Consider the following 144,179-nt stretch of genomic DNA (forward strand, 5'->3'; position numbering starts at 1 on the left):
ACAGGGGGGCGGGGAGGCTGCACGAGATTTCTCTCCTCATGCTCCCCTGCCCCTCTCTATTGACATAATGTAGCGGCCGTTCAGTACTGAACGGCTGTTATTTACACTGAGTGATCAGCGATCTGCTCATTGTCCATCGTTTATGCAGCATAAACGATGAACGATGAGCAGGTCGCTGATCGCTCAGTGTAAATAGCAGCTGTTCAGTACTGAACAGCCGCTATGTTAAGTTAATAGAGAGGGGTGGGGGAGCGCGAGAAGAGAAATCTCCTACAGCCGCCCCACTGTGAGCCAGCGATACTATCTCCCATGCAGCAGCACGAGAGCGAGTATGTGCGGGGATGAGTGTCGTTTGCCCGACATTCGTCCTGTGTAAATGGGGCTTAAGATACCTTTATACCCAATATTGCCATATTAAAGATTTGAGATAAAGTAGAATATTTTAACTTGTCCTGGTTTATCAACATATAAGAGCAGACTAGTAAATGTACGTGAAGGATTAAAGAAAGTGTTATTATTTTAAGCAAATCAAATGTGAAAAAACAGCAATAATTACTGAAAAATAAAAATAAAAGTGTACTGTAAAAAAAAAATCACCAATGCATAGTCAACTGTTGCAAAGTATCATGGAAAGAATGTCTCTTGTTAAAATTAATTAAGTTCATAAAATACATTTTCACAGATGCAGCAAAGTTTTGCATGACTTTTAATGTATTATGATAACTTTATGTGCTGCTGTTTATGTACCCTTTCAATTACTTTACAATGGTTTTGTTGTGTTAAGATAACAATAGCTTTCAAATGACTTAGAATAAAATAACTTTCTATAACAGGTTATCACAGACAGACTAAACTCTGCTACATCAGTATTTTAGTCTACAAAGCAGGAGTGTAGTGGAGCCCAGGACAACACCCGGGTAATTTTTTGACTGGCCAGGTGATCTGAAAATAGGCCCTCTGTGGCCTTGATTGTGTGGATGAGCCTAAAGCCAACACAGAGGAAGAGAAAAGCACCACAGCACAACACCAGCATCCAACAGAGCAAATGAGGAAGTTCCTTACTTACAGCCAATGATAGTGGGAGGCAAATAAGTTACATTCTCATAGAATCGTGGAGTCGGAAGGAACCTCCAGGGTCATCGCGTCCAACACCCTGCTCAGTGCAGGATTGACTAAATCATCCCAGATAGATTTCTGTCCAGCCTCTGTTTGAAGACTTCCATTGAAGGTGTACTCACCACTTCTCGTGACAACCTGTTCCACTCATCAATCACGAGATGAACGAGTAGAGGGGGGTAATTACCTTGCGTGATCTAGACTCTATGCTTCTCTTAATACATCCCAGAATTGTTGGCCTTTTTTGCTGCTGTATCACACTGTTGACTGCTGTTCAGTCTGTGATCTATTAGTATACCCAAACCTTTGTCATGTGTGCTGCTGCTTAGCTCTTTTCCTCGCATTCTGTATGTGTTTTTTCATTGTTTATGCCCAGATGTAGGACTTTGCATTTTTCCTTGTTAAATACCATTCTGTTAGTCGCCGCCCACTGTTCAAGTTTGTCCAGATCTTTTTGAATCCTGTCTCTTTTCTCCAGTGTTAGAACAGCAAACAAGAAAAAAGAAAAAAAGCCCCCTGACGCTCCACTGGTATGGATATAGGTAGAGAGTGACTTACTTGGTAGGGGTGCCTGGTTTTTTTTATTGATTTTGGCCTCTTTTACAAGCCTCAATTCATTGTTAGCTTTTGCTTTTCTGACACTTGCTTCTATAAACTGCATTATATTCTTCTTTGGATATGCTCCCTTCTTTCCATTTGATAAACATATTTTTCTTTTTAGCAAATATTTAAATTTTCTGTTCATCCATCCTGGTCTCTTTGAATACTTCCAATTCTTCCTTCTTTTATGGATTGTTAACAATTGTGCTTTGACTATTTGCATTCTCTGATGCTTGAATCTCTGTGGAGATTATGTTTTTCTAACATACAATGCAATACCTCCTCCCCTTTTATTAAGTCTGTTTCTTATAAATAAGTTGTATCCTTCAAGCCTTGTATTCCAATCATGTGTATTATCCCACCAAGTTTCCATGATGCCTATGACATCATATTTCTCTTCCTGTGTTAGGAGCTCTAATTGTTTCCCATGCTCTGTGCATTTGTTTAGAAACATTTTAGTTTGTGATTGGTGTATCTTGCTCCTCTACATTCCTTCCGAAATTTTTCGTCTTGGTTCTTTCTTTCCATTTCTAATAGCAAGGTTCTCAAATCTATTAATTAGCTGTATATTTTTGCCTAGCCTTTTACTTCCCTTTTCCTATTGTTCTAGTTTAAAGCTCTCTTGATGAGTGTAGCAAGGCACCTGCCAAATTTATGCTTACCTGTCATTGTAAGATGCAACCCATCTCTAGCAAGGAGTCAATCATATAGGTAATTCACACCATGGTCTAGGAATCCAAATCTTAACTGATGGCACCATCGACATAACCAGTTGTTCACATCTAAAATCCTGTTTCATCTACTTGTTCCATGGCCATCCACTCGGAAGATGGATTAGAAGACCACCTGTGCTCCTAGTTCCTTCACCATCCTACCGAGCTCTTCCAAGTCTTTGCAGATAGTTGCAAGGTCCTTTTTTGCTATGTCATTTGTGCCTACATCTATTAGTAGGAATGGGTAGTGGTGTGTAGAACTGAAGAGTTTTGATAGCCTGTCAGGCACATCTTTGATTTGTGCACCTGGAAGACAGCACACCTCTTATGAGGTTATGTCAGGTCTGCAGACAGCAGCCTCTGTTGCTCTCAACAGGGAATCCCCCACAACCACAACTCTCCTCCTCTTCTTCACAACAAGACTTCTCTTTCTCCATTCAAGAGGATTCGGAGTGCTTACTATACTGCTCTTTATACTGTTCTTTGATGTATCTCTTCATTGTTCTCCTGCGAAAGAGACTGGTACAAGTTCCTGAGTAGTATGGGTATTGGTTGACTCCTGATCCTCCTACTTCTTCTCAATGGCAAGTTGCCTATTAAGCATTTTGGGCAGGCTGCTTGAATATACACATCAAAGTGAGAGAAATAGTTGTAGAGAAAGCTGTGGCAGCATTATGGTGTCAGGACCAGTGGCTCTCTGGGGCTCCTTGCCCGCACCACTGGCGCTGTTACCCGGGCTGCTGGGGTACGGCGCAGGTAGTTCTGGTCCTTGTGACCTCCTTTGGCCGCCGGGGTCCGGGCACACGTTCCCGTGTGCAAAGGGCAACGTCTGGGTGACCAGGTTGCTGGGGATGCGGCAGGTCCGTGTCCCCGTTGCCATGGCACCCCGACTAACAAGCTCTTCCTCTGCAGGCGCTGGGGGCTGTTCCTTCCAGCATCCTTGATTTGGTCCTGCTGCCGTCAGGCTCTTCGCCCCAGTCAGCTGCTGGGGCGGGAGTTCTGACAGCATTTTAATGGCTCAGTTTTTCCCTGTGATTGCCAGTGTATGTTAGGTCTTCCAGCTGCACGCGTGTTTTCTTGTATTGACACCCACTTTGACTCTTTGCTTTCTGGACCCGACTATGTCTTTCGCCTGACCCTTGGTACTACGTTCTTCCCTGTTGCCGACCTGGATTGTCTGACCTGCCTCTGTGTTTTTTGTCTCCGTGTTTGTTTGTGGTCTGACTCCCGGAGAGCCTAGGGACTGTCGCCCAGTTGTCGCCCTGGGGTTTAGCCCAGGGGGGCAAGTAGGTAGGGACAGGGGTTACGGGCAGTTCAGGGACTTCCTGTACCCAGACTCTAGTCCCTTGACATATGGAGCCTGACAATGTACATATCTGTAAATGCTGTAACTGAATGATACCATATTGTGTATTATTACACTTTCTTAGTCATACAACATGCCTAGTTGTGTAGCTGAAGGCTAATGAGGCCTGATACAAAAGTTCAGCTTTGACCAATTTACCACCAGTTACAACAAAATAAAAAATCTTCTAGGGGAGAATACTTCCATTCACAGTATGATAGAGTCTGTATGGCAGTATACAGAGCTCTACCATGTGTGAGAGCTCTTCTTGTGTATCTATGTAACGAAGGACCTGGTCTGGGTCTTAAATGCATTCTCTAGGGCAAGTTGAAATATGCAGTTCATTAATCTCAGATCTGTGGATGCTTTAGCACAGGAATAATTTTATTTCAAAATAACTGGATTGGTATAAATTCAACCTGTCTATAGACCAGACCCACTCGTCAACCAGAAGATGACTACAGAACACAATAGGCATCCAGGCAAGCAACCACTGTTTTTGAAACGATGGTGCACTATAAAGTAGCACTCTTGCTTAACTGTTTTCATCCTGCAGTTCGGTTGGAATCTGTTGCGCTAGGGTCCTTTTACATGAAACGATTATCATTCAAAAATCGTTGGATCATGAGAATTCGAACAATAATCATTCAATGTAAACGCAGCCAACAAATGAACGACAAACGATTATTCAATCACTTATCATTCAATCTTCATTTTAAGCAGGTATAAAAATCATTGTTGGATCATTTGCAACCCATTATGTGTAAACGACGATAATTGAGTCGTTCACATCAAAGTCCTATCTTTTCTCGCGCGTAGTATTAACTCGTGATAAACCTCTGCTGTGGCACAGGATTTCTTCATTCCCGCAGGGAGTAAAGAATAATAATAATAATCTTTATTTGTATACCGCCAACATATTCCGCAGCGCTTATCCCCTGCCATAAGCCCTTCCCTGAAAATCATCCCCAGAATTTGTTAAAAATGAAAAAATATATATACTCACCTCATCTCAGCTGCTGGGGCTCAGGCGCATCCAGCCTGTCTTCTCCCTGCACTGCTCTGAATCTGTTTCAGCAGGCAGGGATTTAAAATCTGCACCTGCTGAAAGGGCTATATCTAATTGGCTGAGCACTCAGCCAATCACAGGCAGCACTCAGCCATTCATTGACTGACAGCTGAGTGCTGCCTGTGATTGGTCACAGTACTCAGCCAATCACAGGCAGCACTTGGCCACAGGTTCATCCTGTTCGTGCCACACAAAAATTAAGTCTGTCCTGCAGTGATCGAGGAGTGAGTAATAGCCTAGGAGACAGCGAGGTAGAGTTTGGCCTTGTCATGGTGGCTCTACCGTCTTCCTCCCGGAGGGTAACTGGTGACACATCCAAGGGCCGAGGGCAGGTTAATAAAGGGGAACCCAAGTGATGGATTACCTTGAGTCTTGTTTTTGCCTCGTGACGTCACCGTTTCTACCACAATGGGGGATTCCTGGATAGTTGAGTAAATCCTCTCCTGAGTAGCTTCCGTGGGGGGATTTCTGGGTGACCGAGTAAATCCACACACACACGGGTACAGTTTAAGATGCAGCCTCTGGAAACGGACGGGTGACTGGTCGTTTTACTTAACTTGAAGAACAGTACAAAACAGCAGCTTCTTGGAAAATAATGTGGCCGCGGCCCCATTGAAAGCGATGCTGCACGGACCTGCATTCACTCGTGTTTGTGCACGTACATGGGTGCGCAGTTTTTCACGCACCCATGTATGCATATGCACACACTCATGTAAATGCACCCTAAGCCCTGAGACTGCTTTCAGGTGAGCTGATTTTTAGCCTGTATAGGGTCCGTATTTTGCGGACCATAATGCAGAAATAAAGTATAACTGTGAGTATGTATCTATTTACATGGGGCTATTTTTCACAGCTGTGTTTATAAAATGCAGTTTTGGGTGAAAAATACACACTGTAGTATTTGGAAAGTGATTAAAATATGGATACGTCTGTATGTCCTCAGAATTTCATCATTATTTGGTCAGCATTTGCATTGATTGGTATTAATTTCCAGGATCAGTATTTTCCAGTAGAAAATGAAACCAAGGATAGCAAATATGGAGGAAAATACAGATCAAATAATGCTGAAATACTGAGGACATACAGTTGCTATTTGATCTGTAACACGTCTGTATTACAAACATATTACAATACACTTCTGTGAAACTGGCCTTAATTTGCTTTTTCAGTGTCCGCAGTGTTTCTATGAGAACACTCTGACTTTAGTACAGTGATCAAACTACTAACGACCACTTGTCTGTATGTATGTGTGTGAGTAATTCTTATGCTCCACCCCTGGTAACGTTATCGCTCCACCCCCTGGTGACGCCATTAAAGGTCCTACAACATATATAAAACACAGAGTCTGGCCGACAGAAGAACAACACAGTTATGGCTCTTGGAAGGGGAGGACAAAAATAACACACTGAGAATACAACTAAGCAATTATTATCTCAGAAGACACAACTCAGCAGTCCTGACAGAACACATTGACCTACCTCCACCACAGAGATCCGGTGTGCTGAAGGACTTGTGGTGATGTCACTGCTGTGGGAGGAGCCAAGCTGTGTTTGTCTTGTGTGGTAATCAAGCTACTGTGAGTGTGATGTGCCACAAGAAACACTGGGACTATATAATGTCCTATTACTAGTATATAGTATAAAGAGGTGCAAAGTAAGGAAACTTCAAAACCTCATTGCACCGCGAAGAATATAAAATGTGGCACCCTTTATCTTATGACACACATTTATACCAGCTATACATATTTCCAATGTAATTCTTTCTCTGCTCACAAATTACAGGTGAAAGTGATAAAAAAGCAGTTAAAATTAGCAATTTATTTCAGCAGAAAAAAAAACTGTAATATTTAAGACTTTACAAGACGATGTGTGGATACATTGTATATAAAGCACTCAGACAGTCTGATCTTCCTTTATCATTTGGTAGGAATAAAAGCATAGTTGGTCTATGAAGGCTGCTTTCACACACCAGCATATTCTGCAATACGCTGTGGATTGTTTCACTGTCAAAGTTCACATCAAAATCAGCATTGTTTGAAAATCGATTTTCACATGGAAATGTCAGCAGATTTAGACATTTGCAAATTTGCGTCAAAATCTGCATGTTAGACATGTGGCTTTTGATGCAGATTTTTTCACATGAGGAAATATTCCACAGCATATTGTAGAGTATTGTGTTATGTGAAACCACCCTGAAAGGGTTGTACTAGATTGGAAAAAAACATCTGCTTTACTCATGTGTTGCTTATAAGGTTATTATAAGGTTTTCAAGGTTATTATAAGGTTATTTACTGATGTGCTGGTTGTCATTATTATTATTATTATTATTATTATACGGTAAGGCCCTAATTCTTTTCTTCAGCTACCAAAGTTATTTTTGCTGCGTTTTTTTTAGTCACATGAAGAGCTATTTTTATGGGTTTTTTTCACAGAATTTTTCTCAGTTTTTTTTAGTTTCATTACAGGTAAAAACTAAAAGACTTTACATTTATAGATGCTTATTTTTAACATTGGTATATTTACACTAAAATAAAGTAGAGGAATGGGTTGTAATTACGTACTATAATTTGAATAGTCTCGGATTACAGGGCAGATAAGGCGATGGTTTAGGTTGGCGTTGGGTCTTTTTCTTTTTTCTATATATTATTCTTATTTTTTAAAATCATTTCTTAAAATCATTTTTGTAACTATTTTTTGAACATCTATGTTCCCCATGATGTCATATAAGACCTCTGGGGGTCATTCACATTGTCATTTTTTTCCTCTATTTTACACTTTTCCACTGTAGCTGAGGCATCCATAGTTACAATATTTGCTAACAGAGCTGTTCTGGCTCTGCCAAAACCCCGCAGCTCTTACATGACAAGGGGGCACCCGGTGATCACGTGATCGCCGGTTTGAATAGCAGAAGTGATGCTTCCCTTTTCTCTATTTTCTACATAGCGCTCATTATGTGGCCCACAACAGAGAAGGCAGAATCAGGTAAAAATGCTTCTGCCCTCTCCCCCGGGTCCTGAATGGCACTCAGAACAGAAGGCGCCCTGACCTGGAAGGGAGGAACAGTAAGTACAGTATATTTAGGTATCATGTCCAAGGCCTGAATTAATTTTAGGCACAGGCCACTGAAGTAACTTTGGGGTCTGATCGAAGGGTCTAAATTTATGTTGGGAACTGATCTTGTTTCTAAATTAACTTTGTGGTCTAGACTGGGGTTTGAATTTATTTAGGGGACTGACATGGGCATCTGGAGTTTTTTGGGATCTGATCTGGATTGTGGATGAATGAAGCTATAAGGAATTATTCTAAAAATAACTGTTAAAAAAGGGACAAATTAAACCTACTAATGTATGTACAGCATGGTACTACACGGGGATTTTCCTCTAGAATACTTCTATAACATGGGGTGGGATCAAATCGTGACAATAATTTTACAGGCTGATTCATTAGAAATCTGGCAGAAATAAAAAGTCTGTATTCTTCCGTATGAAATGAGAGGCATATGAAGTTACAGTACGGTCCTTAGGAGCATTGTATTGCTTTGTGCAACTCAAGGCTTACAGAGTTGCCATATGTGTACATGGGTCCTTAATTATACACAATGAGGTGTTGTAGGTGGTGAGGGGAGCAGAAGAACCCAAGCTGAACTTTTGCACTAGGACCCATAAGCCTTTAGCTATTCTTCTGATGAATGGGGCTGAGCTGTAATACAATGCACAACCTGCAAACTATTGTGGCACTTTTTTCTAATCCTATACAACCTCTTTAACACAGACATAGAGTTTAGCTGGTCTGCCCCAACAATACAGGCCGTTAACCTACTGACTGTTCAATAGTTTAAAATATATTCATGTATATGTTGTTGTATAATTAGAATAAATGTTACATTGTGTACTTATTTTTGTTGCTATTTGCATATAAGATTATCATAAATAACAGTTCCAATTCACTATTTCTAAACATATATATATTCATACAACAAATAGCAATGAGATACTGACATTGAAATGAAGAAACCACAATGACAAAGATCATAGAATCGTACAATGGTAGAGTTGGAAGGGACCTCAAGGGTCATCGGATCCAACCCCCTGCTCAATGCAGAATTCACTAAATCATCCCAGACAGATATTTGTCCAGCCTTTGTTTGAACAGTTCCATTGAAGGAGAATTCACCACCTCCCGTGGCAACATGTTCCACTCATTAGTCACCCTCACTGTCTAATATCTAATCTGTCTCCCCCTTTTCAGTTTAATGGTTATTTTACACCAAGAAGAACCCCTTAGGTTGGCCTTTCATAACTTAGACATTGGTTCTAGTCTTTGCTTGTGCAAATGAGAATAGGGCTGATCCCTCTGCACTGTGACAAGCCTTCAGATATTTGTAGACAGCTATTAAGTCTCCTCCCGCCTTCTTTTTTGCAAGCTAAACATTTCCAGATCCTTTAACCATTCTTCATAGGACATGATTTGCAGATCGCTCACCATCTTGGTAACTCTTCTCTGAACTTGCTCTAATTTGTCTATGTCTTTTTTAAAGTAGGGTGCCCAGAACTGGACACAATATTCCAGATGAGGTCTGACCAAGGAAGAGTAGAGGGAGATAATTACGTCATGTGATCTAGACTATATTCTTCTCTTAATACATCCAAGAATTGTGTTTGCCTTTTTGGCTGCAGCATCACAAGATAGAAATGGTCTGTACATTCTGTAACATTCAAGGTAAACTGGCAACAGATTTAAGTTGGTTGATATGGTTATCATTATCATTCCAGAATACGTGTCACAGTGACAGACTTCATCATCGATAATAGACAAATTGCCATTTACAAGAGTGTCACTGAGTACAAAATGCATTGAAATGATGTCAAACAAAAATGTTTAGAAATTCCTTGTATCCAAACATCTAATCTGCTGGGAAAATGTAATAGTGGTTTACCTCTATGCTCTGCTTTCCAGCAGTGAGTTACATTCCAGTACCCAAAAGTGGTATTCAAACATATTCCATAGTGGAACAATTTACTTTAATGAGGCAAACAGAGTTCAAAGGCGCAAACTTCAGATTCCCTTGGACCTAGTTTTTGTTTGTTTATACAGTCTTTTTTGGAGGACTATATTGTAGTTGACTACAATTCTAATTGCAGAAAAGGCACCTGTTAAAACTTTTACCTTTATTTAATATACACTAGCTGATTACCTGGTGTTTCCCATGTATTTTATTTTTAGACAAGGGAAGAATTTAAATATGTGTGTGTGTACCGATTTAATATTTTAGTATATGAGGAGGAAGAGGTCATCTGTGTTAATATATTGGTATATGAGGAGGAGGTCGTCTGTGTAATATTAGTATTTGAGGAGGAGTAAGTTGTCAGTGTAAGATATTATTACACTGAGGGGAAGGAGGTCTGTGTAATACTGGCGTAATTAAAAATTAAAAACTCACTGACTTCCCCTGTAATGTTTGTTGCCAATAGCAACCAATCACAGCTCAGCTTTCACTTCTTATACTGCTGAGGTAAAATGAAAGCTGCGCTGTGATTGATTGCTATGGGCAACACAGATTTCCTTTTGGCCAGCTTTCATAAGAGGGGGTGCTGGGCTAATTTCTGTGTGGTACATAGTGGCTTAGTGCTGGTGGGAAGCTGTGCGGTAGTTAGAGCAGAGGAGGAGGTTGTCTGTGTAAGATATCATTATCTGAGGAGCAGGAGGTCTGTGTAATATATTAGTATTTGAAGAGAAGGAGGTCGTCTGTGTAATAAATTAGTGTAAGATGAGGAGGTCGTCTGTGTTAGATAAGACTATGAAATAAAAATCATCCAGCATTCACCCCCCCTCCCTCCCAGGGGTAGTGGGGCTGTCTTATCCCCCCAAATTTTTCCCATGGGATAAGTTATATATGCACCAAGTTTGGTTGAAATTGCTCCAGGCATTCATGAGTTATGGTGGCATATACATACATCCTAATATATCTATCTATCTATCTATCTATCAATATAGAAAGATAGATAGATAGATAGATAGATAGATAGATAGATAGATAGATAGATAGATAGATAGATAGATAGATAGATAGATAGATAGATAGATTAAACCCTAACATACACAGAAAAATGCAAAGAGTGTAGCAAATCATTAAGATTGCCCACTAAGGTCATAAGGATGAAAACATCTAGCGGAATTATGCCAAAATCAGGTAATAAAGTATAACCAGATGTTACTCACTGTTAGCAGATTCTCATTCCTTGTTATAATTTAGATGAGCCATATACTTCTACAATCAGATAATAAAGGGACACACCCATAGCTAAGAAGTAAAAATCTCAAACTTATCTTGTCCTATTAAACCTTAAACTCCTACCTACCCACAGAGTAATCGCCCTGAAAAGAGCAACCCTGCTCACCACTTGCTCTGTGCTACTTACTTTGTCAAGTGATCCCTATACCATAACAAGGGACAGGTTACCCTCATTTAGTGTTTAGTTCAGCCTTCAATTATGCAATATTATCTAATAAGACTAGACTATTAGTCATTAAGACTAAGGAAAAACAATCACAAGAGGCAGATGGAATAATACATATTATAGCTACCTATTGTGCTAAAATTGAGTTTATTGTGAATATATTGAGGAAACCTTGGGATATAAGAAAGACTGATTGTGATTTGAGGGACACTATCCCAGACTATCTTGTAACCTTTAGATGTTGATAATTGTAGACATTGCATGAGTTAGCTTTCTGGTCTATATTGGACCACATTTGGTCCATTAATAAAGAGGTTGTCCAAGTTATGGAGGGGCATCCTAAAGGGTTCCCCATAATATAAAATATCAAAGAAGCTGATACTCACTCGCCCCTACTCATTCCCTGCCAGCGGCTCTGGGTCTCCCTGCTGACGTCATCTTTAGGGATTGCTTTCAGCATGACCTGTGTCCAAACAGGCTGCTGCAGCCAATGATAGTGCTCAGCAATTATCACTGGGTGCGGTCATTGGCTGCAGAGGCAGGCTTAAAGGATGTCACAGGCTGACTGCAGCATGTAAACAGCAACCCTGCTGAGACCTGGAGCCGCCAGCAGAGAATGAATGGGGAGCAGTGAGTATAAGCTCTGTTGTTATTTTACACAATGAGAGATCCTTTAGGTTAGCCTTTCATAACTCAGACAACCTATGTAATTTAATCACATTAAGGGGGTGGGTTGGAGGTGAAAGCTCATGACTTATCATATGTTATCATGAGGGTCCTTTTGTATTTTTCTTACCTGATAATTAGGTCTATGCCCATATGTATCAAATTATCCTTACCAAGATTTTATTTATCTTTTTTACTTTTATGTGCCCAGCTTTAATAATTATGGCTATATGATAGTGTTATACACGGTGGGCCACAGAAAAGTAACCCACCTCTGATCCTGGCACAACACTCTTTGGAGGAGGCCGTAGCCTCTTGCGCCCTGTCTGGTGAAGTCATGTCGCCCCATGTGCAATGTTCTTTATTTTACCCTGTTATTTAGTCCTATGTACAGCTTTCATTTACCTCAGCAGTATAAGATCTTACCCCAGCGTTCTAACTGTAATGGTAAATACTTATTGCAGAAGGCTATGTGTGAAATGGACCAATTAAGGAAACACAAGATGCTTTCACCAAGAAGTACCCAAGTACAAAACTACCTGTGGGGAAATGTAAAACAGAAAATGTACACCAATAATCCCCATACCCTGGATGAAATCAAGGAAAACATCAAACACTATCAACAGCAGCACAGTTGAAGAGCTGCAAGCAGTATCAGCCAACATGTAGGAAAATCAATAAAGCTTGGTAAAAACAATCAACTTGCTTATTCTGTCTGTCACAGTATTGTTAAAGGTGGGCTACTTTTTCATCCTGTGTCCCCCATCCTTCTTACTGCAGTGTTACTGCCCTCCCTCCCTTCCCCTGCAGGAAGAAGCATCTGAATGGGGAACTGTTCACGCAAGCACGCTAACACTCTATTCATTTTCACTTGGACTATAGAGATAGCCGAGTGGCAACCATGAATGCTCAGCCAGCACTCTCTTCACAGTGATGTCACTGAGAGTGGAGAAGTTACCCCCGCAGTGACAGAACAACAGGACACAGGAGTTCTGTTCTTGAGATTAGTGGCGGTCCCAGTGGTGAGACCTCCACCTATCTGTAAGTTATCCCCTACCCTGTGGATAGGGATGATTTCAAATTCAGGGACAACCTCTTTAATTATGGCTATGTCCCTTTTATTATTTGAGTACAAAAGTATGGATTATCGACATTAATGAAATGAGGATCTACTAACAGCGAGTAACAACTGGTTATGCTGTATTCCCGGATTTTGGTGGTTCTACGTTTCTATATATTTTATTCCACTGTTTGTTCATCCATATGTCCCTAGCGGGAATCTATTTTAGAAGATGTTCCATGTGTTTTTCATATATGTACATGTAATCTGGTCACTATAAAGGCATTCCGGAATGTATTCTAAAGTAATTTCCATTCTTCCAAACCAACATCTCAGTCTCCCAACCAATCCTTAGTACTTTGATTACGCTGTTGTATAGGCTGATATATTAGCCATATATTATATACAGATATCTTTTGTAATTGTGGTTTGTTTAGAGTAAACAAGAGAAGAAATAACAATGGATCACCCAAAAAAAAGCAAAGTCAATACATATATGGAGGCTTCATGAAGTTTGACTTAGTGAAGACTCATCTGTGTACGTTTCTGCGCTGTTTTCTGGTATAGTCTCAGTGATGATGGTGGCGGTACAAGTTTGCTTCATTTTATCGGTTTGTCTTCTGAGATCTTTCTCCCAATCTTGGTTGTTGGTTTTATGACAAGGCAAGACTGAGTTGTGTTCTCCTACTGCTTGGCCTCCCGGCTGCTCGCTGTAAGTCACGACAATACTGGGTATTCTTGATGCTGCCATACGAGACATAGGATCTCCTTTCCGTTGGCCATAGCCGTTCAAATATTTAATGTTCTGGAGGTTAAAAAGAGCAAATAAAATCTTAAGGTTAGTTAACAACAATTCCAAAATGATAGAAGGATATTAGGTTGTATGTGACAGTTATATTTCTCAGTTTTGGGGGGATTTTTTTTTTTGCAGGACTGTTTGAAAGATTGTGAAATCTGCAGATATGGATTCTTAGTTTCTTGTATGCAGCTGATCTACTGAAATAACTTCCTCATTTCATTCCTTTGTATCTGTGTTAGATTATAGCCCCCACTTGTGGCTGTTTAAAATGTATACCATTCATGCATGAGTTTGCACCTTCATCCACATCTGGTCTTAGATCTTACCTTGGGTCTTATCCGCAATTACTATACCAGAAATATCTATATGCTTCCTAGAAAAGAACAACTTAACAAATTATTATTTAAAGAGGCTTTCCAAGGAAACACTACTGTAATTGCAGGAGCAGTTCTCATTAAAGTTAATGGGAGCTATGCCTGTAGTTACAAGCTCTTGCCACTACAGAGGTCAGAGCATCAGGTTCCACTCTATAGACCACGAGGAAGAAAAAACGACTGTCCGCGCTCCTAGGGATATCAGACTCTGATCCGGGATAATAAATTCCTTTTTTTATTTGGAAAAACATACAGGGATCTGCGAGCAACGCGTTTCAGTAGATATAACTACCTTTCTCAAGCTCTACACACTCTATACCTCTGTGTATAGACTCAGACAGCAGGAACCCAATCAGCTGATCAACTTGGGACCACAGCTGATCAAGTATTGATGAAATATCCTGAGGATAGGTTATCAATAGTATTTCCCTGGAAGACTTCTGTAACACCTTGAAGACCAAAGTGGTTCAGTCCTAAAGAACCAGATGCTTTTAGTGATTTTATGTATGCAGTGGTTTGTGGCCTGTTGTATTGTATTTCTAAGCAGAAAATTTCTTGTATGCCCGCCGGCCTCCCATGGCTACAGCAGACTCAGACTCGATAGTCTTGCTGCCCGTTTTTATTCACATCAGTGTCTTAGAAGTTTCTACCGTACACCAATTCTCGCAATCCAACAACAGGGATGCCCTTTGCCCCTATATATATGCTGCTGAGACCAGGGGATGAAATGAAAGTATTTCTACCTTATTTGTCCCTCATGGTATATAGAGGGAGTGTCCGGACAGGTTCCTATAGTGATTTGGTTCTGTAGAATTGTGAAGGTCCAGGTACTGCAATATTGGCTACTAAAAGGAACTGGTATTATGGCAATCTGACATTGGCCTGAGGGCGACCCACCCACTGGCGTTGCCGATATTCGTGCGTGAAAAACGCAGCGTTTTTGGCACGTTTTCTGCAGCGTTTTTGTGCATTTTTCCGGCTTTTTGGCGCGTTTTCCGTTAATTTCCATTGACATTCATGGGTGCATTAAGAGAAAAATAAGGACACATATGCAACTGACAGTTCCTATGTGAAAAACTGCAACGGACCGAAAAAAAAAACGCAAATGGACAAGAACACATTCTATACTAATTGCTCTTCAGAAAAAACGCAAAACGCAAAGGAAAAAAAATCGCCAGTGGGTAGGCGCCCTTATTTAGAAACTAGGGAGCATGTGACCTAATGCTTGGCAGCACTGATTTTTTTCACGCAAATTTCCATACAGATGGAACCTTTAAATATGTGGTTTAAGATACATGAACTCATGTTTAATATAAATTACTTACAGCAACTGGAGAACTGCGATCTGATGGGCCAATTTCTACTAATGAAATGTCATCAGCGTCCATTGAGTTCTACAAAAAAGAAAATGAAACAAGTTTTGATGATTATTAAATTCTTGTAATTCTCTACTAGTATCAAATGTACAGTATGATATAAAATTCTACTTGCTGACGGCTGACAAATTGCATTTAAATTACAGACTGTATCATGAAACCACATTTGCCTGACAATCATGTCATTGCAAATCACGTCAGTTCTAAAGTTGCTGAGATCTAATTCCATCCATATATTGATATTTAAAATATTTTTTTTTGTGCTGAGGCGTACATTGAAGTGAGAGGCACCTTAGAAAAAGATGCAATAGGGCCCCCTACTGCTGCAGGTTAGCACCACTGCTATCTACTGGGTGCAGGAGGACTAGGTGCTTGTTTGCCCTCTGTGATCTGTCCCTGATCCATGGGTTGAAATCCCATACCTTTGTTTGCTAACTCACATCCCATTAAACTAAGTGATGTGACCAATCGGACCCGGGTACCCTATCTCCCATGGCCCCATAGTAGTCGCATGATTTGCCTCATTAGTACATGCATCCTTTTTGTTGTGAAGATCTTAACACAAACTTAATGCTCCTCATTTAATAAGTAAGAAGAGCTCTAAAATATTTCAGCTCAGTCAAGACCACGTTCGGTAATACCACGTTTCCCTGAAAATAAGACAGTGTCTTATATGAACCTATTTTTGGAGGGGGAAGGGGCCTTATACTCACCTAGTGCCCGGCATCCCGATGCTTCCTGATGGTCTTCGGCGGCGCTGCGGTAAACTGCATTCTCCTTGTCTCACAGCTGAGCTTCTTCCTGGTGATGGGGCTTTGAATACCCAGCCTCCAGCAAAGCGAGTGCTGTGATTGGCTCATCGAGCACCAGCAGCCAATCACAGCCGGCGCTCGATGAGCCAATCACAGCCATTCAGTGATGTCATTCACTGAATGGCTGTGATTTGCTCAGCGAACGCCGGCTGTGATTGGCTGCTGGTGCTCGATTAGCCAATCACAGCGCTCACTTTGCTGGAGGCGGGATATTCAAAGCCCCATCAACAGCAGAAGCTGAGAAAGCAGATGGGGAGAACTGTTCAGTTTGCCACAGCACCGCCAGAGACCATCAGGACGCCACGAAGCGGGTGAATATAGATTTTTTTGGGGGGATAGGGGGAGTTAGCTAGGTCCTATTTTCGGGGGAAGCCTTATATTTCAAGCCTCCCCCGAAAACCCAGTAGGTCTTACTAGTGGGCTAGGACCTATTTTCCGGGAAACACAGTATTATCTGATTGTGAACGAAAGACAAATTGGAATAGACCATCCAGTTTTAAGTACTAGTATAAAATTGTGACAAAATAAAATACAATTTGAAATGGGCTACACAAGAATGATTAGAATGGCCATTTCTAGGAACAAAATATACCTGTCATGGGGCCAAAAGTGCCATGACTTTCTAGTTTCTGGTGCTGATCTGGGGTGGTGTTACTATGTCAGCCCTCGACCAAGTGATGTGTTGGGTGATGCATGCGTAGTGTCATTTATTGCTGGATACTAAGGGATTATTATCTTCCTTCAGGCCCAGTGCTGATAGGCTGGCTGGGTTGTCTTTCAGCTCAGTCAGCCTATCAGTTTCTTTGTGAGTGTATTTAAATAGGCTCTTTTGTGAAATTTTTGTCAATTATACTTCTTGTGTTCTGGACAGTGAGTTCCCTGTTGTAGTTCATTCTCGTCTATTCCGTTTGACCATAAATATGCCGTTATTCTGGCCTCTGGTTTGACCCTGTGCCTAACTCCGGATTTAATTGTCTCCGTTTGTACCAACAAGTCTAACCATATTTGACAGAATCGTTTAGAATTAGAGATGAGCGAACGTACTCGTCCGAGCTTAATACTCGTTCGACAATTAGCGTGTTCGAGATGCTCGTTACTAGAGGCGAGCACCACGCGATGTTCGAGTTACTTTCACTTTCATCTCTGAGACGTTAGCGCGCTTTTCTGGCCAATAGAAAGACAGGGAAGGCATTACAACTTCCCCCTGTGACGTTCAAGCCCTATACCACCCCCCTGCAGTGAGTGGCTGGCGAGATCAGGTGTCACCCGAGTATATAAATCGGCCCCTCCCGCGGCTCGCCACAGATGCATTCTGACATAGCTCAGGGAAAGTGCTGCTGATGGTGGAGCTGCTATAGGGAGAGTGTTAGGAGTGATTTTAGGCTTCAAGAACCCCAACGGTCCTTCTTAGGGCCACATCTGACTGTGTGCAGTACTGTTGAGGCTGCTTTTTGCAGTGTTGCACGTTTTTTTTTGTATATCGGCCGTGCAGAGCATTGCGTCCTCAGTCTGCAGTAATTTTACATAGTCCAGGGCCAGTAGTGGTGAGGCAGGGACAGTGAAAGAGATATACTGTGTATATAGGCAGTGGGCTTTTCCGAAAAAATTGGTGAAAAAACATTCTATTTGGGCTGCCTGTGACCGTCCTGAGTGTACTGCCTCTCTGCTGGGGGTAGTAGTCCTAATTAATATGCAGCCAGCTAAGTGTTAAAGCAGGCTTGCGCAAAATTCTTTCCTGGCTCTGCTGTGCGTTACACATCACCGCTGTCATCCTGTCCAGAGGGAAACAGTCTGCAGTAATTTTACATAGTCCAGGGCCAGTAGTGGTGAGCCAGGGACAGTGAAAGAGATATACTGTGTATATAGGCAGTGGGCTTTTCCAAAAAAAATTGTGAAAAAACATTCTATTTGGGCTGCCTGTGACCGTCCTGAGTGTACTGCGTCTCTGCTGGGGGTAGTAGTTCTAATTAATACGCAGCCAGCTAAGTGTTACAGCAGGCTTGCGCAAAATTCTTTCCTGGCTCTGCTGTGCGTTCCGTAAGCAAAGTCAGCCTCCAACCACAGGCCAATAAGCGGCACATTTAATTACAGCGTTCTGTTTCTGCACTACTGGTAATACACCATGCTGAGGGGTAGGGGTAGGCCTAGAGGACGTGGACGTGGACGCGGGCGAGGACGCGGAGGCCCAAGTCAGGGTGTGGGCACAGGCCGAGCTCCTGATCCAGGTGTATCGCAGCCGACTGCTGCGGGATTAGGAGAGAGGTACGTTTCTGGCGTCCCCACATTCATCTCACAGTTAATGGGTCCACGCGGTAGACCTTTATTAGAAAATGAGCAGTGTGAGCAGGTCCTGTCGTGGATGGCAGAAAGTGCATCCAGCAATCTATCGACCACCCAGAATTCTGCGCCGTCCACTGCTGCAACTCTGAATCCTCCTTCCTCCCAGCCTCCTCACTCCATTACAATGACACATTCTGAGGAGCAGGCAGACTCCCAGGAACTGTTCTCGGGCCCCTGCCCAGAATGGGCAGCAATGGTTCCGAATCCTCTCCCACTGGAGGAGTTTGTCGTGACCGATGCCCAACCTTTGGAAAGTTCCCGAGGTCCAGGGGATGAGGCTGGGGACTTCGAGCAACTGTCTCAAGAGCTTTCAGTGGGTGAGGAGGACGATGACGATGAGACACAGTTGTCTATCACTCAGGTAGTAGTAATTGGAGTAAGTCCGAGGGAGGAGCGCACAGAGGATTCGGAGGAAGAGCAGCAGGACGATGAGGTGACTGACCCCACCTGGTTTGCTACGCCTACTGAGGACAGGTCTTCAGAGGGGGAGGCAAGTGCAGCAGCAGGGCAGGTTGCAAGAGGCAGTGCAGTGTCCAGGGGTAGAGGCAGGGCCAGACCGAATAATCCACCAACTGTTTCCCAAAGCGCCCCCTCGCGCCATGCCACCCTGCAGAGGCCGAGGTGCTCAAAGGTCTGGCAGTTTTTCACTGAGAGCGCAGAAGACCGACGAACAGTGGTGTGAAAACTTTGTCACGCCAAGATCAGCCAGGGAGCCACCACCACCAGCCTCACCACCACCAGCATGCGCAGACATATGATGGCCAAGCACCCCACAAGGTGGGACGAAGGCCGTTCACCGCCTCCGGTTTGCACCGCTGCCTCTCCCCCTGTGCCCCAACCTGCCACTGAGATCCAACCCCCCTCTCAGGACACAGGCACTACCGTCTCCTGGCCTGCACCCACACCCTCACCTCCGCTGTCCTCGGCCCCATCCACCAATGTCTCTTAGCGCACCGTCCAGCCGTCGCTAGCGCAAGTGTTGGAGCGCAAGCGCAAGTACGCCGCCACGCACCCGCACGCTCAAGCGTTAAACGTGCACATAGCCAAATTTATCAGCCTGGAGATGCTGCCGTATAGGGTTGTGGAAACGGAGGCTTTCAAAGGTATGATGGCGGCGGCGGCCCCGCGCTACTCAGTTCCCAGTCGCCACTACTTAGCCCTGCACGACCACGTCTCCCGCAACATTGTACGCGCCCTCACCAACGCGGTTACTGCCAAGGTCCACTTAACAACGGACACGTGGACAAGCACAGGCGGGCAGGGCCACTATATTTCCCTGACGGCACATTGAGTGAATTTAGTGGAGGCTGGGACAGAGTCAGAGCCTGGGACCGCTCACGTCCTACCCACCCCCAGAATTGCGGGCTCCAGCTCGGTGGTGGTATCTGCGGCGGTGTATGCTTCCTCCACTAAACCACCCTCCTCCTCCTATGCAACCTCTGTCTCGCAATCAAGATGTGTCAGCAGCAGCACGTCGCCAGCAGTCGGTGTCGCACGGCGTGGCAGCACAGCGGTGGGCAAGCATCAGCAGGCCGTGCTGAAACTACTCAGCTTAGGAGAGAAGAGGCACATGGCCCACGAACTGCTGCAGGGTCTGACAGAGCAGACCGACCGCTGGCTTGCGCCGCTGAGCCTCCAACCGGGCATGGTCGTGTGTGACAACGGCCGTAACCTGGTGGCGGCTCTGCAGCTCGGCAGCCTCACGCACATGCCATGCCTGGCCCACGTCTTTAATTTGGTGGTTCAGCGCTTTCTGAAAAGCTACCCACGCTTGTCAGACCTGCTCGGAAAGGTGCGCCGACTCTGCGCACATTTCCGCAAGTCCCACACAGATGCTGCCACCCTGCGCACCCTGCAACATCGGTTTAATCTGCCAGTGCACCGACTGCTGTGCGACGTGCCCACACGGTGGAACTCTACGCTCCACATGTTGGCCAGGCTCTATGAGCAGCGTAGAGCTATAGTGGAATACCAACTCCAACATGGACGGCGCAGTGGGAGTCAGCCTCCTCAATTCTTTACAGAAGAGTGGGCCTGGTTGGCAGACATCTGCCAGGTCCTTGGAAACTTTGAGGAGTCTACCCAGATGGTGAGCGGGGATGCTGCAATCATTAGCTTCACCATTCCTCTGCTATGCCTCTTGAGAAGTTCCCTGCAAAGCATAAAGGCGGACGCTTTGCGCTCGGAAACGGAGGCGGGGGAAGACAGTATGTCGCTGGATAGTCAGAGCACCCTCCTGTCTATATCTCAGCGCATTGAGGAGGAGGAGGAGGAGGTGGAGGAGCATGAGGAGGAGGGGGAAGAGACAGCTTGGCCCACTGCTGACGGTACCCATGCTGCTTGCCTGTCATCCTTTCAGAGTGTATGGCCTGAGGAGGAGGAGGAGGAGGAGGATCCTGAAAGTGATCTTCCTAGTGAGGACAGCCATGTGTTGCATACAGGTACCCTGGCACACATGGCTGACTTCATGTTAGGATGCCTTTCTCGTGACCCTCGCGTTACATGCATTCTGGCCACTACGGATTACTGGGTGTACACACTGCTCGACCCACGGTATAAGGAGAACCTTTGCACTCTCATACCCGAAGAGGAAAGGGGTTCGAGAGTGATGCTATACCACAGGACCCTGGCGGACAAGCTGATGGTAAAATTCCCATCCGACAGTGCTAGTGGCAGAAGGCGCAGTTCCGAGGGCCAGGTAGCAGGGGAGGCGCGGAGATCAGGCAGCATGTACAGCACAGGCAGGGGAACACTCTCTAAGGCCTTTGACAGTTTTCTGGCTCCCCAGCAAGACTGTGTCACCGCTTCCCAGTCAAGGCTGAGTCGGCGGGAGCACTGTAAAAGGATGGTGAGGGAGTACGTAGCCAATCGCACGACCGTCCTCCGTGACGCCTCTGCCCCTAAAACTACTGGGTGTCGAAGCTGGACACGTGGCCTGAACTCGCACTGTATGCCCTGGAGGTGCTTGCTTGTCCTGCGGCTAGCGTCTTGTCAGAGAGGGTGTTTAGTGCGGCTGAGGGAATCATCACGGATAAGCGTACCCACCTGTCAACCAACAGTGCCGACAGGCTTACACTCATCAAGATGAACAAAGCCTGGATTTCCCCAGACTTCTCTTCTGCACCAGCGGACAGCAGCGATACCTAAGCAATACGTAAGCTGCACTCGCGGATGGAAGCATCGTTCTCTATCACCATCAAAAACGGGGACCTTTTAGCTTCATCAATCTGTGTATTCTATTCCTCCTCCTCCTCCTGCTCCTCCTCCTGAAACCTGACGTAATCACGCCGAACGGGCAATTTTTCTTAGGCCCACAAGGCTCAGTTATATAATTTTTCTAAACAATTTTTATACGTTTCAATGCTCATTAAAGCGTTGAAACTTGCACCTGAACCAATTTTTATTTTAACTGGGCTGCCTCCAGGCCTAGTTCCAAATTAAGCCACATTAACCAAAGCGATTAATGGGTTTCACCTGCCCTCTTGGTTGGGCATGGGCAATTTTTCTGAGGTACATTAGTACTGTTGGTACACCAATTTTTTTGGGCCCTCGCCTACAGTGTAATCCAGTTAATTTTTTGCCCACCTGCATTAAAGCTGACGTTACATGAGCTGTGATGGGCAATGCAATGGGATATATTTATGTACCGCCGGTGGCTTCCTGGGACCCACCCATGCTGTCGGTCCACACGGAGTTGTAACTGCATGTGTCCACTTCTAAAGAACCCCAGTCTGACTGGGGCATGCAGTGTGGGCCGAAGACCACCTGCATTAAACATGACATTACCTCAGCTGTGCTGGGCACTGCAATGAGATATATTTATGTACCGCCGGTAGCTTCCTGGCACCCACCCATGCTGTCGGTCCACACGGAGTTGTAACTGCATGTGTCAACTTCTAAAGAACCCCAGTCTGACTGGGGCATGCAGTGTGGGCCCAAGCCCACCTGCATTAAACATGACATTACCTCAGCTGTGATGGGCAATGCAATGGGATATATTTATGTACCGCCGGTGGCTTCCTGGGACCCACCCATGCTGTTCGTCCACACGGACTTCACAATAGGGAGTTGTACCTGCCTGTGTCTACTTATAAAAAAACCCAGTCTGACTGGGGCATGCAGTGTGGGCCGAAGCCCACCTGCATTTAATCTGACGTTAGCTCTGCTGTCCAGGGCACTGCAATGGGATACATTTATGTACAGCCGGTGGGTTCCAGGGAGCCACCCATGCTGTGGGTGCACACGGAATTCCCATTGCGGAGTTGTACCTGCCTGTGGCTATTTATAAAAAACCCCGGTCTGACTGGGGCATGCAGACACCTTGACAGAATGAATAGTGTGTGGCACATAGGTTCCCCATTGCTATGCCCACGTGTGCAGCTCCTGATGGCGGTGGCACAAGATTATATTTCTCATTGCTTCTGTACAGCATTGTGGGCTATTGTCCTGCCCCTTTTAAAGAGGGTCGCTGCCTAGCCGTGCCAACCCTCTGCAGTTTGTGCCTGCGGTTCCTCCTCATGGCGGACGCACTTATAAATAGACATGAGGGTGGCGTGGCATGAGGGCAGCTGAAGGCTGCGCAGGGACACTTTGGTGTGTGCTGTGGACACTGGGTCGTGCGGGGGGGGGGGTTTAGGCAGCATGTAACCCAGGAGAAGTGGCAGCGGAGTGCCATGCAGGCAGTGATTGTGCTTTGTTGGAGGTTGTGTGGTGCTTAGCTAAGTTATGCGTTGCTAATGAGGGCTTTTCAGAAGTAAAAATTGTTGGGAGGGGGGGGGGCCCACTCTTGCCGCTATTGTGGCTTAATAGTGGGACCTGGGAACTTGAGATGCAGCCCAACATGTAGCCCCTCGCCTGCCCTATCCGTTGCTGTGTCGTTCCCATCACTTTCTTGAATTGCCCAGATTTTCACAAATGGAAACCTTAGCGAGCATCGGCGATATACAAAAATGCTCGGGTCGCCCATTGACTTCACTGGGGTTCGTTATTCGAAACGAACCCTCGAGCATCGCAAAATTTTCGTCCCGAGTAACGAGCACCCGAGCATTTTGGTGCTCGCTCATCTCTATTTAGAATGTCTTACCTTTTCAAAAATTCCAGAATCATGGCTTTTCAGCTTAGTTTTAGATTGTATGTCATTGTTCTCTGTGGTGTCTTCGCTCACATCATAGGAAATCTGCCTACTTGCAGCTCGGGAGTTCGCACTTTTAATATCAGCTTCAGCGTCAGTCCAACCCTGTAATTAATACATCATAAACTTTAAGTCATGCTGATATTTGATTTAATATTGCATAATGGTAATTGAGAAAGAACTTCTACTCATCATTAGTGGACTAAGGTTGCATGCAATCTTCAAGGATATATGAGCTCACATATTCAACAACCTTTTTAGGGTTGATCATTGTCTTCATCGAGTCAATTGTTGATTAAAATACTTTGCTTCTATTTACTTTTTCAACAAACATGATATAAAGCAAGCAAATTTTCCCAATTGGAAATTTGTCAAAAATGTGACACACTAATGTTAATTTTTTTAAATTAAATGCCACTGTAAATAAGTTTTTCACATTCAATCAGTCATTATGTACCACAATATTCCATAAATGTGAAGAATATTATCGTCAGGACTAAGAGGAGACTCTTAAAAACAAGACATGGTTTGGTCCTGTTAATGTTACCTCAATTATGAGCTACTATACGTCAATTGTAAACTAAAAGAGTTTTCTTGGCATAAGTTTGTTCTATTGTAATATGTATACTTTTAAAGAGGTTTTTATGGATTTTATAAACCACAGTAACATAGCAATTCTGATTCTAAATAGTATGCCATAGTCTTCATTAGGTATGGTGGGTCCGTGGGCACCCCTGTTTCAAGGGTACCAGCACAGGTGGTCTGTGAATGCACTTGTCAGGAAAGGGAGAGGCTCTATGGTGACTGCTGGGGAAGGTTTTATTTTAATTACTAGAAATGTTGGAGAGACCCCTGATATGACTAGTAATTGAAGAGGGAACTTACAGTAGGGCTATGAGGGACAATGTAGTAATTACTGTTATGAGGAACTACACTAACTGCTCTTTTCATAACTCCTGTGACTGCTGGAAGTAAGAGGAAGCACGCTACTGTGACTGGTGGATTAGTGCTGTGATTGCTGTTTGGGGGGAAAGCTGAAGTAATTGTTAAGTCTACAGGTGTATAACTCTATCTCTAAACTGAATGCTTTATCTTTAAAGTGTACCTGAGTATTCAACAAGTTTACTACAATATAAAAATTTCTCCTTATCCTCATTTGCTGCTGTTTGCACCGCTTCATGTCTGTAAGTTCTGATTTTCAGGTGATCTTCATTTTTCTCTTTCTTTGCTGTTTACAATCCACTTTCAGGCAGGGAGCATGTAGAAAGTCTAGTATTTTGCCAGTAGTTCACTGTCCTTCACTTCCTTGCACTGACTTCAGCAAGGGGGCAGCATCTGAATGCCTGCCTCTCTGCTCTCCCAGGACAATTTAATATGCATACACACATCCAGGAGAGGCAGAGATTGTGGAGATTGTTATCATAGTGCCTGCAGTTCCGTCAGCCTGCAGCCTCTGAGTGCACCGGAGCACGCCTGTAAAAATATCCCCATCCCATTGCTAAGGAAATATCCTAGTTACTATGGAAGGTATATACCTAATGATAGACAGTGAATTGCAGAGAAGCTGGAAAAGAGACTCCTTGTGGCAGCCACTTCAAATGTGATATACAATAGTAAAGTAACATTTTTGATGCAAATATATTACAGAAATGATTGAGTATGACACAAGCTAGAAGATGAGCAGAAGTCGCCTGAAAAGTTAGTGCCCTTTTAAAAAAATGAGAGGCATTACCTAAGGTGACAAGCATTCTATACCCATAGCAGTGTTGGCCGACTCAGTCCTCATTACCTACCAACAGTGCAGGTTTTTCAGTTCTCTTCATAGATTTACAGCTGAGATCAGGGACATACTTAGAACTCATGGGGCCCCTTAGCAAAACTTAGAATTGCCCTCCTCCCACCCCATTGAAAAAGAAATTAAAGGCAGCATATCTATTACTTGGTGCATTTAGATACAGTGGTTCAGCTCAAGGGTACCCCTAAATAATACAGTCACTATACAACCATCAGATTCCAGTTCTACACAGTGATAGTGATTACAGTGCATTTGCCTCCAGAAATGCCAGGTGGCATCTTCTCTCATTGGTGAAGTCCATTTTTGTTCCTTTTCTGAGCCTAGATGACTATGAAGGTTTCCTCCAGCAATGAGTTCTCTCTGTGCACTCTTGCAATTCTGACACTGTGCCTAATCAATCTCTCAGTACCCCCATAGTAGTAGTAGTGTCCCCTATGTAGCCATAGATAGCACTGGTGCACCCCCTTCCCCCATGGCCCTTCCTAGCACTAGTGTTCCCCCTGGTGCACAAAGCACTGATGTAACCCCTGTGGCTCTGCAAAGCACTGGTGTCCCCCTGTGTCACTTTAAAGCACTGAAGTTCTCCCTATGGCCCTCCAAATTACTGGTTTACCCCCTGTGCCTCCTCCCTCCTCTCAGTAGCACTAAGCTGACATCAGGAAGGAGGGGAAGGAACAGCTTGCATGGACTGAGATAGCAGTGAATATAAGTGAAGCTTATGCTGCTGGATGTTCAGAGGAAGGGGGAGGTAAGTCAGTGGTGGGATAGGGGATGGGGCAACTCAGCCCTGTGCCCCTCTGTCCCACTGTCCCTATAGGAGTCATGTGGCCTGCCTAAATTGGTGGCAAACCACTGCCTGAGATAATTTGTGCCATTCATTTGTACAGGTTACTAATACTAATCTGAAGGTGTAGAAAACATCTACTAATGTGTGATCTTGAGCATCAAGTTTGGCTTTGTAAATGTAAGTCCTGACTATAGTATGCAAACAGATGACTGCTCATTGTATACTACAGAAATAGTATATTTAAATTTTCTTACTGATTCACTGTCAGAGACAGAGGGTAGGCGGCTCTTCAGTTTTTGATGCCCACCAAAATCAGAAGACTGACTGCAATGGCTGGTAACAGTGGAACGTCTAGATGATGGATAGCTGCTGTAGGACTTAGAGTCTTTGCGGGTTACTCTAAGTATTGAGCGTAGACAAGGAATGTACTTTGCAATTGCCATTCTAGGACACAAGATTGTTCATTATCAGTGAAAGAAAGCAATAGTGTTTTATGAACTTACATACTTTTACAAAGTGGTTGGGTAGAAAAATAGTCACATACATATCAGAGTCAATTTTTCATGCGTGCTAACTCCAAGTGATCCAGAGGAAGGCTAAAACCAGTATTAGTTTGGAATAGACCAGAGTGAAAAGAATTCTGACCCTCCACTGGTAATTGGATGGCTACTTATTAATATGTTACATTGTTAAAATACCAATAACTTTGTGTATCATGTCGTTCAAATAAAATCTTTCTTAAATTTATCAGCCCAAAGAGTCTGTTTGTCAAATCGAGAATAAGGAGCCAAATGCATATCACCAAAAATGAACATACCTCGAAAAATTACTGGTAATACTGTACTTAAAGTAAGGGATTTAACAAAGACCTAACTTCACTTCTCCACCATGCATATATGACTGAAGAAGGCTACCTAGACTTCCTTGAAAAAGTTAAACTATATTTTAGCTGTCCATAGTCTCAAAAATTCTAGTTCTGTGAAGAGTATGGAGTTGACATTACTGCATTCATCTGATTGCCCTTGACTTTTCAATTCTTAAAGGAATTCAAAATCCCAAAAGACATGATATGGTCTGTCCTGGAGCCTCAAGACAAATGCTATATGCAAAGATTATCTAAATGTATACTGCTCATTTCATCTTCTGCAGGCAGGTCTGTACAGTACTATTTTCTATTTATTCTCATGCTTAAGCAAAAGCCAGACAACTCTTTTCAGGGTACTGCAGATCTTGCCTCAATAACTTTAATTTAGCGTACAACTTGTGTTTATTTCCCATATTAAGATTCATATTTTTAGATCATAAGATACAATATTTTATCCTAAAAAGGTAACAAATGGAACCAAATTATAAGAGCATGAGCTTTGGTGTTTCATCTTTTATTCCATGAGCAGTGGCCTTTGTTCTGGGTGCAATGCCAAGAGAGATTTTCAGTAGACCGGGCAGACAATAAGGTGAATACCTGCTGTGTGAGTTAGTGTTAGAAACAAAGTATATTCTCCAAAATTGGAGAAGGAAGGACTCTCAGCTTGATATGTTATAAGCATGGAGTCTATACTATTGTATGGTCAATCAATGCAATATGTTACCGATATTTCATTGCCTTTGGTGGCATAAATGGATTCTTCTACAAACATTACTAATACATCTTTACAAGTGAACTCTTCAGTGTCCACCATGTTGTAACTGCACATATACTGTATATGCCCTAAAGCAAGTGGGCAGCACTTTTTATTTGGTTTCACAATTTTCAGACCCACTCATTGCTAACAGGAGCCTAAAATCAAGAATAAATGAATGTTAAATGAATGCTACTAAATAAAATGTTCCTAAAATTTGCAATGTGTTTCTGCTTTGGATTCTGTGTCTATAAACCATCAGCTTCTCCTGGCCCTTTAGAGGTGTTTATTGCCAGGTTGCCCCTGGATACATCCTGTAGGCATTGCAGTACTACAGGTCGGGCTTGGTCAGTAGGAATGACCAGAGATGACTTTTTTCTATTCAGCTCTCAGGACTGGATTGCTGACTAGTAGTAGGGCGTATTTTAGTGGGGCCAGACACAGGAAGGAAGTACAGAGCAGGGAATTATGGTAAATGTAGTTTTATGCTGCATGTCAACAGGGATGCGGTGGCCATCTTGGAAAATGGGGGGCGGGATAAGTAGGTAATGGATGCACGATTTATACCCATAATCAGCTGTTCATAAATATGGTGCACACATCCTTCATATCTGAAATTCGCTTTACAACCCTTTAAGCCAGCTAGTCTTCGATTCCATACTCATCTCAGCTAGTGTGTACACATTTTACAATGGAGAAAGTGGAATAAGCCACTTCCAAATGACTAGTTATTGCAATATATAAATGTATAGGAGAAACAACAGCTTAGCCATGGAGTAAGCCGCCATTCATACTCACAGTAGATGTAACAACCTGTGAAATCTGTCCATCCACAAGAAGCTTTCACAATGTACAGAGCTAACTGATTGGGCTTCCATACCAAAATAGCACAAGCATAAGATTGTCATATGACAATGGGTTTGGCCGATGTCAGACAAATACTTCCTCGTTAATTGCATTGTTATTTGAGATGAGCGAGCATACTCATTAAGGCGATTTACTCGAGAGAGCATCGCCTTTTTTGAGTATCTGCTGGCTCGTCCCTGAAGATTCGGGGGGGCTGTGGCGCGGGGCGGTGGAGGGGAGCGGGGTGGAGAGTGAGAGAGATCTCGCTCCCTCCCGATCCCCTCCGCAACCCCCCGCTCCCCTCTGCGCCCCCCCTCGAATCTTCAGGGACGAACCAGCAGGTACTCGAAAAAGGCGATGCTCTCTCGAGTAAATCACCTTAACGAGCATGCTCGCTCATCTCTAATTGTTATCATTCCGGAACTAACAATGTTCTGATATAGATAATTTCCTGTCTGGGTGAAGACATATTCACTGAAACGTAAGGCGGGGATGTCGCATGGTGTGAGGCTTCCCAGGCCACTGAATTCAGTATTTCTCCTTTATTATATTTTTTCACACGCTTTTATACTTTTTTCCATATGCTGCTTTATTAGTTTGAACTTTGATTGATGTTCTATGTCTGACCTCCTGTCGGTGTTATACTTTGTCTGGGATTCATTATCCGTGACTCAGTGGTTTTTCTATGCTGACTCATCTTTTTAGATATTATTTTTCAATATGTTTTCAAAAAATTATTGTTTTAATATTTGATTTTTGTGCACTTTCTTGTTGTTGGTTTATGATATTTGTGCGGCCATTGGTTTGATACTTTACCTTATTATTACCCTATTCTTGATGTGGTGGTTTTGTGTCCAGCTAGATTTTCTATAGGCATTATTTGTTATACCAGATGGTTTATGAATGAGACATACCTATATTTGGGATGAGTGATGGCATAGATGATAGGATTGTGAATGGCAGATGCCTTTGCGATCACAGCAGGTATTGAGTTCATGTACGGGGTTAACATATTTGAATATCTGTGGTAAAATATACAGAAAGATTATTAATAAATTATCACAAGTTTGCAAAGACATATAATAGTTGTAGAAGTACAGTACAAGCTGTCGGTTGTTAGTCACAGCTGAGAACCCGGAGGAGAAGGGAGAAACGTTTTTTAACCACTTCTGCCTTCTCCTTTCCTGGGTACATAGGACTCAACAGGGAGTGGGGAGAGGGGACTATTTCTTTATGGTTGCACCTTTTGCCATCATGGGAATCTGCTCCTTGTACCATCTTGTTTCAATTGTGAGCTTAAATCTAAAAGTTATGGTAAGCTGAGAATTGCTGTAGGGTTTATCCAGATGTAAAGCTGCCAAATGCATGTGAAAAGTTGAAAATACTCCAGATCCCTTCATTCTGGTTTCAGCAATATACTGCCAACTGTATTGGAAAATGTGTTGTAATTTGAACCTGAGCTCAATAATAAAACAAAGACCCTTGACAAGGGCTTATGAGCTTGTGTATTTTGGCCAAACTATTAACCAATACCTCGTATTTATCAGTATTTGTGCAGTAAACAGTATGGCTTTAAATGCTAGGGGAGACCAGGGTGTCAGTGCCAAAGTGGTTCGCCTCTGGGGTGCAGGGCAACCCGCCAGGCTGCAATTTGGCATCAGTAATAAGTTATAAGCCTGCATGGTACACTACACGCATCAATTCGCCTGACACCTTTTGTGTGCTTTATCTCCATGTAAGTACAATACTAAGCAGCCATCCCCCTCAGTTTAAGGAAGGTGTGTGAGTGTTGTTCATCAGTAACTTCACCTGTACAATTCTCCTTCATATAGTAGTATGGATGTTTGCATGCAGAGCGATGTGGTGCTTCTACCAGCCCTTCTATTTTGTATTAGTATATTGGTAAGTATATGGCCACTCTGTGATTTTTTTAGCTCAATATTCCACTATCCTTACCCCAAAACACTCTCACAGACATCTTTAAAGTATAAATATTGGGAGCAGAGATATTGTAAGCCCACATTACATTGAATTACTACGATCTAATCAGCAAGTAGGATGTAGCAAATGCATATTGCAATAAGGTCAAAAAAGTAGTGGTACAAGCTAGAATATAAAATCAGTGGTCAGGTAGGCAACATGTTCTACTCTAGCTCCTTAATGAAGCCCATTGACATTGCATTATGGTAAAAAGTTTGGTACCGAGCAGAGATAATATGCAGGCCTGCTGAACCCCTAACACCAATTTAGAGACCATAAAACTTTCATATCCCTTATCAGTGGACTAATTATTTACTTCTCTACTCATCCTGTTCTGGTATTGTTTTAAGTGCAAATTAATCACACCATGTCTGTGCCTTTTTATATGTATGTGTATATAAATATATACTTCTTCAGATCTATTCCATTTAAGCCCTGAGTAGATTAGAAAACTTGCTGTAACATCATCGTGTATTTTTGTTAGCCATTTAAAGGTATCATGTCTACAAGATTACTTGGTTTATCTTACTGAGAACAATCACATTATAGTAAAAACATGTTAAAAGTTTTAGAGTCTTAAGAAACACTGTTTTACCCAGCAAAGGCCACCAATGCCACAGTCGAATAAGGAGACCAGGAAATCACATACAGAAGGATGACAATGAGAGCAATCTTTGCCATCTTCCACTCATTTTTCATTTTTTGATACTGTTTATGAGATTCCTTGTTATCATCTGAACCGATTTTCTGAACAGCCCTATAAAAGACATGGTGACATGAAAAAAACAGATAAACATACATGAAGGAGAGTAACAATCACAAGCAAATAGTTTTATTTTTAGTTGTATCATTCCTTTCGCTATATCATTCATGATTTAGCTATGGCAGCATGGTTTTGCATTGGTGTTTTCACTCACTGAAATATATTTTCGTCTTCACAAAAAAAATAAAGTTAGCTCATAAAACAATTGTAGACTTAATTTACTTGACTTACAATAGAAAACATTGTTATGATATATTTTTCGATGAATGAAGTTGGCAATAATCATTGTGTTCTAATTAGAGATGAGCGAGCATGCTCGGATACAGTAGTTACTCGAGTGAGCATTGCTCTTCTCGAGTAACTGCTTACTGGTTCGAGTGTGCTCAGGGGGGGGGGGGGGCACCGCGGGGTAGCAGGGGGAAAGAGTGAGAGAGATCTCTCTCCCCCCCGCTCATCCCCTCTCTCTTTCACTCTCTCCCTCCCGCCGCCCGCTGCTCACCCCCCCCTGTCTCTCTCTCTCCCCCCCGCTACCCCCGCCATCCACCGCTCACCCTCTCTCTCTTTCTCTCTTTCCCCCCCACTACCCTCCGCCCCTCCCCCCCCCCCGAGCATGCTAGGAGCAGTAAGCAGTTACTCCAGAAGAGCGATGCTCGCTCGAGTCACTGCTGTAGTAACAGCTGTATCCGAGCGTGCTCACTCATCTCTAGTTCTAATACAAAACTCATATCCACAGTACGTATAGTTCTGTCATCAATCGAACATTGCCATAGATAGATGTAAATCAATTACCTGTTAGTATTTTTGATGGCCTTGAAAATAAATATGTAGCAATAAATAATGATAAAAAGGGGTATAAAGAAGACGAAGCAGAAGAGGAGCATTGTGTAGGCTCTAACAGATGGTGTGAAGGTCATGTAGTCCCATGTGCAGGAGGTGAAGAGCCCTTCAGGGACATAAGCACCTTTTAGAAAGGAAAGAAAATTGATGTTAATTGATTATATTAGAGCAGTGTCTTAATGTGTTCAGCACTGAAGAAGATGTTATATAAATAATGGATCATAATTCATAGCTCTGCTCATAGTTTTAACATACTCTGGCCTCATGGACATCTATCTATAAAAGTGAAAAAAATGTTTCTTAGTTCTTCATAGATTTCTCTTGATGTATCTCAACCAAGCTTGGTACACACACTCTTCATGATCCAACCTAAAACACTGGGAGCATGTGTGTGTGTGTGGGAGCGGAAAGGAGGGGGGGGAGTTTCTAAGGCCTCCTTCCCACGAGCGTGACGGGCTCCGCCGCGTAATATTCCGCAGTGAAGCCCGTCACGGCGCCCCCCAGAGACCCCATACTTACCAGCGGAAGATAGCGTGAAGACGCTTCCCCGCCCACCGCCGTCGCGTCACGTGACACGCCCACCGCGTCACATGACGCGGCCGGCCGTGTCACGTGACGCGCCGGCCGCGTCATATGACGTGCGGCGGTAGGCGGGGAAGCGTTTTTTCACGCTATCTTCCGCTGGTTGCAGCGGGAGATAGCGTGAACGGACGGCTTCCATTGACTGCAATGGAAGCCGTCAGCGCGTACACCCGCAGCAAATAGAACATGCTGCGGGTGAGAACGGGAGATTTCACGGTGCGTAATTCCGCGGTGGAATTACGCATCGTGTGCATTGTGCTATTAGGTTCAATAGAACCTAATAGCAGGGGGCAACACAGCGGATTTTTGCCGCGTATTTACGCGGCGTAAATCCGTTCGTGGGAAGGAGGCCTAACTGTTTGTTGCTCATACCAAACAATCACAGCACAGCTTTCATTTTACTAGAGTAGCTTAGGGAATAATGATTGGTTGGTATGTGCAACAAGCAAAGTTTATTAAACCTTTTTAATAAATGAGGGCCATTGTATAGTCTATGGTGAAATAAAATGCTTTGTGATTCAGCTTGGTAAATAATTTAAATGTGTGGTGGACCTGGAATGCCTTTAACTAAACAGAAACCTATTGGATAAGTCCAACTGAAAGCAAAGAAAGTGAAGTTATTGTGAGACAAGTGAACAATGACTGGAAAAAAACCAGGACGTCAAGGGCTTCAGAGAACTCAGAAAAGCATGAGGCCAAAATTCAAAAGAATAAAGACAAAGCAAGTGCATCCAGGGTGGCAAGACTACCCAGGCAGTGCCAGGTATACAAGGTAGTCTTTACTAGAATGGACGGTTTCCTCTCTCCCAAAAGAAAGGGCAAACTCAGTTTCCTTTGATTATTGCGTGTTCTCATAGCCATGTGATCTTGAGCACGAGTCTACGTCTGGACTCCCTATAGAGTGCATTCACACATAGAGGAAATACTGTGGATCTGAGGCAAAGTCCACAGCATATACGTATCAAAAACTGTGTCAAAATCTGCACCATTGGTGTGGATTTTGACTCGATATCAGCTGCATATTCGCAGCTGCTTTCAGCCTTTCAGAAGCTCCTTTTATCTCAGTGCCAGCATAATATTTTTCTGTTTCTCAAAAGTACAAGGAACATACAGTGTTATAGTAATGTGATTGGGCTGCACATAATCTCTGTATCTTCACTACCAGCACATCAAAAGTGCAGCTGGCAACTGCTACTGGGCGCTGCCATCACTGGTCAGGTGATGTGAAAGGCATTTTATGTGACCTACCAGCTGTGCAGCAACTTTAAAGGTATTCCACTCACCCAGCCTGCAACTGCAGTCCAGTGGTGCTGAACTTTACCCTTACCCCTGGTGTCTGTGTGTACCATGCAGCACAGATGCCAAGGGACAAGATCAGCATTCACAGACTCAGCAGCGGCTCCTGCTGCCATTAGGCAAGAGCTGTAGGCTGGATGCTGCACAGCCAGAGGCCAATAGGGGGGTCGCTATTACTACTGGGACTACTATGGGTTTCAGTTATTATTACTGGGACTGCTATGTGGGTCATGTATTACTACTGGGACCAATATAGGGGATAGTCTTACTACTGGAGCCGCTATAGGGGGTTACTATAACTAGAGGGACCACTATTAGGAGGTTATTATGACAAGTGGAGCCACTATGGGGCACTTTTAGAACTGGGGTCATCTACAGGGGTCACTATTACTACTTGGGCCACTATGAGGAGTCACTATTACTAATGGGGCCACTAAGTGGGCCTAATTGCGGGCAGCATATCTTAGTGATAAGTCTAACAAAAATAAACAGACATCTTCCAAAAGGTTGTCTTATCAGAAACAACCCTTTTCAAAATGCACCCCTGGGGTGATCAGCTGATTGACTTTGGTCCCACTCCTTTCAACCCCTAAAAAACAGCTGATTTTGCTTTCCAATCAAGGTCATAGAGCTGGGATGTCGAAACCTTGGCCTGCGGGCCGAATATCATTTATTTTCTTCCACCTGTACATGGTACAACTGCTCTTTGAGTCATGGACTGAGGTTATTGCTATGTTATAGACTCTATAATATGACCTCTGTTCATAAATCAAGGAGCAGTCACACCTTACACAGGTGGAAAAAAAGAAATGATATTTGTTTGAGTTTACCACATGTGTCATAGAGGGTATCCCAAGTGGGGAACACCTTATAAGATGTCTACAAGCTCTAATAGAACAGATGGACAAAAGCAATGCCATGTTGGAGAGAAAATGCAGCTTTACCACTAGGTTGCAGCCATTATTATGACGTGCCCTTTATTTAATCCACTTCTGTAATTTTTCGTGCCCAAGAATATCTCAAGAATAGAATACTAACACTGTAATGTAAGATTTTTCTAAGAAGCCTAATCTTGTATTAAATATTTGAAAATTAATTACACGCCAATAATCTCTGTCTCTAACATGTCATGCAAATCCTGTCTGATTTTGAAAGGCCAATGTGGTGCCCAGTTAAAATTATCTGTCAAACCAGTCATCCAAACTTACTCCAACCAAAGAAGGGAGGAAGGCTCCACGATAAAGAATACAGCCAGACAAATAAAAGGATTAGCACTGCTCTTTTCTTGGACATCACTCCGATCGAGGCAAGTGGCCGAGTGATTACGAAATACCTATCCACAGCAATCACCATCAAGGTAATCATGGATGTGATCCCAAAAAGGGCTCCACAGAATGCATATAATTCACAACCTAAAGTAACAAGAAACATGACATTACAAATTCATTGATAATGGTAATATTTCTAGTCTAGAATATGAACTTTATGATATGTATACAATTATTAGAATTACAGTAAGTAACAAAGTTACACATGAAAGTTGATGAAAGTCTATCTAGCTCATTCTGTGTTCCAGCAGTGTTGATCCAGAATGCAAAACTCCCGAAGTTTGGACCACCCATGTTTTACAGAACAAATCCATAGTCACTGAAAGTTTCTTCACCAAGAAAGGAAAAGTTTCTTAACTAAGCTCATCCATTGCATGCAGATAGTATGCAAGCTGCTTTATGGGCAGAGTGGATACTTCAAGGAATCTCAAAGTTATTTCCAGATTCCAAAAACCCATTTGGAAGATTGATCTATTATTGTTTTTTGTTCCAAAAACATTTACATCATAAAGCATTGCTATTTTTTAGTACATTTTGCTAATTTTACAGTTTTAGGCCAGTTTCATATGAGCATATTGTAACAGGTCTGTGATATGGATTTGAAATACAGAGGTGTTGCAGATGACATTGTAACCGCATATCATGAGTATTTCATTATTTTTTAATTTTAATGCGATCCTTATTTGCCTCCATATTTGCTGTCATTGTTATATTTTCTACAGGCAAATATTGATTCATATTTGCCTAATAGAAAAAATACCAATGAATACAAATATGGAGGCAAAAGCAGACAAAAGTAGCTCATGCTGCATTTTTACAACACAGCCATGAAAAATATGGCCATGTGAATAGATAAAAGTATTAACATTAGCTCCATATTAGGGTCCACAAAACACGAACTAACATGGAGTTATGCTTGTCCGAAAACAGCCTTAGGGCTTAGTCACACGGGCGTTTATTGCCGCGATTTGCGCATGCGCATGCGTCCGGCGACTTTTTAAAACCATTGCTTTGCAATGGTATCGGACACATGAGCGCTTTTTATGCGCTCGTCCGATAAATTAGAGAACAGAAATCGCAGATCGCACCTATCTGCGATCTGCAATTCCTGTTCTCTTCTCTATATGCGCTCAATGGGGCCGGCGGCAGCAGCGCCGACCCCATTGAGAACATATAGAAGACAAATCATTCTTCTCTGCCACAGCTGTAACAGCTGTGGCAGAGAAGAACAATGTTTGCCCATTAAATTCAATGGAGCGGCAATACAGCCGACTCCATTGAAAGCAATGGGCTGCCGGCGTGCGCGGGATGAATTGTCGGCAAGGGGTTAAATATATAACCCCTTACCTGCAATGCATCCTTAAATGTGAAAAAATAAAAAAAAAGGATGTACTCACCTGCTCCCGGCAGCTGGAGATCCCGGCGGTCGGCCTGCAGTGGGTGTGAAGGAGGTGTGACTCAGGCTTGCCCCTGATTGGCTCAGCCTGAGCCAATCAGAGGCTGATCTCAGTCACACCCATTCATGAATTCATGAATGGGTGTGACTGAGACTTGCTTCTGATTGGCTCAGCGCTGAGCCAATCAGGGGCAAGCCTGAGTCACACCTCCTTCACACCCACTGCAGGCCGACCGCCGGGATCTCCAGCTGCCGGGAGCTGGTGAGTACATCCTTTTTTTTTATTTTTTCACATTTAAGGATGCATTGCAGGTAAGGGGTTATATATTTAACCCCTTCCCGACAATTCATCCCACACTCGCCCGCAGCGCTTGCATTCAATGGAGCCGCTGTATTGCCGGCTCCATTGAATGCAATGCGCTGGACAGCTCCGGCCCGTTTCTAATGAAACGCGGCTAGGAGCAGATTTTCGGGCGATTTTTGGGCCGATTTTTCGGCGCCGGTCACGCGATTTGCGCATGCGCATCCGTCATGCGATGCGCAAATCGCGTGAAAAAACGCCCGTGTGACTAAGGCCTTAAGGAGTGTTTGTAAACCTCTGCGAGGTACCGTGTGAGGCAGCTGCCAATTGTCCTTATTTTAGGATAACTAGTGCCTTATAGAAATAAACAATCTCTTCCACAAAGACACTGAGAGTCCATAGAAGCTCATTTAATGAATCACGTAATGATTTGAATAGAGTTTAACATCATAAGTGCTTGGCTAAATAGATTGGCCAACAAAAGAATAAAGACCATAGATAGACTTTTAAGACATGGAAACAGTCTGTTTATGTATAGCATATATCCATGTAGCCTTAATCATAGCAATTTAACCACTTTCCACCCAAGCCAGTTTTGGGCCTTCTGGCCAAGCCTCATTTTTCAACCAGAATAGAAATTTGACATGTACCACTTTAGGCCTCGTTCAAATGAGCATTTTTTTTTGTGCACCAATAGGTGCACAAAAAAAATCGCCGCACGCATATGTCAAAATCGTGTGAATGGGCAATGTTTCATGCACAGAAAACTCGAGCGGTATTATTGTATCTTGACGCCACCAGGAAGCTAGGGGTTTGACAGGGCTTGCATGCAGGAATGCCCCTGTCACACCCCTAGCTCCTGATTGGCGGCATTCCTGAAGGAGCTTGAAGGTTCTTTACCAGCGTGTAGCATGTCCCCTGGGTGTGGGGCAGTGCCTCTGCTCGCTCACTGCTCTGTTAGCCCACAGTTCTATGTGGAGTAATGTGCCGAATTGGATGCCGGAGTGCGGATATTCACACCGCTGTCCCCGCAAGTGTCCAGTGGCGTTTTGGAGTTTTGCCTGTGGCCTCAGGATGGAGCCCGGAGCTGTCACTCTGCCGTCCCCGCATTTGTGCTATGTGCGGCTGTCAGGTGTAAAGACATCCCGCACTACCGTTAGCGGTGTACAAAGTTGTGCGGCAGTCGCCAGTCCTCGGAGCCTGCAACTGTAAGTGTGCAGTCACCGCGCTACAGCCATGTGCGACCGTTGGCTGTGCAGAGAGCTCTGCAGAGAGCCCTTGTCAGCAGCATCCCCGCGGCCCTGCCATTTCTCTGCGCACAACGTTTTCTTTGAAGTCCCTGGTCACGTGACACTGTCTGCACTGAACACCATAGCGCTGAACAGTGTGCTGGGGGAAGGGGAATTCTGTTACCCCCGGGTACATTACTATTTGCAACCTAGCCCTGGGGACTGCTTCCAGCCACTCCTCTGGCGCCTGTAGCAGGGGAGCTGCTGCTCCCGCAGTGTGGCCTCCCTGCTGCCTACCCCACTCTGTGCTGTGGCACAGAGGGGGGTGCCGCCGTCGGTAAAGGCCCTTGCACCTGTGGCTGTAGCGGGGGCTGCTCTCTCCAATAGAAATCCATGGAGCTGTAGGGTAATGTTGATGGGCTGCCAGGACCTGCAGCCCAGCCACCTCTCCAGCCTATCACGTACAGGGAGCGTCACCCCTTGTCAATCTTGACTCCACCAGCACTTGCTGGTGGCGTCAAGATACAATAATACTGATCCAAGCTTCATGTGCATGAAAATTGCCTATTCACTGAAGCAGCTGTGCTTTGAAAAGCACAGCTACTCCAGGAGGAGAGAGCGAAGAAGTCCCGCAGGACTTCTGAATTTCCATATAGCAGGAAGAGAGAGCAGAGCTATGGGGGATTAACCCGTAGCAGGGAGAGACAGAGCAGGGCTATGGATTAATCCCCCATAGCTCCACTCTCTCTCCCTGCTGTTGGAAAAAACCCCATAGCTCCACTCTCTCTCCCTGCTATGGGGAAATCCCCCATAGCTCCACTCTCTCTCCCTGCTATGGGGAAATCCCCCATAGCTCCATTCTCTCTCCCTGCTATGGGGAAATCTCCCATAGCTCCGTTCTCTCTCCCTGTTTTGGGGACCCCCGAGGGATATCCCTATTGTGTAGAGAGAGTGGGTGTGGCTAGAGAGAGTGGGCAGGGCTATAGGGCTTCTCACAGAGAATCCCCATAGCAAACAGAGGTGGTGTTGCTAGAGGGTGGATCCCTCTAGATCTGCCCCCTCCTCAAACGCTCTCGGGGAAGCCTTCAGGGGAAAGCCCTCTAACCCCACCCCCTCTCTCTCCACTATAGGGAAATCCCTTAGGGAGAGGGAGGGAGTCCCCTACTCCCACCACCCCCTGCTTCTGGGGAATTGCCTAGCAGGGACGCAAGAGGAATACCCCTCTGCTTACAGCAGGACATTTAAAACATGCTGCCCAGAAGCACATTTTAAATGCCCTGTTGTAAATTCCTGTTAGTCCCCACGGGGATTACCAGGACTCTCGGGGAGTCCCCCATTTCTGCAGGGACTAACAGGAGTTTACAGCGAGACATTTAAAATGTGCTTCTGGGCAAAAGGTTTTAAATGTCCTGCTGTAAGCAGCGGGGAATCTATTCCCTGTGCAGGAGTGTCCATAAACTCCTGCTCCCATAGGAGTCAATGGAAATTCCTGCACATCACGCACCAAAGACAGGTCAGAGCATATCTTTGTTAGGTGCGCGCCGTTTTGTGCATCTAACAGTCTCTCATGTGAGCGATTCTGTAGGAACCCATTGATTCTTTTAGAAACACTCTTTTTGCGCCCCAATATCTGTTCCCAGTGTGCTGTGATTACGTTCTATAACTTCATACAGAGGGTACAATTATATATTAACCTTTAAAACCCATTAAAGAATTTAGATATATTTTCTGTACATCTCAGCTAGGATGAAAAAACTAAGAAAAATTAACAATCTGTACTTTAAGGAACAGTGCCACTTGAATGGGGTTGAAATGCAATACCAGATTTGCTGTATGGACGAAAGTGGTGCTGTTTCTGGAAAAAAATGACTTTACCAAATTCTAGATTTCATGCATTAAGTCAACAAAATTCTTAAAACAAAAGCTGATGCCAGATTCCCCATCACCTTTCTCTCCAAAAATCCATCTTTTATGTAAACTTGTTGCAAAAAACACTGGTGCCTGAGTGATTGACATGCAGAAATCACTGATGGCGAGGTTGATGATGAACATGTTGGCTGGTGATCGAAGACTGCGACTTCTGTAAAAGGAAACAAAATAATCAGTGGTCACTAAAATACACTGACCGCCAAGTGATGTAACATCAATTGAATGTAGCCATACTAATGTCCTCAACTCAGCAGTTTTTAATTATCCAGCCTGAGTTCTTGCTTGTTTCTGCAGGAGGAAATTAACACTGACCTTACTAATTGATTTTCAGGATTTGGACTGAAGTATCCTGAGCTCCAGGATCGGCAGCATTTTCTTTGTCTGAGAAGATTAACATTCACTAGACCAACTATAATCTTTGGTCTTGGATTGAAAGAATAATATATGAGATCTACAGTGGAGTTTATTGTTAATTGGAAATAAATGTTTTGATCACTGTTCATTCATTAGACATCAAACCAGTTGCCAGATAGAAGAGTTGCATTAAAGAGGTGGAGCAACATGGTAGGATTATATGTTGGACTTGGTGGACATGTGTCTTTATTCAACCTTATTTCCCCTTTAGCCCAATAAGGATTCAGCCTCATTTGATACTTAAAGAGGTTCTCCAGCAGATTAAATTAAAAAAGACTCAGAATGTCATAAGATAATACAATAAAGCATTCTAACTTTATCAATCCCCTGGCTGCTCGCATTTGGGACTTTCCAAATCCCTCTGTTGATTTTTACTTCTTGGTCATTCTCAACACTGCAGAACAAAACATAACATAAACTCCAGACAATAACATCACAACACAGACAAATACGGTCTGCTAGTCATAAAACAGTCACTGTCCTAAAAGGCCATTTACATGGGACAATAAACTTTCAAAATCGGGGCTGCGGGAATTTGAGTGATAGTCATTCCATGTAAACGCATGCAGCGATGGAATGAAAGTTGTTCAGGCGCTTAGTGTAAACAGCAGTCGGTCAATGCTGAACGACTGTCTGCTTACTGTGAATAGAGGCGGGTGGATGGAGAACACTCCCCGGCCTGCTCTGCCTATATGCCGGTAGCACTGCGAGCAATGCCAGCGATACCCGCTCCTGTGTAATAGGGCATGAGCGAGCATCACTGGGAAAAGCTGCCGGGCATTGCTTGCCTGACAGCTTGTCCCCTGTAAATAGAGCATAAGAGTTGCTATCCTCCTGCTCCACAACCTCTGTTCAGATGTGTCTCACAGAGAATCAATTAGGGTGGCTTTACATGATACAACTGTCATCTTATTAGTCACCCAAAAGAGTGAATATAGTGTACAGGTGCCTGTGAGGGGACTTGTATGCAGGATTATGGATCTCTCTTATAGCCAATTTTTGCAAAATGCCCAACAAACATGGAGGAGTTTAACATAAACTTAACAATTTAAGGTTGGGCTGTATAGTCTCTGCTGCTTGGTGAGCACTAAACAATGTTCCTGTACATGAAGCACAGGTTACATAGTGTTTAGTCCACAAAGAAAGTAGAGACAATGCTGCTAACTGATGGAGAAGAGGCACATGCCTGCTTGTCCTCTATAGTGTACTCAGAGACTGTCACTACAGAAATGTTCTCCAGTTGTGCTCCTGAGAGGGAAGCATTAGTAGTGTCAGCCGGCATCTGTGGTAGGTTATACGCCACCATCCAGGCTGTCCACAGGGGGCGTCAGATCAAACTGTTACCTAGTAATTGATGCATGCACAAGGAGCTTTACAGAGGCCTGGCTGCTGATGGTTAGCAATAAGCCAGAAGAAGAGGATGCTGGCCACAGGGTTCAAAGCATGGTGAGATAGAATGCATTTGTTCTCTGCACTTATTAAGAGTTGTGAGCAGCCATAATATATTCCTGGGAGGTAGCAGGAAGGTACATAATTCAGTGACTGGGCAGAGTGCTTTTATGAGTACTCTGTCCCATCATTGAGAAAGCAGTCGGGGATGAGGGAGTGGGTGTCTAGCATGCCAGGCCACCGTGACAGCAGACTATAAGATGTACAGACTTTTTAGCAAGATATTCCTTTGCTAAAAAGTGTGTCTTATATTCTGAAAAATAACGCAGCTGATTTGGAAAAATTCCGCACTCTTCCTTCATATCCCCACTAAATGCAGCACTATTCTTCCCATCAAAGCTACATTCACCATGACAGAAAACCCAGGCTGACTCCATTCTAAGGCAATGTGGTCTGTTAAAAATGGATGTCACAATACAGATATGAACAGAGCTCAAGACAATTTTTCATAACATTTTTAGTGTTTTTTTTTTTTCCAAAAATTTTTGATTGCTAAAAACAGAGTCCAGAGCTTTTGCTGGTAGTCAATAGTTGAATAGAAAGCATCTTCCATGGCAGGGTATCATTCATTAATACCGTTGTATTCCCAAGCTGCATTTTCAGTTCCATTGAGTTTACCCAATTGCGTAAGTTGCTGATTATTAAAATAATTGGACATTTTTAGTCTGATTGACGCAAGAATTTCTATGAATGAGTTTTAAACAAGACGACATGGGTTTTAAAAAGGTTGTACAGCTTTTAACTTTTGGTAGTCAATCCTCAGGATAGGCCATCAATATTAGAACGGCTGTGATCTGCAACTCAGGACCTCCGCCAATCAGGGAGGATGGAGCCTGAGGATAGGTCATCAATAGTTGAAAGTTAAATAATCCCTTCAAGGCCTCTTTCACAGGGGGCGATTTTGAGCACAGAAAGATGCTGACAATAGAACCTATTGATTTCAATGTGTTCTGTTGCATACTGTTTTTTTTGTGCACATTTGCGCACCCAAGGCTCCATAGGAGTCTAGGGTGATGCGCAAATGCGCACCCTGTCCATGCAAAATTACACTGTTAATTGCTAACACTGAGGACTAATTAGGTTGCAGAACTGGATCAAAACCGGCACGGGTATGTCCCATGCTGATGTGAACAGGCCTGGCAGTACAAAAAAGTTCAGTAAGCTGCGTGGAAACGGTCATGAGGGCACATGATATAGCGCTCCATTCAGAGCTCAATCACGCTATGCTCTCACGAGCATTAAAACGTTACGCTTGTGTGCAGGAGCCCTATGCAAAAATGCTTGTTCGTTTTCTTAAGACCTCATTCACACAGGCATATTTGCGCTGCATATTTTTATGTGCATAATACCAGTGCTAAAACCGGTGGCTTTTGCCACTGAAGACAGTAGGATTGATTTTTAGTAGAAGAAACTTCTGAAGCAAATCTGTCACGTGTAAATTCGCCCTTCCACTATTTAGCTACACATTCATTTGGACTAATGTGAAAATTCAGAGACTTCCATTATTTAGTAAAATACCTAAAAACAGAAAATGGGTAAATAATTATTGTAGCACCTGCAGAAAGCGTAGATGACCAGGAAGTTACCCAGAGTCCCCGTTATCCCTACTGCCAGGATCACAGCTCCGATGACATAATGTACATGATCTGGAACATCAGCTGTAGGGTAGGGATGATGTAGAACATCTTTAGGTGCTTCCTGGTAAAAGCAGAACAGGAAACATTATGAATAAACTTGTGAAATGACAAGTTTATTGGTAGATAATTACATAATACTTACACAATGGTAGTAATTCATAAAACTGTTTATGCAAAAAATCTGACATAAAAAAGTCCCACGTGCTCCAAAAATTGTAACTATTCTAAATTTTGTATCAGCCTTGCAACTTTTGTAAAAAGGCATAAATTTCAGCAGAAATTTACAGCTATAGGAACTCAGTGGGCGGTCCGCTGGGTCTTGCTACTTATTGTATTTGGCACATCTTACTACTGTGTCACTTACCTAAGGCTGATGTGTGAAACACTGGTCTTACATAAATAAGCGAACTTATAATGGGAATGTCAGCAGATCATCCTGTAGATCCAAAACACATAGCTGGAAGCAACTCATTTTTTCAAAAGAAAAATTTTAGAAAATCAAAAAGCTTACAAAACTTTATATGTAGAAATATGCAACAAACATTGTTCATAATGGAAACACAGGGTTAAAAGTACATCTGAAAACTGCTACTCCCAGGACATCCTAAATTGTGGATCATCGTGGATCATGTCTATCATTTATTTATTGGAATGCCCATGCGGCTTGAAATACGTTGGCCGAATGATGAGCGCTCCAAGGACAAGAGTGCTGGAACTTTCACCTCACTCTGGTTTCTACCCACTAAAACTCACAGGTAGGGCAAGAAGGGCATTAATCACAGATTCAACAAAGACACCAACAAAAAGTCTAAAGGAGCATAAAATAACAGAGATTAATTATTTGTCTATACAAGCCGCACACTCTAAGAAGTGGCAAGAAAAAAGCCGTTGCTTAAAGGGGTTGTCCGAGATAATGTTTATTATTTTAAATATGTGTTTATTAGCTTTTTTCAAAGACAAAACAATGGCATATGTGTTCACTTATACTCTGTGCACATTAAAGATGATTTCTGGAAACTTATTGTCTGTAGCTTTCATCACTTGGGGCGCAGGATAAACTTGGTCCACTTGCATGCACGGATTCTACTGCTAATTCCTAAATCCATTCCCTATGGTGTGTTCACATGTCCGTACTTTGCAGGTGCGTGCCTGCAAAGATAGGACATGCGTGCACCATAGGGAATGCACGCATTGTTTTCAATGGAGCCGCGGCTGCATCCGGCGGCTCCATTGAAAACAATAGTCTGCCGTTTCCTGCATTCTTTTTCAGGGAAGAGCTTTACATATAAGCCCTTCCTTGAAAAAGAAAAATTTACTGTAAAAAAAAAGAAAAAAAAAAAGCAGCAATTCTTTTCAGTGGCTCCATTGAAGACGGTCTGCTGGCACACCTGAATTGTTTTTCAGGGAAGAGCTTTACATATAAGCCCTTCCCTGAAAAAGCAAAATTTTGGTGTAAAAAAGAAAAAAATTACTTACCTGTCCGCCGCTGGGATACAGAACACATCTGCCGCATGCGGCAGATGTTTCCTTCATCCCCACTAGTTAAAAGAATTCCCTGCTGTTACATCTGCCACATCTGTGGCAAATGCAGCAGAAGAATTCTTCAATTATCTACCGCAGCAGTCCCTGAAAATCAAGTAAAAGTGGTTTAAAAAACAAAAACAAAATGGATACTCACCTCCCATCAGCTGCCCCCTGCACTGTGGTACTGATCTATCAGCAGGCGAGGATTTAAAATCTCCGCCTGTTGAAAGAGCTGAATGTGATTGGCTGAAGTGCTCAGCCAATCACAGGCAGCTCTCCCCAAATGAATGACAGGTGAGAGCTGCCTGTGATTGGCTGAGCACCTCAGCCAATCACATTCAGCTCTTTCAGCAGGCGAGGATTTTAAATCCCCACCTGGTGATAGATCAGCACCACAGTGCAGGGGACAGCAGGAGAAGACGCGGCTGTGCCCCGGCAACTGAAGGGAGGTATCTATTATTTTTGTTTTTTAAACCACTTCTACTTGATTTTTAGGGAAGGGCTTATATTCAAAGCCCTTCCCTGAAATCAATTGCCAGCAGCAGAATCCTCTGACATGTGTGACAGCTGCGGTAGAGAATTAAAGAATTTATCTGCTGCATCTGCCACAGAAGTGGCAGATGTAGCAGCAGGAAATTCTTTTAACTAGCGGGGATGAAGGAAACATCTGCCACATGCAGATGTATTCTTCATCCCCGCGGGGACACAGCAGCGGCTGACAGGTAAGTAATTTTTTTTTTCACACTACTTTTAATTGGCTTTTCAGGGAAGGGCTTATGAAGCTCTTCCCTGAAAAGCCATTGACAGCTGCCAGGGCTCAGCGGCGACTTCTGCCGCCTCTGTAGCGCTGCTGAGCTATAAGCAGCCGGGGATTCAAAATCCCCGCCTGCTGGTAGCTCTGATTGTGATTGGCTGAAGCACTTCAGCTAATCACAATTAGAGCTACCAGCAGGCGGGGATTTTAAATCCCCGGCTGCTGATAGCTGAGAGCTACAGAGTCGGGACAGCGGCAGCAGCCGACGCTGAGCCCCGGCAGGTGAGTAGTTTTATTTTTACCATTTTTAAAAGGCTTTTCAGGGAAGGGCTTATGAAACCCTTCCCTGCCAAGCCACTGACAGCTTCCAGGACTCAGCGGCGACTTCTGCCGCTGTCCCCGGCTCTGTAGCGCTGCTGAGCTATCAGCAGCCGAATTTAAAATCCCCGCTGCTGGTAGCTCTGATTGTGATTGGCTGAAGCACTTCAGCTAATCACAATTAGAGCTACCAGCAGGCGGGGATTTTAAATCCACGGCTGCTGATAGTTCAGAACTACAAAGCCAGGGACAGCGCGGCTGAGCCCCGGCAGCTGAAGGGAGGTGAGTATTGATTTTTTTTTTTTTGCACTATTTTAAATGGCTTTTCAGGGAAGGGCTTATGAAGCCCTTCCCTGAAAAGCCATTGACGGGATGCTGGCAGCAGGATTCTCTACCGCAGCTGTCATGTGTGACAGCTACGGTTGAAAATTGAAGAATTCCCTTTGCTGCATCTGCCACAAATGTAGCAGCTGGGAATTCTTTTAACTAGTGGGGGGAGGAAACATCTGCCGCATGCGGCAGATGTGTTCTTCATGCCCGCGGGGGTCACAGCAGCGGCGGAGAAGTAAGTTTTTTTTATTTTTTTTGCTTTGCACTAAAATGTTTCTTTTTCAGGGAAGAACTTATATGTAAAGCCCTTCCCTGAAAAAGAATGCAGAGGGCCGGCAGAGCATTGTTTTCAATGGAGCCGCCAGCAGCAGTCGCGGCTCCATTGACAACAAGCAGACAGCTGTGTTCACACGTGTTTTTGCTTGTACTTAGGTGCGGACGTAGGTACGCACCTAAGTACGCACAAAAACACGCTGGTGTGAACCCACCCTCAGTTAGGAAGTAATCATGTGCAACAATTCAAGCCAATAAACCAGCACATGAGTGCAAGCATAAATAATTAAAGGCAAAATCAAAGCAACCAAAAACAAAGTCAGACCTGGTTTTGCACTGAGATAAATAAATTTTTTTAAAAAGCAAGTCACCCATGGGAAAAAAATAGAAAATGAGCTAATACTCACCTCTGGCAGGTCCATGGACATTTCCAGCTCCCGGTTTCCCCTGTGATGCACTTTTTACTGGCTGCAGCAGCCAGTCACAGAGCTCTCTGTGATGTCCTACACACAGGTTGCTGCAGCCCGTAAATAATGTGTCTCAGGGGAAACCCAGAGATGTCTACAGGGGACTGTGGGGACTCAGTGGAGGTCAGTGTTAGCTCTTCTGTTATTTTCTGCTATGGCTGACCCTTTTTTATGGAAAAACGTTCTGTTGTCAGAAAAGACTATAATTTAACTTTTTGGCCAACTTGGGTAATGCTATGTATGGTGCAAACCGAAACCTTGAGAATACCATTCCGAAGGTAGTGGCAACATCCTGCTGTAGGGATTTATTTTATCAGCAGGGACAGGAAAACTGGTCAGGGTTGAAGGAAGGATGATGTCAGTAAATACAGGGCAGGTCTTGAGCAAAACCAGTGTTAGTGTGCCACCCATTTGAGACTGGGATGGATGTTCACTTTCTATTAAGACAATGACCCGATATTGCTAAAGCTACACTGGATGGGTTTACGGGGGAGCATTTAACTGTTTTTGAATGGCCTAATGAAAGCCAGGACCCCAATTGAGAAGCTCTGGGATTACTTGACGACTGCTGTACACCAACACAAGCATCTAACTTGATGCTGTTAAAGCAGTTTTGCTTGGAAGAATGGGCAAAGCTCCCAGTGTCTAGATGTGCTAAGGTAATAAAGACCCCAAGAGAGCTGAGACAGGCTATCCATTTCTCTCCTTTACTGTTGCTAATTTTTTGGCACTTACCTGTTCTTACTCTTCTGCAATAATAAAACTTAGTCTTCTTGAAAACCCAATATAAACTAATTTTGAAATCAAAGTGAATTCTGGCTATCACATGTATCCGATAGATTTATTATTCACTTTATATTCAACTTCTTCTAAGAATAAGTATCTGCCTGTATTCTAAAAACTCTCTAAAGTACCATTGTGTCATCTTCAGCGTGACTTGACGGTAGTCCATTCAGCCCAAAGCTATTTTCTACTGAAGAACTGCAATGAATGAGCACTCTGTCTAATACATTCTGAATGATAAGGGAAATTTCTAGCAGACGTCACAATCATAATTCTACTGAGAAGTTTCTTAAAGGAAAGAAATGCTTAAAATGATGCTTTGAAGACATACTTATATTGAAATATTGTTTCAGTTTATAACGAATGGGCTCAGATGTATCTTTCATTTAGATTTCAATTAGACATATAGCGCCAGATGGCCTGGGGTGAAACGAAAATATTTTTATATGCAATCTATAGCAGGCCCGTTAGAAACACTAGTATAGCAATGAAATGTTTATCCAAATTGTACCCACTTTTTGTTAAAGAGAACCTGTTAGCACTCCTGACATGTCTATTTTACTGAATGTTTGTATTGCCCATAATTTTGCGATATTTTCCTTTTTAAAAACTTTATACTGTGAGGGATTAGCGTTTAGGATCGGTAGCAACCTGGGCATAAGCAGTCAGAGACAGTGACACTTGCGATAAAGTCTTTAGTCCAGGCTTTGCCTGTGTTTATTTCCAAGCAAACAAAAGCAAAATACAGGCCTTAACATCAGGCAAACATAAAGGAAATCCTGCTCGTCTGAGCACTTACTATACATGTAGCGTCCCTGTCTACACACTGGTAACAAATAGCTCCTGCACACAGCCAGCCAGGACTCTCAGACCTGCAAAGGTCTCAGCTCTCCTGCTGGCCCTGTAGGCCCAGGCTTTATATGGCCTGGTACCAGCCCCACCTGGTACGTGGGAGTGACCATCCCACCCTTCACTTTGGTCACTCCAGAAAAGCCGGCCTGGATTATGTGGCTTGGAGCCACTTACACACTACAACGTGTTAGTGGCTTAATGCCACTAACACTAAACTGCCGGCTTCCTCCACCGAGCCCAGGCTGCTCGGTGGCACGTATCCGCCCAAGCGCTCCCCAACGCCTCATAGGAGAGCATCCTAGGTGACACATACCTTCCCCCCAGCACCTTGCCGGTCACCGTCTCACAATACCAAGGGCCTACGTGAAGGATCAAAGATGTAGCCTTTTGGCGTTGTGTATATATATATATATATATAAATATATATATATATATATATATATATATACATACATACACACACTGTTTGTAAAGAAAATGAAGCCTCTAGAAGGGGTTTTGTTGCGAATTCGGCATCGCAGACGGATATGCAAATGATTAGAGTTGTGGCGTGAACAGTCTTGCTCGGAGAGTGATTCCTTCGAAATTGAGGTGAAAATTTGTCTATAAAAGAATCCATAAGCATATTGAAAACTCCTATTCATAAAATACGGCTAATAGGAAAACTTGATACAAAAATAAAAAAATAAATAAATAAATCTTGTTATTTATATAGCGCCAATTTATTTTGCAGCACTTTCAGGTAATTTATTCAAAAATACGAATGAAATAGCACTGCAGCATGTTCAGTTCCATCACAAGATTCTTCCATTTGGCCAGTGAATTCTGTTTTCTTGCTACCATAGTAGAAATATAAAAAATTGTCTAAATATTTAAAATAATTAATTGACCGGTTGTAATAATAATGTTAACAATATTTTTTTACCATTATATAGAGAAAATTGGCTTCTACCTCATTGGGGTTTTTTTTGCCTTCTTCTGGATGAACAGTGGCGCGTAATAGGTTGAACTAGGTGGACATATGTCTTTGTTCGTCCTTACATACCATGTTAATATGTTATCTGGACCAGTTCATATTAACTTTTAATCTTCCTTGGCATCAATCTAAAGCTAAAGTCCCCTGGTGCAAGCACCGAGTCATGACTGACACCTAGGGTAAAGTCACATTGTGACGTTTTCTCGGCTGACAGTTTCTACAAGCTGGTTTGCCATTGCCTTTCCCAGTGGCATCAATCTAGTTAACTACAATTCTCTTTCTTTTCCTCCTGACATAAAATCTTTAACCTTGAATTGATTCCTCAAACCCTTGTTTGCTAACGTTGTTGAAACTATTGTGAGAAAAACCTTGCGCAGTTTCTCTGTAACCATTAAAATAAGGGGTGCAGGCAACCTAAGATGTGCACCAACTTTATTGCTGTCGCATAGCATCCATATGGACTGCCTCTATGGTTCAATTGCCCCAAGTGGATCACTTTTCATTTCAAGTTATTGCCCCTTATTTCAGGGAGGACCACTTCCAGAGTCAAGTAGAACCAAACTGGAAGTTTTGTTATGTAATATGTTAGGTAACATAGTAACATAGTATGTAAGGCCGAATGAAGACAATGTCCATCTAGTCCAGCCTGTCTATCCTACTGTGTTGATCCAGAGGAAGGCAAAAAATCCCAAGGCCAGAAGCCAATTAGCCCTTTTGGGGGAAAAATTCCTTCCCGACGGCAATCAGACTGGATCAACCCCTAATAGTTCCTACCTGCCTATATACCAGGATTGAGATTTAACCTAATATTTATATCCTATAATATCCTTCTTCTCCAGAAAGACATCAAGTCCCCTTTTAAACTCCTCTATGGATTTTGCCATCACCACTTCCTCCGGTAGAGAGTTCCACAGTCTAACTGCTCTTAGGCCTCCTTCCCACGAGCGTGACGGGCTCCGCCGCGTAATATTCCGCTGCGAAGCCCGTCACGGCGCCCCCCAGAGCCCCTATACTTACCTGCGGGAGATAGCGTGAAATCGCTTCCCCGCCCACCGCCGCCGCGTCACCGCCCGTCACCGCCCACCGCCGCCGCGTCACCAGCCGTGTCACGTGACGCGGCCGGCCGCGTCATATGGCGTCATATGACGCGCGGCGGTGGGCGGGAAAGCGTTTTTTCACGCTATCTCCCGCTGGTTACAGCGGGAGATAGCGTGAACGGACGGCTTCCATTGACTGCAGTGCGTACAGCCCGTCCTCACCCGCAGAAAATAGAGCATGCTGCGGGTGAGGACGGGAGAAATCGCGGTGCGTAATTCCGCGGTGGAATTACGCATCGTGAGCATTGTGCTATTAGGTTCAATAGAACCTAATAGCTGCGGGCAACGCAGCAGATTTTCGCCGCGAATTACGCGGCGGAAATCCGTTCGTGGGAAGGAGGCCTTACAGTAAAGAATCCCCTTCTATGTTGGTGATGAAACCTACTTTCCTCTAATCGTAGCAGAGAATCATCTATGTATGGAGCCATCGCACAGGAAGCCCGATGTCTATACAGGTCCTGTCGGCAGGAACCAATCATTTATGTGGCAGACTGAAGTCACATTAAACTGTGTATTAATGCAACAAAGCAAAGTCTTCCACAAGGAGGTCTCAGGCCTAACGTGGGGATTGAACTCTGGACCTTGTGCACTCTGTGCCAAACACTTGGCACTACGCCACCAAACAGGCTATGCAGGTAATAAGAGGTGGAAACCTTACAAAGAGGGATGAATCAGCAAATCAATGAAAATTTGCCCCATTTGCATTCTCTTCACAAGTGTATTTCATATTATGGTACTGTATTCGACAAATCTAAAGCAATAGCTAATGTAATGCAAGAAGACATATCCATATTTTAGCCTCCATTTTTTTATATATCATCCGATACTGCTCAGTGACATGAAAATCTTACCGTTAGTCAGATGCTTGGAGGAAAATTTTAATTGAAGTGCTCATTTTTAATTTTGATCAGGTTTTAAATAAAAAATTGTAGAGGCCAACTTCTCACTAAATGTTTCACTAGAAGCTACGTAACCTTCTTGGGTTCACTATAATCTGATCATTATATCTCATAAACTGAAATCATGCATATACAGTATTTTATATTCCTCGAGAAAAATGTCGCTGCTAATCAAAACATATTAACGTTAAGAATTTAGATCTCCTTAATGCTTTTGACACTGAACGTAATTCCCTGATCACATAAGCAGATTTATACCCTGAAAAAATTAGGTCTTTGACTCATCAAATACGATGAGATCAGTGCACTGCAATCACGGTGATGGCTTTCATTAGATGATCACTGATTCAATCTTATTTCTATTAAAGGGTTTCTTCTATAGTTAATTGGATTCCTACAAAAGGATAGATGCAAATGAAATTCTAAGAATTATATTATATCCAAATCAGGGAAATGTATTTTCAGATTGAATGTCATTCCAATGGTGTCATTCTGCAATACTCCTTCATGTGTTTATGGTTTTCCACAACAATCCCACTTATATCATTATTTCCTATACTTTTATATTTGTTGCACCTGTAATATAGTTTCTACTCATAACGGAAGCCACAGTGGTATGCCAGATCCAAGGATCACAGTTGAGTCTTCGAAGGGTCTGTCAAGGTCAACATCGTTTGAAGTGTCAAGAAAAATAATGCTTGCTGATTTATTCTCACTGCCAAAAGTGCTGAATACCTTTACAGTATGCCGAATGCAGCTGTGAATACTAGCAGATAGAGATGAGCGAACATACTCGCTGAGGCAAACTACTCGAGCGAGTAGTGCCTTATGCGAGTTCCTGCCAGCTCGTCTCAAAAGATTCGGGTGTCGGGGGGGGGGAGCGGTGAGTTGCAGGACTGAGCAGGGGGGGGAGCGGGGGGAAGAGAGGGAGAGAGAGAAATCTCTCCCCCTCGTTCCTCCCCGCCGCTCCCCGCCGGCAGCCGAATCTTTTAAGATGAGCGGGCAGGTACTCGCATAAGGCACTACTCGCTCGAGTAGTTTGACTTAGCGAGCACGCTCGCTCATCTCTACTAGCAGTCCAAAAAATTATTTACAGCAATCAATGAATTTATATGAAGACATTTATGGATGTTTGTCTATTTTGCTGATGGCCTAATGGACATTTGCTAAACATATGTTATGACACTGTAATAACCTCAAAATAATCTGCAGCGATTGGATTAGACTGTAATCACACAAGCATATCTGGACATTGTTCCCAGGTATCACAGTTGAAACTCAGAGGCATTTACATGTAATAAAACAGTGTGGTAGGAAACAGACTTCAACGGCATCATTTTCAGGGGAAAGAGTTGCATCTCAAGAAGCTGAACTTGAAGAATGTTGGGACATTGACTAGGACCACTACAGGGTTGCACACAGACTAATGCCCCATTTACAAGGGACACCTGTTGGTTAAATGACTGCCTAAGCAGGTAATGTCACTGCTAGTTGATGGTGCTCATGCAGAGCATTTAGACAGGCAGATCACTGCTGAGTATCACTACCTTTCGCTGACTTCTTGCTCAGTTGGGAGTGTTTAGATGCAGCGAGAAGTAAGCCAACCAGTGATTATTTTTATGCTGGTTGAAAGTAAGTAGCAAGCAAAAAGTAAACTAATAGTAAATGATAGATTTGCACTTAGATGTAACAATTATTGTGCATTTTCGTTTGCATAATAATTGTCTCGCGGAAATGGCCCTTAACTTGGGATATGAAATCTAAGGAAATTCCTTTTCTTCCACCTTAATTAAGTTGTTTGGACTTAACTGGCAACAATTTTAGTTTGTGCACCCTAAGATAGCCCCCAATAGGCGGTCAGGCTGGAGATGGTAGGTCGTTGTGGTTAAAGAGGTCCTGATTGATAACAGACAGGTTAAGAGCTCAAATCAGATCAAGTGTAGTCAATGTAAAGTTAAAACAAACATGGAGATCAAAGCAAATAACATAAACAAATGCTAGAAAATATGCCGCCAAGATTGATTATTAGGCAATAGAGATGAGCGAGCGTACTCGGAAAAGCACTACTCGCTCGAGTAATTTGCTTTATCCGAGTATCGCTGTGCTCGTCCCTGAAGATTCGGGTGCCGCTGCGGCTGACAGGTGAGTCGCAGCGGGGAGCAGGGCAAAGCAGGTGGGAGAGAGGTAGAGAAAGATCTCCCCTCCGTTCCTCCCCGCTCTCCCCTGCAGCTCCCCGCTCCGTGCCGGCACCTGAATCTTCAGGGACGAGCACAGCGATACTCGGATAAAGCAAATTACTCGAGCGAGTAGTGCTTTTCCGAGTACGCTCGCTCATCTCTATTAGGCAATTATCTAAAAGCTAAGTGCTCTTTTAACGTTTTATCAATGCTAGTCTTCTGCTGGCCATCAGCAGTAGTGCAGGAACAACTATTCTCACTCTGTTGGCTATTGGCATTCGTATGGCCATGACACAATCAGTTTCCTTCTCCCATATGAGATTCGTTTGGGGGTGAGCACACAACAGTACTCCAACTAAATTTTGTGCATAGTGAGAAAGATTTAAAATGGTAGTTACAAATTATGCATCGTGGGCCAAATGAAAATCAGTAAAATGAAGTATTGTAAAATTGATAGTCTACAATTTTAATTTATTTTCATTGCCATCATAATAGGATACCATTAGCATAAAGTATATTTGTAGCTAGGCTTTCCTTCACCCTGGGCAAAGATTCAGTTTGCTGCCTAAGCCCTTTAAATGCCCTGGCAGAGGTAGAGTTCCTTGATGACAAAGTCGTGGGAACCCAAGAGCACATAGCCCCCCAGCTCTATAAGTGCAAAAAAGCTATAAGATTAGAAAAGGGGGCTCTAACCAATATGTCAAAATAGACAAACCCTTAATTGTGCAATTCACTCAACCTATGAGCAAGCAAACTATTGTACAGTAGTTAAAAGGGTATTCCAATCTCAGGAATCCTATGTCAATGTATTCAAAATCACAAAACAATGCACTCACCCATGAGGTGTTTGTTTCCAATATGCTCCGTTCTCCAGGTATTGCAGATATTGATTCCTCTGTTCCCTGGTTGTTTACTGCTCATTGCCAGGAAAGCAGAGCACCACTACTATGGAAATAAATAGCAGAGCACAGTGGTACCCGATCATCAGATTTAGATAAAAGAAGTGCACCAGCGCCGGCCTCCTTTGCTATCTCTTTCCACAGAGACGATGATCTGTTCCCCTGGAAACAAGCAGTAAACAACCAGAGGGCAGAGGAATTAAAATTTTCAATATCTGGAGAATAGAGCATTTTGAAAATAAACATCTTATGGCTGAGAACATTGACCATATTTGCATTGGACAATGGAAATTCAGTACATAGGACAGTGCCTTAACAGCGGTGGCACCAGCTAACAGAAGGAAGTGAGCTTATTTTCAACCCATTTCCCTGCCTTCTTTGGACTACCTTTTAAAAAATAAATTGTCTTTTGGGAAGGGGGTGGTTTGGGCTAGGATAATTTATTGATATGCTAATCAAGGAAATGACAGAACTGCTTTGTAGATACTTCATATTTAAGCAGCCAAACCTAGGGAAATGTATTGTGTCTGCTGATGTGGCTTGTTGTGAATCTTTCCACTTTTGCTGAGCTGTGAGAACTGCATAGTAGGATGAGTGATGGTTCATCATTTTGCCCCACTACTAAACCCACTTTGCTTCACTCCCTATTCAATAGCTTCCCCATATTCCCCCACTGATCTTCCCACTTTAACTATCCCAGATCCAGTGTCCATGTAGTCATATCACTGACACTCCTGACACCCACAATTGGCTCCTGGCTCCCCAGGAGTCCCTGGAATGCTCCATACTATCCTTGCATTACTGCTCGTTGATGGTATGTCCCACTGCTGAGTGAGAGTTCATCTGAATTAATTTTGAGGGATCTGGTCTGAGTTGAGGGTTTCTCTAGACTGTAAATTAATTCGTAGGAATAAGCCTGGGGTCTGAATCAATTTTTGCAGTTTTGTCTCTGGTCTGAAATAATTGGGATGTCTGTCTGCTGTCTGAATTAACTTGGTTGTCTGTTTGATTCAACTTTAGCAGCCTGGCACGTGAATTTAAGATAGTGAGGTTGTCTGAATCTGGAATATGAGTTAATGTGGGTGCATCATAGCAAGTGCCTGTGTGTATATGTGTAAGTAAATAATGTTATACAAAAAAGTGCACATTGACTTAAAGGGTTTGTCCAGTCGTAAACTATTGATGGCCTGTTGTTAGGATAGGTTGGCAATAGTAGATCTGTGGGTATCCCTGCTGATCAGTTGTTTGCTGGGTGGGTGTTCTTGTACATTGAGCTGATTTATACAGGAAGTAGTTAGCTCCATTCTCACTGCTGTGGCAAGGCTTGGTATTACAAGCAAATTTCCTATTCACTTTAATGCCTGTAATACCAAGCCTGGCCACTGCAGTGGGAATGGAGCTGTCTGCTTCCTGCTGAAATCAGCTCAGTGTGCAAGTGCATTTGCCCAGTGAACAGCTGATCAGCAGGGGTCTTGGGTGGTAAACTGTTGATCTACTATTGATGGACTATCTTGCAGGTAGGCCGCCAATGGTTTACAGCTGGACAACTCCTTTAAAGCAATTTTCCAGGATAAACACAAAATGGGGCTCCCGACCAGTGATGGTTTACTGTGCTGAAGGATTGATGTTGCACCACACATGGCCACTGCAGCCAATCACTGATCTTTATTAAAGAGGAGAAACCTGACAAATGACAAATTTATTTTAATATGCTAATTCATACTAAAGTGTCATCACATTGAAAACTGGCTGTGAATAGAGATCGGCTAGTCTCCTCTGCTACTGGATTTCAAATCTTAGGTGACAAAGAGCAGTCTTGTCTCTTTTAGCATTTTCATTAAAGAGCAAATGTATTACTAGGCACAGACATTAGATTTTTGTCAGTAGATGCTGCTACTGTATTTTTGGAGGAGGCAAGCTGGACACTCTCCAGACTAAAGCAAGGATTGAATTGACTGACTCACGAGATAAACAATGTCAGAATTATCCGGCAGCCAATTATCTCTATCGCTAAACAGGTATGTTGATAGAAAATTGGGAAAGATTCTAGAAATAACTTTTATGTATTGGGCCACTTTCATACAGGCGACAAAATCACGCAATTTTCTTGCGATGTGACAGTGCTACAAATCGCATGAATGTGAAGCCCATTCTTTGCAATGGGTTCCTTCACATGAGAGATCTTTGTAGGCTGCCACATTACTAGAAAAAAAATTGTGGCATGCTATATATAGCCATGATTTGCTATGTTTTATAGCCCATGTTTCCCTATGGAGTCTTCCTGTGTGTTGCATCTAATTGCACGAAAATGTCAGGCGCGATTTTCTTGTGGTGATATCGCTGTCACCCGTATAAAAGAGGCCTTAAACAAATTTGTAATAGTAAATGTTAAATTAAGAAGATGTTTAAATATCAAACTTTCACAAAACTTCCAGCTGATCATTTTACACAAAAAGACATATTTATAATTTAAAATAAACATGTTGCTTTGATAGTTTTAAAAAAAAAAACATGCAAATGTTTAAGGCCCCCTGTCCACGGCCGTTGTGGAATAAATATCGGGGAATGAGGGGGTAGACCTGTCAGGTCTTTGCGGTGAGCCTATCTGACAGAGAGAATCGCGGTGAATTGCGGCATGCCACGATTTGAATCCCGCGAGCGGAAAATCGCTATGATTCTCCGCTCATGGACAGGGGGCTGTGCTTTCCAGAGCAACGCTATGGAAAGTGTGCACTGCATTACCTGCGGACGGATTATCACCGCGGATAACGCAATGCAAGAACGCCGTGGAAAGGCAGCCTAAAGGGCAGAAGCGTTCTGAGCAGTTGTAGCTCTTCTCTAAGAGCATTATACTTGTTTGTCATTTCTCTGGAAGGAAACACAAATATAATGAAACTTTGAAAAATAAAAATGTGATATTTCTGTTCCATTCCTTTGCACGTAAAAGTGGCAGATATTGCATGAAAAACATTCATTTATAATTATACACAGAGTAATGTTTCCAACACCCACAGTGATGCTCAAAGCAAGGGCAAGTATAAAACTTATGGGGCCCCATAGCAAACATTAGAATTAGGACCCTCCCCCCAAATAAAAACAGAAAACAATACATCTATAACACAGCAAGTTTATAACATGATTAAAGATTAGAGATGAGCGAACGTGTTCGTCCGAGCTTGATATTCGTGCGAATATTAGGGTGTTCGGGATGTTCGTTATTCGTAACGAACACCATGCGGTGTTCTGGTTACTTTCACTTACTTCCCTGAGACGTTTGCGCGCTTTTCTGGCCAATTGAAAGACAGGGAAGGCATTACAACTTCCCCCTGTGACGTTCAAGCCCTATACCACCCCCCTGCTGTGAGTGGCTGGGAAGATCAGGTGTTCGCCTAATATAAAAGTCGGCCCCTCCCGCGGCTCGCTTCAGATGCCTGGTGAGTTAGATGAGGGACAGTGCTGTTTGTACCGGAGCTGCTGTAGGGAAAGAATTGGTAGTTAGTGTAGGCTTCAAGACCCCCCAAAGGTCCTTATTAGGGCCACTGATAGCTGTGTGTTGGCTGCTGTTAGCAGTGGCAAATTTTTATTTTCTCAAAATCGGCAGTGCAGAGCATTGCACCCGGCATTAGGGACAGAAGTGCTGCATAGGCAGGGAGAGTGTTAGGAGTGAGTGTAGCCTTCGAGAACCTCAACGGTCCTTTCTAGGGCCATATTTAACCGTGTGCAGTACTGTCCAGGCTGCTGTTAGCTGTGCTGCATTTTTTTTTGCTTCTCAAAATCGCCTCTGCAGAGCATTGCACCCTCCATTGATACTGCAGGGAAAGAATTGTATAGGCAGGGCCACAACACAGTTGTTATTCATTGAATATACGCAGTGCTGCCTTTTGGTGCCAAAAAACGGAAAATAATTAAATTTGTCCTGCCTCTGTCCGTCCTAACGCCGGTGGACACGTGTGAGCTGCGTCTGCAACCTGTAAAAATCAAACGCACCCAGCTACGCTTTACTGCTGGCTTCGCCATTTGCTTTCCTTAATTGGGAAAAAAATACCTGCTCTGCCAGAGTTATAATAACTCTGCTACCCTCACGTTCTGTGACACATAAGCAGGGACACAGCACAGTTATTAAACTTCTCATGTTCATTGAATATACGCAGTGCTGCCTTTTGGTGGAAAAAAACTGAAAACAAATCTATTTGTCCAGCCTCTGTCCGTCCTAAGGGCGGTGGACACGTGTGAGCTGCGTGAACAACATTGCTAAATCAGACGCACCCAGCTACGCTTTACTGCTGGCTTCGCCATTTGCTTTCCTTAATTGGGAAAAAAATACCTGCTCTGCCAGAGTTATAATAACTCTGCTACCCTCACGTTCTGTGACACATAAGCAGGGACACAGCACAGTTATTAAACTTCTCATGTTCATTGAATATACGCAGTGCTGCCTTTTGGTGGAAAAAAACTGAAAACAAATCTATTTGTCCAGCCTCTGTCCGTCCTAAGGGCTGTGGACACGTGTGAGCTGCGTGAACAACATTGCTAAATCAGACGCACCCAGCTACGCTTTACTGCTGGCTTCGCCATTTGCTTTCCTTAATTGGGAAAAAAATACCTGCTCTGCCAGAGTTATAATAACTCTGCTACCCTCACGTTCTGTGACACATAAGCAGGGACACAGCACAGTTATTAAACTTCTCATGTTCATTGAATATACGCAGTGCTGCCTTTTGGTGGAAAAAAACTGAAAACAAATCTATTTGTCCAGCCTCTGTCCGTCCTAAGGGCGGTGGACACGTGTGAGCTGCGTGAACAACATTGCTAAATCAGACGCACCCAGCTACGCTTTACTGCTGGCTTCGCCATTTGCTTTCCTTAATTGGGAAAAAAATACCTGCTCTGCCAGAGTTATAATAACTCTGCTACCCTCACGTTCTGTGACACATAAGCAGGGACACAGCACAGTTATTAAACTTCTCATGTTCATTGAATATACGCAGTGCTGCCTTTTGGTGGAAAAAAACTGAAAACAAATCTATTTGTCCAGCCTCTGTCCGTCCTAAGGGCGGTGGACACGTGTGAGCTGCGTGAACAACATTGCTAAATCAGACGCACCCAGCTACGCTTTACTGCTGGCTTCGCCATTTGCTTTCCTTAATTGGGAAAAAAATACCTGCTCTGCCAGAGTTATAATAACTATGCTACCCTCACGTTCTGTGACACATAAGCAGGGACACAGCACAGTTATTAAACTTCTCATGTTCATTGAATATACGCAGTGCTGCCTTTTGGTGGAAAAAAACTGAAAACAAATCTATTTGTCCAGCCTCTGTCCGTCCTAAGGGCGGTGGACACGTGTGAGCTGCGTGAACAACATTGCTAAATCAGACGCACCCAGCTACGCTTTACTGCTGGCTTCGCCATTTGCTTTCCTTAATTGGGAAAAAAATACCTGCTCTGCCAGAGTTATAATAACTCTGCTACCCTCACGTTCTGTGACACATAAGCAGGGACACAGCACAGTTATTAAACTTCTCATGTTCATTGAATATACGCAGTGCTGCCTTTTGGTGGAAAAAAACTGAAAACAAATCTATTTGTCCAGCCTCTGTCCGTCCTAAGGGCTGTGGACACGTGTGAGCTGCGTGAACAACATTGCTAAATCAGACGCACCCAGCTACGCTTTACTGCTGGCTTCGCCATTTGCTTTCCTTAATTGGGAAAAAAATACCTGCTCTGCCAGAGTTATAATAACTCTGCTACCCTCACGTTCTGTGACACATTAGCAGGGACACAGCACAGTTATTAAACTTAGATTATTCATTCACTAGAGGCAGTGAGGCCTTTCGTTTTCCAAAAAGGGCAAAAATTATATTTGGCCTGCAGTCTTGCGCCAATTTATTTCCTGCCTGTGAAATCAAATCACTGGTAATACAGCATGCTGAGGGGTAGGGGTAGGCCTAGAGGACGTGGACGCGGCCGAGGACGCGGAGGGCCAAGTCAGGGTGTGGGCACAGGCCGAGCTCCTGATCCCGGTGTGTCGCAGCCGACTGCTGCGCGATTAGGAGAGAGGCACGTTTCTGGCGTCCCCACATTCATCGCCCAATTAATGGGTCCACGCGGGAGACGGTTATTAGAAAATGAGCAGTGTGAGCAGGTCCTGTCCTGGATGGCAGAAAGTGCTTCGAGCAACCTATCGTCAACACGCAGTTCTGCGCCGTCCACTGCTGCAAATCCGAATCCTCTGTCTGCTGCTCCTCCTTCCTCCCAGCCTCCTCACTCCACTACAATGACACCTGCTCAGGAGCGGGAACACTCCCAGGAACTGTTCTCGGGCCCCTGCTCAGATTGGGCAGCAGCGGTTCCTCTCCCACCAGAGGAGTTTATAGTCACTGATGCCCAACCATTCGAAAGTTCCCGGGGTCCGGGGGATGAGGCTGGGGACTTCCGCCAACTGTCTCAACAACTTTCTGTGGGTGAGGAGGACGATGACGATCAGACACAGTTGTCTTGCAGTGAGGTAGTAGTAAGGGCAGTAAGTCCGAGGGAGCAGCGCACAGAGGATTCGGAGGAAGAGCAGCAGGACGATGAGGTGACTGACCCCACCTGGTGTGCAACGCTTACTCAGGAGGACAGGTCTTCAGAGGGGGAGTCAAGGGCATCAGCAGGGCAGGTTGCAAGAGGCAGTGCGGTGGCCAGGGCCAGGGGTAGAGGCAGGGCCAGACCGAATAATCCACCAAGTGTTTCCCAAAGCGCCCCCTCGCGCCATGCCACCCTGCAGAGGCCGAGGTGCTCTAAGGTCTGGCAGTTTTTCACAGAGACGCCTGACGACCGACGAACAGTGGTGTGCAACCTTTGTTGCGCAAAGCTCAGCCGGGGAGCCAACACCAACAGCCTCACCACCACCACCATGCGCAGACATATGATGGCCAAGCACCCCACAAGGTGGGACGAAGGCCGTTCAGCGCCTCCGGTTTGCACCCCTGCCTCTCCCCCTGTGCCCCAACCTGCCACTGAGATGCAACCCCCCTCTCAGGACACAGGCACTACCGCCTCATGGCCTGCACCCACACCCTCATCTCCGCTGTCCTCGGCCCCATCCAGCAGTGTAGTTCAGCGCACCGTCCAGCCGTCGCTTGCGCAAGTGTTCGAGCGCAAGCGCAAGTACGCCGCCACGCACCCGCACGCTCAAACGTTAACCGTCCGCATCGCAAAATTCATCAGCCTTGAGATGCTGCCGTATAGGGTTGTGGAAACGGAGTCCTTCAAAAGTATCATGGAGGCGGCGGCCCCGCGCTACTCAGTTCCCAGTCGCCACTACTTTTCCCGATGTGCCGTCCCAGCCCTGCACGACCACGTCTCCCGCAACATTGTACGCGCCCTCACCAACGCGGTTACTGCCAGGGTCCACTTAACTACGGACACGTGGACAAGCACAGGCGGGCAGGGCCACTACATCTCCCTGACGGCACATTGAGTGAATTTAGTGGAGGCTGGGACAGAGTCAGAGCCTGGGACCGCTCACGTCCTACCCACCCCCAGAATTGCGGGCCCCAGCTCGGTGCTGGTATCTGCGGAGGTGTATGCTTCCTCCACTAAAGCACCCTCCTCCTCCTCCTCCTCCTCTGTCTCGCAATCAAGATGTGTTAGCAGCAGCATGTCGCCAGCAGTCGGTGTCGCGCGGTGTGGCAGCACAGCGGTGGGCAAGCGTCAGCAGGCCGTGCTGAAACTACTCAGCTTAGGCGATAAGAGGCACACGGCCCACGAACTGCTGCAGGGTCTGACACAGCAGACCGACCGCTGGCTTGCGCCGCTGAGCCTCCAACCGGGCATGGTCGTGTGTGACAACGGCCGTAACCTGGTGGCGGCTCTGCAGCTCGGCAGCCTCACGCACGTGCCATGCCTGGCCCACGTCTTTAATTTGGTGGTTCAGCGCTTTCTGAAAAGCTACCCACGCTTGTCAGACCTGCTCGTAAAGGCGCGCCGGCTCTGCGCACATTTCCGCAAGTCCCACACGGACGCTGCCACCCTGCGCACCCTGCAACATCACTTTAAGCTGCCAGTGCACCGACTGCTGTGCGACGTGCCCACACGGTGGAACTCTACGCTCCACATGTTGGCCAGGCTCTATGAACAACGGAGAGCTATAGTCGAATACCAACTCCAACATGGGCGGCGCAGTGGGAGTCAGCCTCCTCAATTCCTTTCAGAAGAGTGGGCCTGGTTGGCAGACATCTGCCATGTCCTTGGTAATTTTGAGGAGTCTACCCAGGTGGTGAGCGGCGATGCTACAATCATTAGCGTCACCATTCCTCTGCTATGCATCTTGAGAAATTCCCTGCAAACCATAAAGGCAGCTGCTTTGCGCTCGGAAACGGGGGCGGGGGAAGACAGTATGCCGCTGGATAGTCAGGGCACCCTCCTGTCTATTTCTCAGCGCGTACAGGAGGAGGAGGAGGAGCATGAGGAGGATGAGGAGGAGGGGGAAGAGACAGCTTGGGCCGCTGCTGACGGTACACCGGCTGATTGCCTGTCATCCTTTCAGCGTGTATGGCCTGAGGAGGAGGAGGAGGAGGAGGAGGATCCTGAAAGTGATCTTCCTAGTGAGGACAGCCATGTGTTGCGTACTGGTACCCTGGCACACATGGCTGACTTCATGTTAGGATGCCTTTCTTGTGACCCTCGCGTTGCACGCATTCTGGCCACGACGGATTACTGGGTGTACACACTGCTCGATCCACGGTATAAGGAGAACCTGCCCACTCTGATTCCCGAAGAGGAAAGGGGTTCGAGAGTGTTGCTATACCACAGGACCCTTGCGGACAAGCTGATGGTAAAATTCCCAGCCGACAGCGCTAGTGGCAGAAGGCGCAGTACCGAGGGCAAGGTAGCAGGGGATGTGCGTAGATCGAGCAGCATGTACATCCCAGGCAGTGCAACAGTCTTTAAGGGCCTGGCCAGCTTTATGGCTCCCCACCAAGACTGTGTCACCGCTCCCAAGCCACGGCTGAGTCGGCGGGAGCACTGTAAAAGGATGGTGAGGGAGTACGTAGCGGATCGCACGACCATCCTTGGTGACGCCTCTGCCCCCTACAACTACTGGGTGTCGAAGCTGGACACGTGGCCTGAACTAGCGCTGTATGCCCTTGAGGTGCTTGCTTGTCCTGCGGCTAGCGTCTTGTCGGAAAGGGTGTTTAGTGCGGCTGGGGAAATCATCACAGATAAGCGTAGCCGCTTGTCAACCGACAGTGCCGACAGGCTAACACTCATCAAGATGAACAAAGGCTGGATTTCCCCAGACTTCTGTTCTCCACCAGCGGACAGCAGCGATACGTAAGCAATACGTAGGCTGCACCCGCGGATGGAAGCTACGTTCTCTCTCACCATCCAAAACGGGGACATTTCTGCTTCATTAATCTGTGTCTAATATTCCTCCTCCTGCTCCTCCTCCTGAAACCTCACGTAATCACGCTGAACGGGCAATTTTTCTTAGGGCCACAAGGCTCACTCAAATAATTTTTCTGAACAATTTTTATAAGTTTCAATGCGCTTAAAAGCGTTGGAACTTTAACTTGAACCAATTTTTCCTTACACTGGGCTGCCTCCAGGCCTAGTTAGTTACCACTTAAGCCACATTAACCAAAGCGATTAATGGGTTTCACCTGCCCTCTTGGCTGGCCATGGCCAATTTTTGGGATGTACATTAGTACTGTTGATACAGCAATTTTTGTGGGCCCTCGCCTACAGTGTAATCAAATTAATTTTTAGCCCACCTGCATTACAGCTGACGTTACCTCAGCTGTGTTGGGCAATGCAATGGGATATTTTTGTGTACCGCCGGTGGGTTCCAGGGAGCCACCCATGCTGTAGGTGCACACGGAGTTTTTAATACATCTGTACACTTCTAAAGAACCCCAGTCTGACTGGGGCATGCAGTGTGGGCCGAAGCCCACCTGTATTACGCACGACATTACTACCTCAGCTGTGTTGGGCAATGCAATGGGATATTTCTATGTACCGCCGGTGGCTTCCTGGCACCCACCCAGGCAGTGGGTCCACAGGGAGTGTAACCTACATGTGTCCACTTGTAAAGAACCCCAGTCTGACTGGGGCATGCAGTGTGGGCCGAAGCCCACCTCTATTACGCACGACATTACTACCTCAGCTGTGTTGGGCAATGCAATGGGATATTTCTATGTACCGCCGGTGGGTTCCAGGGAGCCACCCATGCTGTAGGTGCACAGGGAGTGTAACCTACATGTGTCCACTTGTAAAGAACCCCAGTCAGACTGGGGCATGCAGTGTGGGCCAAAGCCCACCTGTATTACGCACGACATTACTACCTCAGCTGTGTTGGGCAATGCAATGGGATATTTCTATGTACCGCCGGTGGCTTCCTGGCACCCACCCAGGCAGTGGGTCCACAGGGAGTGTAACCTACATGTGTCCACTTGTAAAGAACCCCAGTCAGACTGGGGCATGCAGTGTGGGCCGAAGCCCACCTGTATTACGCACGACATTACTACCTCAGCTGTGTTGGGCAATGCAATGGGATATTTCTATGTACCGCCGGTGGCTTCCTGGCACCCACCCAGGCAGTGGGTCCACAGGGAGTGTAACCTACATGTGTCCACTTGTAAAGAACCCCAGTCAGACTGGGGCATGCAGTGTGGGCCGAAGCCCACCTGTATTACGCACGACATTACTACCTCAGCTGTGTTGGGCAATGCAATGGGATATTTCTATGTACCGCCGGTGGGTTCCAGGGAGCCACCCATGCTGTAGGTGCACACGGAGTTTTTAATACATCTGTACACTTCTAAAGAACCCCAGTCTGACTGGGGCATGCAGTGTGGGCCGAAGCCCACCTGTATTACGCACGACATTACTACCTCAGCTGTGTTGGGCAATGCAATGGGATATTTTTATGTACCGCCGGTGGGTTCCAGGGAGCCACCCATGCTGTCGGTCCACAGGGACTTCACAATAGGGAGTTGTACCTGCCTGTGTCTATGAATTAAAAAACGCGGTCTGACTGGGGCATGCAGACACCTTGACAGAATGAATAGTGTGTGGCACATAGGTTCCCCATTGCTATGCCTACGTGTGCAGCTCCTGATGGCGGTGGCACAGGATTCTATTTCTCATTGCTTCTGTACAGCATTGTGGGCTATCGCCCCGCCCCTTTTAAAGAGGGTCGCTGCCTAGCCGTGCCAACCCTCTGCAGTGTGTGCCTGCGGTTCCTCCTCATGGCAGACGCACTTCTAAATAGACATGAGTGTGGCGTGGCATGAGGGCAGCTGAAGGCTGCGCAGGGACACTTTGGTGTGCGCTGTGGGGGGGGAGGGGGGGCGGTTGGTCAGCATGTAACCCAGGAGAAGTGGCAGCGGAGTGTCATGCAGGCAGTGATTGTGCTTTGTTGTAGCTAGTGTGGTGCTTAGCAAAGGTATGCCATGCTAATGAGGGCTTTTCAGAAGTAAAAGTTGTTGGGAGGGGGGGGGGCCCACTCTTGCCGGTATTGTGGCTTAATAGTGGGACCTGTGAACTTGAGATGCAGCCCAACATGTAGCCCCTCGCCTGCCCTATCCGTTTCTGTGTCATTCCCATCACTTTCTTGAATTTCCCAGATTTTCACACATGAAAACCTTAGCGAGCATCGGCGAAATACAAAAATGCTCTGGTCGCCCATTGACTTCAATGGGGTTCGTTGTTCGAAACGAACCCTCGAACATCGCGGGAAGTTCGTTCCGAATAACGAACACCCGAACATTTTGGTGTTCGCTCATCTCTATTAAAGATATAAAACTAGACACCCCTAACCAAGTGGAGACTTTCATACAAAAACACCCACTCACTTTTCTGGAGAAGCTGGATATTTTTCAATCCACAAACAAACTTCAAACACAGTATAGCGACAAACTTAAAGACCCACTTTGGTTTGAAACATACTTGTCCCTCCCATCCCACTCAAATAAACTGACATTGAGACTTTATAAAGTCTTGTTACTAAATTCTGCTCCCAATGAACCATGGTACTGGGGAATGAGAGAGAGACTTGAAGACCACCTTCTCCAGAGAAGACACCGTCAAAATACTTACCAACTCCCATGGATTTAGTAGATGTGTTAGAATCCAGGAAAACTCCTATAAACTTCTTATGAGATGGTATAAGATGCCTGCTAGCCTAGCTAAATTAAACTCTTGGCGTTGTGGCCTTAATAGTGGCTCTCTGCTACACATCTGGTGGGAATGCCCTATGATTACACCTTACTGGTCACAAATTGCTGAACTCACAAAGTTATCCCCAGTAAATATCCTCCTGTTGAAACCCTCTACCTATTTGTACCCCTTTAACAAAAACTTACCAACTTTCCTAATAACTGCTGCTAAACTCCTAATCCCGCTTATGTGACGCAGATCTGAGGCACCTTTTCTGCCCCAATGGGCATAGAGGGTTTCATAACTGTGCCACTTTAAAGAGATTGCAAACTGGGAAAATGGTACAAGACATAAATTTTTAAGCATTTGGAAACCCTGGTAGGAATACGTCACTTCAAACAATCTCAGCTTGGGTTCATGAACTTCACCCTATGCGCTCTACTACGTCATAAATTCCCCACATACCTCATTCCCCCAATGCTTCCAAAAATCTGTCCTCAGGTGAAACCTCAAATGTCTTTGGAGAATTCAGATAATTTTCTCATTCAGCACATAACAGGGACAGAATCTTTTAGACATGATTGCCTAAGGCTGCCTGTCCATGGGCGATAATTCATTGCGTTATCCGCGACAATAATCCGGTATTCATTTTTTTTCTCTATCTGGGTCCAGACTTCTTCCAGTCAGGACTTGTCTCTGCACATTAGTTTCCCTCTTAGTACCCTCTGTGGCCTCTCAAAGTAATAGTGCTCGCTTTTGTGGCCTCACAAAGCAATAATGCCCCTTCTGTGGCCTTATAAAGTATTAACACCCCCTCTGTAATCTCCACAAAGTAATAGAGCCCTCTTTGTGGCCCCTCAAAGTTCTAGTGCACCCTCCTTAAAGATTTGGACAGTAGCAATAATACACTTCCAGTCAGGACCAGCGGCTCATGGGGCCTCTGTGCCCGCTCCGCCGGCCCTCTTAACCAGGCTGCTGCTGTGCGGCGCAGGGGAGCTCTGGTCCTGGTAACCTCTCCCAGCCGACGCGTTCTAACTCGTCGACGGGTTGCTAGGGACGTGGCGGGTGTCGCCCCATGCCGCATCCTTCTTGCCATGACGACCAGGCATGCATCCCTGGCCTTCACCTGTCCTGCAGGGCTGGGGGCGGGTTCCTCAGCGCCTCAGTCAGTCTATTCTGTTGCTATCAAGCTCCCCGCCCCAAACAGCTGCTGGGGCGGGAGCTCTGACAGCATTTAAACACCTCTGTGTCTTTCTGCTGGTGCCAGTGTTAGTTAGGTCTCTGCTGCACTTGCGTTTTTGGAATTGCCTGCCTCACAGTTTTAACTATTTGCTTGACCCAGACTTCGCCCCCACCTGCCCCTTTTGTATCGCGTACCTTCCTATTGCCAACTTGGACTATCTGACTCCCCTCTGTGTTCGTTTGTTCCAGTGTTGTCTGTATTCGGTTCCCGTGCCCCACTTCCCTAGTAAGTGTAGGGACCGCCGCCCAGTTGTCACCCTAGAACTTAGCACAGAGGATCAAGCAGGTAGAGACAGGGCTTGCGGGTAGGATTAACCCTTTAGTGACGGCGCTATCGTAAAACTACGTCCTGCTGTTGCAGGACGTATATGGAGGGAGGTAGCGCCGCTATCTCCCTCCATACAGCGCGGGCGTCAGCTGTTTATTACAGCTGACACCCGCGGGTAATAGCCGCGCTCGGCCGTTCGGCCGATCGTGGCTATTAACCCTTTAAATCCAACGAACGCTGTTTGGGGGTCCCGCACGGCCCCCCCGCCGTGAGATCGGGGGAGCCGTGCAGGTGTCATGGCAGCCGGGGGCCTATTGAATGGCCCCAGGGCTGCCTTAGCAGACTGCCTATCAAGCCATCCACACAGGGTGGCTTGATAGACTGCCTGTAAAAAAGCAGTATGACGTAATGCTATAGCATTATGTCATACTGCAGGAGTGATCAAAGCATCGCATGTTAAAGTCCCCCAGGGGGACTTCAAAGTAAAGTAAGAAAAAAGATCAATAAAGTTTTTTAAATTGTAAAAAAATAAAAAAGTTATAAAAGTTTAAATCACCCCCCTTTTGCCATATCAATTACTAAAATAAAATAAAAATATGTATTTGGTACCGTCGCGTCCGTAAAAGTCCGATCTATCAAAGTAGTGCATTATTTTTCCCGCACGTTGAACGTCGTCTAAAAAAAAAATAAAGAACGCCAGGAATACACTTTTTTTAGTTACCCTGTCTCCCAGAAAAAACGCAATAAAAAGTGATCAGAATGTCGTATGTATTCCAAATTGATACTATCGGAAACTTCAGGACATCCCGCAAAAAATGAGCCCTTGCTCAACTACATCGACGAAAAATTTAAAAGGTATTGCGCGCACAAAATGACCGCAGAAACTAATTGAAACAAATTAAATATCTTAAAAAAATAAATAAAAGTACTACAGCAAAAAAAATACTATACAAGTTTGGTATCGTAGCAATCGTACTGACCCATAGAATAAAAATATCAGGTCGTTTTTGTTGCAATTTGTGTGCTGTAGAAACAGGATGCACCGAAAGATGGTGGAATGTCGTTTTTTTTCCATTTCTCTCCGCTAAGAATTTTTTAAAAGTTTTTCAGTACATTATATGGTAAATAAATAGTGCCATTGAAAAATACAACTCATCCCGCAAAAAACAAGCCCACATACAGCGACGTCGATGGATAAATTAAGGAGCTACGATTTTTTAAAAGGGAGTAGGAAAAAACAAAAATGGAAAAAAGCAAAAAAGCTCCGTCACTAAGGGGTTAAATTTGTATGGTATGTTATTCATAATGAATAAGTAAGTGGTTTCTTCAATTCAATGCATATTTCTATATAAGCAGGTAGAGTATTGCTGCACCTGAAGGGTAGGTGGGATAGTGGGATGGGATACAAGTCAGCAGTAGGGCAGTGGGTAGAACCATTTAGCCCCAGCCCCCCTGCCCCACAGGCCCAATAACAGTTGCATGTTCTGCTACCATTGGTGGCACACGACTTCCTCCTAGAAAATTTTTGAAAATGCTGCTTTTGAAGGAAGGCACTTACCTCCCACCATCAACCCCCCACCCACACACACACTTATCTGGCCTCTTCCATTTGCAGGCCTTCATGCAGATAGCGCCTCCAGCACAGATGCCTGTCTGGGTACTAAGCAGTGGTTGTAATGTGATGTCCCACACTCTGTAAAGGAAATACTTCTTTTATGCATGTGTAGAGAGTAATTTCCAGTACAGGTTCTCAGAGACCAAATAAGTATACATTTGTGGATGGGGTTATCTCCTTTCTTTGAAAGCGACATTTTCAATATTGTTCTTAGAGGGCACTTGAAAATTTAAACAGGGGCTGGCAATCTTAAGGAAATAAGGAAGATAAAGCAATACCTCTGCAGCGCCACCTATTGGATGGCAGCATTCCTGCAAATCAATATCAGACTCTTTATACAAGTCTTTATAAAAATGACTGAAAATTGAAAACCCAAATCCAGAAGACATACACAGACAGCTGAGGCCTATGATGTGGGTCGGAAAGGGTATCATTTCTCCTTTAGGAGATACCCAGAAGGTGAGTGAGACACCTACAGAAAGGAAAAATGCTCTAATGTCTACTTATGTCTGCTTTAGAGTTGAAAAGTTCATTGATGTCATTTGCATGTGACTTGATTATGGTAACTACTCCTAGTTAAACTAAATGATGTTAGCAAGGGAAGCATGACATTAAAAGGGAGCAACTAGGAGGAGCTCAGATTTTAATCTCACCGGTCATAGGAGTCCATATCTAACCAATAAAACTTCACAAGCATCATTTTAACTAGCTAAAAAGGACATATTCTCACTGATTTCATTAAAAAGCATCAGTGCCATGGTACATTTATTGAAATTAACAGTGTTTGAAAGACACGTGGGAAATGAAATAGTTCAGATTTTGTAAAAGTAGACTTTTGTTTCTCAAAGCCAAATGCTTTCTGAAGTACGGTAATTCTCTTTTCTTGCATTGGCACTCTACAAACTTTGACTCTCGAACCTGGGAATGGATTTCATGATCTGTACTCATAACTAATACTGGACTTTAATAAATGTACTATAACTTGGGGCATACATAGATGGCATGAGGGATCACAGTAAACCTCAGCATTGGTCCAACTAAGAGCTCCACAATTACAGTTAATTTCCACTTTTCCATTTCTAAGTCCATAATTCTGTGCCAATTAATTTATTATTATACAGTATGAAACCTTTCACATGGGATGGAATATGGCGCACTACACACCACTAGCTATGGCAATGTTGTATGTTTTCTGGTTATTTTTACACCTTGCTGTTTTACAATCCACCTATTGTCCTTCCCAATATATAGAGTTATTCAAAAGTCTACAGATCTAGTTAATATCATCCCTAATGGAGACTTGGGAATCAGTCTATATAGCCAGCAATCAACTCTTTTGGCTATCATCATATATTGACCACAAGATGTGACAGGAAATGGTTTTTCATATCATTTGCCTTACAGAGATAAGCTTCCAGCTGAGACTGTGGGTGCTACTGCAGTCCCAATAGGCTTATCATTAGAGATAAGCAAGCACCCAAATGCTCGGGTCCACGTTATTCGAGTTGTGCTTTTCGTAAAATTCGAGAGCTCTACTCGAGTAACGAACCCACTACAATGGGAATCTCTCTCTCTCTCTGCCTGCCAAAAAATTTGTCATTGACGCACGCGCTGCATTGCGGCAGGGAGGGGCCAAAACAGGCACGTCACAGCGTGGAGGAGCCAAAAACTGGGGTGGGGTCGAACACAGCGTGATGCTCATTCGAGTAATGAGCACCATCGAGTACGCTAATACTCGAACGAGCATCAAGCTCGGCAGATTACGTTCGCTCAACTCTACTTATCATGTGTTGTCAGGAAGGCAAGAACTGCAAGCAGGGCTGAGGTGTGACATAGTCATTATCTATTGTAGACAGCTCAACCACAAAGAGAGTTTTCAATTACTTGGTGAAGTTCCAGGTGGATATAATATGATAAAGCAAATTTCAGTCTGCCATTCAATTTGCAGACAACTCTTTGAGCTCTGCATTAAGTTAATTTACTTTGACTTACTGTTACATTTTGGCTCCGGCAGTGAAGAACTGTCACATGGTATCTGTCTTTTCCAATATTAATTCTTAAACAACAAAAATTGTACAAAATTATATCTAAAGTACTTAATACTTTGACAGTTCAAAACAGTCCAGGTCATAATTACATAGAGAAACGTGGTCACTATCTGAAACCTGTACAATTCCACTGAAAAACCAACTGAAATGTTTTAGGATAATAAAAAAAAAACTTAAAAAGGTGGTTGCATCAATATACACACCCTAAGGCCCCCTTTACACAAGTGCAGGTGCATTTGCACGTGCCTGTGTGCTGCATAATTGTAGAATGAATGATGCTTTTCGCGTGTGCATCGGCGTGTTTTCATGTTCTTTTTTCATGCACAAGGCATGTTTATTCACATGTGGCAAACAGGAGCACCAATTTAAATGGCTAACAACTCTAATGAGTTCCAGATGTGCTCTTTTTCCTGTGCAATTACTCAGTGTTTCATGTATCTCTTTTGGTGTGCAAATGCGCAGGAAAATAGAGTATGCTGTGGTTGACCAAAATGTGAAGGAAAAGTATGCGCATGTGAACTAAGCCATTGAAATCCATGGGTGCCATTCTCTGTGTATAGTAAACGCAAATATGCCCATGTGAAGGAGACTTAAACTAATACTTTGTTGATGCACCCTTTGACTTTATCACAGTATTCAGTTTTTTTGGGTAGGTGTCTATCAGCATGGCACATCTTGACTCGGCAATCTTTGCTCACTCTTCCTTTCAAAAGCACTCCTAATCTGTCACATTTTCGGGGACATTTTGTACCAAAATGGACTGATATTTGGAACTATTCATAATTCCCTCCACCTTGACTAAAGCCCCACTTCCAGCAGCAGAAAAACAGCCCCAAAGAATAATGCTGACTCCACCATCTTCACTGCGGGTATGGTGGTCTTCTGGTGATGCTCAATGTTGGCTTTGTGCCAAACATACCTCATTGAAACTATGGCCAAAAAGTCCCCCCACAGTCTCATCAGACCATAACATGTTCTCCCACAGACTTCTGGCAGACTTGATGTAGCTTTTAGCAAAACATAGCCAGCTTGGATGTTTTTCTTTGTTAGACAAGGCTTCCATCTTGCCTTGTTCCTGTCAGCCTCTTGGAGCCTCCTGGATCAATTTTCTTCTGGTCTTTTCATGAATTTGTGAGGGACCTCCAGTTCTCGGTAATGTCACTGTTGTGCCAAATTTAATCCCCTTCTTGCTGACGTCTTCACTGTGCCCCATGATATATGTAATGCCTTGGAGATGTTTTTCTCCCCCTCTCCTGACTGACACCTTCCAACAATCAGAGCCCTTTATTGTGCTGCAAGTTCTTTATGGACCAACTAAGTAAATGTCAGGAAAATCCTCCTAGAAGAGCTGAACTTTATATGGGGGAAATTAGAATCCCTGTAAATAATGTTAGCAGAGTACTGGCTATTATTTATCATGAGTCTACATATGATTGGATAATTCTGAACACAACGACATCACCGAATATAAGGGGGTGCATACACTTTTATTATTACACAGTTTGTTATTTCTTTTCCACCCTAAAAGATTTCTTTGCTTTTAATTTGAATTGTACAGATAACGGGTCACATTGAAGGTGGAAATAAATCTGAAAAGATTCATTTTTGTTGGATTTTGTAACATGACAAAAACCTGGCATTATAACAGAGGTGTGTAGACTTTTTATATCCACTGTATGTTCTCCCCATGTTTGCGTGGGTTTCCTTCAGCTACTCTGGTTTGCTCCTACATTCCAAAAACATACAGATAATTGAATATAAATTGTAAGGGGGAACAGAACCCAACAGCAAGTGATGGAAAGTGCTGCATAACATGCATGTGTCAAATAAATATAGGTGATTATTGCTGATTATTATCTATAGTGTTGCTGTAGGGATTGTTCATACAAACAATCCTATGGACAAGTGATCAGCCGCATTTTGGCCAATCATTATCTTAAGTGTATGGCCAGCTTTATACTGACTAAACCTCATTGCTATTGTTCGTGGGTAAGGAAACAATCACGCATGCCCAGTGGTTATGCTGTTGAGAGGCACAAGTATATGAATAATCATTCTCCATCCTGAAAAGGAAACAATAGTTTACAGTAGATGTAGATGAGACAGAATTTAGATTTATGAATGTGAGCACCTCAATGAAACAGTAATAGTAAAGTAAAACAGAAGAAAAAGATCTAAAGGTGATCATACTGTAGATAATTCATGCTGAGCGCTCCGAGTAAGGTATACAGTAGACGAGTGGGGCCACTTCTTTCTGTATATAGCTGTTTTCTTCTCAGAGCGCTCAGTTGGTATACAGCTAAACGCTCCGAGCTGCGTGGTATGGAGAAGACAAGCGGGGCCACTTGTCTTCTGTATATAGCTATTTTCTTCTCGGAGCACACAGCTGGTATACGGCTGAGTGCTACGAGCGAGGTATGCAGAAGAGAAGCTGGACCGCTTGTCTTCTGCATACTTGTGATTTGTTCTCCAAGCGGGATACCAGCTGAAATAATAGTATCAGCTGTATCCCGCTGAGAACTTAGCAGGCAGCCCTGATAAGGCTGATCACTGACATTTAGCAAGCTAAAAGTCAACGATCAGCGAAAAGTGCATGATGGCCGCATGTTTAGACACAATGATTATCACTTAAAAGATGAAAGATGAGCGAATTTTGAGCGATAAACATTGTGTCTAAATGGGCCTTGATTTGCATGTAAATTGGCCTCCAGGAGCTGTCTACAGTCACATGCCCAGCTGTACAGCAGCTCCATTGTTCTCCATGGGGCTGACAGCAGAATAGAATGTAATCTGCTGGCTCCCCATGGAGAACACTGCCTGCAGTCTTACTGGAGATAAATGCAAACTGCTTTATCTCCAGTAGCTGAGCGATGGATTTTAAGTTCACCTTAAAATCATCATTCAAACGAAAAGTGCGCAATGCCTGTGTTTACATGTAAAGATTATCGCTCAAATTCGGTCGTTTGAACGAGTTTTGAGCGTTAATTGTTACGTGTAAATGGGCCTTAACTGATCTTTTGATAAAACAATGTATACAATACAACTGGATGAGTCAGTCAAAGCTCTCAATTCCTTCCATTAGTCATTTTTTGCTCACTAACATCATTTGTTTATCTAGCCACACTATATTTGCAACTCAGTTGATAAATGCTGAAAAAGTTCTACTCTTAAGCCCGTTTAGACTGAACGATTATTAATAGAAAACTGTTCAAACAAGTGAAACTGAACAATAATCGTTTAGTTTAAACGCAGCCGGCAACTGAACGACGGCATAAAAACCAGCGCTGGCTTATGTACTTATGGTACAGTTTACACACTGATATTGTTCAGTGTTGTACATAGGAATGTGAAACACTGAACGAGAACTGCATGATTCTTAATGAATATCATGCAGTCAAAATACGCTGCCCAAGGGACATTTCACACAGCACAGAATATTCACAGTATTGCGGAATATGTCGTCCTGCGGAATATTCAGCTCCTAAATCTGCACTGCTAATAATGTGCAGATTTTCGTGTAGAATTGAAAAGAGCGCACTCCTGATGGCAATTCTGCAACAAAATCGGCAGATTTTGGTGCAGAATTCAGGTTCAGCATGTTCTCCAACACTGTTGCAGAACATTCTGTCCCATGTGAAATGTTCCTTAAAATGTGTCCACTTGAGATGAGCGAGCATACTCGCTAAGGACAATTGCTTGAGCGAGCATTGTGCTTAGGTAGTACCTGCCCGCTCGGAAGAAAAGGTTTGGGTGCTGGCGGGGAGCGGCGGGGGAGAGCAGGGGGGAACGGACGGGAGATCTCTCTCTCCCTCTCTCCCCCCCGCTCCCCCCTGCTCCCCCCTGCTCACTCCCGCAGCTCACCGCTCACCTGCGCCGGCACCCGAACCTTTTCTTCCGAGCTGGCAGATACTCGCTAAGGACAATGCTCACTCGAGCAATTGTCCTGAGCGAGTATGCTCTCTCATCTCTAGTGTCCACCAAAGCAATTGTTATCCCTTGAATTGATCTTTTCAACACACAATTCCATTAAAAGTACCTACTGCCCATATAAAATAACGGCTATGTTAAAACAGTGGCTTTTCTTGCAGAAAAAACTTCAGTGTCTTTGCAGTAAAACACATGGCTAAAATTCAGGGCTAGCTCTTGGATTGGAGCAGTGGATTTTAGTTTGCCATACTACAGGTCCACATGCATATAAGCCTTATTCAATGGGGCTAATCTGCAAGTGGCTATTAATGTTATTATGCGAAAAGTGTCAATAAGTGATCATGTCTACTACAACGTGGATTTTCCATTGAAAACAATGAGAGGTGGAATACAAGTGTTTTTCATACAATTTAAGGGTACTTTTACACTGCACAATTCTTGTTTGCATGAGCGAATGAGCTGGTGACATCATCACCATCTCATTCGCGCTCGTGCAGCCTGCATAGACAGGCAGATTCATCATAGATTCATTCAACAAGAATTGTTCAGTGTTCACATTTCTATGTGATACATAGTATGAGAAATATTATAACAGAATGATAAGTGAATGAGCCAACGGTGATTTTTAGTCCAAAAGAAATTGAACGATGAATGAGAAGCGCACATTCTCGATCATCATTCAATCATTAGCTTGCGTTTAGACTGAATGATTAGTCATTTTTTAAAATTCCTTTCATTAGTCTTTTTTGCCACTAATGTCATTCGTATTCAAAAAGTTTATCTAGCCAGACTATATTTGCAACTCAGTTGACAATTGCTAAATCCTGAAAAGTTCTACTCTTACGCCTGTTTAGACTGAACAATTATGGTTCAGAAAAGAGTTCAAACACGTGAAACTGAACGATAATGGTTCAGTTTAAACGAGAGCCGACGACTGAACAACGAATGAGAATCGTTCCAGCTAAAAGCACCCTTAAAACGGAATACGTGCCGAAATCCATGTGAGAATTTCATTGTGTGAACATAATCTAAAAGTAACAATATCCAGGTGTGACTAGTCTCCAACAACTGTTAGCAGCCATAAAAGATGCACAAGGACTCTGGTGACTAATAGATATTACATGGCTTACAGAATATGCTGCCATTACTACACCAGCCAACCCAAATCTCTTAAATTACTCCAGGCCCAGATAATGTATAGGAAGCTAACGATCCAGTCCAGGATGCTCCAGTGTATCAGTGACCTTCATCCCCTCTCCCTTTGGATTTGCAGCATTGACCACTTAGCACATATTATACTTACGGGTTTCAATCTACACATTTCAGCTCAAAGCAAATCACATTTACAGCTACAAAACCTTAGACTTTCAATACAATGATCCACATTACTTCCATAAGAATATATACAGTCTGCAGGTTTATTACTTCATTATTGAAATTCAGATAAATAAGTAGAGATCCACTACAATTTATACCAACAGAAATGTCACGTTCATACAGCATATATTTTGTTTCTATTTAGCTGATCACTGTGAAGCATTTAAATGTACAACAATGTAGCAATTGTATTTATTCTTCATTCGAAATAAAACATTACAATCCAAAATATTTAAATAAGATTCTCAAAAGCAAAAAGACAGAAAGTTATTAAGTAATGCAAAACTTACTGTGGTCACTATTGGTGGCAGTTCCACAAGTTTGTAAGAACTGAATTCAGAATCATTCCAGGTGCTCATAGACTCTAGTATATTGGTACAGTTAGCATCTTCAGGTGGGCAGGTGATGCCCTTTCGAAATGGTAGATAGTTCATACTTGGATCAAGATATTTGCTGGGGTCTGCTGAGCTTCACTGTGTCTACCAAGTCCAAATTATTTTTAGCTTTGTCTGAAGCTCAGATGTGAAGTGCTTATCTGTGCAGCTGCAGATAGCTGTTTTCATGTGCTACTGGAGGCAGAGATTCAACCTTCCCTTAAGTATAAGAGCAAGTAGTGTCTGCACATGCTCACTCAATGCCTGGACTCATTCATACATAGTTATATTCTGTCCCTCACAGGCACTACAGGTCTACGCTCTTCTAGTAACATTGCTGGGCATTAGAATGGTTAAAGTTTATATACATATTAAACTTATGGCTTAGAGTTTAGTTTAAGGTCAACTTGTGACTTGCTGATCTGGAATATCATAACTATGTCTGGGTAAAATATTTCCATAATGTGTGGGCAATAAGACATTTATATGAGTAGTTAGGCATATCAAGGAAAGTAATATGCTAACGTTATCAAGGAAAGTGGATGAACTCACCTGGTAGATGTTATAAGTATTGTAGAAAGTAGGTCATCATTAGAAGAGAATGGACTTTATAGCAAATACAAAAGATAGATGGATAGATAGATAGATAGATAGATAGATAGATAGATAGATAGATAGATAGATAGATAGATAGATAGATATGAGATAAGTAGATAGATAATTATTAGAGATGAGCGAGCACCAAAATGCTCAGGTGCTCGTTGCTCAAGTCGAACTTTCCGCGATGCTCGAGGGTTCGTTTCGAGTAACGAACCCCATTGAAGTCAATGGGCGACCCGAGCATTTTTGTATATCGCCGATGCTAGCTAAGGTTTTCATTTGTGAAAATCTGTGAAATTCAAGAGAGTGATGGGAACGACACAGAAACGGATAGGGCAGGCGAGGAGCTACATGTTGGGCTGCATCTCAAGTTCCCAGGTCCGACTATTAAGCCACAATAGCGGCAAGAGTGCCCCCCCCCCCCAACAATTTTTACTTCTGAAAAACCCACATTAGCAAGGCATACCTTAGCTAAGCACCACACTACCTCCAACAAAGCACAATCACTGCCTGCATGACACTCCGCTGCCACTTCTCCTGGGTTACATGCTGCCCAACCCCCCCCCCCCCCCCGCACGACCCAGTGTCCACAGCGCACACCAAAGTGTTCCTGCGCAGCCTTCAGCTGCCCTCATGCCACACGCTGGCCTTATAGCCACACCACCCTCATGTCTATTTATAAGTGCGTCTGCCATGAGGAGGAACTGCAGGCACACACTGCAGAGGGTTGGCAGGGCCAGGCAGCGACCCTCTTTAAAAGGGGCGGGGCAATAGCCCACAATGCTGTACAGAAGCAATGAGAAATCCAATCCTGTGCCACCTCCGTCAGGAGCTGCAAACGTGGGCATAGCAATGGGGAATCCATGTGCCGCACAGTATTCATTCTGTGAAGGTGTCGCATAGCTCAATCCACACTGCAAGGGGAAAGCCGTCAGCGCTCTGCCCCCTACCCAAGTCAGTCAGTGCCTTTGTGCCAGACAGGTCAAACACCGCAATGGGAACTAAGTTTGCACCAACAGCATAGGTGGGTCCTAGGAAACCCAAGACATGAACAAAAAATTGATCTGAGCAGCCAAACATGGCAGACTTGCACCGCGCCCACGGCATAAGCTTCGGCCAACAGATTTAGCAATCCTAGGCTGGAAGCGGACTTTCACTGCACCCAGGACATAGGCCTCTGCACAAACCCTCAGCAATCGCGTGCCTACAGCAGGCTCCAATGCTAGCGAAGCTGTGCACGTCTCATTAGCGCTGTATTGCTCCTGTAGTTTGTCCCAATGCAGTTCCCCGGATAGTAGAGCTAATGTCAGATTAAATACAGATGGGCTTTGGCCCACACTGCATGCCCCAGTCAGACTAGGGTTCTTTATAAGTAGACACAGGCAGGTACAACTCCGTGTGTACCGACAGCATGGGTGGGTCCCAGGAAGGCACCGCCGTTACATAAAATAATACCATTTCATTGCCCAGCACAGCTGAGGTAATGTCAGATTAAATGCAGGTGGGCTTCGGCCCACACTGCATGCTCCAGTCTGACCGGGGTTTTAATACATAGACACAGGCAGGTACAAATCCCTAATGTGAAGTCCGTGTGGACCCAAAGCATGGGTGGCTCCCTGGAACACACCGGCGTTACATAAATAAATCCCATTGCATTGCCCAGCACAGGTAACGTCAGATTAAATGCAGGTGGGCTTCGGCCCACACTGCATGCCCCAGTGTGGGCCGTGTGCCTCTTCTCTCCTAAGCTGAGTAGTTTCAGCACGGCCTGCTGACGCTTGCCCACCGCTGTGCTGCCACGCCGCACGGCACCGACTGCTGGCGACGTGCTGCTGCTGACACATCTTGATTGCGAGACAGAGGTTGCGTAGGAGGAGGAGGAGGGTGGTTTAGTGGAGGAAGCATACACCGCCGCAGATACCACCACCGAGCTGGGGCCCGCAATTCTGGGGGTGGGTAGGACGTGAGCGGTCCCAGGCTCTGTCTCGGTCCCAGCCTCCACTAAATTCACCCAATGTGCCATCAGGGAGATATAGTGGCCCTGCCAGCCTGTGCTTGTCCACGTGTCCGTTGTTAAGTGGACCTTGGCAGTAACCGCGTTGATGAGGGCGCATACAATGTTGCGGGAGACGTGGTCGTGCAGGGCTGGGACGGCACATCGGGAAAAGTAGTGGCGACTGGGAACCGAGTAGCGCGGGGCCGCCACCGCCATCATGTTTTTGAAAGCCTCCGTTTCCGCAAGCCTATACGGCAGCATCTCCAGGCTGATCAATTTGGCTATGTGCACGTTTAACGCTTGAGCGTGCGGGTGCGTGGAGGCATACTTGCGCTTGCGATCAAACTGTTGCGCTAGCGACGGCTGGATGCTGCGCTGAGAGACATTGCTGGATGGGGCCGAGGACAGCGGAGGTGAGCGTGTGGATGCAGGCCGGGAGAAGGTCGTGCCTGTGTCCTGAGAGGGGGGTTGGATCTCAGTGGCAGGTTGGGGCACAGGGGGAGAGGCAGTGGTGCAAAACGGAGGTGGTGAACGGCCTTCGTCCCACCTTGTGGGCTGCTTGGCCATCATATGCCTGCGCATGCTGGTGGTAGTGAGGCTGGTGGTGGTGGCTCCCCGGCTGATCTTGGCGCGACAAACCTTGCGCACCACAGTTCGTCGGTCGTCTGCACCCTCAGTGAAAAACTGCCAGACCTTTGAGCACCTCGGCCTCTGCAGGGTGGCATGGCGCGAGGGGGCGCTTTGGGAAACAGTTGGTGGATTATTCGGTCTGGCCCTGCCTCTACCCCTGGCCACCCCACTGCCTCTTCCAACCTGTCCTGCGGCTGCAATTGCCTCCCCCTCTGAAGACAAGTCCTCAGTTGGCTTATCACACCAGGTGGGGGTCAGTCACCTTATCGTCCAGCGGCTCTTCCTCCGAATCCTCTGTGCGCTCCTCCCTCGGACTTACTGCCCTTACTACTACCTCACTGATAGACAACTGTATCTCATCGTCATCGTCCTCCTCACCCACTGAAAGCTCTTGAGACAGTTGCCGGAAGTCCCCAGCCTCATCCCCCAGACCCCGGGAACTTTCCAAAGGTTGGGCATCAGTCACGACAAACTCCTCCGGTGGGAGAGGAACCATTGCTGCCCAATCTGGGCAGGGGCCCGAGAACAGTTCCTGGGAGTCTGCCTGCTCCTCGGAATGTGTCATTTTCATGGAGTGAGGAGGCTGGGAGGAAGGAGGAGCAGCAGCCAGAGGATTCAGATTTGCAGCTGTGGACGGCGTAGAAGACTGGGTGGTCGATAGATTGCTGGATGCACTTTCTGCCATTCACGACAGGACCTGCTCACACCGCTCAGTTTCTAATAAAGGTCTACCACGTGGACCCATTAATTGTGAGATGAATCTGGGGACCCCAGAAACTTGCCTCTCTCCTAATCCCGCAGCAGTCGGCTGCGATACACCTGGACCAGGAGCTCGGCCTGTGCCCACACCCTCACTTGGGCCTCCGCGTCCTCGCCCGCGTCCATGTCCACGTCCTCTAGGCCTACCCCTACCCCTCAGCATGGTATATTACGAGTAGAGCAGAAACAGAACGCTGTAATTAAATGTGCCGCTTATTGGCCTGTGGTTGGAGGCTGACTTCGCTTACGGAACGCACAGCAGAGCCAGGAAACAATTATGCGCAAGCCTGTAGTGAGACCTAGATGTGTATGACTGAGCTGCTGCAGTTCACAGCGCAGGACCAGTGAAGTGGACAAAGCCCAGTGGTAGGCCTTAAGTATTTTGCCTCAATTTTTTTAAATGGTGAGGTGAAAACCGAAGACACCGCATGCAGCGGATATAATGTGTGCTGTTTCCCTGTGGCGGGATGACGGCAGTCATGTAACGGGCGCAGCAGAGCCAGGAAAAACTTATGCGCAAGCCTGTAGTGAGACCTAGGTGCGTATGACTGAGCTCCTGCAATTCACAGCGCAGAACCAGTGAAGTGGACAAAGCCCAGTGGTAGGCCTTAAGTATTTTGCCTCAATTTTTTAAAATGGTGAGGTGAAAAACCAGAGACACCGCATGCAGCGGATATAAAGTGTACTGTTTCCCTGTGGCGGGATGACGACAATGATGTTACGGAACGCACAGCAGAGCCAGGAAACACTTATGCGCAAGTCTGTAGTGAGACCTAGGTGCGTATGACTGAGCTGCTGCAATTCATAGCGCAGAACCAGTGAAGTGGACAAAGCCCAGTGGTAGACCTTAAGTATTTTGCCTCAATTTTTTAAAATGGTGAGGTGAAAAACCAGAGACACCGCATGCAGCGGATATAATGTGTACTGTTTCCCCGTGGCGGTATGACGGCGGTCATATAACGGGCGCAGCAGAGCCAGGAAATACTTATACGCAAGCCTTATACGCATACTGAGACCTAGGTGTGTATGACTGAGCTGCTGCAATTCACAGCGCAGAACCAGTGAAATGGACAAAGCCCAGTGGTAGGCCTTAAGTATTTTGCCTCAATTTTTTAAAATGGTGAGGTGAAAAACCAGAGACACCGCATGCAGCGGATATAATGTGTACTGTTTCCCTGTGGCGGGATGACGGCGGTCATGTAATGGGCGCAGCAGAGCCAGGAAACGATTATGCACAAGCCTGCTGTAACGCTTAGCTGGGTATTAATTAGCAACTACTACCCCCAGCAGACACCATATGCAGCGTATATTATGTATACTGTTTCCCTCTGGCGGGATGACGGCGGTCATGTAACGGGCACAGCAGAGCCAGGAAACAATTATGTGCAAGCCTGCTGTAACACTTAGCTGGGTATTAATTAGCAACTACTACCCCCAGCAGACACGCAGTAAACTGAAGACAGTCACAGGCAGCCCAAATATAGTATTCTTCCCCAATTTTTTTGAAAAAGCCCACTGCCTATATAGCCAGTATACCTCTTTCCCTGTACCACTGTCCCTGCCTCACCAGTACTGCCCCTATATTGAGTAAAATGACTGCAGACTGAGGTCACTATGGTCTGCACGCCTGATAAACAAAAAAAAAAGAAAATTGTGCAACACTGCTAAAAGCAGCCTCAACAGTACTGCACACGGTCAGATGTGGCCCTAAGAAGGACCATTGGGGTTCTTGAAGACGAATATAACACCTAACACTCTCCCTATAGCAGCTACAGCAAGACAGCACTTTCCCTGATCTCTGTCACCATGCATCTGTGGCGAGCCGCGGGCGGGGCAGATTTAAATACTGGGGTGTAATTTGATCTCCCCAGCCACACACTGCAGGGGGGTGGTATAGGGCTTGAACGTCACAGGAAGAAGTTGTAATGCCTTCCCTGTGCTTCTATTGGCCAGAAAAGCACGCTAATTTCTCAGGGAAGGAAATGTAATGGAGTCGAGCACCGCGTGGTGCTCGCCTCGAGTAACGAGCATCTCGAACACCCTAATACTCGAACGAGTATCAAGCTTGGACGAGTACGCTCGCTCATCTCTAATAATTGTCCATGTATCTAGGCAACGGGATTTTAGTGTCTAAGAAGAGTATATTTGTTCCTGTTAGCTTAATGTAAAATATAATGAAGAATAACTTTCATTTCAAACTATGTCTAGGTAAAATATTTCCATAATATGTGGGTAATAAGACATTTATATGAGTAGTTAGGCATATCACGGAAAGTAATATGCTAACCAGCATGTCAAGGAAAGTGGATGAACTCATCTGGTAGATGTTATAAGTTTTGTAGAAAGTAGGTCATCATTAGAAGAGAATGGACTTTATAGCAGATACAAGAGATGGATAGATAGATAGATAGATAGATAGATAGATAGATAGATAGATAGATAGATAGATAGATAGATAGATATGAGATAGATAGATAGATAGATAGATAGATACATAGATACATAGATAGATAGATACATAGATAGATAGTAGAGATGAGTGAGCGTACTCATCCGAGCTTGATGCTCGTTCGAGTATTAGGGTGTTCGAGATGCTCGTTACTCGAGACGAGCACCACGCGATGTTCGAGTTACTTTCACTTTCATCTCTGAGACATTAGCGCGCTTTTCTGGCCAATAGAAAGACATGGAAGGCATTACAACTTCCTCCTGTGACGTTCCATCCCTATACCACCCCTCTGCAGTGATTGGCTGGGGAGATCAGGTGACACCCGAGTATTAAAATCGGCCCCGCCCGCGGCTCGCCACAGATGCATGGTGACAGAGATCAGGGAAAGTGCTGTCTTGCTGTAGCTGCTATAGGGAGAGTGTTAGGTGTTATTTTAGTCTTCAAGAACCCCAACGGTCCTTCTTAGGGCCACATCTGACCGTGTGCAGTACTGTTGAGGCTGCTTTTAGCAGTGTTGCACAATTTTTTTTTTTTTGTTTATCGGGCGTGCAGACCATAGCGTCCTCAGTCTGCAGTCATTTTACTCAGTATAGGGGCAGTACTGGTGAGGCAGGGACAGTGCGAAAGGTGAAAGAGATATACTGTCTATATAGGCAGTGGGCTTTTTCAAAAAAATTGGGGAAAAATACTATCTTTGGGCTGCCTGTGACAGTCTTCAGTGTACTGCATGTCTGCTGGGGGTAGTAGTCCTAATTAATACGCAGCTAAGCGTTACAGCAGGCGTGCGCAAAATTGTTTCCTGGCTCTGCTGTGCCCGTTACATCACCACCGTCATAGCGCCAGAGGGAAAGAGTATACAATATATACGCTGCATACAGTATCTGTCTGGTGTATCAGCTCACCATTTAAACAAATTGAAGCAAAATACTTAAAGGGGTTGTCCCGCGCCGAAACGGGTTTTTTTTATTTTCAACCCCCCCCCCGTTCGGCGCGAGACAACCCCGATGCAGGGAAGTAAAGGAAGCTTACCGGAGCGCTTACCTTAATCCCCGCGCTCCGGTGACTTCAATACTTACCGCTGAAGATGGCCGCCGGGATCCTCTGTCTTCGTGGACCGCAGCTCTTCTGTGCGGTCCACTGCCGATTCCAGCCTCCTGATTGGCTGGAATCGGCACGTGACGGGGCGGAGCTACACGGAGCCGCTCTCTGGCACGAGCGGCTCCATAGAAGACTACAGAAGACCCGGACTGCGCAAGCGCGGCTAATTTGGCCATCGGAGGGCGAAAATTAGTCGGCACCATGGGAACGAGGACGCCAGCAACGGAGCAGGTAAGTAAAAAACTTTTTATAACTTCTGTATGGCTCATAATTAATGCACAATGTATATTACAAAGTGCATTATTATGGCCATACAGAAGTGTATAGACCCACTTGCTGCCTCGGGACAACCCCTTTAAGGCGTACCACTGCCCTTTGGTGACTTGACTGCTTCTGCGCTGTAAATTCCACTAGCTCAGTCTTACACACCTACGTCTCACTACAGGCGTGCGCAAAATTGTTTCCTGGCTCTGCTGTCTTCATTACATCACCGCCGTGATAGCGCAGAGGGAAACAGTAAACATAATATACGCTGCATACAGTATCTGTCTGCTGTTTCAGCTCACCATTTAAAAAAAGGGAAGCCAAATACTTAAGGCGTACCACTGCCCTTTGGCGACTTGACTGCTTCTGCGCTGTGAATTCCACTAGCTCAGTCCTACGCACCTACGTCTCACTACAGGCGTGCGCAAAATTGTTTCCTGGCTCTGCTGTCTCCGTTACATCACCGCCGTGATAGCGCCAGAGGGAAACAGTAAACATAATATACGCTGCGTACAGTATCTATCTGCTGTTTCAGCTCACCATTTAAAAAAAGTGAAGCCAAATACTTAAGGCGTACCACTGCCCTTTGGCGACTTGCTCGCGTTACACGCATTCTGGCCACTATGGATTACTGGGTGTACACACTGCTCGACCCACGGTATAAGGAGAACCTTTCCACTCTCATACCCGAAGAGGAAAGGGGTTCGAGAGTGATGCTATACCACAGAACCCTGGCGGACAAACTGATGGTAAAATTCCCATCCGACAGCGCTAGTGGCAGAAGGCGCAGTTCTGAGGGCCAGGTAGCAGGGGAGGCGCGGAGATCAGGCAGCATGTACAGCACAGGCAGGGGAACACTCTCCTAGGCCTTTGCCAGCTTTATGGCTCCCCAGCAAGACTGTGTCACCGCTCCCCAGTCAAGGCTGAGTCGGGGGGAGCACTGTAAAAGGTTGGTGAGGGAGTACGTAGCCGATCGCACGACTGTCCTCCGTGACGCCTCTGCCCCCTACAACTACTGGGTGTCGAAGCTGGACACGTTGCCTGAACTCGCGCTGTATGCCCTGGAGGTGCTTGCTTGTCCTGCGGCTAGTGTCTTGTCAGAGAGGGTGTTTAGTGCGGCTGGGGGAATCATCACGGATAAGCGTACCCGCCTGTCAACCGACAGTGCCGACAGGCTTACACTCATAAAGATGAACAAAGGATGGATTTCCCCAGACTTCTCTTCTCCACCAGCGGACAGCAGCGGTACCTAAACTATACGTAGGCTGCACCCGCGGATGGAAGCATCGTTCTCTATCACCATCAAAAAAGGGGACCCTTTAGCTTCATCAATCTGTGTATTATATTCATCCTCCACCTCCTGCTCCTCCTCCTGAAACCTCACGTAATCACGCCGAACGGGCAATTTTTCTTACGCCCACAAGGCTCAGTCATATTACTTTAGTAAACAATGTTTATACGTTTCAATGCTCATTAAAGCGTTGAAACTTGCACCTGAACAAATTTTTATTTTAACTGGGCTGCCTACAGGCCTAGTTACAAATTAAGCCACATTAACCAAAGCGATTAATAGGTTTTACCTGCCCTCTTGGTTGGGCATCGGCAATTTTTCTGAGGTACATTAGTACTGTTGGTACACCAATTTTTTGGGCCCTCGCCTACGGTGTAATCCTAGTAATTTTTATGGGCTTCGCCTGCACTCATGCTACAGCAAGGTGTGTGGGGTTGGCCTACACTTTTGCTACATAAATGTAACTGGGGCCTTGTCTATACTGCAACTACTGAAATGTGAAAGAGACTGTTATCTCCCTAAACTGCTGCAACGGGAATGTTACTGTGGCCTGTCTTGACTGCTACTACTACTGAAATGGAACTAATACTGTGCTCCCCCTATACTGCTGCTTCGGACTTGTTACTGGGGCCTGTCTGGACTGCTAATACTACTGAAATGGAACTAATACTGTGCTCCCCCTATAATGCTACTAGTGATATGTTACTGGGGCCTCTCCCTAATGCTACCGCTGAAATGTTACTAATTCTGGGCTCTACCGATACCGCTGCTAATGCTATGTCACTGGGGTGTGGAAACGGAGGCTTCCCAAAGACATGATGGTAGCGAGGCCATTTCCCACCAACGCGGTTACTGTTAAGGTGCATATAACCACTGACACGTGGAGAGGACACGTAGTGCCTCAAAAACATCCCCCTCCTCCTCCAACAATGAAAACATTCTTGGCAAATACCTTTGCATTGGTCCGTCTGGTGGCAGTCCAAGAATTTCACCTTTACCGACACAACAAGAGAGCCCCCCCACCATCCCCCCGCCATGGTCCATTTAATCCTGGCAACATTCCGAAAACCAACTAAATAAAACCGTGCTACTAAGTCCGCAGTCGCCACCACATTCCCACCAACGCGGCTACTGTTAAGGTACATATTACCAGTCTGACTGGGGCATGCACTGTGGGTCGAAGCACACCTATATTGTATGTGACGTTAGCTCTACTGAGCAGGGCACTGCAATGGGACACATTTATGTACCGCCGATGGGTTCCAGGGAGCCACCCATGCTGTGGGTCCACAGGGACTTCACATTAGGGATTTGTACCTGCCACTGTCTATGTATTAAAAACCCCGGTCAGACTGGAGCATGCAGTGTGGGCCGAAGACAACCTGCATTTAATCAAACGTTACCTCAGCTGTGATGGGCAATGCAATGGGATATATTTATGTACCGCCGGTGGCTTCCTGGGACCCACCCATGCTGTGGGTGCACACGGAGTTGTAACTGCATGTGTCCACTTCTAAAGAACCCCCGTCTGACTGGGGCATGCAGTGTGGGCCGAAGCCCAACTGCAATAAACTTGACGTTACCTCAGCTGTGATGGGCAATGCAATGGGATATATTTATGTACCGCCGGTGGGTTCCAGGGAGCCACCCACGCTGTGGGTCCACAGGGACTTCACATTAGGGAGTTGTACCTGCCAGTCTCTATGTATTAAAAACCCCGGTCAGACTGGGGCATGCAGTGTGGGCCGAAGACCACCTCTATTTAATCGGACGTTACCTCAGCTGTGATGGGCAATGCAATGGGATATATTTTTGTACTGCCGGTGGCTTCCTGGGACCCACCCATGCTGTCGGTCCACACAGAGTTGTAACTGCATGTGTCCACTTCTAAAGAACCCCAGTCTGACTGGGGCATGCAGTGTGGGCCGAAGCCCACCTGCATTAAACCTGACGTTACCTCAGCTGTGATGGGCAATGCAATGGGATATATTTATGTACAGCCGGTGGGTTCCAGGGAGCCACCCATGCTGTGGGTACACACGGAATTCCCATTGCGGAGTTGTACCTGCCTGTGACTATTTATAAAAAACCCCGGTCTGACTGGGGCATGCAGACACCTTGACAGAATGAATAGTGTGTGGCACATGGGTTCCCCATTGCTATGCCCACGTGTGCAGCTCCTGATGGAGGTGGCACAGGATTGGATTTCTCATTGCTTCTGTACACCATTGTGGGCTATCGCCCCGCCCCTTTTAAAGAGGGTCGCTGCCTGGCCGTGCCAACCCTCTGCAGTGTGTGCCTGTGGTTCCTCCTCATGGCACACGCACTTATAAATAGACATGAGGGTGGTGTGGCTATGAGGCCAGCGTGTGGCATGAGGGCAGCTGAAGGCTGCGCAGGGACACTTTGGTGTGCACTGTGGACACTGGGTCGTGCGCGGGGGTTGGGCAGCATGTTACCCAGGAGAAGTGGCAGCGGAGTGTCATGCAGGCAGTGATTGTGCTTTGTTGGAGGTAGTGTGGTGCTTAGCTAAGGTTTGCCTTGCTAATGAGGGTTTTTCAGGAGTAAAAATTGTTGGGGGGGGCACTATTAAGCCGCTATTGTGGCTTAATAGTGGGACCTGGGAACTTGAGATGCAGCCCAACATGTAGCCCCTCGCCTGCCCTATCCGTTTCTGTGTCGTTCCCATCACTTTCTTGATTGGCTGAATCGGCATAAGTGACGGGGCGGAGCTACGCGATGACGCATAGAAGGGGGTGGAGCCAGAACGCCGCTCGTGCCGGACCGAGCCGAAGGCAGAAGACCCTTCTGCGCAAGCGCGTCTAATCGGGCGATTAGACGCTGAAATTAGACGGCACCATGGCGACGGGGATGCCAGCAACGGAGCAGGTAAGTGAATAACTTCTGTATGGCTCATATTTAATGCTCGATGTATATTACAAAGTGCATTAATATGGCCATACAGAAGTGTATACCCCAACTTGCTATCGCGGGACAACCCCTTTAAACGGGTTTTTTTTTTTTTTCAACAGCCCCCCCGTTCGGCGCGAGACAACCCCGATGCAGGGGTTAAACAAGAACACCGGACAGCGCTTACCTGAATCCCCGCGCTCCGGTGACTTCTTACTTACCTGCTGAAGATGGCCGCCGGGATCTTCTCCCTCGGTGGACCGCAGGGCTTCTGTGCGGTCCATTGCCGATTCCAGCCTCCTGATTGGCTGGAATCGGCACGTGACGGAGCGGAGCTACACGGAGCTACACGGAGCCCCATTGAGAAAAGAAGAAGACCCGGACTGCGCAAGCGCGTCTAATTTGGCCATTAGACGCCGAAAATTAGACGGGCTCCATGGAAACGAGGACGCCAGCAACGGAACAGGTAAGTGAAAAATTTCTTATAACTTCTGTATGGCTCATAATTAATGCACAATGTACATTACAAAGTGCATTAATATGGCCATACAGAAGTGTATAGACCCACTTGCTTTCGCGGGACAACCCCTTTAAGTCACAAGACTATTTATAAAAATAATATGTTAGAGAGGCAGAGTCTCTAAAAAGCAAAGATGGTCCTGAGAAGTTCACCAATCTGTGAAAAATGTTGTCTATAGATTGTGGAACAATTTCAAGGAAATGTTTCCCAACGTAAAATTGAGAAGGCTTTGAATATCCCACCATCTAAATTACATACCGTAATATCATCAAAATAATTCAGAGAATCTGGAAATATTCATGTTCAGAAAGGACAGGGCCAACGGTCAATATTGGATACTCGAAATATACAGGGCTAGCGTCTTCTCTGAGTCAAAGCTAATTTAAAATGGACTGTGGAAAACTGTTCTATGATCACATTAATCAAAATTTGAAATTTTGGAGAGGGACCATCCGACTTGTTATCAGCTACAAGTTAAAAATCCTGCTGTCAGGACTGGGGTCCAGGATACTGGAAGTTCCTAAAACTGTCCGCAACCCCTGTCCCTACCTACTTGCCCCCCTGGGCTAACTGCCAGGGAGACAACTAGGCGATGGTCCCTGCACTAGCTAGGGAAGTGGGACACGGGGCAGACAACAACAAACACGGGGACAAACAAATACTAAGGCAAGTCAGACAATCCGAGTCGGCAACAGGAGGGTACGCGGTACAAAAGGGTCCGGCTGTAGGTAAAGTCAGGTCCAAAAAGCCAGGAGTCAAACGGGAGTCAAGCAAGAAAATGCGGGTGCAGCTGGAAGACCAAACTAACACTGGCAAGGAACAGCACACACAGACAGGTTTAAATGCCCCCCCCCAACAGCTGATTCTGGGGGGGAATCTGACAGCAACAGAATATCACACAGGCAGAGCTTGGGAACAGCCCTCAGCCCTGCAAGAGAGGCGAGGATCAGGATGCGAGCCTGGTTGCCGTGGCGCCAAGGACGAGGCGCCGGCCCGCGCCAGTAGCATCCCTAACAACCCGGTGGTGATGAGGAGCGTGGCGGCCAGGAGAGGTAACCAGGACCGGGGCTCCACTGCGCTGCACAGCAGCCACTTGTGTGACAGGACTAGCGGTGAGGGCACGGAGGAGCCTTACACCTGCATCTCCAATGGTATGGAGTGGCATGGGCCACTTACACATCACGAAAGGCACTATTATTGCTGAGCAGTATATAGAGCCTTCAGAACAACATATGCTCCATCCAGACAATGTCTCCTTCGGGAAACACCTTGCATATTTCAGCAAGACAATGCTAAATCCCATACTGCATCCATCACAACAGCGTGGCTTCGCAGAAGAGGAGTCCAGGGTGAACGGCCATCTGCAGTCCAGACCTTTCACCAAGAGAAAACATTTGGTGCCTTATAAAATTAAGAATCCAGCAAAGAAGACCAAGAACTGTGCAGCAGCTAGAATCCTACATCAGGCAAGAATGGGACAACATTCCTCTCTCAAAACTCCAGCAATTTATCTCTTCACTTCACAGACATTTACAGCCTGTTATAAGAAGAAGAGGCAATGTTACACAATGGTAGACATGACCCTGGCCATGCTTTTATTAAATGTGTTGCTGCCATCAATTTCTTATGAGTTTCTTTTAAGAATGAAATGGAAAAATATCTCCCCTTCCTCTTCTGCTATGTGTTCTATTGGGAATACAATTTGATTATATTAGATTTTCAAATCATTGCATTCTTTTTTTCTTTACATTTATTTACATTTTACACAGCATCCCAACTTTTATGAAATTGGGGTTGTATATGCAGTGTAACAGTATTCCACACAGGTCACCATTATCTTCTTATAGACCACTTTAACTTTTACTTGCAGTATGTAGTGCAACTTGTGAACCTTTTACTTTCCACATGAGGGGTTGGCTGAGATAACCATACTTGCAACCATTAACCGTACACCCCCTTTTCCAAGTGTATGTCTGAACAGTAAGTTATTGCCACATATCAGACTGCAGTTGTTTCTGTGAAGTTGAATGGGACTAGTTATACAAAGTTATGTTAAAGGGGTTGTCTCGCGGCAAGCATCAAAATTGTTAATTACCCCATTCCCCCTGTCACCCCCTGGCATAAAATAGCAAATTAAAGTGGTTTTTAAACCGCTTGCCACTCACCGATCCGACGAAATAAGGAGTTTAAAAAATCTTCTCCCTAAGATGGCCGCCAGTCCTTTCCCAGGGATGCACTGCGGTTTTCTCCCATGGTGCACCGCGGGTCTTCTCCCATGGTGCACCATGGGCTCTGTGCGTTCCATTGCCGATTCCAGCCTCCTGATTGGCTGGAATCTGCACACGTGACGGGGCGGAGCTACGATGACGACGCGGTGACCAGCTCTCGGGCACGAGCGGCCCCATTCACCAGGCAGAAGACCGCACAGCGCAAGCGCGTCTAAAAAAGCAAGAAGCCAGCGAAATTAGACGGAGCCATGGAGACATGGACGCTAGCAACGGAGTGGGTAAGTGAATAACTTCGGTATGGCTCATATTTAATGCATGATGTACATTACAAAGTGCATTAATATGGCCATACAGAAGTGTATAACCCCACTTGCTTTCGCGAGACAACCCCTTTAAGTTGTGATTTACACTTTTTGCCATTGCACAATATAACCACTTTTCCTCCCAGGTACTGTGCCCTTGTAAAGGGAACCAGTCACTGGGTTCATATTGTCAACACCACAGGCGGCATAGACTTCAGACAGGCACCCACATTGCATGTGTGCACACTTTATTTTGAAATGTTGCAACATTTCAGAAAAAATACATACTTTGAGAATTCAGTCTTAACTCATCTGACATGTGTCACTTTGACATAGAATAACTCTGCCAAGGTTTTGCATATCTAAGTGATTCTGACTAGAGATGAGCGAGCACCAAAATGCTCGGGTGCTCGTTACTCGGGACGAAATTATCGCGATGCTCGAGGGTTCGTTTCGAATAACGAACCCCATTGAAGTCAATGGGCGACCCGAGCATTTTTGTATTTCGCCGATGCTCGCTAAAGTTTTCATGTGTGAAAATCTGGGCAATTCAAGAAAGTGATGGGAACGACACAGCAACGGATAGGGCAGGCGAGGGGCTACATGTTGGGCTGCATCTCAAGTTCACAGGTCCCACTATTAAGCCACAATACCGGCAAGAGTGGGCCCCCCCCCCTCCCAACAACTTTTACTTCTGAAAAGCCCTAATTAGCAATGGATACCTTAGCTAAGTACCACACTACCTCCAACAAAGCACAATCACTGCCTGCATGACACTCCGCTGCCACTTCTCCTGGGTTACATGCTGCCCAACCCCCCCTGCACGACCCAGTGTCCACAGCGCACACAAAAGTGTCCCTGCGCAGCCTTCAGCTGCCCTCATGCCACACCACCCTCATGTCTATTTATAAGTGCGTCTGCCATGACGAGGAACCGCAGGCACACACTGCAGAGGGTTGGCACGGCTAGGCAGCGACCCTCTTTAAAAGGGGCGGGGCGATAGCCCACAATGCTGTACAGAAGCAATGAGAAATATAATCCTGTGCCACCGCCATCAGGAGCTGCTCACGTGGGCATAGCAATGGGGAACCTATGTGCCACACACTATTCATTCTGTCAAGGTGTCTGCATGCCCCAGTCAGACCGCGGTTTTTAATTCATAGACACAGGCAGGTACAACTCCCTATTGTGAAGTCCCTGTGGACCGACAGCATGGGTGGCTCCCTGGAACCCACCGGCGGTACATAAAAATATCCCATTGCATTGCCCAACACAGCTGAGGTAGTAATGTCGTGCTTAATGCAGGTGGGCTTCGGCCCACACTGCATGCCCCAGTCAGACTGGGGTTCTTTAGAAGTGGAAACAGATGCATTTATAATTCCCTGTGGACCCACAGCATGGGTGGGTGCCAGGAAGCCACCGGCGGTACATAAATATATCCCATTGCATTGCCCAACACAGCGGATGTAACGTCAGCTGTAATGCAGGTGGGCTAAAAATTCATTTGATTACACTGTAGGCGAGGGCCCACAAAAATTGCTGTATCAACAGTACTAATGTACATCAAAAAAATTGGCCATGGCCAACCAAGAGGGCAGGTGAAACCCATTAATCGCTTTGGTTAATGTGGCTTAAGTGGTAACTAGGCCTGGAGGCAGCCCAGTTGAACGAAAAATTGGTTCAAGTTAAAGTTTCAACGCTTTTAAGAGCATTGAAATGTATAAAAATTGTTTAGAAAAATTATATGACTGAGCCTTGTGGCCCTAAGAAAAATTGCCCGTTCGGCGTGATTACGTGAGGTTTCAGGAGGAGGAGCAGGAGGAGGAGGAGGAATATTATACACAGATTGCTGTTGGTGGTGCCTCCCCAGCTGATCTTGGCGCGACAAAGGTTGCACACCACTGTTCGTCGGTCGTCAGGCGTCTCTGTGAAAAACTGCCACACCGTAGAGCACCTTGACCTGTGCAGGGTGGCATGGCGCGAGGGGGCGCTTTGGGAAACAGTTGGTGGATTATTCGGTCTGGCCCTGCCTCTACCCCTGGCCACCGCACTGGCTCGGCCTGTGCCCACACCCTGACTTGGGCCTCCGCGTCCTCGCCCGCGTCCACGTCCTATAGGCCTACCCCTACCCCTCAGCATGGTGTATTACCAGTGATTTGATTTCCCAGGCAGGAAAGAAATTGGCACAAGCCTGCTGTTAAACGTAGCTGGCTGCGTATGAATTTTTTACTATCTCCACCCACCACACACGTACACAGGACGCTGAGGACTGACAGAGGCAGGGCACATAGAATTTTTCCCTTTTTTTTAAAAGAAAAGGCCCACTGACTATATTCAATCAGATAAGAAATCTGTTCCACAGAAATGCAGTTATATGAAGTGCAGCAGAGCGGTGATTTTTCCCAGGAAGGCAGGAAATAAATTGGCGCAAGCCTGCTGTTAAACGTAGCTGGCTGCGTATGAATTTTTTACTATCTCCACCCACCACACACGTACACAGAACGCTGAGGACTGACAGAGGCAGGGCACATAGAATTTTTCCCTTTTTTTAAAAAGAAAAGGCCCACTGACTATATTCAATCAGATAAGAAATCTGTTCCACAGAAATGCAGTTATATGAAGTGCAGCAGAGCAGTGATTTTTCCCAGGAAGGCAGGAAATAAATTGGCGCAAGCCTGCTGTTAAACGTAGCTGGCTGCGTATGAATTTTTTACTATCTCCACCCACCACACACGTACACAGAACGCTGAGGACTGACAGAGGCAGGGCACATAGAATTGTTCCCTTTTTTTAAAAGAAAAGGCCCACTGACTATATTCAATCAGATAAGAAATCTGTTCCACAGAAATGCAGTTATATGAAGTGCAGCAGAGCGGTGATTTTTCCCAGGAAGGCAGGAAATAAATTGGCGCAAGCCTGCTGTTAAACGTAGCTGGCTGCGTATGAATTTTTTACTATCTCCACCCACCACACACGTACACAGAACGCTGAGGACTGACAGAGGCAGGGCACATAGAATTTTTCCCTTTTTTAAAAGAAAAGGCCCACTGACTATATTCAATCAGATAAGAAATCTGTTCCACAGAAATGCAGTTATATGAAGTGCAGCAGAGCGGTGATTTTTCCCAGGAAGGCAGGAAATAAATTGGCGCAAGCCTGCTGTTAAACGTAGCTGGCTGCGTATGAATTTTTTACTATCTCCACCCACCACACACGTACACAGAACGCTGAGGACTGACAGAGGCAGGGCACATAGAATTTTTCCCTTTTTTTTTAAAAGAAAAGGCCCACTGACTATATTCAATCAGATAAGAAATCTGTTCCACAGAAATGAGGTTATATGAAGTGCAGCAGAGCGGTGATTTTTCCCAGGAAGGCAGGAAATAAATTGGCGCAAGCCTGCTGTTAAACGTAGCTGGCTGCGTATGAATTTTTTACTATCTCCACCCACCACACACGTACACAGAACGCTGAGGACTGACAGAGGCAGGGCACATAGAATTTTTCCCTTTTTTTAAAAAAGAAAAGGCCCACTGACTATATTCAATCAATAATATATGTCTTCTGGCCCTGCCTACACAATTCTCTCCCTGTAGTATTACTGCAGGGCGCAATGCTCTGCACAGCCGATTTTGAAAAAAAAAAAATGCAACACTGCTAACAGCAGCCTGCACAGTACTGCACACGGTTAAATGTGGCCCTAAGAAGGACCGTTGGGGTTCTTGAAGCCTACACTCACTCCTAACACTCTCCCTGCCTAACCACCACTTCTGGTCCTGGACTATTACTGCAGGGCGCAATGCTCTGCAGACAGCCGATTTTGAAAAAAAAAAAATTGTGCAACACTGCTAACAGCACCCTCCACAGTACTGCACACGGATAGATGTGGCCCTGAGAAGGACCGTTGGGGTTCTTGAAGCCTACACTCACTCCTAACACTCTCCCTACAGCAGCACCAGCAGCAGCACTTTCCCTCAGCTAACTCAGTCACAAGGCATCTGAGGCGAGCTGCGGGAGGGGCCGACTTTTATACTCGGGCGACATCTGATCGCCCCAGCCACTCACAGCAGGGGGGTGGTATAGGGCTTGAACGTCACAGGGGGAAGTTGTAATGCCTTCCCTGTCTTTCAATTGGCCAGAAAAGCGCGCTAACGTCTCAGAGAGGAAACTGAAAGTAACCCGAACATCGCGTGGTACTCGTTAAGAGTAACGAGCATCCCGAACACCCTAATATTCGCCCGAGCATCAAGCTCGGACGAGTACGTTCGCTCATCTCTAATTCTGACATTGTTTTTTCGCCACATATTGTACTTCATTTAGGTGGTAAAAATAGACCGATAGAATTTGTGTATATTTAATAAAAGTGCCAAAATTGGGAACATTTTGAAAAAATTGTCATTTTTTAACATTTTCAATTGCAAACATACTGTACAAATTTTCATCTGTTTACTTTATTCTGGATGCACATTTGAAAAACTTTAGTTTTTTTTTTAACGATTTAGGAGATGTACAAATTTAACCTTTTGAGGAACATTTTGTTTTCCTTCACGAAGCCAAGATTGCAAAGGCTCATTGGTATCAGAATAATAGATACCCCCACAATTGACCCAATTTTAAAAACTACACCCCTTAATATATTCACTGAGGGGTGTCATGAGTATTTTGACCCCCCCCCCAGTTTTTCTTTTCAGGAGTTAATGCAATTTAGAGGAGAAAAAATAAAATTTCTGATTTTTGAAAATGTCATTTTAAAGACATATTTTTTCCTAACATGCACATGAAAATGAGGATTTTCACCCCAAAATGGATCTCCCTGTTTTTCCCGTGTTCTGAAACATACCCATTGTGGCCCTAATATTATGACTGGCTGCACAATGGGGCCCAAACTGAACAGAGCATCAAACTGACCACAGCCCTCAGTCACTGTTCCAGGCTCTCGGCTACCCTTAGTAGCCAGGAGCAAGGGGATTTTAAATCTCCCTGGCCCTCTCCAACTTCTGCGCTTACATCCACCATTTTGGCAATGGGTACATGCACTGAAGATCGGGAAAGGTCCGTGGATATAGATCCCATCGAGGGACATCACTGAAGGCCTTAGGTAAGTAATTTCACCTCTGCTCATGGATCAGATCTGTGACGGTAGGTGAAACTTTAACTTTTTTTTACTTTTACATGATCGTCATAATCCATTGGATAGTGGCAATCACATGACCAGGGACCGCGTACCGTGGCCCCTTGTGAAATCTCCAGGTTCTTGACTATGTTTGGTAGCCAAAAGTGGGGAGATTTATTATTATCCCGGCAATCTGCAGCTTTTGCGCATGTGTCTGCCTTTTTGGCGACAGGCTATTGTGCAGAAGCAGAGGTAAGGTCCTCGAATAAATCCGGGGGCCTGAGGGATATAATTTCACCTCTTCTCATGGATATGATCCATGAGGGGAGATGAAAAAAACTTTTTTTTTACACTTTTTTAAAAACTTTTTAAATGATCGCTGTTATCCATTGGATAGCAGCAATCATGTGACCGGAAACCGCGTACAGCAGCTCCCGGTGACAGGTCCCTGCTTTTGGCTACTCATACTAACCGGGAGCAGGGAGCTTTTAAGTTTCCAGGGCCTCCCATCCCTCTGCGCTTGCACGTAACGTAAAGCCGGCTGTGCATATTTCACGGCAAATTGTAGCATGCTGTGATTTCTTTCCCACGAGCGGAAAATCGCAATCGATTTCTGCTCATGGGCAGAAAAATGTGTTTTTCCATAGCATGCTATGGGCTGGATTTGCTGCGAAATCCGGAGGCGGAATCCCACTCCGAATTTCGCTATGCAAATCCCCTCTTGGACAGGAGGCTTTAGTGCTGTTGTGAGGGCCCTGAGTTGGAGTGTCTTTGGTTGGTATGTGTCTGTCTTGTGAGCATTTGTTGTTTGTGTATCCATGTGCACTTATGTATCTACGTGTTCTATGCTAGTGCTAATAAGCTTTGTTGTTGCAAATCTGTCTTTGCTAACTGTTGTTGTGTGTGGCATTGTGGGAGTTTAGAAGTTGGGAGGCAGAGTCAAGAGTAGTTGGGGAGTGCAGCGATGTAGTCGGTGGAGGAGGACTTGTCAGCAGGAAGCTGAAGCTCGTTTTTGCTTCTGCACGCACAGAGCCACAGTCCTATCTCATTTGCATTGGCATATATCCCCTCCAGAGACTAAAGCACAAAGTAATGGTTCCTGCTTTGACAAGTTAGAAGAAGTAACTAGAAAGTAAGGAAAAGCAGAGCTGTGTGGTGACCCACTGTGTCTAGAGTGTACCCCCGGGGATAGTCCATCAGATAACTTAGACTTAGGACACCTAGATTTCGAGAAGTAAAGTGCCTCCTAGGAAACGAGTGTGTATCTAACAGAGTTGAATCTGAAGGAAGCCTGCCAGAACTATTCTGTCTGAGACTGTCAATTAATGAAAACTATCTCTTAGTCTGTGGACTCTTTTATTTAACGAAGAGCAACTGTTTGCTTCAGAAGAGGTACTTGTGTCATGTGACAACACCGTTAGGACTAATTTCCATCGATTACATCTGCCTGTTCTTTTTGCACTGTGCACTACCAAGCTGGGCCACGTTCTGTCATTGTCAAGGAGAGATCGTAGAGCCACCTATGACAACCATCTTGAGAACCATGTGGTCTCCTCCGCAATGGCTGGCCTTTTGCTTAGACGCCACACTATAAAGCTAGACAAAAGTTTCTGAAGATGCACCAAAGTTATCACACTTCATAAGCCACTGTGATAAATTTGATACATTTTCAGACTGCCTGGTCTAAGTTTACGCTGTCCAAATATTTAACGGGAGTAAATCTGCCCCAATGTATATACGCATGCAGCACCTACTGGTGGTGGTGGACCTGGCGGTCATTTCACTCTATATAGATTCTATTTGTGTACAGTAACAAAAAAAGCTCTAAAGGCTATAAAGATACATTAAGTCTTAGATATTGGCATTTAAGAGTGGACATACACCTTAAACGTTTTAGAGAACAACGCATGCTATATAAATATCATGAAACATCTATAAGTACTGCAGATTTTCCTTCGGCAAAAATGGTTTAAGTTATAAATGCTCTACGTGTAATTTATGCAATTGAACATCTCCTTATAGCTCAAATCTTTTTTGACATTTTTTTCCACATGTACAACTTCTATAAATCCTGTGTGGAAATGATCACTAGTCTTATGGCACCTGTTCCTACATCCAGTTAGACTGGAGAAATGACCACTGATTCATCGGCAGTTCAAACGATTGCACTTTAAAGTCACTGAAGCACCTATGATGTTTTCTTGCTTTGAGGATGACTGTGCTATGATTGGCAAAATGATCAAATGCAGATGTAATCCTCAAAGGTCATCCAAAAAAATCAGAAAATCATGTGTCTCCTTACCTCGTTAGCATCAGCTTTGCTGTGCCATGCCATGCCATTCCATTCCAGACTGCTGAATTTCATTGTATTACAAGCTCATAGACTGAGGAAATAGCAGTAAGCTTAACATAGGAGAGAAAGGATAATACATAACTCACTACAACACAGATGGCCCTTGCTTTCTGACAGTTTCTGTAGCTGTAACTACTGGAGGCAAACACATATGGAGGAAATGCTGTACACCAAGGGACAGAAAATAGAAAAATGTCAAAAACGTTATGGAAAAATATATACAATTGAAAAATCTGTGTGGCACATAAAGAAAAGAAGATCAAAAATGCTTAAAAGAGATATGGATAAACAGAACCTCCAAATATGAGGTTCTGGATACCAGATACAGTGTTCTGTGGATGAGAAAATAATAAATAACATGAAACTCCAACTAAACAGCCATTTAAGATTCCCAACAAATAAGCTGTACAATCAAGTACAAAGAGAAATCTTGGAACCTATAATGTGACATTCCTGATGAAGCTACACATAGTGCAGCGGAACATGTGGAATCTGCCTTTACATGATACCAGGGTAGGTATACCATCCTATATGCAGTGTCCAAGGAGTGGGCCCACAGCCGAGGGAATGGCGGGGTAGATAAGGATTTTGTCATGGGTGGCTCTACCATCTCCTCCCCTGAGGGTAGCTCGAGACCTGATCACGCTACTACTGGGGAAGGTTACAGGAAAAAGTAACCGAAGGTTACCTTTAATCTTCTTGCCACCATTCTGTCCTCTGTGGTGAATCTTCACGGTAGAATAAAGTAGTAAAAAAAACAAGGAAAACATTCTGGACAAAACCGGGAACAGTCGGTAGTGTCCGTTTACTATAATTTTAGCAAAAGTCCACTTGACAATAATGGTTTGGCACATTTACAACCAGAGAAGGTGGTATGACCGGAAGGATTCTCGGGGTATTCCGGACAATACATAGTCTTAGTTATCTGTGTGATCCCGCTACCAGCGTCTCTCTCTCTCTCTCCAACTCTCTACTGGTCAACACTCACACTTCGGGTGTCTTTATCTCTCCAAGCAGTGGTCTTTCTTTCTCACTCCAGTGGTAGCACTGGCATTTTCTGGGTAAACTGGTTCCAGGCCAAGCACAAGGGAATCGCTCAGTTTCTTCCATTCTGTCCACATACAGACCAATCTGTGTCTGCGGGGTTCACTCACTTCTTGCAGACTTGGAGTAGCACAGACAAAACTCTTGCAAGACTCTCTCAGACTATCTAGACCACTTTTCCATCTCCCTTGCAATCATATTAATAAGACATAGTCATGTGACACACAGCATGATACATTTTTCAGACATAACCCAGACATTAACCCATTCAGTACTGCAGAAGTGCAATACACATAACTCAAATGCATACTACACATAAGACACTGACAACACAATGGCAGAAGACAGAAATATAACATTATGGAGGTGCCCCACTAACTCTGCCCCCCCCCCCCCTCATATACACATACAGAACCTTGTATTTGTGGGGGGGGGGGGGGGCTCTGTTTATTCCTATCTCTTTTATGTATTTTTAATCTTCCTTTCTGTATGTACCTTGCATATTTTTTCAATTTTGCATATTTTTCCATTATGTTTAACAAAGTTTTTGACATTTTTCTATTTTCCGTTTCTTGGTGCGCGCTATTTCCTCCATATCTGTTTTGCTTTTCTTTTCAAATTTATTTTTGTAAATATTTTTTTACCATTTATGTACCCCATGACGTCATCTAAAACCTCTGGGGGTCATTGACATTGTCTTTTTTTTATTTTATAGGTTTCCACTGTAATTGGAGCATCCATAGGAACCCCAGTTGCAGGGGAAACATAAAGAGGCATATTAGAATAAAGGAGATAGAATTCAGATACCTAAAGACTGAGTGATACTACCGCTAGTGCCATTAGTAATGATGTAATGATTAATATCATAAAAAAAGCTATAATAAAATAATTGCATTGCTTTGTAAAATGGCCAGATGAAGGTGCCAATCCGGCATAGAAATGCGTTGTCTTCAGCCTTCTCCCTGTTCCCTGAAAATAAGATAGTGTCATATTATTTTTTGCTCTTAAAGATGTGCTAGGTCTTATTTTCAGGGGATGTCTTATTTTTCCATGAAGAAGAATTCACATTTATTGTTGAACAACAAAAAAAAAAGAACATTTTTTAATATACCATACAGCATACCCAGACAAACTGTGAATTCTATCAAGAATTTCTTGTTACTACCATTATTTTCGTGTACAACAATCTAGGGTACATTTACCGTTCCCGACATTTATGAACACAAAGCAAGATTTATTCAATGACAGTCATGTCCTCATCTTCTAGAACATCATCATAACAATCAAAACCCTGAATTTCCTGGTGAATTTCTTGTGACTCCATTTCTTTCAGAATCATTGGCCCAAATCTCTCATGTCTAGCAATAGCACTGTCCTTAAATGAATACTTCTTGTCTTGCCTGACTCACACACAGGGCCACAAGAAATAAGGGCTGTAAAGTACATGGCTCTCACACACTGTCTGGAGACTAACATTCACCCACAGCAGTTCCCAGACCACTTGTACTGAAGGGACGGTATTGCAGCTTCCAGCCACCAGCAGACTCGTATTGCAGGGACAGAGCTAGGTCTTACTTCTGGGAGTGGCCTTATATTTAGTACTTCAGCAGAACCTCTACTAGGTCTTATTTTCAGGGGATGTCTTATTTTCGGGAAAACACAGTATTAATAAAGGTAGTTGTCTATTAAATTCCTGGTCCTCCATACAACTCACCAGGAATTTTCTTGCACAGATTCCTTCTCACTCCATAAATGCTGGCAGCTGGGTGGCATTTTAACCAGCACTTCATCATTGTTGTGCGGCTGCACAACTTCTGGAGGTACCAGTTTTTCTATCCTTTGCTTGTTATTAAGTTCCCTCAGCACCATGGAGCGCTGTTTTGTTTATTTTTTCAAACTGAATATGACACTAATTCCAAAAGTCCCTGGCAGGTCTTATCTATAGTATCATATGGCTGAGGAGTTGGAAGGAATAGCTTGAACCCATAGTCCAAAGCAGGAGATGAAGCAGGTGCATTCAGAAGTAGGTTTATAGCAGAATAAACTTGTTGTGGCGACTGGAAAAGCTTTTCCTGACATTTTAGAACTAAATCAATGATATTTTGGAAGTCTAAGAACCGTGAGATTGCACATACTGCATACCCTGAATCGATGGCCTGAGTATACTGGCACAAAACCTACCATAGATGGTATTAATGGATTGCTAAAGCCACAATCTGCCTGGCGATCATGGTGTAGCTTGGCAGCACAGATGATAGACAAAACTGTACTGAGTTCAGCAGGTTCTGGTGTTGTAGCAGAGCCAAACAGGTACTGGCGGTACAAGAGGGCTGAGCAGGTTCTGGTGGTTAAACAGAACTGAGTAGGCCTTGGCTTGACAAGGCTAGATATAACAAAGTTGACCTTGCTTGGACCAGAACTATGATAAGGCCATTAGGCCATATGCACACGGGTGGGTCGGATTCCGCATGCAGAATCCCGCAGTGCTATCCAGCCCTGGCAGCAGCGGCATCCCTGTGTACCTGTATTTTCTTTTCTGTACTGCAGATGGTCCACATGGCTCGTCGTCGGACATGTGCAGTACAGATTTTTTTTTTCCCTAAAAACTTCTACTTTTCCCGCAATTGTGGACACGCCACAGATCAAATAGCTTCCATTGACTTCAATGGAAGCTGTCTGTGCACAATCCGCAGGACAATGGAGCATGCTGCGATTTTTCATCCACAGTTGGTTTCCGCTTGTGTGCATAAAGAATCATTTTTGCATAGCATGCTATGGGCAGTATTTACTGTGGAATCTGAAGGCAGTCGCCCGCTCCGGATCCCGCAATTCACATCCGCCCGTGTGCATTCACTCTTGTGCATTCACTCTTAAACCGCATTTCTGCACAGACACAGCATGAATAAATTCCAATGGTAAATATAGGAAGGCTAATGAGCAAATTAGTAACCATTGTGGCTACAGAATTCAAAGACAAGGAAGGATTAACTATTACATAGCCACAGTGGACCAAACAATACTAAAAAAGGTTGCCTGCAGGATCACATCATGTCCCAGCTTAGACCCCAGCAGCATGCAGAGAAGCCCCAGTAGCATGGTGCAAATTCCATAAAGATTGTCATATATATGTTTTATAGTATGTGTTTATTATAATATCGAGAATGCATCTTTCATGCCTTGTGTGGTGCAGAGTGTTAAGGCAACAGAATACAGTCCTAAGCTCCTGTTCATGGCCTGAAGGTTGTGAGTTCAATCCCTGCATGGTTCAGGTAGCTGACTCAGCCTTCCATCCTTCCAAGGCCGGTAAAATGAGTACCCAGCTTGCTGGGTGGTAACAAAGTAAAAAAAAATATTGAAAGTGCTGCGGAATAAGTTGGTGCTATACAAATAACAAGCCACTCATGTGGCTCTTTTTTTATTAATGTGCTCCATAGCTTGTTCTACCATCTATCATGGTTAATATTCTAATCTTCACATTCTGTTTGAAAGAGTACTTTCCATTACCATTGACTTCCTTTCTTTATCACACTATTAGCATGGAAGATGAATGACCAGGCCATTGATTCCAGCTTGGAGAACAATATAATCTAATTATCATTATATTATAATTCATGTGCATTTATGAGTTGAACTGAAATGGAAAGAATACAAGTTTCCTGTTTTCATTTTTATGCATGGCCGTAATTTGTCTCCTAAATTGATTAAAGAGAATAAATCAGTGAAACTGAAAGACTTGTGTCAGAGAAGTAACAGGAAGCTCCTGGACCCCAATGCAACATTTTTAACAAGGCCCCCACCTACTATGTGCCATTTACAACACCATGGTATTTATAAAACTGGTATAGTCTTATGTGCCCGAGAATCCTTAGGGACCAGGGCCACGAGGTGAGAACTATGTTTGCAGCCCCATCAACTACAACCTTAGATTGGGCATAGACTTTACAGTTCTTATCTAGAAGACTTTGCAAAGAAGCAGTGTAAATCTAAGAATTATATCAGTATCCCAATAAATTCCAATAAACTATACCTATCTGTGTAATATTTCAATTACTGAGTCTTTTTTGAAGTCTACAACAATCTTAATATAGCCAAAACATTGCACATGTGTTTGGTAGTTCCATTGGATTTTCAAGTGAACCTGTCACCTCCAACAGTACCATAACCTAAGTTATCCTGCAGTGAGCCGGATGACGTATTTTTTTATACCAACCCGCTCTCCCGATCCCATGCGGTGCAGTCTGCGTGGCACAAAGATCTGACTCTTGTCAGATTACTATGGGAGAGAGCGCACATGGCAAACATCATTTGTTATAATTGCCAGGCCTTTGTCCTTCATCGACAATAACATTGTGCCCAGCCGTGCCCTCAACTCTACACTGCTGCAGACCTCAACCTTTACAACCATTATTAATATGAATCAAAACTGTGTGTGAGCTAGCCCTTACTACAAAATCTCTGATCCCGACATTGCTAATGCTTTTATTATGCAAGGCTCGTAGAAAGTTATCACAATCCTTATGTTTAGAATGTTTAGCAGATACCACCAGTCTGGTTTGGCTCCTAAGAGCCTTGTTCACATGATATCTAAAGTGGAATAAAAAGAAGGTACAGCTGATCTCATAGGGCTTCACACACCTTAGCCACATTCATTAAAACTCCGTTTTTTATAACTCCTGACATTTTAGACCAGTTAGGAACACTACTAGATTTCAAAAATGTGAATTTGCAGAATAATACAAGAAATAAGGATCATTTCCAGCTTTTATTTCTTCCATAACTTTTTGAGTGACTCAGAAGTTTACATACACGTGGTTAGTATTTGGTAGCATTGCCTTTAAATTGTCTAACTTAAATCAAACATTTTGGGGTGCTTTCCACAAACTTCTCACATTAGCCTGCTGGAATTTTGGCCAATTCCTCTTAGCAGGACTGGTGTAACTGTCCTGTCCATACATTCGATTCATTATCTTCACATTGTTGTCTATAAGCCATTTTGCCACATCTTTCGAAGTATGGTAGGAACTAGAGATGAGCGAACGTACTCGTCCGAGCTTGATACTCGTTCGAGTATTAGTGTGTTCGAGATGCTCGTTACTCGTAACGAGCACCACGCGATGTTCGGGTTACTTTCACTTTCATCTCTGAGACGTTAGCGCGCTTTTCTGGCCAATTGAAAGACAGGGAAGGCATTACAACTTCCCCCTGCGACGTTCAAGCCCTATACCACCCCCCTGCAGTGAGTGGCTGGCGAGATCAGGTGTCACCCGAGTATAAAAATCGGCCCCTCCCGGGGCTCGCCTCAGATGCGTTGTGACATAGCTGAGGGACAGTGCTGTTGGTGCCGGAGCTGTTATAGGGAGAGTGTTAGGAGTTAGTGTAGGCTTCAAGAACCCCAAGGGTCCTTCTTAGGGCCACATCTAACCGTGTGCAGTACTGTGGAGGCTGCTTTTTGCAGTGTTGCACTTTTTTTTTTTTTTGGTATATCGGCCGTGCAGAGCATTGCGCCCTGCAGTAATACTCCAGGGACAGAATTGTGTAGGCAGGGCCAGAAGACATATATTATTGATTGAATATACGCAGTTGGCCTTTTCCAAAAAATATTGGGCAAAAAATCTATTTGGCCTGCCTGTCACTGTGCTGCTTAGTGTTCTGGGTCCGTGTGTGCTGGGTGTAGTAGTTCTACAAATAAATACGCAGCCAGCTAAGTGTTACAGCAGGCGTGCGCCAAATTATTTCCTGGCTCTGAAATCACCGCTCTGTTGCAGTTAATAACAGCGCAACACTCTTTAGTTCTGTCACACACTCCAGGGACAGAATTGTGTAGGCAGGGCCAGAAGACATATATTATTGATTGAATATACGCAGTGGTCCTTTTCAAAAAAATATTGGGCAAAAAATCTATTTGGCCTGCCTGTCACTCTGCTCAGTGTTCTGGGTCCGTGTGTGCTGGGTGTAGTAGTTCTACAAATAAATACGCAGCCAGCTAAGTGTTACAGCAGGCGTGCGCCAAATTATTTCCTGGCTCTGAAATCACCGCTCTGTTGCAGTTAGTAAAAGCGCAACACTCTTTAGTTCTGTCACACACTCCAGGGACAGAATTGTGTAGGCAGGGCCAGAAGACATATATTATTGATTGAATATACGCAGTGGTCCTTTTCAAAAAAATATTGGGCAAAAAATCTATTTGGCCTGCCTGTCACTGTGCTGCTCAGTGTTCTGGGTCCGTGTGTGCTGGGTGTAGTAGTTCTACAAATAAATACGCAGCCAGCTAAGTGTTACAGCAGGCGTGCGCCAAATTATTTCCTGGCGTTCCGTAAACGAAGTCAGCCTCCAACCACAGGCCAATAAGCGGCACATTTAATTACAGCGTTCTTTTTCTGCACTACTGCTAATACACCATGCTGAGGGGTAGGGGTAGGCCTATAGGACGTGGACGCGGGCGAGGACGCGGAGGCCCAAGTCAGGGTGTGGGCACAGGCCGAGCCAGTGCGGTGGCCAGGGGTAGAGGCAGGGCCAGACCGAATAATCCACCAACTGGTTCCCAAAGCGCCCCCTCGCGCCATGCCACCCTGCAGAGGTCAAGGTGCTCTATGGTGTGGCAGTTTTTCACAGAGACGCCTGACGACCGACGAACAGTGGTGTGCAACCTTTGTCGCGCCAAGATCAGCTGGGGAGGCACCACCACCAGCATGCGCAGGCATATGATGGCCAAGCACCCCACAAGGTGGGACGATGCCCGTTCACCGCCTCCGGTTTGCACCACTGCCTCTCCCCCTGTGCCCCAACCTGCCACTGAGATCCAACCCCACTCTGAGGACACAGGCAGTACCGTCTCCTGGCCTGCACCCACACCCTCACCTCCGCTGTCCTCGGCCCCATCCAGCAATGTCTCTCAGCGTAGCGTCCAGACGTCGCTAGCGCCACTGTTTGAGCGCAAGCGCAAGTACGCCGCCACGCACCCGCACGCTCAAGCGTTAAACGTGCACATTGCAAAATTGATCAGCCTAGAGATGCTGCCGTATAGGCTTGTGGAAACGGAGGCTTTCAAAAGCATGATGGCGGCGGCGGCCTCACGCTACTCGGTTCCCAGTCGGCACTACTTTTCCCGATGTGCCGTCCCAGGCCTGCACGACCACGTCTCCCGCAACATTGTACGCGCACTCACCAACGCGGTTACTGCCAAGGTCCACTTAACAACAGACACGTGGACAAGCACAGGCGGCCAGGGCCACTATATCTCCCTGATGGCACATTGGGTGAATTTAGTGGAGGCTGGGACAGAGTCAGAGCCTGGGACCGCTCACGTCCTACCCACCCCCAGAATTGCGTGCCCCAGCTCGGTGGTGGTATCTGCGGGGGTGTATGCTTCCTCCACTAAACCACCCTCCTCCTCCTCCTACGCAACCTCTGTCTCGCAATCAAGATGTGTCAGCAGCAGCAGCACGTCGCCAGCAGTCGGTGTCACGCAGCGTGGCAGCACAGCGGTGGGCAAGTGTCAGCAGGCCGTGCTGAAACTACTCAGCTTAGGAGAGAAGAGCCACACGGCCCACGAACTGCTGCAGGGTCTGACAGAGCAGACCGACCGCTGGCTTGCGCTGCTGAGCCTCCAACCGGGCATGGTCGTGTGTGACAACGGCCGTAACCTGGTGGCGGCTCTGCAGCTCGGCAGCCTCACGCACGTGCCATGCCTGGCCCATGTCTTTAATTTGGTGGTTCAGCGCTTTCTGAAAAGCTACCCCCACTTGTCATACCTGCTCGGAAAGGTGCGCCAGCTCTGCGCACATTTCCGCAAATCCCACACGCACGCTGCCACCCTGCGGACACTGCAACATCGGTTTAATCTGCCAGTGCACCGACTGCTGTGCGACGTGCCCACACAGTGGAACTCTACGCTTCACATGTTGGCCAGACTCTATGAGCAGCGTAGAGCTATAGTGGAATACCAACTCCAACATGGGCGGCGCAGTGGGAGTCAGCCTCCTCAATTATTTACAGAAGAGTGGGCCTGGTTGGCAGCCATCTGCCAGGTCCTTGGAAACTTTGAAGAGTCTACCCAGATGGTGAGCGGGGATGCTGCAATCATTAGCGTCACCATTCCTCTGCTATGCCTCTTGAGAAGTTCCCTGCAAAGCATAAAGGCAGACGCTTTGGAATCAGAAACGGAGGCGGGGGAAGACAGTATGTCGCTGGATAGTCAGAGCAACCTCATGTCTATATCCCAGCGCGTTGAGGAGGAGGAGGAGGAGCATGAGGAGGAGGGGGAAGAGACAGCTTGGCCCACTGCTGAGGGGACAGATGCTGCTTGCCTGTCATCCTTTCAGCGTGTATGGCCAGAGGAGGAGGAGGGGGAGGAGCATGAGGAGGAGGGGGAAGAGACAGCTTGGCCCACTGCTGAGGGTACAGACGCAGCTTGCCTGTCATCCTTTCAGCGTGTATGGCCGGAGGAGGAGGAGGAGGAGGATCCTGAAAGTGATCTTCCTAGTGAGGACAGCCATGTGTTGCGTACAGGTACCCTGGCACACATGGCTGACTTCATGTTAGGATGCCTTTCTCGTGACCCTCGCATTACACGCATTCTGGCCACTACGGATTACTGGGTGTACACACTGCTCGACCCACGGTATAAGGAGAGCCTTTGCACTCTCATTCCCGAAGAGGAAAGGGGTTCGAGAATGATGCTATACCACAGGGCGCTGGTGGACAAACTGATGGTAAACTTCCCATCCGACAGCGCTAGTGGCCGAAGGCGCATTTCCGCGGCCCAGGTAGCAGGGGAGGCGCAGAGATCAGGCAGCATGTACAGCGCAGGCAGGGGAACACTCTCTAAGGCCTTTGACAGCTTTATGGCTCCCCAGCAAGACTGTGTCACCGGTCCCCAGTCAAGGCTGAGTCGGCGGGAGCACTGTAAAAGGATGGTGAGGGAGTATGTAGCCGATCGCACGACCATCCTCGGTGACGCCTCTGCCCCCTACAACTACTGGGTCTTGAAGCTGGACACGTGGCCTGAACTCGCGCTGTATGCCCTGGAGGTGCTTGCTTGTCCTGCGGCTAGCGTCTTGTCAGAGAGTCTGTTTAGTGTGGCTGGGGGAATCATCACGGATAAGCGTACCCACCTGGCAACCGACAGTGCCGACAGGCTTACACTCATCAAGATGAACAAAGCCTGGATTTCCCCAGACTTCTCTTCTCCACCAGCAGACAGCAGCGATACATAAACAATACGTAGGCTGCACCCACGGATGGAAGCATCGTTCTCTATCACCATCCAAAACGGGGACCTTTTTGCTTCATCTGTCTGTGTATAATATTCCTCCTCCTGCTCCTCCTCCTGAAACCTCACATAATCACACCGAACGGGCAATTTTTCTTAGGCCAACAAGGCTCAGTCATATAATTTTTCTAAACAATTTTTATACGTTTGAATGCTCATTAAAGCGTTGAAACTTTCACCTCAACCAATTTTTATTTTAACTGGGCTGCCTCCGGGCCTAGTTACCAATTAAGCCACATTAACCAAAGCGATTAATGGGTTTCACCTGCCCTCTTGGTTGGGCATGGGCAATTTTTCAGAGGTACATTAGTACTGTTGATACACCAATTTTTGGGGGCCCTCGCCTACAGTGTAATCAAATTAATTTTTAGCCCACCTGCATTACAGCTGACGTTACATCAGCTGTGTTGGGCACTGCAATGGGATGTATTTATGTACCGCCGGTGGCTTCCTGGCACCCACCCATGCTGTGGGTCCACAGGGAGTTGTAACTGCATCTGTGTCCACTTCTAAAGAACCCCAGTCTGACTGGGGCATGCAGTGTGGGCCGAAGCCCACCTGCATTAAACATGACATTACTACCTCAGCTGTGATGGGCAATGCAATGGGATATATTTATGTACCGCCGGTGGCTTCCTGGCACCCACCCATGCTGTGGGTCCACAGGGAGTTGTAAATGCATCTGTGTCCACTTCTAAAGAACCCCAGTCTGACTGGGGCATGCAGTGTGGGCCGAAGCCCACCTGCATTAAACATGACATTACTACCTCAGCTGTGATGGGCAATGCAATGGGATATGTTTATGTACCGCCGGTGGGTTCCCGGGAGCCACCCATGCTGTGGATCCACAGGGAGTTGTAAATGCATCTGTTTCCACTTCTAAAGAACCCCAGTCTGACTGGGGCATGCAGTGTGGGCTGAAGCTCACCTGCATTAAACATGACATTACTACCTCAGCTGTGATGGGCAATGCAATGGGATATATTTATGTACAGCCGGTGGCTTCCTGGCACCCACCCATGCCGTGGGTCCACAGGGAGTTGTAAATGCATCTGTGTCCACTTCTAAAGAACCCCAGTCTGACTGGGGCATGCAGTGTGGGCCGAAGCCCACCTGCATTAAACATGACATTACTACCTCAGCTGTGATGGGCAATGCAATGGGATATATTTATGTAACGCCGGTGGCTTCCTGGCACCCACCCATGCTGTGGGTCCACAGGGAGTTGTAAATGCATCTGTGTCCACTTCTAAAGAACCCCAGTCTGACTGGGGCATGCAGTGTGGGCCGAAGCCCACCTGCATTAAACATGACATTACTACCTCAGCTGTGATGGGCAATGCAATGGGATATTTTTATGTACCGCCGGTGGGTTCCAGGGAGCCACCCATGCTGTGGGTCCACAGGGAGTTGTAAATGCATCTGTTTCCACTTCTAAAGAACCCCAGTCTGACTGGGGCATGCAGTGTGGGCCGAAGCCCACCTGCATTAAACATGACATTACTACCTCAGCTGTGATGGGCAATGCAATGGGACATTTTTATGTACCGCCGGTGGGTTCCAGGGAGCCACCCATGCTGTGGGTGCACACGGAATTCCCTGCCTGCCTGTGAATATATATAAAAAAACGCGGTCTGACTGGGGCATGCAGACACCTTGACAGAATGAATAGTGTGTGGCACATAGGTTCCCCATTGCTATGCCCACGTGTGCAGCTCCAGATGGAGGTGGCACAGGATTGGATTTCTCATTGCTTCTGTACAGCGTTGTGGGCTATCGCCCCGCCCCTTTTAAAGAGGGTCGCTGCCTAGCCGTGCCAACCCTCTGCAGTGTGTGCCTGCTTTTCCTGTGGCAGACGCACTTATAAATAGACATTAGGGTGACGTGGCATGAGGGTAGCTGAAGGCTGGGCAGGGACAGTTTGGTGTGCGCTGTGGACACTGTGTCGTGGGGGGGGGGGATTTGGCAGCATGTAACCCAGGAGAAGTGGCAGCGGAGTGTCATGCAGGCAGTGATTGTGCTTTGTTGTAGGTAGTGTGGTGCTTAGCTAAGGTATGCATTGCTAATGAGGGCTTTTCAGATGTAAAAGTTGTTGGGGGGGGGCACTCTTGCTGCTATTGTGGCTTAATAGTGGGACCTGGGAACTTCATATGCAGCCCAACATGTAGCCCCTCGCCTGCCCTATCCGTTTCTGTGTCGTTCCCATCACTTTCTTGAATTGCCCCGATTTTCACAAATGAAAACCTTAGCGAGCAGCGGCGATATACAAAAATGCTCGGTTCGCCCATTGACTTCAATGGGGTTCGTTACTCGAAACGAACCCTCGAGCATCGCGAAAAATTCGTCTCGAGTAACGAGCACCCGAGCATTTTGGTGCTCGCTCATCTCTAGTAGGAACCATTGCCAATTTTGAAGACTCATTTATGCCCAAGTTTTAAGTTCCTGGCTGAGGTTTTGAGATGTTGCTTTAATGCCTTTACATAATTTCCCTTCCTCATAATGCCATCTATTTTGTAAAGTCCCTCTTGCAGCATAGCACCTTCAAAATGCAGGGTGAGCACAAACCAGTCCTTGATTTCCAACAGATTTAGAATGTAAATCAAGGAGTTTTTGTGTTCACCCTGTATGATGCTGCCAAGCCCGTGCTTCACGGTTAGGATGATGTTCTTTGGCTTGCAGGCCTCCCTCTTTCTTTCACACATAATGATGGTCATTATAACCAAACATTCCATTTTTTGTTTAATCAAACCAGTGGACATTTCTTCAGAAAGTAAGATCTTTGTCTCCATGTGCAGTTGCAAACTGTAACTTAGCTTTTTCTTGGCAGTTTTAGAGAGCGGCCTTTCATGGTATATTAATATTACACATGTTTACAGTCTATAGGTACCTGTTTCCTCCAGCACCTTCATAAGTTTGTTGGCTGTTGTTCTTGCATTGATTTGCATTTTTAGCATCAAAGTATCTTCATTTTTAGAGACAGAGCCTGAACGGTATAATGGCTGTGTAATGGTGTTTAACTTACATAAGACCATCTAAACAGATGTATGTGGTACCTTCAGGCTTTGGAAATTGCTACCAAGGATGTACCAGACATGTGAAGGTCTACAGTTTTTTTCTGATGTCTTAGCTGATTTCTTTTAATTTCTCCATGATGTCAAGCAAAGAGGTAAGTAGGACTTAAAGGTAGGCCTTAGAATACTCCCTCAGGTACACCTCCAATGATATCAATTAGCCTATCATGAACTTGTAAGGCTATGATATTTTCTGGAATTTTCCAAGCTATTTAAAAGGCACAGTCAACATGGCATACGTCAAAATTTCAGACTCGGATTCAGAGTTCACAAATTTTATTCTCCCAAAGAACCTTCATAAGTAGCATAATAATAATAGGGGTGCAGAATTTTTTGCTAACATGATCAATATTGTTTGTTGCGAATATGAGGATTAGGTGTTATATTTACTGCATACTTTTTAACTATTGTCTCTTTATTCACTTCTCTCAGTCTTTGTCAGTAAATGCCTTAATCTTTTGTGCGGGTTGTAGGATATAGTAAATCACTGCACAGATAACTTCTAATGATGAGCATGGTAGGTGTGTGCACTAATCAGTTGCTATGAGCTGCACAACATTACCAACATCATTCTTGCTGTAATAAACCCAGCAGATAACAGTTCAACATAGTAGCCAGCAATCATGGACAACATAGTGAGGAGACATCCCGCCTCTTGACCCTTGACCAGGAAGACCAGAGACAGCTCCTGAAAGAATGCAAGAGAGTACTTAATCAATAAATAAAACTAATAAGGATCCCTGTACTTGCAGATATTAATTTCACACCCTGAGGCTGCATACACACGAACGTATATCGGCTCGGTTTTCATGCCGAGCCGATATACGTCGTCCTCATCTGCAGAGAGGGGAGGATGGAAGAGCCAGGAGCAGGAACTGAGCTCCCGCAATGAAAGGAGGCAGGACGGGAGCGGGGCTAACTTCTGAGAATTAGCCCCACCCCGCCCCGCCTCTCCCATTGCAAATAGTGCAGAGGGGCAGAGAGGAGGCAGAGAGGGGGCGGGAGCTCAGTTCCTGCTCCTGGCTCTTCCATCCTCCCCCCCCCCCTGCACATGAGGATGATGTATATCGGCTTGGCGTGAAAACCGAGCCGATATACGTTTGTGTGTATGCAACCTCAGGGTGCATTCACATGAATGTACAGTATATCGGCTCGGTTTTCACGCTGAGCCGATATACGTCGTCCTCATGTGCAGGGAGGGGGGGAGGATGGAAGAGCCAGGAGCAGGAACTGAGCTTCCACCCCCTCTCTGCCTCTTTTCCATCCCTCTGCACTATTTGAAATGAAATGAGGCGGGGCAGGGCTAAGTTGTGTGAATTAGCCCCGCCCCTGCCCTGCCTCTCCCCATTGCAAATAGTGCAGAGGGGGTGGAGAGGAGGCAGAGAGGAGGTGGGAGCTTAGTTCCTGCTCCTGGCTCTTCCAGCCTCCCCCCCCCCCTGCAGATGAGGACGACGTATATCGGCTCGGCGTGAAAACCGAGCCGATATACGTTCGTGGGAATGCAGCCCACGTCTTGATAACTACAAAAACTTGTCATGCCATCCATTCACAGATTGTAGAGGACCCGAGAAAGCATTCCCCACACAATTACTTCACCTCACCCAGCCTGAACACCTGTCATAAAACAGTTCGTTGATTCATGCTACTTGTCCCAAATTCTGACTCTCCCCTTAACATAATGCAACAGAAATCTGGATTCATCTGTCCAGACAATGTTGTCCTACTGTTCAGTAATCCAATTTTTGCTCTCTTTTACCCACTGGAGTTTTGTCTTTTTGTTTCTCTTGCCTGGTGACATGCCAGCGTATTCCGGACACATTAATAAATCCATAATATGAACATGTGTCTCCGCCTAAATGCGAGTTTCCTAATTCAAACTTGGAGGACACAGGAATCTAGGATGCCTGTACTTCGGGTCAAGAGACCAATGGTCAGGCAAATTGCACACAACTGAAGCTAGAATATACTGGTTTGTCACCAGCCATAGACAGCAATGGTACTCAAACTAGTTGTCTGCTGTTACAGCCCATCCGTGATAAGGAACAACAAGTTATGCATTCAGACACATTATTAGAATGATTCTTGACATTCTCCTCTGACCCCTTTTGTTAACTAAGTGTTTTCATCTATGCAATTCCCTTTCTCTGATTGTTTTTGCCCGATCAGATTCTTGATAAATTCTTGACACCATTGCACAAGGTTGGCAATTTTTCTATTCTAATGTGGATTCACACTGAAACTCATCCACGGAAAATGTTCTCACTTTTTGTTGAATGCTATGCTGAACTCTGGGGTCATGTGTCTAATTTCCATACAGGGAAGACTATTCAGTCTAGGTAGAATATAATGAAGATATGTTTAAACATTTTAGTTGACTCAATATGTAGGAAAGTGCAGACCGGAGAAATGTTATTGTGTTCAAATAGAAAGAACTTGGATGTGTGGTCAGAAGGACAGGATAGCATAGGGTGGTTTCACATGTGCACTGGAATCTCTAGTCAGAGGTTCTGTCACAGATACGGCACAAAATACCAGAAGAAAAAGTGCTGCATGCCGTGCTTTTTTACTGGCTAAAAGCTGGACCGTATTATAGTCAATGGGGTTCATTTGGCGCTGTTCAGGTTTGTTCTTAGACGGAGACGAACAGCCATGGGCATTCGCCTTTTCTGCTCCCTGAACGGAGCAGAAAGGCAGAACCCCTATCCTGAGACAGCAAGATGCTTTTGAAAATGTGGTATTTTTAATGTGGCAAATTGTTCTGGTGATTGTAAAGATTTGTTTATTCCATTGATAATTTACTTATGTTTCTTTATTGAAGTTCAACTGGATGTTTTATATGATAGGAAATGTAATCTAATATTTAATCTCAAGGCTGGTCAATAATTTTACTTCATGGTTTCTTTATGTACTACAATAGTAATTGTACTTATACTTGAGCTTTCAACATTTCTGAATTACTGAGCCCAAATGTATTTTCTTTTATTGTGTCCTTCATAGGAAGTTATTGAAAAGAAATCAACAAGCACTGTGAGACCTAGAAGGTTTCCAGCTGCAGAATCTTAAATCTAAAATATATGCTTGTAGCAGTGTGCGCGATTAAGACCTTAATCCAAGTGAATTTGATTAACAGCTATATTATATAGTAGTGCTTGAAATTTTGTGAACCCTTCAGAATTTTCCATATTATTGCTAATAATTGACCTAAAACTACGTCAGATTTTCACGCAAGTCTTATAGTAGATAAAGAGAAACAACACAAACAAGTCAAAAATATTAGGTTTATTCATTTATTTATTAAGGAAATTGACTGAATATCAAATGTCTGTGAGTGGCAAAAGTATGTGAACCTTTAGGATTAGCAGATAATTTGAAGGTGAAATTAGAGTCATGTGTTTTCAATCAATGGGGTGACAATCGGGTGTGAGGGGGCGACCTGTTTTATTTAAAGAACAGGGATCTACCAAAGGCTGATCTTCACAACACATTTCTGCAAGCATATCATGGCATGAACAAATCAATTTCTGAGGACATCAGAAGAAGAGTTGTTGAAGTTCATCAGGGTGGAAAAGTTTACAAAACCATCTTTAAAAAGTTTGGACTCTACCAATCCCCTTCAAACTAGAACTTCTCTTCTCCTGGCTGACCCTCACCACTCAGACAAAGAGAATCTCATTATTAACCCTTTGGGACCCACAAATTGCTTGTATGTTTTAAACACTAGCTAAACTGATAAAGGGTTTATCCCCAAAACACATCTTTATATGCTGATCACGTATTTTAATAAATAAAATAAGTTTTCCACACCTTTGGTCACTTCCTACATTCTTTAACCTGGAGTGTTGTGCTTCCTCCACTGCCAGCTTTTAGTCCTATTCTCTTATAGATAGATATATTGAACAGAATGGGGCCTAACACTGAACCCTGTGGCACGCCACTAGCAACAGTGGCCCAATCAGAGTACAAACTATTAACTATCGCCCTATGCTTTCCCTCTCTGAGCCAGTTCTTTACCCAGCTACACACGTTTTCACCCAGACCGAGCTGTCCATTTTATATATTAACCTATTATACGGCACGGTGTCAAATGCTTTAGAAAAATCCAGATATACAAGATCAATAGACTCTCCCAGGTCCAGCCTAGAACTTGCTTCATTGTAGAAGCTGATCAAATTAGTCTGACATGATCGACCCTTCCTGAACCCATGTTGATGAAGAGTTAAGCTGTTGTTTTCCTTGAGGTATTCTAGGATGGCATCTATCAGAAACCCCTCAAATATTTTTCCAATTATTGAAGTGAGACTTACTGGCCAGTAGTTACCAGACGCCCCTCTTGACCCCTTTTTGTATATTGGAACCACATTGGCAATTCACCAATCCAGTGGTACAACCACAGTCTTAATAGAGTTCCTAAATATAAAAAATAGCAGTCTGTCTATCACGTCACTTAATTCCCTTAGAACCCTTGGGTGTATATCATCTGGGCCCCGCGATTTGTCAATTTTAATTTATTTTAGGAGATTCTTCACTTACTCATGCGTTAGGCAGGTGATATTTAGTAGAGGGTTCATTTTACCCCCTTGCATCTCATGTGACATTTCTTTTTCTCTAGTGCATATACATGAGAAAAAAATATTTAATAGATTCACCTTCCCCCATAATCTCCTATGGTTTCTCCTGCATTATTTGTTAAAGAGAGGGTCCTTTTAGTCCAAATGCTTTTACAGTTTATATAATTGAAAAATAGTTTAGGGTCATTTTCACTCTCTTTGACAATCTGTCTCTTTGCCTCCTCCTTTGCAGTTTTTATGTTTTTCTTACATAATTTCATTTTTTTCCCTGTATGTTTTTAACGCTTCCTCCGTGCCTTCTTGTTTTAGTAATTTAAATGCTTTTCTCTTTTCATTTATTGCCCCCCTTACAGTCTTGTTGAGCCACATTGGTTTTCTTCTATTTATAGTTCTTTTATTTTTGAAGGGTATGAACTGCTCACATGAGGTATTTAGGATGTTTTTAAACTTTTCTCATTTATCACCTGTGCCATTATTTTTGAGGACATTGTCCCATTTAATGTTGCCTAGAGTAATTCTGAGCTGATCAAATTTTGCTTTACCAAAGTTCAGTTTTTTTGTCACTTCCTGATTAGGCTTCATATTGAATGACAACTGGAAATTAATTATATTGTGTTCACTATTTCCCAAGTGTCCCTCAACCTGCATCCCTATAATTCTGTCCGGTCTGTTGGTTAATAGTAAGTCCAAAATGGCCTTCCCTCTAGTTGGCTCCTGCAGGATTTAGGTAAGGTAGTTATCTTTAAATGTTCTCAAGAACGTATCACCCTTGTGAAATTTTCAGGTTTCATCTTCCCATATTATATCTGGATAATTAAAGTCCACCATAATTATTACTTCATTGCAGTTTGACACCTCTTCCATTTCTTTTTGCAATAAATTTTCAATTTTTTTATGTTGTTTTTGGTGAGCTATAGAAAACTCCTATCAGGATTTAATTCATTTTCCCTGCCTGTATTTTTCCCCTTAGGGATTCCAAGTGTTCATCTCCTACACCTATATTGTTACGGCACTCTGCCCCCCGAGCGCCAGTTGGGGTGCCCTGATCTCCTGCACCCCACTGTCCCTGCCTACTTGCCTCGGTCCTGGCTAACCCCAGGCGGACAACTGGGCGGCAGTCCCTGCACTGGCTAGGGACCTGGCGACTGCCTAGATGGAACTACTAACAGGGGACAGAGTGCCGACAGAAGAGGCAGGTGTAACAGACCAACAAAACTACTAGGTGAATCAAGGCTGGAGGTGTAGCTCTCAGGCAAACGAAAAGATACTGACAAGCAACTAGGACAGACTAGAATAGTCCTGACTAGAGGCTAGCAGAACCAATAACTGGCAGTGAGTTCAGGTCACTGCCAGCCTTTTAACTAAAAGCCTCCGCCCCGGGGCGGAGAGTGGGAGGAGCCGACTCTCCCACTGTTGCATAAGGGAGGTGGATGAGAGCGGGCGGCACCCTACGGGCGGACACGCCCACGCCGCAGCACGCTGGCTGCTCCACGCTGCTGCACGCTGGCTGCTCCACGCCGCCGAGAGATCCCTGACAGCACCGCTCCGGGACGCCGAAGCCGACCTCGGAGCGGCGCGCGCCGGCCGCGGGACCCAGCGCCGCCCTGCATGGTAACATATATCTTCTCGTAGTCTCGGCTTTAAGTAGGATATAACATACAGACATACCTCTCCCCCTTTTCGGTTTCCATGGTCCGTTCTGAAGAGGTTGTAATCCAGTAAATTCACTGCCCAGTCACATTTATCATCAAGCTATGTTTCTGTTATTTCTACTATATCGTAGTTGTCTTAAGACATTCTCATTTCAAGCTCACCCATTTTATTGATCGTACTTCTTGCATTCATTGCTATACAGTTTATACAGTTGTAGTTATTATTTGTATTCATTATGCTACTTATGATCCTATTAGCTGCTCTGTCAGCTCTAACTGTGATACCCCAACCCCTGCTCGGCCCCCATTTCCATTCCTTAGCCCCAGAACTCGGTCTACACTGTCTTCCCCTCTATTTCTCTTGTAGTCCTCCCCCACAGTCCCTAGTTTAAACACACTCAAACAACATTCTAACCATTTTCTCCCCCAGCACAGCTACACCCTCCCCATTGAGATGCAGCCCACCTCTACAGTAGAACCTGTAGCCACCAGCAAAGTCATCCCAGTTCTCCAGGAACCCAAACCCCTCCTTCCTACACCAACTCTGAAGCCACTTCTTTACCTCCTTAATCTCCCACTGCCTTTCTGATGTGGCTCGTAGTACAGGTAGTATTTCATGGAAAACTACCTAGGAGGACCTTGTCCTAAGCTTAGATCCTAGATCCCAGAAATCATTTCCAAGGGTCCACCATCAACCTCTGACTTTGTCATTGGTGCCAATGTGTACCATGACCACTGGATCCTCACCAACCCCTCCCAGCAATCTGTCAACCCGATCCGCGATGTGTCGAACTCGAGCACCAGGAAGGCAACACACTGTTCAACAATCCTGGTCTTTGTGGCAGATTTCCTGTCTGTTCCCTTTATAATTAAGTCCCCCCACTACTAGAACCTGTCTAGCCTGCCCTGCTCTCCCATTCCCCTTCTTACTGGAGCAGTCATCTCCCTGGTGGTCAGAGGGCATGTTGTGCTGCAGCAAGGCTAACCATGTAATGGCATCCCCTTCATCTGCCAATTTTGCAAACTTTTTGGGGTGTGCCAGTTCAGGATTAGCCTCCCTGGATCTCTTCCCTCTACCCTTTCTAAAGGTCACTCAGCTAGCTGTCGGATCACCCTATACTCCTGATCTATCATCCTCCCCCACATCTACTCCAGCAAGTTTCTGCTCAGTGACCAGCAAACTCCTTTCCATGTTGTCAATGGATCTCAGTGTTGCAAGCCGCTTATAGTGGTACCATTTTTTGCACCATATAATGTATTGAAAACTTTCAAAAATATTTAAGCGTGGTGTAATTAAAAAAAGCACAAATGTAACACTTTTTAGAGGTGTTGCTTTTGCAGTGCTCATAGTGCGAGTGCGGTAAACATGATATGTTAACTTCATTCTATGGAACAGCGCCATTGTGATGATACTATATTTATAGATTTTTTTTATACTACGTTAAAAAATTACAAAACATTTTATTAGAAAGAAAAATGTTTTTGTTATCAGATTCAGAACTCCATAAGTTTTTTGTTTTTTTTTGCATCAATGGGGGGCACATTTTTTGCAAGATGAGCTGTTTTTTTGCTACCGTACCATTTTTGCCCAAACATGACATTTGGACCAAAATTCTGGCATTATCATTGGTTTTGGAGTGTTCACTATGTGAGATAAATAATGTGATACTTTTATAATTTGGTCTTTTTCGTATACGGCAATGACAATTATGTTTAATATTTTATGTTTTTGACCATTTTGTGAGGAAAATGACAAAAGGGCCCTTTTAATTTAATTATGCTAACACTTTACATTATTTTTAAGTCCCCTTAGGGGATTTGGACCTGTGATTTTCTGCTTGTTTCTACAATATATTGTCATTAGAGATGAGCGAGCGCACTCATTAAGGGAAATTACTTGAGCGAGTATGGGCATTTTCGAGTACATGCCTGCTTGCCCGAAAAGATTCGTGGTCCGGCGGGGGAAAGCGGTGGGAATATCTCTCTCTCACCCCCCCCCTTCCCCCCTGCTCACTCACGCAACTCACCGCTCACCCCCGCCGGCCCCCGAATCTTTTCGGATGAACAGGCATGTACTCGAAAACGGCGATGCTCGTTCCAGTAATTTGCCTTAACAAGTACGCTCACTCATCTCTAATTGTCATACTTCATTATAGTAGTATATTGTATTTTTTAAGTTCACATATTAGGCAGAGCTAGATATGGTTAAAAAACATCAGCCCTGTGAGCCTTCACAAAGTCCAGTACTGCCATGGCAACTATTGGCACACCATGATCACATCAAGAGGAGACTGATGTTGAGTCAGAGGGGTCCCCCACTCCAGCTGAAAATGTTTATGCTGCGGTCATGATTGACCACTCATGTAGGCTATCGGATCTGTGAGGAGTGATGAAACTACTCACCTCTGGCTTCTAAGATGTTCCGCAACAATCTGGTCCAGCCACCAGCTTCTGCTCTTGCGCACCACTGGAAAAATGTCTGGCGTATGTGCAGAAGGCCAGGGATCCCGAGAAAAATTTAAAACTTCCCTGCTCCCAGCTACTAAAGGTAGCCAAGAGCAAGGGGATATTAGTGTTTTATGTCTTAATTAGAGATGAGCGAGCATGCTCATCCGAGCTTGATGCTCATTCGAACATTAGCATACTCGAAGGTACTCGTTACTCGATTGAGCACCATGTGGTGCTCGAGAAAATTTCACCTTCTCCTCCCCACATGTTTAGCGGCTTTTTTTAGCCAATGAACATGCAAGGAAGGCTTTGGCACCTCCTGCTATGACGTGCCAACCTTGTGCACATCTATAGCAGTGACTGGCTAGCCGGATCTGGTGACCTACGAGCATAAAAACTCAGGTCACCTGATGCTCGCCTCACATGCAGGCTGGATTAGCTGAGAGATAGAGCTGCTGTGAATGAGGGAGAGTGGTAGTGTAGGTTAAAGGGAGCGTTTAGGCAGGGATCCATCTGCAAAGAACCCAACAGTGCTTTTTAGGACTACAACTCTACTTTTGCGCATCAGCAGTTTGGCTGTCTGGGACCAGTAGTACGCACAAAGCATTCACAAGCATCCTGGCTGTATACTGCATAGTGTTACCTGTTCTATACAGTATACTGCTACTGGTGTACACAGACTAAATAGGAAGTAACAAAAGTCTAATTTTTTTATTTTTTTTATTTTTTGGGGGGCTTAAAACATATGTCAAATCCCCCTGTGTGTGTAGTGCGGATCCACGCTATCTAACAAGACTGTACGCAGTTTACAGTGTCTATTTTGGGCTTAAAGTGTATGCCAAATTAACCCCTGGGTGTGTCCTATCGATCCACACTAACGAGACTGTACGCAGTTTACAGTGTCTATTTTGGGCTTAAAGCATAAGCAATATACATCTGGGTGTGTCCTGTTCATCCACACTATCTAACGAGTGTAGGCAGTTTACTGTTCTATTTTGGGCTTAAAGCATATGCCAAATTAACCCCTGGGTGTGTCCTGTCGATCCACACTATCTAACAAGACTATATGCTGTTTACAGTGTCTATTTTGGGCCTAAAGCTTATGCTATATATCCCTGGGTGTGTCCTGTCGATCCACATTATCTAATAAGACTGTACACAGTTCACTGTGTCTAATTTGGGCTTAAAGTGTATGCAAAATGCCTCGCAGTTTGCGTAGCATTTTGATGCAGTGCATTATACAACATGATAAAGACTAGGGGTAAGGGTTGAGGACAAGGACATGGACGTGGGCGTCCGAATGAGAGTGTGGGCAGAGGCCGAGGTCTTGGGTGCAGTGAAACAGTGCCTGCTGCTGAGGGAGAAGTACAATGCCGTGTATCTACGCTCCCTAGCTTCATCTCACAGTTTGCAGGTCCATGTGGTAGACCATTATTAAAAGCACAACAGTGCGATCAGGTGATGACGTGGATAGCAGAAAACGCGTCCAGTAATTTATTCACCACCAGTCTTCCACGCAGTCCACTCACGCTAGCCAAGGGACTGGACCTGTGAATCCTCATGCTGATCCTCCTTCCTCCCAGCCTGCTCACTCCAGGAAAAAGAGAGATTCAGAATAGGCATACTCACAGGAACTGTTCTCAGGTCCCTTCCCTGAGTGGCAAACAACGATTCATGTGCCACCTGAGGAGTTTGTCGTGACCAATGCCCAAAATTTGGACCTTTCACAATCTCAGGGTGATGAGGGTGGGGACTTCCAAGTAGTGTCTCAAGAGGTATTTGTTGATGATGATGATGATGAGACACAGTTGTCTGTCAGTGAGGTTGTTGTTAGGGCGGTAAGTTTGAGGGAGGAGCAGACAGAGGATCCAGAGGAAGAGCTGGTGGATGATGAGGTGACTGCCCCGACCTGGGTTGGTAAGCCTACTGAAGACAGGGCTTCAGAGGAGGAGGCAAGTGCAGCACCAGAACAGGTTGGAAGAGGTATTTAGGTGGCCAGAGGGAGAATCAGGGCCAGAGAAAGCAATCCCCCAACTGTTCACCACAGCACCTCCTCGCGACAAGCTCCCGTGCAGAGGGCTAGGTGTTCGAAGGTCTGGAGGTTTTTTAATGAGAGCGTGGACAACCAATGGACAGTGGTGTGCAACTTGTGCCACACCAAGATCAGCTTAACATAAAGTATCTTTAAGCTGGAACTGGAGAACCATGTACCCTCTATCACCCCAAAAAAGAGTAGAAGTAGCTTGGTCTATCCTTCTCTGATCTTCTTCCTCCTCCTCCTCCTCCTAAACCAGAATGGCAGTACGCTGAACAGCCAATTCTTCAGAGGGCCAACAGGCTCTGTAAAAACTATTTATATCGGAGGGCTGCCTCCAGGCTCTGTCAAAACAATTTTTTCTGATGGCCGCCTCTAGGTTCTCGCCCCCAATTTTGAAGAGTTCATCAAACGTGCTGATTCCAGCTTCATATGCCCACGGAGTTCACAAATGTATCCCAGCGCAGTGTCCAGCTATCTAACACCGAGAGTGGTTTGGCCACTCTAATTTCTTCATAGTACATGCTGTCTTTCCCTGGGGCACTGGTTAAAAAGCCCCTCGGGGAGAGGCAGGAGCTGGGACAGGCGGTAGCTTGCCTGTCTGTGGACCGCCACCTGGATCCCAGTAAGCAAGTACGAGCTCTATGTTAAAAAAAAGTATTTCAGCGGTTCACCTGAACTCTGGGTAAACAAATATTTCAGGGGTACACCTATACTCTTGGTACACAAATCTTTCACGGGTTCGCCTACATTCTTGGTACACAAAGTTTTCAGGGGTTCGCCTATACTCTTGGTAAACAAATCTTTTTGGGGTTCACCTATAGTCTTGGTACACAAATACCCTGCACTCTCGCTCTAAAAATCTTTCAGGTTCTCACCTGCAATCTTGGTAAAAGAAATTTCTTCTTTTTAAAATGGGTTGTTTTCTTCATTAAAAATGTAGAACTACTGGCCTCTGAGTACCCCCTATGCTGGCGTTTGTGGCTAATGAAATGTTGCGATGGAGGTGGCATGGGATGGCACTTACAATCATACATTAATTTGTCTGCGATTTGTCAGCTATGAAGCACAATTTTAAAAGGGTCACACGGTGTATGGAAACATATCCCAGGGCGGTGTCCATCTTTGGCTGCTAATTTCTTTACAGTTCATTCTGTCTTTCCCTGGGAGAGGCGGTAGCTTGCCTGTTGGTGGACCGCCACCTAGATCCGATTAAGCAAGTACGAGCTGTCGCTGAAAAAATCTTTCACGTATTTATCTGCACTCTTGGTAAACAAATCTTTCAAGGGTGCACCTATACTCTTGGTAAACAAATCCTTTTAGGGGTTCACCTATACTCTTGGTAAACAAATCCTTTTAGGGGTTCACCTATACTCTTGGTAAACAGATCTTTCAGAGGTTCACCTGCACTCTGGGTAAAAAAATCTTTTGTTTTAGAATGGGTTGTTGAATTGTGGAGATGGGTAGAAGTACTGGCATCTAAGTCCTCTTTATACCCACGTTTGTGGCTCATGAAATTTTGTGGCGGAAGTGGCATGGGATTATGATCATGCGTTAATTTATCAGCAATTCTCATCAGCATTGTGGGCTATCGCCCACAATTTCAAAGAGGGTTGCTGCCAGGCCCTGCCAACCCTCTGCAGTGTGTGTCTCCTGTTCCTTCTCATCCAATACGCACTTATAAATAGACATGAGGGTGGTGTGGCTATCAAGCGATCGTGTGGCTTGAGGACAGCTGAACGCTGCGCAGGGAAAAATTTCAGTATGCTGTGGCCTACTGAGTAGGCGAAGGGGTGCGCCTTACCCTGTCTGGGATAGGGACAGCTGGACGCTGCGCTGGGAAAAATTTCAGTACGCTGTGTACGCAGGCTTATGCTTGTGTCCTGGGCAGGATTGGACAGCAACATGTAACACAGGACAATGCCAGCATGTAACACAGGAGAAGAGGCAGTGGTATCACCCACAGGCGGTGATTGGCCTCCGTTCCACCTAGTGTGGTGTTTAGCTAAGATGTGCCAGCACGTGTGCCTTGCTGATTATGGTCTGGCCCAACTAAATTGTTAGGGGGGTGACCACAGGCTCTTGCCCACAATTTGGCTTAATAGTGCAACCTGGGAGCCTCAGATGCATCTATGCATGCTGCCCCTGCTGTTCCCTATCCATTTCTGTGGTGTTTCCATCACTTTCTGATGTTTTCAGGTGAATCACACACCCTCCCCTAAGCAGAGCATCGGTCACCTTGAAAAATGCTTGAGTCTCCCATTGACTTCAATGGGGATCGTTACTCGAACCGAGCTCTCGAGCATTACGAAAAGCTCAACTTGAGTAACGAGCACCCAAGCATTTGGGTGCTCGCTCATCTCTAGTCTTAACCTAAGGTCCCCAGATTTGTTCCCCGATGGGATCTTTATTTATGGACCTTTCCCTGGATTATGCGCATGCGCCAGTCAGCAAAATGACGGACACATGCGCAGAAGCCGAATATTGCCCAGGAAATTTAAAATTTCCCTATTTGTGGCTAGTAAAGGTAGCCGAGAGCCTGTAGCAGTGACAAGGCCTTGTTGAGCAGTCCCCGGTCACGTGATCGTAATTATCCAATGGTATAAAAAGGTAGCAATTTACCATTAGGTCAGTCGCACATGACCAGATAGGAATTGTGGATTTCGCATGTGTTTGATCTACGGATCAATCACATACATTAGATTACACTATTCTGCTCACACTAGCAGGTCGGAATTACATAATCCACTTGCAAACACAAAACACAGCATATTCTATTTTACCATGGATATCTGTGACATAAAGCCCATTTTGCGCCATGGTCGTGGATATACCCAAGACCATGAAACAAAATTTCCACGTCATTGCAGGTAAAAACTTAGTTATGCACAGTACATTATGTAGCCATATGCAGGGCCATGGCCGGGTTCACAGCTGGGATCCACTGTGGGCCTCCACAAGCGGATTCCGCATACGGCAGTGTGAGCCTGGCATTATTCAGATTGCTACCTATAATGCCTACATAATTTACAAAAAGTCTCATGAAATGGTCACTTTCCAACAGTTCCAGGAGCAGCTTGTTAAGCGCCTTCTGTGTGAGACCATTCCACCTCAGCAAGCTTACGAGTCTTAGGAGGTCTGCCACTTTTTACACCCCACCTCTGCCACTGAGGTCAACAAGTATCCCCCCCCCCCAAAAAAAAGTGTTAGGTTTGCAGCAAGCATCGGAGGAGGTAGGATACCCTGTTTTATTGCCCCATGTGCCCAACCAGGTCTCCGTAATGACCCCTATTTTGTGACATATCACACAGTTTTACATTATTACACTTGTCTAAGATTTAGGGAATGCCAAAAGCAAGGGGGTGGGGGGTTCTTTTTAGGGAGTCGATTTTTTTTCTGCACAAGTGTGCAATGGGGCCTGTAATTTATTCAGTTGTGCCATGAAATCCTATAGGTGTTCCCTTCTTTACAGGCCTAGCCACGTGTCTTGCAAGGTAGCTTTGGGATACAATAGGGTTATTGCTGAACACAAAAGAACTAGTGCTATAAAATTTGGGCTGTTGCACCTGAGTTTCCCCTGCTTGAAACAAAGAAAACTGTCATGAAAATGACATTTATGAAGAAAATATATATTTATTTTTACATGCTTTATAATAGATTTTGCAAAAGACTGTGGGGTCAGAATTCTCAGTTCACACCTAGATAAATAGGTTAAAGTGTCTAGATGTAAAAATGGGGCAATTTGTTGGGGGCATTTTATCATTTTGGAAGCTTGATGGCTCTACAAGTGAGCAACAGGGCTTGGAATTTATTCAGTTATGCCCTCCATTATAGAGATAGCCATGTGTCTAGTAAGCAGATTGGGGCTATAATGGGTATTTTTCTGAACATGGGACTAACCGGGGTATCCATTTTGGGGTGCTAGTCTTCATTCATATGTGTGCTGTACAAAAAAAAACTGTTTTTAAATGACACAATTGCCAATATTTTCCTTCTGCTTTGCTTAGATTCATTAAAAAACTGTGCGGTAGAGATGAGCGAGCACCAAAATGCTCGGGTGCTCGTTACTCGAGTCGAACTTTCAGTGATGCTGGAGAGTTCGTTTCGAGTAACGAACCCCATTGAAGTCAATGGGTGACTCGAGCATTTTTGTATATCGCCGATGCTCGCTAAGGTTTTCATTTGTGAAAACCTGCAAAACACAAGAAAGTGATGGAAACGACACAGAAACGAATAGGGCAGGTGAGGAGCTACATTTTGGGCTGCATCTCAAGTTCCCAGGTCCCACTATTAAGCCACAATAGCGGCAAGAGTGAGACCCCCCCCCCCCCCCACTGTCAGCGTAAAGATCGTTCTCCTCTGCCACAGCTGTAACAGCTGTGGCAGAGAAGAACGATGTTAGCCCATTGAATTCAATGGAGCCGGCAATACAGCCGGCTCTATTGAAAGCAATGGGTTGCCGGCGTACGCGGGATGAATTGTTGGGAAGGGCTTAAATATATAAGCCCTTCCCTACAATTCATCCAGAAATGTGTAAAAATAAAAAATATATATATACTTACCTGGTCCCGGCAGAACGATGTTAGCCCATTGAATTCAATGGAGCCGGCAATACAGCCGACTCCATTGAAAGCAATGGGCTGGCGGCGATCGCGGGATGAATTGTCGGGAAGGGGTTAAATATATAAGCCCTTCCCTGCAATTCATCCAGAAATGTGTAAAAATAAAAAATATATATATACTTACCTGGTCCCGGCAGACGGAGTTCAGCAAGGCAGGCTGCAGTTCTCCTGAACTGCTCTAAACAGCTGTGAGTAGTATTCAGCAGCCGGGGATTTAAAATCCCCGCCTGCTGAATGAGATGCCTCTGATTGGTCACAGCCTGACCAATCAGAGGCATCCCTCACTCACACCCATTCATGAATTCATGAATGGGTGAGTGAGGGCTGCCTCTGATTGGCTTAGCGCAGGGACAGCTGAGAGCTGCCCCTGAGCCAATCAGAGGCAGCCCTCACTCACCCATTCATGAATTCATGAATGGGTGTGAGTGAGGGATGCCTCTGATTGGTCAGGCTGTGACCAATCAGAGGCATCTCATTCAGCAGGCGGGGATTTTAAATCCCCGGCTGCTGAATACTACTCACAGCTGTTTAGAGCAGTTCAGGAGAACTGCAGCCTGCCGTGCTGAACTCCGTCTGCCGGGACCAGGTAAGTATATATATATTTTTTATTTTTACACATTTCTGGATGAATTGCAGGGAAAGGCTTATATATTTAACCCCTTCCCGACAATTCATCCCGCGATCGCCGGCAGCCCATTGCTTTCAATGGAGTCGGCTGTATTGCCGGCTCCATTGAATTCAATGGGCTAACATCGTTCTGCCGGGACCAGGTGAGTATATATATATTTTTTATTTTTACACATTTCTAGATGAATTGCAGGGAAGGGCTTATATATTTAAGCTCTTCCCGACAATTCATCCCGCGTACGCCGGCAGCCCATTGCTTTCAATAGAGCCGGCTGTATTGCCGGCTCCATTGAATTCAATGGTCAGTGCTCGTTTAATCGAGACGAGTACCGCGTGGTGCTCGTCTCGAGTAACAAGCATCTCGAGCACCCTAATACTCGAACGAGCATCAAGCTCGGACGAGTATGCTCGCTCATCTCTACTGTGCGGTCAAAATATGCACTAAACCTTTAGATTAATTTGTTAAGGAGTCTAGTTTTCAAAACGGGGTCATTTGTGGGGGTTCTCTATCAATTTGGCAGCTCAAGGGGCTCTATATGTGTGCAATGGGGCCTGAAACACCTTTAATTAAAATTCCTGTTCTGAAAGCCACTGTCTGCTCCTTTCATTTTTGGCCCCATTGTGCATAGAGGCATAAGATTAGGGCTACAATGGATATATTTCTGAACACAGTAGATACAGGGGTATCTATTTTGGGATGCAAATTCTCATTTTTATGTTACATATTTGCAAAAATATAAATTTTTATTTTTATCCTCTAAATTACATTAACACCTAAAAAAAACATTGGGGTCAATATACTCATGACATCCCTCAGTGAATATATATTAAGGGGTGTATTTTTTAAATGGGGTCATTTGTGGGTGTCTCTATCATTATCATACCTATGAGCCTTTGCAATCTTTGGCTTGGTGCAGGAAAATAAAATGTTCCTCAAAATTTTAATAATTCATATTAAATTTGTACATCTCTTAAATAATCTTAAAAAAACTAAAGTTTTTCAAATGTGCTACCAGAATAAAGTAAACAGATGGAAAATATATATTGATATATACATACACTACCGTTCAAAAGTTTGGGGTCACATTGAAATGTCCTTATTTTTGAAGGAAAAGCACTGTACTTTTCAATGAAGATAACTTTAAACTAGTCCTAACTTTAAACAAATGCACTCTATACATTGCTAATGTGGTAAATGACTATTCTAGCTGCAAATGTCTGTTTTTTTGTGCAATATCTACAAAGGTGTATAGAGGCCCATTTCCAGCAACTATCACTCCAGTGTTCTAATGGTACAATGTGTTTGCTCATTGGCTCAGAAGGCTAATTGATGATTAGAAAACCCTTGTGCAATCATGTTCACACATCTGAAAACAGTCTAGCTCGTTACAGAAGCTACAAAACTGACCTTCCTGTGAGCAGATTGAGTTTCTGGAGCATCACATTTGTGGGGTCAATTAAACGCTCAAAATGGCCAGAAAAAGAGAACTTTCATCTGAAACTCGACAGTCTATTCTTGTTCTTAGAAATGAAGGCTATTCCATGCGAGAAATTGCTAAGAAATTGAAGATTTCCTACAACGGTGTGTACTACTCCCTTCAGAGGACAGCACAAACAGGCTGTAACCAGAGTAGAAAAAGAAGTGGGAGGCCGCGTTGCACAACTAAGCAAGAAGATAAGCACATTAGAGTCTCTAGTTTGAGAAACAGACGCCTCACAGGTACCCAACTGGAATCTTCATTAAATAGTACCCGCAAAACACCAGTGTCAACATCTACAGTGAAGAGGCGGCTGCGGGATTTTGGGCTTCAGGGCAGAGTGGCAAAGAAAAAGCCATATCTGAGACTGGCCAATAAAAGAAAAAGATTAAGATGGGCAAAAGAACACAGACATTGGACAGAGGAAGACTGGAAAAAAGTGTTGTGGACGGATGAATCCAAGTTTCAGGTGTTTGGATCACAAAGAAGAACGTTTGTGAGACGCAGAACAAATGAAAAGATGCTGGAAGAATGCCTGACGCCATCTGTTAAGCATGGTGGAGGTAATGTGATGGTCTGGGGTTGCTTTGGTGCTGGTAAGGTGGGAGATTTGTACAGGGTAAAAGGGATTCTGAATAAGGAAGGCTATCACTCCATTTTGCAACGCCATGCCATACCCAGTGGACAGCGCTTGATTGGAACCAATTTCATCCTACAACAGGACAATGACCCTAAACACACCTCCAAATTGTGCAAGAACTATTTACAGCAGAAGCAGGCAGCTGGTATTCTATCGGTAATGGAGTGGCCAGCGCAGTCACCAGATCTGAACCCCATTGAGCTGTTGTGGGAGCAGCTTGACCGTATGGTACGCCAGAAGTGCCCATCCAACCAATCCAACTTGTGGGAGATGCTTCTAGAAGCGTGGGGTGCAATTTCTCAAGCTTACCTCAACAAATTAACAGCTAGAATGTCAAAGGTGTGCAATGCTGTAATTGCTGCAAAAGGAGGATTCTTTGACGAAAGCAAAGTTTGATGTAAAAACAATGTTATTTCAAATACAAATCATTATTTCTAACCTTGTCAATGTCTTGACTCTATTTTCTATTCATTTCACAACGCATGGTGGTGAATAAGTGTGACTTTTCATGGAAAACACAAAATTGTTTGGGTGACCCCAAACTTTTGAACGGTAGTGTATATCTTTATCAAACAGTATGTTTGCACATATTTAACATTGCAGTTGAAAATGGGGAAAAATGATATTTTTTCAAACGTTTCCCAATTTTTCCGCAAAGTCTATCTGTCTATATTTACCTCCTAAATGAAGTACAATAATTGGTGAAAAAGCAACTCCTTTAATGGAGTTATTCTATGTTAAAATAACATGTCACATTTTCAAAATTTGGCCTGGTCATTAAGGCGCAAACAGGTTTGGTCACTAAGGGGTTAACTAAATGAAGACTTTTAGGACTGTAATGTATGTATATAATGGTGTTGTATAGAGTAGAAAAAAATCAATATAGATCCACAATTACCATTGAATAGCTTGAGGAACTGTTGCTATACACAGTAAAGTATTATTAAGCCTGACTTTGCAATCTACTGTATATTTAATGCAAGAAAGTCAATACATTGAATGTTTAATGACTCTGTCATCACCTATTGAAGCGTGGATGTGAGTTGTATGGTTTTTTATTGCTATTTTTAGAATGAATAAATCATCTCAAGTTCATTTTTCTACATATTTAGGTTGAAACAATCCTATGGAAAATAATCTTGTGAGCAGTAGTCAGAAATAAAGTGCAGATAGGGGAGCTGAGGCTCTTAGATTTGCTGTAAACAAATTGGAGTTTAGTATCTTACCTTACGTAACTATAGAAGGTAACCATTGTACTATCCTAAGGCCTAATGCCCACGGATGGAAATTCCGCGGTGAGATTCTGAGCGGAATTTATGCCTTTGCATGCTGCCATAGGCTTGTATTAGCTTATGCAATTCCATGCTGACTGCTGCGATTTGACGGCGTGAAATTCGTCAGATTTGAACTCATGTAGTAATAAAATCGCGGCATGTCCTATCTCTGTGCAGGCCTCACAAAGGCTTGCACCGAAATATCCCCGCTGTCACGCCAGCTCTGCTATGCGCATGCGCGCTGTGCGCCAGCCGGTTCATCGCAGAGTGGAGAGGGAAGACGGCGAACAGGTAAGCAGTAGGTCAATTCCGGGGCAAGGGTCGCATCCCGCTTCGTGAATCTCGCAGTCGGAATCCGATCGGCAGTGAGCATGAGGCCTAAATCAGAGTGATTGTGTAATCTAAGAATGAACATCATAGATGCACAGCTGTTGGATTAACTCCTTACTCTCAATTTAGATTGATTTAAATTAGTGTATTTAAAGACATTGGGACAAATTATGTGCATATGCCCTACTAGGCTTTATGGATTTCAGAGAGAATGGGACCCTTTTCTATTGGTGGAGTTGAGAGCTCTAGTTCAGGAGGATTCAACATCACCATGCATTACAGTAATCTGTTTCTTTGAGTGACCATTATGTTAGAAACTTAGAATACAATCATAGAAGGTAGAGTTGGAAAGCACCTCCAGGTTCATCTGGTCCAGTGTTTCCCAACTCCGGTCCTCAAGGCAGCCCAACAGGTCATGTTTTCAGGATTTCCTCAGTATTGCACAGGTGATGTAATTCTTGTGAATGCTTCAGACATTGCCACAGGTGTTCTTACTATAGGATTTCCTAAAAACGTGACCTGTTGAGGTGCCTTGAGGACTAGAATTGGGAAACACTGATCTCGTCCAACATTCCTGCTCAATGCAGGATTCACTAAATCATCCCAGACAGATGTATGTCAAACCTCTGTTTGAAGACTTCATTGAGGTAGAATTCACCTCCTCCGGTGGTAACCTGTTCCACTCATTGATCACCCTCCCTGTCTAATATCTAATCTGTCTCCTTCCTTTCAGTTTCATCCATTGCTTCTAGTCTTTTCTTGTGCAAATGAGAATAGGGCTGATCCCTTTACACTGTGACAGATATTTGTAAACCACTATTAGGCAGGGGTCACACGGGTCATATTCTCGTGGTTTTGCCGCAGCAAAAAATGCAAGATTTCCGTCGGGAAAGCGCAGCTTCAAAACCCCATAGAGGAGAGCGTGGCTGCAGCAGAAAAAAGAAAAAAATGGACATGCTGCTTTCTGGGAATCCGCACTGTAGAGCTGGCTTAGATGGGCCCAGATAGAGCCTTATGGTACCCCCCTTGAGACATTTTACCAGTTGGATGTGCAGCTATTTATGACCACTCTTTGAGTAGGATCACTCAGCCAGTTGTGAATCCACCTAACAGTTGCCTTGTCAATCCCATATTTGATCATTTTTTAAAATAAGAATGGTATGAGATATTTTGTCAAATGCTTCACTAAAGTCAAGATATACTATATTTACTGCATTTCCCTGATCCACTCAGTCCGTAATTCTGTCATTGAAGGAAATTAGATTCGACTGGCATGACTTGTTTGTTACAAACCTATGGCTCTGGTTAATTACAACATTCTTATGCAAGTACTTGGATACATGATGTTTAATAATTTGTTCAAAGATCTTTTCTGGTATAGAAGTCAGGCTCACAGGCCTGTAGTTTCCTGGATCCACCTTCTTCCTTTTTTTGAAGATAGAGACTTTCCTGTTCTCCAGGAATTTTTCAAGATTATGGGGAGTGGTTCAGCAATTACCTCTGCTGCTTTCTTTAGTATCCTAGGATGTAATTCATCTGGACCTGGAGACTTGAATTCCTTTAAGTTAGCTAAGCGTTCCCTCGACAGCTCTCTGCCTATAGATGGCCTGGATTCTTTTATTTTTGCAATAGCACTGCAAACATTAGTTGATGTTGCTTTTACTTTCTGAGAGAAAATAGATACAAAATAGGAATTTAAAGGTTTGGCCTTCCCAACTTCATTTTTAACTAATTCACAGTTTTCATCCTGTAAACATCCAATAGCATCTTTAACTTTTCTTTTGACAGACCCCCAAAATCCTTTTTTATTGCTTCTGACATCTCTTACAAGCTTTAGCTTTTCTGACACTGGCCGTACAGTTTCTAGAGACCGCATTATATTCTTCTTTAGATATGCCCTCTTCTTTATGTTTTATAAACATATTTTCTTCCTTTTTAGCATGTATTTCAGTTCTGTGTTCATCAATCCTGGTCTCTTTAAACGCTTCCCATCATTCCTCCTTTTAGGGATTGTTAACATTTGTGCTCTAAGAATTTAATTTCCCAATATTTCCCATACTTCTTGCAAATTTCTTTAAGAACATCTATCCATTAAATCCTTCCTACTCTCTTTCTGAGTCCATTAAAATCTGCCTTTCTGAAATCCAACCTTGAGGTCTGAGTTTTCTCAGGTCTGCTTCCCCTTATTATCCAAAATTCAAGGATATCATGATCGCTGCCTCCTAAGCTCCCAGTCACCCATACTTCCTCAATCATTTCCTCCTTGTTGGTAAGCATTAGGTCCAAGATAGCAGATCCCCTTGTTTTCTCTTCTACCTTTTGGAAAATAAAGTTATCAGCAAGAGCAGATAAGAATTTGTTGGACCCATTACTTTTGCCTGAGAGAAATTTCCAACAAATGTCTGGATGGTCAAAATCTCCCAAGGTAACTATATTGTAGAACTTGGACATCTTATGTAGAAAAGGTTCATCCATATTTTTTGCTCATTCGGTCATAATAAATGTGTTCAAAAGGAAAGAATGTCTGACAGCATCCGAGGTATACAGGATTCAAATGAAAAGACCTCTTTATTCTTCCATAACCAACTTGGATAGTGCGACATTTCGACTAATCACACAGGAGTCTTTGTCAAGCTAATCCACTATACACAGAACTCAATGCTTTATTAAAAAAAAAGTGAAATCATAATCAGCTAATCAAATTGCTCGCTATATCAACGTTAACACTACACACCTGTATATCCCCACAGTGACCATGTAAGGCATCTCCATCGACCGCCTCCCTCCTTATTTTCAGAATGGATGATACGTGCCGACAATATAAAGAAAGCATTGAATACACTAAAAAGGTCAAGTGGCAAATAGACATCAACGACTATAAAGACCGTAGACTTTATGGCTGGCAGACTCCAAGGGGATCCACAAATGGATCTGAATCCTTAAAGAATCCCAGACTAAGAGGCAACAGAAGACATGGAAAGACATCACAACATTTTGGTTTCTCCTCTGTCCCCTCAGACTCAACGGATGAATCCGGAAGTATTGGCAGGCCGGGCAGTTCCAATGCCTCCTCTTTTATATCACAATGGCCCCCTAGAAAGGAAAGGGAGACAATACAAAACACATCCGACCATGGAAAGAATGAAGAAAGCATGGAAGGCGGAGGAAGAATATCAGTACAGACCCAGTCAGCGACCAGGAGACCCCCATCGAAGCTGAATGGGAACTAATCGTGAACCTTTCATCTATTTGCCTGGCAACGGAATATAAGGTACTGTCGAAAGGTCTCGCTTTCTGTCCGACTCCACAGACTAACTAGTTTTAGCTTGATTTGGATTGTGATGCATTTTTCCGCACATTAAAATGTAAAATGCATTTTTCTGAAAGCATGGTTGTTCCTGGCCCAATCCAGACCCTCTGAGATGTTTACCTCAGCAGGAGTTGGCTTGCGGAGCAAAACCTACTTTCAACCCCCCCTCAATTGACTCAACCATAGAGATGTTTACGAGATTAGTCAAGGGTGATATCTCTCGCCTTAAAGCAAGAAAATTTAAATCACAACATAAATTGAATATAACCAATCAGGAAATAACAGCAATCAGAAATCTGATTAATGACCGATCAATTACTATCAAACCTGCAGATAAAGGAGGGGAAATTGTTATCATAAACACTGTAGATTATTTAAGGGAGATTGAAAGACAATTGGGAGATTCAGATGTGTATATGTGATTGGAAATAAATCCTACTGCACGGCTTCGATCCTATCTAAATATGATGGTGGAGGATGCATATGTGAATGGAATAATTGATTGGGCACTGGCAGATTTTTTGGTCATTTGCCATCTGATAGCTCCATGCACATATACTTTACCTAAAATGCATAAAAGGTTAGTTGACCCGTCAGGGAGACCCATCATTTCCAGTAGGAATTCGCTCCTGAATAATCCTTCACAGTTTCTAGATCAAAAACTTAGACAATTTGTACAAAGGGCCGAATCATATATATAAAAAAACAAGTGATTTTCTAAATAAAATTAAAAACATATATGTTCCAAATTGTACTCTGCTGGTCACATTCGATGTAGTGTCTTTATATATCAATATCTCTCACTTGAAAGGGTTAGAGGCTATAGAGGATTATCTATTGACTGATTGACCAAATAGTGTGAGGGTATATATATATATTGCCATATGTGTTTTTTATGCTTTTATACCTATATGCAAGTTTTATTCAATTCCAAATGAAAAAAACTTATATGTCGCCTTACATCAGATATCCCAAGGCTTTGCAAGAGATGTTCTAGAAACACAGCAAAGAAGAACCAGACATGAAGGACGCATGTACTTGGCCGTTTTCCCAGAAACAAGATATCAAGATGTTCAAATGTACATAACTTTCACTGTCTTAGGCCGAAATCCGGACTTCTTAGAATTGAGTGGGTGATTCTTTGTACTGGAGTTAATTGAATACGTGATTTTCTGTACGTAAGCCAGAGGCGCCAGTATCAAGATAATGACTGTTATATGATTTTCACTGTCTCAGTCCGCAAATCCGGACTTCCCATATATGGTTATGAGCCCATCACCCCGTGCTGGGGATGGGACAAAGGGTATAAGATCTCATGTAATCTGTAATAAAGCACGGCGACGTGGGCACAGCTGAGAGCCATGTCCCGTGTGAGGAATGATACCAGATCCCTGTGTGGTGTCTCTTCTTACCGCCGGCAACGGGGCAAGTGGGGTGGGCCCGATTGGTGCTGTACCTAGAAAATTTAACCCTCATAAATGGCGCCCGAACGTGCGGCGACAAAACCGGAGCTTACAACGCATTCCACCCGGATCCACGCCGCAGAGAAACCGTCCTGCTGCAAACCGAGCCTGATCAACTCACTTAGAACTCCAGGTAAGACCGGCATATATTTATGTTGTGTTTTACTGCGAGTCTTGCAGCAGGAGGGACTATCTGTGGTTTGTGACCGGACGGGTTGGGTTAAGAGTTCTACACGGTAACTCGTGTGGGCTCCGGGTTTGCCGTCATGGACCACTGACCGTGATATGTGCACCAATCGGTCACCCAGAAACTAGTCTGTAGTTTATTTGTACTTTGAAGTAAGTAGCGTTTTAGCGATAGTGGAGATTGTTTGATTGTTTGTTGTATCTGCAGAATTTTTTTCTCTCTTACTTTTCATTTGGTCTCACAGAAGGAGGAACCCTCGGTTAGTTTAGTTGTTAATGGTTTAGAGGAGAGGGAAGCACTCTGTAAGACAGGTCCCATTGACGAAGGAACCCTCGGTTAGTTTAGTTTAGTAGTTAATGGTTTAGCTGAGGAGAGGGATGTACTCTTTGGGACTGGTTCCATAAGAAGAAGATGCCTTCGGTTGTATTGCCATATATAAGGGGCTGACAATTCGGGTCAGAAGGATGCACTCTATGGAGCGTGTTATTATTATTATTGTTGATGTTCTAATATGCGTAAGATCAGATTAAAGAAGATAGAGCCCCTCAAGGGCTGCCGCCGTGTGGATGAATCTGTAAAATGTAAGAAAACTCTAATGAAAATGTGTGACACCGACCCGCATGGCAGATTACAAAATGGTGTCTGGGAGGGAGGTCTTTAGGACCGAGAGGTGCCTTGGAAGATCAGGTTTTGCTAGACAGTGCTGGAGGAGGAGGAAAGAGAGAGATAGATAGTCAGAGTAAGTTAGGTATGTACACATTATTTGTTTAAGAAAGTATCCGTAAGTGAAATGTTGAAAAGTACAGTAAGTGATCAAGAGGGCGTCAGGAGAGTGTCTATTAAAGGTTATATTGGCAGTTAGGTAGGGGAGAGAAATAAGGGGAGCAAGCAAGTCGATAAGGAAGTTACAATGCATGTGATTTGTTGGCAAAGAAAGAGATGAAAATGTGTATAATACAAGATAGATAATAGATAATATGTATAATCCATACTAGGTGGATATATATGTGTATATATGTATATACTGTAAGTGCAAATAGTTAACTGAGCTTGCTTTTAGGGGAGAAGAGTTTGTTGACATGTAGCTGCGAGCTTGTGTTCAGTCTCTGTGTAGCCTTCCAAGGTCGGAAGATAACAGCGAGAGAGAAAATGCAATAACAACCTTGGTTAATATCTTGGCTTGCTTACAATGAATTGAAATGAATTTAATTAGTTATACTGTCTTAGTAGGCAGGGAAATATAGTAATTTCTAATGTATATTCTTACTTATACAGGGGTTGAAAATGAATGTTGCAAGGTCCCAGGATATGTGTTAATTATGATTTCAAAATGCAGGCAATAGTTTAAGCTAAAACTTATTCAGTCTGTGTTTCATATTCGCGGAGAGATAACATTCAGGGTCACAAGGGGGGCTGAAAAATACCCAGAGAAACTAAAACACTTCAGCGTTTAATACAGCATATAATAGCTTCAGTAGATAAGAAATATAGAATATTTCAGTCACTCAGCAAACTTTTTCACATAATTTGTCATAAATAGCGTTCATTCACAATCTCATCTCAATAGAATTATGTACTTTATAAAATGATAGCACTCACCTCAATGTTTTTCAACTGATGTATGTTTGTCAAACTTTTTTTTGTCCGTGCATCTGTATGTACTGGTACACCTCAATGAGGGGGTGACGGAGCAGACTTGAGAGCATGGATGGATGGGAGTTGGTGACCCGTGTTCGAGCTGTGGTGGAATGTGTGATGCAGATAATTGACTGGGGATAAAAGTCCTCCCCATGCATGGGACTTTGCTTGGTTGAGATGTGGACGTGTGGACGGTTAAGCTGAAATGGAGCTGAGAAGACGGACGCAATGTGCCAATATCGAAGGGGTGGAGCTAGATGATGTAATAGTACGTAGTAATGTTTCATCCTTCTTGTCCAAGGGAGGGGTGAGGATCTTGAACAGCTAGTAAAAGTTTTTTGTTTTGTTTTTTTTTTTTCCTCCTGTCTCAGATTTTATAAGATATTGTAGGCAGGATCAGACTAATAATGAATTCACTTAAAGGGATCTCACATTTCAAATATGAATAGATGTTTTGTAGATTATTCTTCCCCGGTGTAACTCATGTTTCTGTTATAGGTGCTAACATTTTACAGGCCTTATCTGCATCCATCAAATCTTTTTACAATGTTGTACTACCTTAAACCCGGCTACTATTGTTCCAATTGAGTACCCTGGTTTAAAGGGGGGGAGGAGAAGGCATAGGTGATCTAGGTATTGCAAGTCAGCCATTTTTAAATTTTTTGCAAGCCATTTTTAAATTTTTAAATTTTTTGCAACAAGGTTCTGATCTTTTTCAAATATAATATCAGCCTGATTGTCTAGCAGTGATGCAACAAAAAAATTTAAGTTTTAAAAAGTTACTGAAGCCCTTGTTAATAATGCATATTTTGAGTTGTTTTTTATAGATGGTACCCAGGGTGATTGACGACTCCACACTGGATATACAGTGGTTACACAACAAGATGTCCTAAAAAGCAGAATGTCTCCGCATGTCGCAGTACAAGAAGCGGAACTAAAAGCACTCACAGAGGCGTGTGGAGTGGCCACAGGTAAGACGGCAAACATTTACACTGACTCCCGGTATGCATTTGGCATAGCTCATGATTACGGCCCAACATGGAAGGCCAGACAGTTTTTTACCACAGCAGGACAGCCAATTAAAAATGTTGCAGCGGTGCAGTCTCATGGAGACCCTATTTCTACCTGACAAAGTGGAAAGCTCACACCAATTCCTACACCAGAGAAGCAAGAGGCAACGCCATCACAGGCCACACAGCAAAAGCAGTGGCCCTCAAGCCGTGGAAGAAAGAAGAAAAGAAGAATTTGATAATAACTTTGGACTTTGACTACACTTGGACTTTGATAAAATCTTGGACTTTGATAAAAACTTGAACTTTGATATGCTAAAGACTTTACAGTTAAGAAAAAGACAAATGGACTAAAAAGGGACGGCGTATGGTGAACAGTCAACAGCACTTGCCCACCATAGTCCCTGTGCCCCATGATGGCCCAGCTGACGCACGAAAAGACGCACCTCTCAAAGCAGTAATGATGTCGATGCTTGAACAAGGACGGGTGGCTCCTTGGTTTTCTGTAGCTGCTGCATCATTTGTCCAATTTTGCATGATCTTTGCCGTAAAGCAACAGGGCAGAAGTAAATTTGCCACATCACACTTGCCAGGACCACTCTACCCATTTCAGGGATTGCAAATTGGCTACACTCAGCTCCCACTTGTTGGAAAGCTTGAATATGTGCTTGTTGTTGTTAATGTTTTTCAGGTTGGAGACCTACCCTGTTACCAAAGTAAATAAGCAGGTAACCGCACAGAAGCTCATGAATGAGGTAATCCGCAGATATGGGGCACTGGAAGTGATTGAGTCAAACAAAGGTACAAACTTCACAGGTGAAATAATGCAACACATCATGTCTGCTTTGGGTATATTCCAGGCTTTCCACACACCCTACCGTCCGCGGAGTAGGGGGAAAGTAGATACAAAAGGCGATGGAGGAAACGGACACATTTTGAATTGAGTGTCTTTCATTAGTTTTTTTTCCTTAGGAGGATACATGCCACAGTATCAGAGTTTGGTGAATGATTTTCTTGTTAATTTTGTCATGAGCCTCTCCAAGGAATTGTTAGTAATGTATTCTGTAGTCTCTGCTTTCCTCCCAGGTCCTACAGATGAGTGTCACAATCTAAAACCAGGTGACAGGGTCTATGTAAAAAAGTTTGAGCGAGAAACCCGGTTTGAATGTCCTTACCAGATGTTGCTCACCACCCCAACTACAGTCAAGCTCAAAGGAAAGCCCACTTGGATCCACACTTCGCACTGCAAGAACTAATGATCCTGCATATCCTTTAAATGCTATAATGTGGTACAATTCCTCTAACACACACCTTTGACTACTGTACACTAGCCCCGTGTTTCAGGTTTCAGAACAAATTAATACAATTAAATGTGCAATATGTAGACTACACTGAGGGTGAGAATCTAACACCGCATCGTGCTAAGAGAGACATTGACACTCAAGGTGGTAACTTTGATCCACATGTATACATAGATGCAATAGGAGTGCCAAGGGGGGTGCCAGATGAATTTAATTCTAGAGATCAGGTTAAAGCAGGTTTTGAGTCCTTATTTGCTTTTGTCACTGTTAATAATAATGTAGATTGGATGAATTATATCTATTCCAATTAGCAGAGGTTTGTAAACTACACCAGAGATGCTTTTGCAAGGGTTAATTGACCAGTTAGGGCCCACTGCAACCATGGCGTTCCAAAATAGAGTGGCCCTGGATACGATTTTAGCAGAAAGAGGTGGGGTATGTAATTTCCTGTACGTGTATTATCCCTTTAATGTGACCAAAATTTCCCTTGTTTGAAAAAGATGAAGAGCCAGTTCCGATAATGCCAACCACGTATGTTACCAGAAGAATGGAGAGATGGACTAGTACTGTGTCTGCCTCGGTCTCATAAGATGGACTGTCAGTGGAATTCCCATTTGCCTAGGGAAAGTGCAGAAGACCTTAGGTTCCGGCGAGGGCACACCCTGTGGGGTGTTAACTTGTACAGATAGAGGGTATGGATGCTCGGAAATAAGCCCAGGGAATCCATGGCCTCCTTCTGAGGTGAGGTAGGGATCCCTCCCTTTTAGGAGTAGGGACTTACGGGCAGTGGAGAAACCCTGACGCAAGGGAGAGACGACCGAGGAAGAGTGCAAAGTCTGATGCTTGATCTCCATATTAAGTTTTTTAGGGGGGTTTGTGAGGGTATATATATATTGCCATATGTGTTTTTTATGCTTTTATACCTATATGCAAGTTTTATTCAATTCCAAATGAAAAAAACTTATATGTCGCCTTACATCAGATATCCCAAGGCTTTGCAAGAGATGTTCTAGAAACACAGCAAAAAAGAACCAGACATGAAGGACGCATGTACTTGGCCGTTTTCCCAGAAACAAGATATCAAGATGTTCAAATGTACATAACTTTCACTGTCTTAGGCCGAAATCCGGACTTCTTAGAATTGAGTGGGTGATTCTTTGTACTGGAGTTAATTGAATACGTGATTTTCTGTACGTAAGCCAGAGGCGCCAGTATCAAGATAATGACTGTTATATGATTTTCACTGTCTCAGTCCGCAAATCCGGACTTCCCATATATGGTTATGAGCCCATCACCCCGTGCTG

At 44.6% G+C, this 144,179-nt stretch overlaps 1 protein-coding gene and 1 non-coding gene across 2 annotated transcripts; both read right to left on the reverse strand.

Moving 5' to 3' along the window:
- Positions 1 to 13,531: 13,531 nt before the first annotated feature.
- Positions 13,532 to 78,453, reverse strand: OPN4 (opsin 4). Its single transcript, XM_066598742.1, has 11 exons — positions 78,310 to 78,453; positions 43,965 to 44,107; positions 40,564 to 40,697; positions 35,572 to 35,775; positions 32,438 to 32,609; positions 31,481 to 31,642; positions 29,820 to 29,927; positions 26,695 to 26,884; positions 23,811 to 23,963; positions 15,525 to 15,593; positions 13,532 to 13,831 (listed from the first exon to the last, which is right to left on the reverse strand). Exons 1-11 carry the CDS (start codon positions 78,451 to 78,453, stop codon positions 13,532 to 13,534), a joined length of 1,779 nt encoding a protein of 592 aa, XP_066454839.1.
- On the reverse strand, positions 51,834 to 51,961 carry LOC136626840 (small Cajal body-specific RNA 14). Its single transcript, XR_010792688.1, has one exon. It is a non-coding gene; the product is annotated as a small Cajal body-specific RNA 14 (non-coding RNA).
- Positions 78,454 to 144,179: the final 65,726 nt, after the last annotated feature.

This window comes from Eleutherodactylus coqui, chromosome 4 (genome assembly GCF_035609145.1).
Source record: "Eleutherodactylus coqui strain aEleCoq1 chromosome 4, aEleCoq1.hap1, whole genome shotgun sequence".
NCBI classification, from domain to species: domain Eukaryota; kingdom Metazoa; phylum Chordata; class Amphibia; order Anura; family Eleutherodactylidae; genus Eleutherodactylus; species Eleutherodactylus coqui.

Excerpts from the sequence above, each read along its gene's own strand:
- OPN4 (XM_066598742.1), bottom strand. The coding sequence starts at position 78,453 with ATGAACTATCTACCATTTCGAAAGGGCATCACCTGCCCACCTGAAGAT. Across the intron at positions 44,108-78,309 it reads TGCCACCAATAGTGACCACA|GAAGCACCTAAAGATGTTCT; the intron begins GTAAGTTTTGCA and ends TGCTTTTACCAG. Across the intron at positions 31,643-32,437 it reads GCCATCAAAAATACTAACAG|GGCTGTTCAGAAAATCGGTT; the intron begins GTAATTGATTTA and ends TGTCTTTTATAG.